The following is a 144,179-nucleotide window of genomic DNA, read 5'->3' as shown; positions in this document are numbered from 1 at the left end:
AAAAGAATGATACATGGGATCTTGTACCATTGCCTGAAGGACGAAAACCTGTTGGTTGTAAATGGGTGTTCAAGAAAAAGATTGGTTCAGATGGAAGCATTGAGAAGTATAAAGCAAGGTTGGTTGCAAAAGGCTACTCTCAGGTTGAGGGTGTTGATTACGGTGAGATATTTTCTCCTGTTGCAAAAATGACATCCATTAGATTTTTGCTTTCTATTGCTACTGCTTATGATTTAGAGGTTGAGCAAATGGATGTGAAAACTGCTTTCCTTCATGGTGATTTGGAGGAAGATATTTATATGACACAGCCGGAGCACTATGTGGTGAAAGGCAAAAGTAATTTGGTCTGTAAATTGAAGAAATCTTTGTATGGCCTCAAACAAAGTCCTAGGATGTGGTACCAGAAATTTGATACATATGTGTTGAGTTTGGGATTTGAACATTCTAAATCAGATCACTGTGTTTATTATAAATCTTATGGTGATCATTTCTTATTCATTGCATTGTATGTTGATGATATGTTATTCATTGGTAAAGGGAAAGGTATGATTTCAGAACTGAAGTCTCAGCTCGCTGCTAAATTTGAAATGAAAGATCTTGGTGCAGCAAAGCACATTCTTGGGATGGAAATTAGAAGAGATAGGGCGAACAGAAAGCTATGGCTAGGCCAGAGTAAGTATGTGAATTCAGTGTTACAGAGGTTCAACATGCAGAATTGTAGACCATTGAGTGTTCCTTTTACAGTTGGAACGAAACTATCTGTTTCAGATTGTCCTACATCCCCATTGGAGATGGAAGACATGAGCAGAGTGCCTTACCAGAGTGCAGTTGGAAGTTTGATGTATGCTATGGTCTGTACTAGACCAGATATTGCCCAAGCAGTGGGAGTACTTTCTAGATATATGTCTAATCCTGGTAGAGTTCATTGGGATGCAGTCAAAAGAGTCTTCAGATATTTGAAGGGTACTTCAGAGTATTCTTTGTGTTATCATGGTAATTCAGTTGGAGACATGACTTCCCTTGATATCCATGGTTATGTAGATTCAGATTGGGCAGGTGATATTGATAGCAGAAGATCCACCAGTGCTTATGTGTTTACTTTGTTTGGTGGTGCAATTAGTTGGATGAGTAAGCGACAGGCTGTGGTTGCTTTATCCACTACTGAAGCAGAGTATATGGCAGCTACTCATGCTTGTAAAGAGGCCATTTGGCTTAAGAGACTATGTTCAGATATTGGAATAAAACAAGGTACAGTGACGGTTTACTGTGACAGTCAGAGTGCAATTAGCCTAGCTAAGAACCCGACATTTCATGCCCGGACCAAACATATTGATGTTCAGTATCATTTTGTTAGAGATATGGTCGAAGATGGTAGGGTGAAGCTGGTTAAGGTGGACACTTTGATGAATGTTGCAGATTCTTTAACTAAGGCTGTGAGCACAGAGAAGTTCAGATGGTGTTCAGAGTCTATGGGCCTTATGGCCCCTAGCAATTGATTCATTGTGTTGACACTCCCTTCCGCTCATGCAAGGTGTTCGACAAGTGGGAGATTTGTTGGGAAAAATGGTGTCTCAACCTTGCATTTATGCGAGGTTACTATTTATAGTAAGTTTTTATTTGAGTACGAAATGGTGCGAAACTCTCCCTGAAGCTTCTGGTTGGCTAGATAAGCATTTCGGTAAAGTTGCGTCGCAAGGTCACAGCTAGTTTTGAAGATATTAAAGTTTTCGTCTTGGAGGGGTGCAATAAAATGTTTAAACTTAATTTTGGGGACTTTAGAGGCTCCGAAATGCCCTGAAAAGTTGCGAAGTGATAGAGCACTTCGCGAGCTTTCCGGCGCTTCAAACGGTTCGTCAATCGGACACCCGGTTCTCAAGTTATGGCCTCCGGAAGTTTGTACTCCTGAAATAGGAAAAATAATTTGTATCGAATACATAAATGAGCTGTAAAAGGGAGCGACACGTGTTGATGTGTGCTTTAACATGTCATAGGGCATCTAGAAGGGAGATAAGGTCGGCTACACCTTATTGGGTGGTTTTAGCCCATGGTTTTGTAATACCGTTTGACGGTTTCTTGTATTGTATCTCCTATTTATGAGGTGTGTGAGATAGAGGTTGTGTGTAAGAGTCTTATGGCTATTGAGTTACCTCTGAATCTCTGATTAGTGGTACTCCTGCGAAGAGCTTGCTCTGCAAGTATTTTGTAATCTGTTTTTGATTGCTGAATAAAATATTGAGCTGCTTTTGGAGGGTGGGGTTTTTCTCCCGAAAGGGTTTTCCCCACGTAAATCATTGTGTTGTGGTATGATTGCTATTATATCTATTTCTATTTTCTGTAACTGTTGTAATGATCTGAAAAAGTTTTGCATTACCCTCCTCTCAAGGTTAGTGTAGGAAGTTGTTTCCGCTACTTAACTTCCTTACAGTTCGGTCTCCATCTGCTTCTTCCGGATCTGTAACTTGCGGCGTCGTCTGAGTCTGCACTTATATCTGAAAAGGTGTTTGGGTGGCTATATAGGGTTTTGCCTTAGTCACACCCCCGCTTCGGTGATTTCCACCTCCACGAATAGCCAAGTTGTATTGTAAAATGTATTGTGTGTGCAGACCTAGTGTGTGTGCAAGGTCCTAAAATGCAATAAAGCAAACTAGAGCAACCTAGAAAGTAAACCCTAATTGCTTGTAAATGATAATGTAAATGCTCTAAATCAAGATGCAAAGTGATCTAAAGCATGAATAAAGGATATATTGAAGCTTATGCAAAGACATGAAAACAACATGAAATCATACCCAACCCTCAAGGGAGGAGTACAAGCCAATCTTCAGTCGGTAATCTCCTATTGTTCTTCAATGTCTTCCAAGCCCTAAATGGATGAATGAAATTGATAAATGCTTGATATAAGGATGTTGAATGTTGTTGAAGTCTTCAAAGATCTGCTCTTTCACTGCATAGAAGGTCCTTGAAAGCCAAAATTCCTGATCCTTTCAAATGAAGAAAGAGAGCTCTTATATATGAAACCTTAGGTCTTAATTTAGACTTTTGGCCGACCTAGAGATTGAATATCCTGCCAATTTCTTGGGGTTAAGCTTTATTTTATGATTGGATCGCGCTCCTAAAATTTCGGGAAAAATGTCCGGGACCATGTGCACTCTGGGCGCCATGGTCCTCTCCGGGCGCCATGGTCCCGACAACTTTTCACCAAATTTTCAGGGCCGTCGGATATGATGATTTTAGAGAGAATCCCGAAGTTACAGGTGATTTCGAGATGTTTTGACCCCCGAAATCAAGCCCCCAAGTTCAAAATAGGACCTAATTAGGGTTTTTGATTAAATGATGTATAGGAGGAATAAAATGAAAAGGGCACACTTTAATGAAAGGGCCCAACTTTATGATGTGGGAGGTGATAAAATAGAACCTTAGACCTAATTAATTTGATTAATTAAGTGCTAAAGGGGAAATGCAATGCAAAATGCAAAATGCGCCAAGGCGGGTGCTAAACTAGGTGTGAAATTGTACCACCCTAGCAAGTGCGTACAATTTACGACGCTACAATATGATATTCCCCTTAGGACACATAGGGGTCATATGTAGTTCTAAGGGGTCACACATGTGTTCTAACACATGTGTGACCCCTTAGAACTGCATATGATCCCTTATAAAATCTTAGTGTGAACGACGTACCCCTTAGTCCATCACATAGTGTCCTAAGGGGTCACACATGTCTTAAAACATGCATGACCCCTTAGGACCACATATGACCCCTTATAACATCCTAGTGTACATATGATATTCCCCTTAGGATCACATATATCTGGTCCTAAGGGGTCACGTGTGTGTTCTAACACATGTGTGACCCCTTAGAACCGCATATAACCCCTTAGTCCATCACATAGTGTCCTAAGGGGTCATATGTGGTCCTAAGGGGTCACACATGCGTTAACACATGCGTGACCCCTTAGGAGCACATATGACCCCTTATAACATCCTGGTGTACATATGACATTCCCCTTAGGATCACACAGTGTCCTAAGGGGTCATATGTGGTCCTAAGGGGTCACACATGTGTTATAACACATGTGTGACCCCTTAGGACTGCATATGACCCATTATAAAATCCTAGTGTGAATGACATACCCCTTAGTCCATCACATAGTGTCCTAAGGGGTCATATGTGGTCCTAAGGGGTTACGCATGCGTTAACACATGCGTGACCCCTTAGGACAACATATGACCCCTTATAAAATCCTATTGTACATATGACATTCCCCTTAGGATCACATATATGTGGTCCTAAGGGGTCATGCATGTGTTCTAACACATGTGTGACCCCTTAGAACCGCATATGACCCCTTAGTTCATCTCATAGTGTCTTGAGGGGTCATATGTGGTCCTAAGGCGTCATGCATGCGTGACCCCTTAGGACCACATATGACCCCTTATAACATCCTAGTGTACATATGGCATTCCCCTTAGGATCACATAGTGTCCTAAGGGGTCATATGTGGTCCTAAGGGGTCATGCATGCGTTAACATGTGTGTGACCCCTTTGGACCACATATGACCCCTTATAACATCCTAGTGTACAAATGACATTCCCCTTAGGATCACATATTACATATTTAATAATTTTATAATCATATGCCCATTACAAAAATATAATGACCTCTATTTTTTTGAGATATGGAGTTCAATAAAAAACAATGTCAAAAAATTTAGAGAAGTTACATTCCATTTTGTAGATTAATGACCATGTTTTAGTTTCAAACAAAAAAATTAATTTTGATATACACACTATGAGACATGGACCAGCTTTGATACCATGTGAGATTTTGCCAAGATCAAGAGGCAATGGAAAGCACAAATAATAGAGATAAAATATATGATAGAAATAAACTGTATTCTATCAAGATGAAAATATTGATCAACTGGATCATCAATCGTTACAATAAATATGAGCTTGCTTATATAGGCAAGGCTATATGGATATGTGAGCACACAAACATGACACGTGGCTCAATAAGAAACAAGGGTAGGTAGGAAATAGGTGTGGGTAGGTAGGAGAAACAATATAATATTCCACATGAGGTGGATCACCCACTGAATGTGGAGTGTAACAACAAGATAAGTCCACAAAAGGTGGAAATTCTCCTACACACGCTATCCCAATGTGGCACAAACACCCAAGTGTCTCATACCCAAACTACTATGAAATGCATGTACCTAAGTAAACTTAAGTAAGGTGTAATAATATCCAAGATGAATAATTATTTACACCAACACCCCCCCTTAAGTGTAACTTAGGGGAATGCACTAAAGTTTACAATGCAACTAAGAAATGCAAGATGGGTCCCGACTACGAGGTCATGTTAGGTACCCATGTACAAATGCAAATGCATGCAAAACAATGCAAGGAAATCTCTCACAAAGAGGGGAAAGAGAGAAAAACCCAATGGGAAAAAGCCCTCCCCCAAAAGAGAGATGAAAACTAGATACAAAGAACTCTCATAGAAGTATGTGAAGGAAAAAACCCCATGTGAGGAAAAGGTCCCCCCCATATAAGAGAAGAAGAAGAGAGACTAGGAAGCCCCCCCTCAATTTGGAATCTGCACCAATAATAGAAGCTGGAAGATGAATGAAGAAACTACTCCATGAACGTCAAACAACATTCCTCCCCTTAGGAAGAAACAAAACCAAAGGTGTATCCATGAAGTCTCCCCAACCATGAAGGGAAGATGAAGCAAAAATACTCATGATGAAAGGAATCTCTGAAAACTACACAAGTGTCCCCATGTCGATGCTGAAAGATACCCCCTCCAAAGGTGGTAAACTGTGCCACATTGCTGAAAAAGGCACTCCAAGATCTAGTGGAGATGGATGTAGAACATGTCCCAAAGACTCACATGTCTCCTAAAAAAATAAAGAGACCTCCTCCAACTGCTATACATAAGTATCCACAATCATGTCAACCTTGAAAGAATGATGATGTAGAGAATGAACAAGAGGGTCAGAGTGTTCCCTCGCAACAATCGAAGAAGGATCACCTTCATCAAAGAGAAGATGAATGTCATCAATGATGTCTCCCAAATCTGCAATGTAGTATTCCATAAATAAACCTAGAATGTCTATCAAGTAATCATCCCATGAATCTGAAGCTGGAAGACAATGAATATCCTGCTGCACTGAATCACATGAAGGCAAAACTGTCGCAGGTGCAATAGGTGTTGTGATATCAATATGAGGAGATGAAATACAAGACTCAAGAACGGGTTCACATGTGAGAATCCCCATGTTCAAGTGTCCAAAGTTCTCCTAAAAAACTGAACCATCACAAGAAGTGTGATCATCATGTGTAGAATCATCAAATGTGAAATCATCATCATCAACAAAATCTGAAAAGGAGTATAACCGAGATGCATGGTCAACCACCCCAGTCGCAATGATAGCTCTAGTCTCCAAATCTCTAATAAAAACTGACTCAGGTGTGAACTCCACAACTCTCTTAGTTGCGCCATGTGTGATTTGATAGATGTAAAGGAGATTGTTTGTCAAGTGGGGTACAAACAACACATCATTGAAGGAGTTATCCCCAATGTCAATAGATCCTTTCCCAATCACATCCATGTATGTATGATTTCCCATCAAGATCTGTGGCATGGTGCAAGGCTCAAATGTAGAGAACATAGACTGTGAAGATACCATATGATGAGAAGCCCCTGAATCTAGAAGCCATCTCTTTGAATCATGACTGGTAGTAGCACAAAGAGCTTTTCCTTTTCTTGTCCCAAAAGAGTAAGTCTTCCCACTTGTAGAAGCCATGAATTTTTGCCCTTTTCCTTTTGAATGTGAGGAAGTGGAAGTTGGCGAATCATCCTTCTTGTAGACATTAGGAAAATCAATGTTATTCTTTTTGATGATATGTGTGAGCTCATCAATCTTTTTAAAATGACAACGACACTCCTCATGACCAACCTTTTTACAATAGGCACAAGTAGGTCTCTCCTTCTTTGTGAATTATCCCTCTTGGAAGAGGATGAATCTCCTTGTTGTGGAGAAGATGGTTCTTTGTCCTTAGGCTTTGATTGCCATTTCTTCTTGTTTGAGTTGTCCTTTCCTTGATTTCCTTTGTTCCCTTGATTTGCTACTAATGCTTGAGACTTAGAAGCCTTAAGAATGCCCATGCTTATCAACTTAGTTTGTTCCATCATCAACATTTCATTGAAAGCATCAAATGTAGGCATTGTGTAGCTTGAACCCCTTGTCATCCTATGGGTTTGGAAAATAGAAACAAATGCTGCATATTCTTGTGGAAGCTTGCCTATCAAGTTGAATATCAATTGAGTATCCTTCTTATCAATGCCACAATCTTTGAGTTGTGCCCTCAACTCATTTGCCTTAGTGACATAATCTTGTATAGTATCAAAGTTCTTGGGATCTAACATGGTGAGATCACTATCAATCTAATATTCCCTAATCTCATCAACTTGACCATACAAGTCTTGAAACTTTTTCCAAGCATCCTTGATTAGAGTACACTTCTCAATATGAAAAATGAGATCCTTTGATACATACTTTCTTAAGTTAGCAATTGCCATGATATTTTTAGTGAGCCAATCCAAGTGACCAACTGGATCAACCTTAGGATCAGTGGGAGCAACAATAGTTCCATCAATGTAATGAGTTAGTCCTTTTTCCATAAGTTTACTCCATGCATCAATTTTCCAAGTAGCATAATTATGAGGAGTTAAGAGAGGAAACTTAGAAGAACCCATAGTAGCAAAAAGGAAGGAACACAAGAGCACAAAAGCACAAGAGACACCCCCCCAAATTAACTCAATGAAAGTACCCCCCAAAAATGATGATTTTGACACTTTATATGTAGTGCGTGTACAATAGGCCACTTGCAAAATAAGGCTAAGTGGACTTCTGATTTCAATTTACAACTTCTCAAAATGAGATCTCAGAGAGCTCAACAAATACTGCTAGTGATCTAAATTGAGATCCAAGCAAAATGCAAGTACCAAATATGCCAAAAATGGCCAAATAATGAAAGTACAATTTCTACTTAAAATTACTGCAAACAAATGGCAGATTATGAAAGTAGATGAAAACATATGCACTTTAAAAAAAAAATAGCACCTGAAAAGGAGTCCATATGAGCCCAAATGAAGCCTCCAAAGTTGTAAAAATCAGGATTTTACAATTTCCAAAAAACCTATATCTGAGAAATAAAAAAATCCTGCACCATTGTACAGATCACGAAATTCTACCCCAAAACAAAAAACATTGCTCGAAAAAAGGATTTCAAATGAGTGAGATATCGCTATTTGAAAATCACCTACAAAATTATAATTTTTGGAAAATTTCCGTCGCGGCTTCAAACTTCAAATACCTCTAGATTTGGCCTTTGAAGTCCGATTTTGATGAAACAAAAGGAAAAACTGACTTTCTAGGACCTCCTCAATCCAATGGTAACCTCAGATTTGATCCATCGAGCTTCAATAATAACTTGCAATAGAAAATTCCAAAATGCAAACCCCAAATAACATCAAATTTCTCTCAATTGACAAACCAATGACACTTTAATGGCTCTGATACCATGTGAGACATGGACCAGCTCTGATACCATGTGAGATTTGCCAAGATCAAGAGGCAATGGAAAGCACAAATAAGAGAGACAAAATATATGATAGAAATAAACTGTATTCTATCAAGATGAAAATACTGATCAACTGGATCATCAATCATTACGTACAATAAATATGAGCCTGCTTATATAGGCAAGACTATATGGATATGTGAGCACACAAACATGACACATGGCTCAATAAGAAACAAGGGTAGGTAGGAGAAACAATATAATATTCCACATGAGGTGGATCACCCACTGAATGTGGAGTGTAACAACAAGATAAGTCCACAAAAGGTGGAAATTCTCCTACACACACTATCCCAATGTGGCACAAACACCCAAGTGTCTCATACCCAAACTACTATGAAATGCATGTACCTAAGTAAACTTAAGTAAGGTGTAATAATATCCAAGATGAATAATTATTTACACCAACACACACAAATATTTATACGTTACAATAAAATATAGACCTAATTGTAAAGCGGAAAAATCGCAATCGAACCCTAGTTGCTCTCCCCTCTTCTAACTCTGAGGAGAGAGAAGGGAGGTTGCTAGGGTTGATGGTTTTCACTTAAGGGAGATACTTTACATTCAAAAGAGGGGTTAAAACCCACAAGATCCAATCCCACACAAGGCAAGATTGGATGCTAAATGAGTTTCAAGGGTTAAGAAAGAAAGGCTACCCTCTTTTGTAAAGAATGTTGATAGAGGAATTAAGCTAGGAATGCATAGAAAGTGACAAAGATTCGCTTATAAACTGAGATAGGGATATAGGATGAAGCTGCGGACCTAGAATTAGCAGTAAAATGTCGATACGGCGCTGTCCTGCAAATTTGAGCAAAAGTTGACGGGACGATGGCGCCTGACGTGCACACAATCCTCCGAAAAATCCGCGAAACGAAGGGGGATCTGTTCGTCTCTGCACAAGGATTCCAGATCTTCAATTTCAGTCGCGTACCTGCAACCTACACACAGAAAAGCGAAGACGATTGGGGGGTTAGGGATTAGGGGTTTGCCTTTAGGTCAAACCCCGGTTTTGGAATTAACCAAGAAATGAGAAATTGCTGTAAACGTAAATGTATGTAATGCAAAACAAGTACTAATACCTTGTTGTAAGGATGTTTGTATCCTTATGTGCGAAGGTATAGATGTTGTTGTTTGTTGTATGTTGTATGTTGTAGTATGTGATCTCCTCTTCAATGGTTGAATCCTTGTCTTGAATGCAACACTTAGCCTTGAATGGAGACTTAGAAGGAATGCTTGAATGCTTGAATGTTTGAGTATAGTTTCCACACTTTTTCCTGTCATGTATGTATATCTCCCAATGAGAGAGGAAAATGTAGTTTATATACTTGCCAATTAGGGTTAAAAGACTGATTTTCCCGACCTTAGGCCGACCAGGAAAGTTTATTTTCCAATTTGCAAACAAAAGGACCCGAAGCCTCATAGGAAACCGGGCCCAAAATAGGGCTAGGGACCAAGGCGCTGGGCGCTCTGGTCCCACCTCCTGGGACAGCAGGGTGCAAAGGAGGTTCAGGCCAGGGTGCAAGAAAATGCAGTTTTCAGTGTCATAATCAAGTTTCGGGGTCTTCATTCAGGTTGCGTGTTGCGTCGCCATCGTGAAGACCGAAATGCAGTCGAAATTGCAAGTGTCACAATTTTAGGACGCTACATTTAGCCCCCACTTTAGCAGGAGTATGTATGCTCATACTTCCGATAAAGTACAAGGAAACAACATTGAAAGACTTTCACCATGTCAAGGAGGCAAGACACACCAAGCCCCCCAGTGGACTAAGGATCTTACGACTTCGATTGACAAAGTAAAAGGGAAGATCACAAGGGAGAACCATGACTGTCAGTAGTAAGGTTCCCTCACTATGAGTCATGCAAAAGAAATACCAAAAATTTTCAAGTATCTTGAAAGGATAGACGGGGTGTATGCCCCCCTACATTAAAGCGATCGCACACGCCTCAACGGGGGTGATTGTTTTAATGTAGTGATACACATAAGAAATGAGAAGGGAAAGGAGCACGTTATCACAAAGATTTAGCCCCCAAGTGTGAGATAAACCCAAGGATAATAGACACAAAACACAAAGCACGAGGTGACTTCACTTTCCTTGGGGTCAGTATGCTGTATGATAAGTCATGTATATATATCATATGTATGCATGCATAATTGTTCTTCATTCCCCAATCAAGGAAGGTCACCTAGAAGAAGGGAACACATGTGTCTTTTGAGTCAACATGAGAGAGACCAAAAGAGATCTCAATGCTTTGCATCATCCTCAAGTAGACAACACTAAGGACAACAAATAGAAGAATGAGAATAACATATAGAAGAAGTAACACAAGAGAGGAGGAGAGAATCTGCTATGCTAATGAAACTAGTCTAGCATGTCATCTACCCCCCGATCTTGCTGATCAATGTTTCGGGAAGGCAGGGAACACGCTAGAGGAGGAACATCCAACACAATAGATGGAGCTATTACAAGATCCAAACAAGGGCTATGTTCATGTTCTGAGCCACGTTGTTCTTGTCTAGGAGCTAGGATAAGTGCTTTAGAAAATTCGTTAGATAAATGTTTATCAATATCAACAAGTTCATATTCACTATCAGAAGCAAGAGGAGTAACATGTTCATCATGAATAACATTTTCATCTATAGCATCATCAAGATTTATAAAAATAGGATCTTTAACTCGCACAGGATCAAGATCATCATGCATCTTATGTTTAGGAGATTTTGGAGAAAATGGAATAATGCTTGTTGAAGGTGTTTTTGGAGATTGTAAAGTTTGAGAAGCAGCTGCTTGAGCTCTAAGACGACGCTTTCGTCGGCGTTCATGTGCAGAATGATTTCGTCTAGTCTTAGTAGGAAGTGGAGAAGATTGAGGAGGAGGAATGTTCTCATCCTTATCACTTGGGTGTTTAGGTTGTGGTCTCTTAGGCTGGATAATAGGAGAAGAAGAAGGTCTCTTCTCTCTATAAAAGGAAGGAGGAGGAACTGCTCCATATAAAGGAGGAATTTTTGGTTTAGGAAGGAGACCAAGTCCTTCATGACGAGGAGGTATAGGTCTACTTTTAGAAGGTTTATTAGGCATAGACATAGTCACATCCATGGGAACGGGTTGAGAATCTTCTTGAGGAAAGACATTAGTTTTATCTTTCAAAGGAAGAACTTCCTTCTCAAGAACGATAGGAATATCAAGTTTAGGTGTTCTAGGTTCACTTAAAGATAGGATCATATCTGTTTTCCATTTTTGATAAGATTTGAAAAGATGATCACTTCGCGAAGGAAGAGATTGGAATTGTTTAGGCCAAAAGTAATCAATAGGAACACTAGAGATTCTTTCAGCTGGTTTAAAGAGACTATGATTGACAGTAACAACTTCACCATTATGGGGAAATTTCAAACACTTATGAATAGGAGAAGCAATAGCTTTCATGGCAGATAGCCAAGGATAGCCAAGCTTCACACGAAATTGTTCGGATGAAGGAATAATAGCAAAGCTCACATCAAGGGATTTGTTATGAACTTCAATAGGTAATGTAATAGAACCAATTGCAGGAGAAGAAAATGCATCAAATAATTTCACAATCACATTTGTTTTATCATAGATCACTTGATTCAATTGCAAAGTAAAAAGAAATTCCTCAGTAATAACATTAACCATGCACGAAGGATCAATAAGCACTCCACGGCAAGGTGTATTCTTGACTTTTGCAACTATGTATAAAGGACCATCAGGTGCTCTAATGGTTTCACTGGAATCAAATGTGATGGAAGGTTCTTTAGGGTTTTCTTGCTGCTCTACAAAGTTAATCACATTCGGAGTCATAGACACAAGACCATCAGATGAGAGAGAAGAATCATTAGCCTCAATCACATTAGAGGTATGAGAAGGTAATGGATCAGTAAAAATCTGAAGATTTTGGTTGGGAGGAGCTACAGATGTGTTGCCTTCATCATTCACTCTAGAAACAGAAATAGTATTATTATCAATCAAATCTTGAATTTTACCCTTTAAAGAAAAACATTTTTCAGTATCATGCCCAGGCTGACGATGAAATTGACAAAAAGATTTGTTATCAAAATAAGGTGAAGTAATCTTTGCAGGATCAATTTGCCTTATAGGAGGAAGAGTAAGCACATTTTGTTCCAATAACTTATTCATAATACTATGCAATGATTCATTCAAAGGAGTATACTTTCTTTCTTTCTTGAAAAACTTAGAAATAGGAGGCACACCTGATGCTGCATTCACATTGTTGTTGATGATGTTTTCATTGAATTTGATGGAATCTCTATTCGGTTTAAACTTTCCAAATGGTTGTTAACTGCTATCACCCTTATCACTCGGAGCCATAGAATGTGATTGTTCCATTTGACTCACAGTCAGTTGATAATTGTGAAGAGTTGCACACAACTGTTGGAAAGAAGTAAACTCAGAAAACAGAAGTTTGTCTCGAATATCTTTTTGTAAATTAGAAATAAAGATTCTTTGAATATCATTGTCAGGCACTGGAAAAGAAATTTGAGCATACAAATGCTTATATCTACCAATGAAATCAGTCACTTTTTCTTTAACACCTTGTTTACAATGCATTAAATCAATCAAAGTAACTTTAGGACTTATATTGTTTTGAAATTGTTGAATGAAAGCATTTGCAAGTTGTTCGAAAGAAGTAATAGAATAAGAAGGCAACGAGCAATACCATTGTAGGGCTTTGTCTCTTAATGTTCTAGTAAATAGTTTTGCAAGCAACCTTTGGTCATAAGCAAAATCAGTACATATGGTTTGAAAAGTCTTAACATGTGTTAGAGATTCACCTTTATCATTATAAAGCTCCAAATGCGGGATTTCAACATGTTTAGGGGGAATAGCTCGAACAATGTCAAGAGAAAGTGGGCTCGCAACATCAAATGTGGGCACACTAAACTTAGATTGATTCATAGAGGCAATCTATTGCTGTAAAGAAGAGACAGTTTGTGCAAGATTGTTAATGGTCGCTTCAGTCGAAGAATTCATATTAGATGTGTTAGATTGAGATGGAGGTGTTATGTTATTGAAAGAAGGTAAAGAGTAAGGTGGTGGGACTCTATGATAGTTAGTCATAGGAGAGGATTGGACAGGAGGAACACTACAAGGAGGAATGGAATGGTTGAATGAATTGCCCCCTTGCGTCATGTTCATTTGTGGAGATGTAATAGGAACACTCATTGAAGGAATGAATGAAGAAGTTGGATTAAATGAAGGAAGAGGGTTAATTGAAGAAGAAGGATTGCCCCCATGACTAGTAATCACGGGAGGAATGTCTTGTATAGAAGTAGTCATTATGTTTGATGTAAAGGTAGGCATGCTAGCAATAGAAGTTATCAAAGGAATAGAATGATTGACTTGTGTAGGAGGTTGTGTATAACCTAAAGATTTGGCACAACTCTTTATAGGCATCACATTCGAATCCACAATGTGTGCAATACCACGCAAAATATCAATTCCATTCTTATCACTTTGAAGCATGCATTTTAGACCCTCAATTAAAGGAAGAGCTTGACTATCAGGGTGTTCTTGAGACATCCATTGTCGAAAATCGTCAAAATGGTTATCCAATTTCGCAAGTTGTTCTACAGAAACCTCATGGAGAGCTTCTTCATCATTAGGAGGATTAGAGGAATTACCCATGTCCTCGTTAAAAAGGCTATTCAAATTAGGTTCCATCTCCTCAGTAGTTAAACCTCGGAAAGACTTAATTCTATGGCTTCGTCTAACGGGAATAGTGTAAGTAGGGCTTATTGTTGTAAAACTCATGCACTAGAAAGGGAGAGAAGATTTTGAATTTAGAGGTAGCAATTTTCAGTAAAACCAGCCAATCTTCTAGATTTAAGCTGTAAAATGCAATCGCGACAATCTCCCGAAATTTCAGAAAAAATGTTCGGGACCGTGGCGCTCGGAGTGCACATGGTCCTTGCAACTTTTTTCGAAATTTGCAGGGATGAAAGGTATGATGATTTTAGAGCTAATCTGAAAAAATTGAGTGATTTTACGATCTGTAGATAGGCCAAATTAAAGTTGCAATCTCAAAATTGAACCCTACCAAGATTGTCGAAAAATGCAAAATTTGAATTTTGAAAAAGAGAGGGAAACTGAAACTTTGAATTTTATGATTTTAGAGGGAATGTCAAAAGCAATGCAAGTTTTGAAAATTAAAAATTGACTCAATTTCACGCAAAATTCAATTTTGAAAGCGGAAATTAAAGTTGTTGTAATTAAGCACTTGATTTCAAAAGTCACAAATTGCAAGAATTTGAATAAAGCACTGAAATTTCGAATGAATGCAAACACACTTTTCAGATTTAGGACAGTAAGAACACAATTTTGACACAAAATTTCAATTTCAATAATTTTTGAATGTTTAGAAGCCTTAAACCAAGCAATCACAAGACCAACTTTGACTGTAATTTTGAAAGTGTTAGATTTGGAAAAATCAGCCAAAATTCTGGATTTTAGCAGGAAAATACAGTAAAATCTTGATTCCAAAATTTCGGAAAAAATGTCGGGGACGATGGCGCTCGGAGTGCACACGGTCCTCGCAACTTTTTTCCAAATTTTCAGGGATGAAAGATATTGTGATTTTATTGCGGAATCCAAAGTTACAGCTGATTTGGAAATGTTTTGATCAGTGAAATTGTCGGACAAAGGTTGAATCAAGAGGGTTTCAAAAATTAGGGTTTTGACACTTAACCACTTAATTTTCAAAATTAAAGCACAAATATGAATTGATAATTTGTAATAGAAGGGCAGATCTGAAACAAGCATTAACAATTAAACATTTCGCAAGCTCAATTACTAAAAAGAAAATTTAGGGTTTTTATGCAATTAACCTCTAAAATTTGCAAAAGATCAAACATGGAAATGTAATCAACGAATCCAATTTTTCAGATCTAAGCATGAATAATCAGAAAGGATGTTCACGTCGGGTTCACCAAAATGTAAAGCGGAAAAATTGCAATCGAACCCTAGTTGCTCTCCCCTCTTCTAACTCCGAGGAGAGAGAAGGGAGGTTGCTAGGGTTGATGGTTTTCACTTAAGGGAGATACTTTACATTCAAAAGAGGGGTTGAAACCCACAAGATCCAATCCCACACAAGGCAAGATTGGATGCTAAATGAGTTTCAAGGGTTAAGAAAGCAAGGCTACCCTCTTTTGTAAAGAATGTTGATAGAGGAATTAAGCTAGGAATGCATAGAAAGTGACAAAGATTCGCTTATAAACTGAGATAGGGATATAGGATGAAGCTGCGGACCTGGAATTAGCAATAAAATGTCGATACGGCGCTGTCCTGCAAATTTGAGCAAAAGTTGACGGGATGATGGCGCCCGGCGTGCACACGGTCCTCTGAAAAATCCACGAAACGAAGGGGGATCTGTTCGTCTCTGCACAAGGATTCCAGATCTTCAATTTCAGCCGCGTACCTGCAACCTACACACAGAAAAGCGAAGAAAATTGGGGGGTTAGGGATTAGGGGTTTGCCTTTAGGTCAAACCCCGATTTTGGAATTAACCAAGAAATGAGAAATTGTTGTAAACGTAAATGTATGTAATGCAAAACAAGTACTAATACCTTGTTGTAAGGATGTTTGTATCCTTATGTGCGAAGGTATAGATGTTGTTGTTTGTTGTATGTTGTATGTTGTAGTATGTGATCTCCTCTTCAATGGTTGAATCCTTGTCTTGAATGCAACACTTAGCCTTGAATGGAGACTTAGAAGGAATGCTTGAATGCTTGAATGTTTGAGTATAGTTTCCACTCTTTTTCCCGTCATCTATGTATATCTCCCAATGAGAGAGGAAAATGTAGTTTATATACTTGCCAATTAGGGTTAAAAGACTGATTTTCCCGACCTTAGGTCGACCAGGAAAGTTTATTTTCCAATTTGCAAACAAAAGGACCCGAAGCCTCATAGGAAACCAGGCCCAAAATAGGGCCAGGGACCAGGGCGCTGGGCGCTCTGGTCCCACCTCCCGGGACAGCAAGGTGCAAAGGAGGTTCAGGCCAGGGTGCAAGAAAATGCAGTTTTCAGTGTCATAATCAGGTTTCAGGGTCTCCATTCAGGTTGCATGTTGCGTCGCCATCGTGAAGACCGAAATGCAGTCGAAATTGCAAGTGTCGCAATTTTAGGACGCTACACTAATTTTTTTTGTTATTGCCTTATAAAAATTATATATATCATGTTCTTGAATTTTCTATGTATTCAAGATTTAAATATATATATATATACATCTCTATCTCTCTGAAATATATGTTATGTCTCTCTCTCTGAAATATTTGAATTTTTGATGTAAATTCAAAGATTTAAATTATATATATATGTGAAATATATGTTATCTCTCTCTCTCTCTCATGAAAATGATCTCTCTCTCTCTCTCTCTACAATTATTTATACATTACAATAAAATATAGGTCTAATTTTTTTTGTTATTGACTTATAATTTTTTTATATGTATATCATATTCTTGAATTTTTTATGTATTCAAGATTTAAATATATATATATATATCTCTTTATCTCTCTAAAATATATGTTATCTCTCTCTCTCTCTAAAATATTTGAATTTTTTATGTATTCAAAGATTTAAATTTTTGATTATATATATATATATATATATATATATATATCTAAAATATATGTTATCTCCCTCTCTCTCTCTCTCATGAAAATGATCTCTCTCTCTCTCTCTCTGCAATTTAATTGATTTTAATTTTTAATGTTTTAAATTGAATGCACTTCATGTGTGTGTGTGCTTACGTATTTATTTTAACTTTTTGACATACCTAGATAGATGGCGTCCCAGGATATACCTTCACAGGCTCCTAACCAGGATCCACCTGCACAGGCTCCTGATCAGCATCCACCCACATAGGCTCTTGATCAGGATCCCCTTGCACAAGCTCCTAATCAGGAGCCACACATTAATGATATAGATCCTCCACACCAGGATCCCCCATTGCCCGACATTACTACCATTTTCCAGTATAGTGACCGTGAGCTGCATAGGTTGAGGGTCATATTAGATGACCCCCATATTGATGGCATGTACAAGAGTACATGCACATCCATTTTTGATAGTTTGCAGACATTGAGGAACCGCTTAGTTTCTCACACCTCATTCTTACCTGAGGTTATAGAGGATATTTATAGATAGTTGAGGAGTGAGGTGAGGGGTCCTAATTCTTTTGCTGATGTGGTGAGGGCAGTCTCGCAGAAGACCATCAAGGAGAGATGATTTCCATAGTATCAAGAGAAGAGTAAGGTGAGAGGATATCAGGTCATGAGATGTATCGACCCACAGGTTACATCATTGATTTACCTACGCTTCTTAGCTTCCCATGGTCGTTATCCTAATAATGACCACATACCATTATACTTTGCACAATAGGTAATTGTTGAGGTTCATTGTCAGATGAAACCAAACTACCTTGATATTCCAACATATTATGCATAGGGGAGGGGCATAATTGTTGATAGAGATGCATATTGTAGGCATGATAGAGCTCTGCCTAGACACAAGGACCTTGTTGGCCATAGATTTCCTATAGTAGTCCTAGCCCTGGCCCCCATAGTGGATCATGTTGTGATTGCTTCTCAGAGAGAAGCAATTAATAGGATTGGATAGATTGCATCAGCAGTAGCCACCATATCATTTGATAGGTTGGGCAGATATATGATGAGCTGACCACGTTCGATATCATCCATAGATCATGCATCTTCTAGTCATGGGGTGGCTTCAGATTCAGATGATCAGTATATTACCTGCTAACATCCCCTCCCCAGATGAGGTAGTAGCTATCGTCAAAGGTAGTAGACATGTACATATGTTGTAGTATTTAGCCGACCTACTACATTCTTACCATTTTATTTCATCTTGACTTGGGATACCATTGGCTGATGTTAGAGAGGAGATTCTCAGAGATGGGCAGGCTATGACTACATTGACACATACATTCTCATCACTCTACACATGCTCTGGGCACTAACCCACCTACAGATCACTCTGTTGCTACAAAGGAGGAGATACAAGTTGATCAGGTCCATATCACAGATGAGGGCTTGAATTTATTTGAGGAGCAGCTGTGAGGTTTGAGCCATACTGGGTTTATGGATATGCTACTATAGTCAGATACTTCATCCATGATGTCTAGTCATATAGTTATCCCCTTACACTCCTTAGTTAGACGTACAGCTAGAGAGAGATATGTAGGCACGAGTGATGTGGTTGATATGATCACAAGACATGATCAAACTATATAGCCTGTAAGGAAAGCACAATGCGGAAACACCTTCCTAATGTCAATTAGTAGGGGAGATCATACATATACACCGACAAGACCCACATGCACCAGGAAGTCGGGTCGGTTCACATTCATATACACCGACAAGACCATCTTTAGTGTCCAAGTGTTTACCTTTTGAACTTGATCTCCGATATCAAACCTAATCACCGAAGGCAACCTCATCGGGTCATCAGTAAGACAACCAAACAACTATCCTGATCATCCAATCTTCCTTGATCTCTTTCTACGCTCTGCCACGTGGCACCCCCTGATTGAGTCTGGGGTCCCTGCCCTACCATCTTAGCATGGCCTCACTAATCGCCCGAAATGAAGTTCTTCTTTGTCGCTGGGTCACGATGAAAATTCTAACGAGCAATTTCCCATCGTGACCTAGCGACCACTGTTGGATCTTTTGTAATCATCATCCGATCATCTACGATCTTCTTAGCCTTTAACTCACCTTAGTCGCTCTCCTGTCGGATTCTGCCACATTGCGAGAGATAACATTTTGGGCACCTCACAACCTTAGTACAATGATGGTCGCTGATAGTCCCAAAATTTTACTCCATCATTGATCTTCCTCGGATCTGTCATTGGATCTTCTCAATTTGCATGACCCTTATCTCACCTAGGCCACTCACTTATGACACATGTCACTTCTTGATTGGCTCCAGAGTCCCTGCCTTGCCACCTTAGTATGGCCTCACTAAACCACCAGAATGAAGCTCTTCTTTTTTAACGTGCTTTGTCACCAAGCCGCAAGGAATAACTTTTGATCATCTTCCCATCGCGGTATAGTGGCAGTCGTTAGATCTTTTTGCTCGACTGTCAGATCTACTCAACTTGCTCACCCGATAGCCGATCACAAGAAGAGGGTTAACTCCAATTAGTCTAAAACACAAGTCAAGTTAATTTGAGGCATATTTCCAACACATCCTACTCTTGATACACAGGTATGTACATACATGTGCATTTAAATTTTTGCAAGACATGTATACATGTTGTAATGTATGATAAATTTGTATATATATATGTATATATATAACACTTAGCTCATGTCACTCCTAGCTTGAGCTCTGACCGTGTGCATAGGAGAGATTCTTTCGACACTGTTAGTGGACAAGTTAGTTATGTTTTTTTGTATATATGTGCGTTACAATTTATATTTTAATTTTAATTTAACTCTAGTCGGATTTGATGTACATGTGTCTAGACAGATCTATATTTAATATTTAAATAAATTCTACTTTTGCAGGGGTCTATTGGACATCTAGACTCTCACTAGGGCTCTCCCTCAGATGGTCGCCCTGTTCGTGGCCGACATGATGCATGTTTATTTGCTTGACTGTATAGCTCATTTATTTATATTTTATAGACTTTCATATTATATATATTCATGCATGTATGAAGTTTAGACTAGATAATAATTTATACAGTTTGTGTTTGATCAGGTTATATATTTCATGCATGTATGAAGTTTAGACTAGATTATACTTTATACAATTTGTGTTTGATCAGATTATATATTTCATGCACACACATGTACATGTTAGATTATGTGTACTTTATACAGTTTATGTTCGATGGACTGGATTATATATATCATGTGCATGTATGGTTAGATTATACTTTATATATATACATGTATAGTTTGTGCATTTGATCCTGGATTAAATATATTGCATCATTTATATTCAAATAATTATATAGATGATTGAATGCACATGCATGTTAGATTACTTGCACACTTTAAATATATATGATTGAATGCACATGTTCTCTAAAACTTTCAAATTTATATATATCTGTGACTGAATTTACATGTACATGTAGATAGATTAAAAAAAGATTGATATGTTTATAATTTAAATTTTAAATTTTAAATTTTACTACATGTAACATGTATACAATAGATCTATGCATTAATTTAAAAGAATATGTTCAAACAAAAGAGTATATCCACTCCACTGTGCAACCCATGAACAATATAAAAATCACACTTGTTAATCAATATCAAATGAACAAACTAAACTTAATACCATGTACTAAATAGTTCACATGGTATGTATACAAATTAAATAGTTCACAACACATCACTTAGTGGTTCAGACCGCTCTTCAATTATTACACATGTATGTCCTAATTTAATTTATCAATTTTACACATGTACATTCTAATTTAAATATGCATTTTTAATTAAATTTATGTGCATGTGCATCTTTAATTAATTAAATACACATGTCCTAATTTACTTTACATACATGCTTTAAAATTATTTTAACAACTTACAAATTACATGCATTTAGAATTAGATATCTACTATATACATCCTAATCAACTACATACATCACCCTCCTTAACACATTTTCAACTCATCCACATGTCCCAATTTACTTTACATACGTGCACATAAGTATTATTTAACATACATACAAATTAACTTCATACATCCTAATTTAATATAATTGAAAATTTCATGTATTTAAACTTAAAAAATATATGGTCCACACAAGCCATATATATATATATCCAAGTTTCAAAACAAGTTAAGTTCTAATTTATCAAGTATTAATTCAATTCATGGGTTGAACCACATGTACTTTGGAAATACTAAATAGTTCATACCACATCAAGTGGTTCAGAATGCTCTTCAATAACACTTAATATTTTGTCATGATCTTCACTATCTAGTCTCCACTTTTAAGACCACTCGCGACGTGGAACTATTTGAAGAATTAGGCCAACATCAATGACCAAGTGGCTATACTGACATACCTTGTTGTCAATTTGGTATTCAGTGAAATGAATCCCATGTTGAACAATTTTAACTTGTTTGAAATATGTCCCTTGCACTACAACTGAGCCTGCATGTACATGTATATAAGAAATGTGAGAAATTAAAATTTGCACATAAGCAATCTATACATACATATGAATCAGTTCAAACCTGTGGGAAATGACATTTCATCACTCATTTCAGATTTTGTTAACTTCTTTCTCTCTTTTGTGCAACACAATAAATAATAACTAACACCTTCTATATTTCCATCTTCTGCTATGACTGCAAAAAATATCTCCTGCAATTTGAAACAAGTTAAATAAATTTTAAACATGATTTTTAAGGAAATATTTAGATGTACGCAACATTTTTTTAGGATATGTGTGTGTGTGTGTGTGTGTGTGTGTGTGTGTGTGTGTGTGTGTGTGTGTGTGTGTGTGTGTGTGTGTGTGTGATATGTACCATTTTTAATCAATCCTGAAATATGATCATAATCACCAGAAATCAAAGGAATGTCTTCAAAGATTTCATCCTCATTTGAATCCTCGTATGTGTCAAAAACATCTAGTGGCACCAATTTCCATTCACTAACATATCCAAGCTCTTGGTTCTTGCAATCAACATAGTTTTCCAAAATGCAATCAGAACAAAAACATGAATAATCCCTAGTGTATAATGTCCATGGGCGATTATCTGTACTCATGACACAATGCAAAGATCTTGTCCTCTCCATGCTCTTGCATCCATGCATTTCTCTCCTATCCACATCTGCAAAATGTACATGTGTACACAAACATACATGTAGATCAAGTTGTTAAATTGAAACATTTGAACTAGGAACATTTTTTAAAAAATTAAGTTTTTTAAAATAAAACACTAAAAGAGAACACGTACCGATTATCTCCCAAAACACTCTATATGGAATGGGTCTGTATGTTCTCGATGATGATTCACTAGGATAATTAGGTTGCTCAAAGTGTTTCTTACACCATTCAACAACATCATGTGCATCGTTTATACGATCTCTTGTGTAATTTATTTGATGCTTTCTTAGAGCACGTTTGATACAAGTTCCTGCACCATCATGTTCACCCTTTCCATGACCACTCTAAAAAAAACTCCAAACATGTGGTATTTTGTCATTTTGATGATATCTACATAGTGAATAAAATGGCCTCAAAGATTTGAATTGTGCTGCACATCCATCAGACCAAATAAAATGTTTAACTATTGTTATTCCTCTCTCTTTCAAATATTCAAAAAACTTCTTAAAGCAATGTTGTACAAAAAGGGTGTCATGCTTCTTATTATCACTGATATAGAAGTGGTACTCTTTCTTAATGACATAATTTTCAATTCTACTATCAACACCATCCAAATCCATCTGTGCATGTCGATAACACACATGCACCAAAATAGTGATTTGCTTTGAAAAGTAATACTCTGATTGAATCTATTTTTGATGTGCAAAAGAGTAATTTTCTAAGAAGTCCACTACGGATAGAATAGTTCCAAGTGGGAAATTGTCTCTTAATCTTTTAAATTATTCTACTTGCCACTTGGCAAAAAAACCATGGCATATGTATGGTTTTATCAACTTACGAAAATTTTCCATAAATGTTCCAATAGGTATTTCCTCTTCTACATAATCTAACCTTGTAGATTCCTTTCCAAATTTTGTTTCAATTTTTTTGTACTTGTAACTCTGTCAATTTACCATCTTCCTCATGTTAGTATCTTCATCTCTCAAAGGCAATTTATCTAAGTCCCCGCATGTTCCACAAACTCCTTTTAAGCAATTTATTTGACCAGTTGCATTATCATCTGATTTATCACATAAGATGCATGCTATGAATTGACTTGTTCGTTTAGGAGGAGCATTTTCATAACCATCACTATCTTCTCTAATCTTTTGAAACACCTGATAGTACAGATCAAATTTGATGTGATAATGACAACAACACGTTTCAAAAACTTTGTTTACCCTCACATAATATGGCCTTAACCATTCAAACATGGTTTGTCCAATCTTTATATGAGGGTTTGTTTTAGTAAACAACACATACAATTCAAGTTTTTGTGTGTCTATCCAATGTTTTACATGGAGATCGTAACGATCAGGACCAATCCTTTGCTTGATAACACCTCTACTGTTTGATGAAGGATGAGTATTATGATTCAAAAACTTGTCACAAAGTTCCTAACAAAGTCTTCAATTCTATCCGAAAGAGGAGCTCTACACATAATTGCCCAATTCTCTTCTAAGGTAGTTGTTGTCACTGAGGATTGCACTCGTGATGCTATGTTTGAAAATAAACAATCTTGTGAAATATGGAAACACCTTCGAGCTTGTGGGTTGCTTAAAGTGAGGGTGAATCTTCGAAGATCAGGTCGGCTTCCTGTTTGGTGAATCTCTTGTAAATACTACTGATAAGAAAAGGGATAGAAAGGGATAGAAGGATTTGCATGCAATGAAAATTTATTCTAATGAAGGTGATGCACCAAATATCTTATTTGAGATCTGCAACCTGCTTAACTCACAAAACCTTCAACAAATAACCTTGATTGCTTCACAACTCAACTAAAAATGTAGATGCATAAACATTTCCTGGAAAGGGATGAATTTAATGCATGTATGAAGGAAAACAACAAGTTTTCATGGCTTCAAGCAATTAAAATCAACTAACACAAACTAGAACCTGTAACTAACATGTATCTCCTTGCACCACAAATTGATTGAATGAGATAAATTAGAGGACAAAAATCACAAAAAATTATCAAATCATTCATTCAGTAGATAATGCTAGAAGTATCAAGAAGGAAAATTTGCTGCTATATTATTGAAAAAATAAAGGAGTGCTACTGTTACAAAAATTCAAAATACTGTTGAGCTACAATGCCCAACAAAAACCCTAAAAACACTGCATAGAAGGAATATATAGAAATCATGATGAATCCCCTTCAAAAACCCTAAAAACATTGCATGAGAAAAGCCTTGGGTGAATCTGCCACAAAAAATGCCATAAAAACTCATGCATAATTTGTAAAATAATAGTCTTCACTGCTCAAAAGGACTGCCACTGATCCTCCTATAAGAAAATCTGCATATCTAAATGTGAAAAATAGTTATCCCCATGTTAAAGTTGCATCATGAACTGAACTGTGACTATATTTAAAAGAAATCCCATTGAGAAAATCTTATGCATCCCTTAGCAACTGCTCTCCGTGTTGAAAAATTCTGTTAAAAAAAGTTGTGGAAATGATCCCCCTATTTCATGAGCTTTCCAATAGTATGTAACACTTGCATATTCAGATAATCAATTGCATTAATCTTTCATGTAGAAGTCATCCCCTTGCTTGGTGGGCTTTTCACTATTCAAACAACTAGTTCTGAGTCTACCGTGCAATTTTTATTATTTCCAGCCACTGGATTGCCAGCATGAACCATGGCCACTTGCATTTAACTTTTTTGTTTACTTCTTAGCGAGCCCCACCGTTTGTCGCCAAGTCGCTATGATTATCCATCGAGCATTTTTATCTTGCGGTATAGCGACAACAGTCGATCTGTGAGAAACCTACTTGCCTTTTAGTCTGCTTGTTTCCTTTTGTCTTCCTGGGCCCATGGGAATGAGCGATGCTAATAAAATTTGAACTATTGAACCATTTAGAAATGGTGATCCACTTTGAACTGGTGAACCACTTTGAACCGGTGAAACACTTTTTACCGATGAACCACTTTTAACCGGTGAACTACTTTCAAGTTCACGTTCAAGGTTGACTTAGACATTTGCTCATCTATAGATTTTTTGCCACGTGTCAGCCTCTGATTTCCTCATGGGTCCACTTTTTCTGCTATCTGGACCTAGACCCACCTCGTTGTCAAGTTGTAGTGATAACCTGGTGTGTAGCTTTCATTATTGCCTTAGCGACCATCATCTGGTCTTTTGCTTGACCATTGGATGTGATCAGTTTGCTCGATCTTTACTCTTTCTCTTCCCATAGTTCTTCATCTTCTCTCTACCATGTGGCGCATCCTTATTCATTCTAAGTCCACCTGGATGGACACCTGGAAGGCCACATCATCAGTTGCCAAGTCGCATGAGATAACCAGTGAGCATTTTTATCTTGTAGTATAGCGACGGCTGTTGATCTACCCTCAAACTACTCGATCTTTAACCTCTAAGCCACTCACCTCCCCTTTTCCTTTTTTGCACGTGCTTAGTCGCCAAGTCGCTATGATAACTAGTGAGATTCTTTCTATAGTGGTATAGTGGTGGCCCTTAGATCCTTTAGATTATCATTGATCTTTCCTGAACTTGCTCGACCTTTAACCCCGACTGATCTTCTCTCTTATTCTGCATGTCAACGTGTGTCACCCTCTGATTGGCTCATGAGATCCACCTGGGAACCACTTGTCTGCTAGGCCACCATGCTTCCTGCTCTATCGGATCTCATTCTTTCGGCCAAAGTATTCCTTCGGTGAGCCACTTACTAGTTTTATCGATATTATTATGTCAAAGAAATTGAGCCTTCGGTGAAACTTTTTTGGGACTCATCGTGGCCAAGATCTGCTCGATATTGATGGAACTAAGATTTCGATGAAACCTTTACGGGACTCATTGCGGCCAAGATCTACTTGATGTCGCCCATCCATGCCATGTCACCAGTCACTAGACTGCAACCTGTCTGCCACCTATCCTTGGTCTTATACTCTCTATTCTGCCACGTCATCAGTCTCCAAGTCGCGACAATAATCCAGTGTGCATCTTTTCATTGAGACATTGCGACAACCATTATGTGATCACCGTTGATCTTTCTTGAACTTTCTCTCTCTTTAGTCTCTTCCCGCCAACCGGTCACAAAATTAGGACACCTTGAGATGCATGCGCACGAGGTCCACTAGGCCATGAGCTGCCTCTTCTTGCCAAAAGCCCGTAAAATTTGACACAATAGTTATATGTGACCTTATGTTTAAATATGATAAACTCCCTCCGCATGGCCAATGTGGGATAAAAGGTCCTCCTGTCTAGTGACTGAAAACCGCTTGGAAACTCTAAGGCCTTTTAAAACCCTCTTTGGTGCCCAAGTAAAACTTTAAACAGGTCGATTGCACTTTGCTTTGAGTTTCTTTTGGCCTTAAGGTTTTAATAGCCACGTAATTTCATTTGCAATGGAGCATAGATGTTTCTATGATCTATAGCATACTGAGCTCAACCCTCTTGGGAGCCACATTTTAACCCACATGCTGTCTTACTTTCCTGTATCTGCACATGAAGCAAACAAGTTAAAAAAAACTAGTGCATTTCTTCCTAATTCGTGATTTGGACCTTTTCAAAATGAATGCAAGGCTTCATTAAGGCACCAAATTTGGCATTGTGCAAAATTTTGGTAACATTTTTGGCCACCTCTTAGGGGTGTTTTCTTGCTAAATAGTAGAATCTAGTAGCCTAGCATATCCATTGGGCATTGAGTCAATTTTGCCTTTCTCAAAATCTAGAACTGCATCTCAGCATTCTAAATAAAATTGAAAAGAAAACTACAAAGGGTCTGCATATAGCTGAGCCTACACACTATGCAATCTGCACTTAAGGAAAATAGAAATAACTGCTGAAAAGAAAGAATTGCAACTATTCTACTATGTACATATGCAAACTATTAGTACTCAATAGCATAATTTAAGGTGAACCCCATCAACAGGCATTGGCAACACTTCTCCATCCAATTTAGCAAGCTGGAAAACATTATGTTGTTTGCATTTTGTGATAACATACGAACCATCCCACATGACATCAAACTTGGTATGCCTACCAAGTTTGTTCTTTAACTCATCCCACTTTGAAAACAAGATCACCTTGATTAAATATGCATGGTACAACTTTTCTATCAAAGGTTCTTTTCATCTGAGCATGGTGAATTTCTAATTTTTTGTATGCTTCCCTGTGAGTTTCTTCTAACTCCATAAGCTGAGCAAGCCTAATCTACATTGGTTGTTCTTCAAGTAAGTCAAACTCTTTTACATAATTCAAACTTGGCAATTCAACTAAAATGGGTAACTTGGCTTCTTTGCCATAAGTTAAAACATAAGGAGAGTTACCTGTTGATCTCTCTGGTGTAATTCTGTTAGCCCAAAGGGCTAACTTGAGCTTTTCATGCCAAGTTCTTTGATTCTCAGCAATGGTCTTCTTGATGATGTTGATCAAGTTCTTGTTAGTTGATTCTGCTTGTCCATTACCCTGAGGGTAATAATTAGATGAAGTATTCAAATATATATTATGCTTAATTGACCAATCTGAAACTCTAATACCAATGAAAGCTAAAGCATTATCATAAATGATTGATTCTAGGGTACCAAACCTAGACACTGAGTCTTGATAAAAATTCAAAACAAAAGACTCATTAGCTTCTTTCAATGGAACTACTTCTGTCCACTTTGTGAAATAATCAGTTGCTATAAGAATCCATTTGTGACTTGCACTTGAAGGTGGATTAATAATTCCTATAAAATCAAGCCCACAGTTTGCAAAAGGCTGCTCTACTTCAATTGGTTGCAAAGGCAAGGCTGGCAGCCTCTATTTGCCTGAAAATAATGAACATTTTTCACACTTCTTTACCCATGAGTGAGCATCTTTAAACATTTCAGGCCAATAATAACCAACTCTCATAATTTTCAGGGCTGTTGTTCTTGCTGCAGAGTGACCTCTTACAGGTCCTTCATGAAATTCTTTTAGAACTTTTTCTATATGATCTGGCTTTATCCATCTTAATAGAACCTCATTATAATCTGTTTTAAACAAAATACAATCTATTAAGGCATAAGGAATGACTTGTAGTCTGAAATACCTTCATTTTGATCTGTTTAAGCCTTCTGGACAGTCACCAGTTTGTAAATAATGGGCAACCTACTGATTCCAAGTGATTGGCAAAGCTGGGGCAGCAGGTTGTTCTTCATTATTAAGCACCATTTCAACTTGTTTCTCCTCTTCTTTACTATTTTCTGTACTTCCTGCAAGTTGTTCACATAAACCCTTGCCTCTAACTAGCTTGGTTATCTTGATAGATATGTCAAATTCCATTGCCTTAGTAATCCAACCTGCCCTTTTCTCATTTATGTCTTTGCTGAGCAAAAATGCTTTCACTGTATGATGAGCAACCATAAGCTGAATCTTATTATTAGAGAGCATGTGCCTAAATTTCTTAAGGCTTCTTATTATTGCTAACACATACTTTTCTACAAATGAGTATCTAGTCTCATAATCATGCAAAATGTGGCTAAAGAAAGCAACTGGCTGTTCTAAGCCTTCATCATTTTGCTGACACAACATTGCAGAAATAGTATCTTCACTCCCAAAAGCATATAGAATAAAATCTTTCTTAAAATAAGGATTAATGAGAGTAGGGGCTGCTGCAATTGCTTCTTTAATTTCTTCAAAATTGTTCTTACCTTCCTTAGTCCATTGAAAAGGAATGTTTTTCTTAAGCATGGTTGTAAGTGGCTGCATCAATGCTGCAATATTAGGAATAAACCTTCTGATAAATTTAATCATACCTATGAAACTCTGGAGTCCCTTCTTATGTGCTGGTAATGGCAATGCAAGTATGGTTGTGATCCTCTCAAGATCTATTGAAATCCCATGCTTTGGAATAATAGTTCCCAGCAGCTTGCCTTCATGAATAAAAAATATGCTCTTCTTGGGATTTAATGAAATTCGATATTCCCTGCATCTCTCAAATACGTGTCTAAGATGGTGAAGATGTTCATTAGCCTTTTTAGAAAAAAATAGTTACATCATCTAGGTAAACCAAAACAAACTTATTAATCAGGCCTTGAAATGCCATATCCATTGCATGTTGAAATGTTGCCCCTACATTGGCTAGTCCAAATGGCATTTTATTATAAGCCATTGTACCCCACTTAGTGGTAAATGTTGTTTTTTATTGGTCTTCTTCTTTGTCCAGAATTGGTTATATCCTGAATAACCATCAAGTAATGAGAATCTCTCTGATCCTGATACAACTTGCAAAATTTGCTCCATTGAGGGCGGCGGGTAATGGTCTTTCAAGGATTCTCTATTTAGATCTCTAAAATCAACACATAATCTTAGTTCACCATTCTTTTTCCTAATGGGAACTAGATTGGATACCCAAGATGTGTGCTTGATTAGAAATATGATGTTTCCTTCAATCAACTTATTTAACTCAGACCTCATAAGATGTTCTAATTTTGGATTAAGAGGCCTTTGTTTCTACCTTATTGGTTTTGCATTATCTACCATCTCTATGGTATATTGAGCTAAATGAGGATCAAATCCTTTCAAATCTTCATATCTCCATGCAAATATGTCATTGAATTTTTGACAAAGTTTTACAAAAGCATGTTTTTCTTCAGGGTTACATACCTCGCCAATTTTTAGTAGCTTGTCCTTGAATATTTCAACAGGTTCATAATATTCTTCCTTCACAAACATGCTGCCTTTATCCTTCCTGACCTGATCATCTGTATTAAAAATAGATTCAAGGGTTACCAGACCCTTGGGTAGCTTGTTAGTTTTCAATTGGAGAAACTGATTTTCATATTGATCATTGAATTTACGCTGATTTCCAGCAAAAAACTCAGCTTCTTCAATTAGGAAATTGATAATCTACTCATCCAAGTCAAAAACCTACCAATTAATAGTGTTATCTAGAACCGAGGGCCTTATTGCAATTTTAACATATTATTGTCTATCAATATTTCCTACCTCATCTAGTATGTGAAATTGAGCACCCAAGGTAGCAAGTCTATCTGCTTCTTTATTTTGACTTCTAGGTATGGACAACAGATTAAATGCATCAAAATCTTCAATTAAATCCTAAGTTCTATGTTTGTACATTTTCAAAACATCGTTCTTGGTGACATGGATATTCCTTTCTTGGTTCACAACTAGTTCATTATCACCAAAAACTTGTAAACATTTAACTTTTTTCTGCCTAGCCCATTCTAAGTCATGTGCTAATGATTCATACCCATTTGTATTGTTTATATAGCTAAAATAAAATCTAAAAGCAATGTAGTATCTCATACCTTTGGGTGAAACTAACATAACACCACCTCTGGAACCATTCTTACCTCTTGTACCATCAAAATAAAGCTACCAAACCTAATTTTGCTACTGTTCTGATTTCTCATCAAGCGGAATATCCTCTTTTTCAAGCTTAGGAATAACATAATCCTCCTCATGAATCATATAAACACCAAGACCTATTTCATCCATGTTGATGAAAGGATCTTCTGCAGTATTCTGGGCTGCCCACTCATCCAAATTCACATCAGGTATGCCTTGAACAGGTGTATCTGGATCTTGGATAGGTGGTAACTCCTCATGGTCTTTAATGGCAAGATCTGCATTTATAGGACTTGGGGTATATGGTTCTAAGTGGAAACTAGCTTGGGGTTCTGACTTAATGGTAACATTAGTACCATATCGGGTTCTAAAAAACAAGTGTGATCAATCAGCAGTAAGGTATCCTCCTAATTTTTCTGTAAAATATCTAGATATGCAAATAGAAAAGTGTGGAGATAAGTCAAATATGTATATGTCCTGAGGTATTACAAAATTAGGACAAGTATGCAAGGTCAAACCAAGATCTTTGACCAATCCAATTGACTTAACTGCGGTTCCATCTAATTGTACAACTCCTTTAGAAACAGGCTCATAAATTAGACCAAGTTTATCTGCAAGGTTGTCGATCAAGCAATTGTGGACTAGATGGTTGCCAATTATCAATGTTACAAAAAATGAAGGAGGCTTTGGTGTTTGGATTGGCTTATTATTCTTAACTAGGATATCATTAGCTAATGCAACTCTGGGTTGATCTTTTTGAGGCTCATTAGTCACAAAAAGATTATCCAATTTGTCTCTCAACAATTTCTTTTGTCCAGGAATTTGCAATGCATCTCTCATTGTCATGGAAACATTGGTTTTTGCCATAGATTCAACAATATTAAATGGAACACCACTAAACTTATGTTGTACTTTTGGGACAATAGGCTCTTGATGAGCTGGTTTTAACTGAGATTGAACTTTCTGTTGTTCTTTAGGTGCTACAGGTTGTCCTCTTGGTAAAACTTGCACATTCTGGATAGGTGCAGGTGTACTAACAACTTGCTGACTTGTAGAAGCTTGTTGTTTTCCTTTATCTAGTTGCTATTTGGATTTATTTTGTTATTGTCCATTATTTATAGCTTGTTGTTGATCATTTGCAGCTTTCTGTCCAATGTCAATAGCACGTTTCTTTGACCTTGTATTTTTTGCAACAGGTGAAAAAGGTCTATTTTGTGCTTACAGATGATTAACTCCACAAAATTCCTCACCTTGCCAATTCATCATAGCCATCTCAGGACCTTCTGGTTCCTCATTTATACCTACATCCTAATAAGACATGTTATTCTAAACCATCAAAGCTTGTGATGGAGCATTCATTGCATTTTGGCATGATGCTTGATTATGAGGTTGTTGGCAAGGAAAACACCACTCTTGTGCCATATTGTTCTAAGTAGGAACAATTTCTTTAGAATTGCTAGTAGTATTCTGATTATACTGCTAGTTTTTCCTAGTGTTGTATTTCCTCTTTTGATTTTGAGCATCAACTTGGTAGTTAGGCCTATTGGGTTGATAAGGAGGTTGATATGGGGCTTGATACCTTTGATTTTGGTTCTAATTTTTCTTGAGGTTCACCAATTCATTACCAAAATTTTGCATAGTCTGCTGGGTTTATTGAGTTGCTTCAACATTCTTTATAAACATCTCTTGTAATGTCTGTAGTTGCTTTGATGAGTCTGCTACAACACTATTTTGAATATAATTTTGAAAACCTAGTGCTAGAACAACAGGTATTGCAGCTATAGGAGGTACTTGTAAAGGCATCAATGGTTGTATATCATGAAAAATAGGCATAGGAGGCCTAGGGGCAATTTTACCAGCTTGTATAAGGCTATTTTATGCTCTTATAGATAAATCATAAGCTATTGGTAATGTAACCCCACCCATAGATTGAATCATAACAACAATATCGCTATTTAAAGCTCTCAAATAATATAAAAATGCATGTTTAGGAGAGGGTTTTACCATTGTAGGAATTCTATTCCGGGTTCTCTCAAAATGGTAATTAAAATTAGTCATCTTCTCTTGAGGTGCTCTCTTGATAGTGGTCATCTGCTCAACCAATGATAGGTGATCCGATTTATCTGTAAACTGCTTTGTTAGCTTGTCACCCAAATCATCCCAATCAGTAACTGAATTAATTTGCAAACCCCTGAACCATTGTAGTTCCTTTCCTTTGAATGATGATGTCAGTAGCCTGAGTGCTACGTTCTCTTGGGTTATGTGGTGAACTACACATAGAGATGCTATATCTCTTATGTGCTCTATGGGTGTAATGTGGTCTTCACCACTGAAACTAGGAAGACTCTTCAGAGATGCTCCTGGTATAGGATCATGTAGGGTCAAATTCAAAGGGCTGCCTCCATTGAAGGGTAGGAAAGCATGTTCTCTTGGTACAACCATTGCAAATACTGGAGGATTTACTGGTGGATTCGGAGTAATAGATGTCTGAATTGGAGTAGTTACAAAAAGAGGATTTATGTGGGTAGAAAAATTAGGCTAAGAATTGTTAGGTGGAAGAGAAGAATTAGATAGAAGATTAGAATATGGAGTTTCAAGAAAAACTTCAACTGACGAACTTTCTGGAAACTCAATTGATGAATTTGTTGCTTTTTCTATCTTTTTAATTGTCCTTGACCTTCTCTGCGATGGTGGTAGCTCAAAATGCTCAAACAAATCCTCGCTCTGTCTAGTTTGATACTTTTTCATATGTTGTTAAGCACATAAAACTAGAAAATAGAGTCACCAGGTACTTCAAAAAAATAACCTCAACAGGTTGAAATACTGCTGTCAATACCAAAATAACAACAAAAATGGATTTTCTTTGAGTTGTGATAGGTCAAACGTGTCCCACCGAGCATGCCAAAAACTATTGTCATTGAGGATTATACCTGTGATGCTAAGTTCGAAAATAAGCAATCCTGTGAAACATGGAAACACCTTCAAACCTGTGGGTTGTTCAAAGTGATGGTGAATCTCCGGAGATCAGACCGGCTTCCTGTTTGGTGAATCTATTGTAAATACTACTAATAAGAAAAGGGATAGAAAGGAATAGAAGGCTTTGCATGTAATGAAAATTTATTATAATGAAGGTGATGCACCAAATATCTTATTTGGGATCTGCAACCTGCTTAACTCACAAAACCATCAACAAATAACCTTGATTGCTTCACAACTCAACTGAAAATGTAGATGCATAAATATTTCCTAGAAAGGGATGAATTTAATGCATGTATGGAGGAAAATAATAAGTTTTCATAGCTTCAAGCAATTAAAATCAACTAACACAAACTAGAACCCGCAACTAACATGTATCTCCTTGCACCACAAATTGACTGAATGAGATAAATTAGAGGACAAAAATCATAGGAAATTATCAAATCATTCATTCACTAGATAATACTAGAAGTATCAAGAAGGAAAATCTGCTGCTATATTACTGAAAAAATAAAGGAGTGTTGTTGTTACAAAAACTCAAAATACTGTTGAGCTACAATGCCTTTTTGCAAAAATGTGTATGCAAAAATGAAAGAACTAGACGGAAAAAAGAAGGAGAGAAGGAATATATAGAAATCATGATGAATCCCCTTCAAAAACCCTAAAAACACTACATGAGAAAAGACCTGGGCAGATCTGCCCAAAAAATGGCATAAAAACTCATGCATAATCTGTAAAATAATAATCTTTACTGCTCAAAATGATTGTCACTGATCCTCTTGTAAGAAAATCTGCATATCTAAATGCAAAAAATAGTTATCCCCATGTGAAAGCTGCATGATGAATTGAACTGTGACTATATTTAAAAGAAATCCCACTCAGAAAATCTTATTCATCCCTTGGCAACTTCTCTCCATGTTGAAAACTTCTATTAAAAATGGTTGTGGAAATGATCTCCCTATTGCACGAGCTTTCCAATGGTATGTAACACTTCATATTCAGATAATTAATTGCATTAATATTTCATGTAGAAATCATCCCCTTGCTTGGCGAGCTTTTAACTGTTCGAACAACCAGTTCTGAGTGTACCGTATAATTTTTATTATTGCCTACCACTGGATTGCCTGCATCAACCATGTCCACTTGCATTTAAGTTTTCCGCTTACTTCTTGGTGGGCCCACCATTTTTCACCAAGTCGCTATGATTATCCATTGAGCATTTTTATCTTATGGTATAGTGACGACCGTCGATTTGTCAAGAACCTACTTGCCTTTTAGTCTTCTTGTTTGCTTTTATCTTCTTGGGCCCACGGGAACGAGCGATGCTAATGAACTTTGAACTATTGAACCATTTAGAAATAGTGATCCACTTTGAATCGGTGAACCACTTTTAACCGGCGAACCACTTTGAAGTTCAAGTTCAAGGTTGACTTAGACATCTGCTCATCTATAGATTTTTTGCCATGTTTCAGCCTCTGATTTCCTCGCGGGTCCACTTTGTCTTCCATCTGGACCTAGACCCACCTTGTCACCAAGTTACGATGATAACCTGGTGTGCAACTTTCATTAGTGCTTTAGCAACCACCGGCTAATCTTTCGCCTAACCATTGGATGTGATCAATTTGCTCGATCTTTACTCTTTGTCTAGCCATGGTTCTTCATCTTCTCTCTACCATGTGGTGCATCCTTATTCATTTTGAGTCCACCTGGATGGCCACATCATCAGTCGCCAAGTCGCATGAGATAACTAGGGAGCATTTTTATCTTGCGGTATAGCGACAACCGTTGATCTACCCTCAAACTACTCAATCTTTAACCTCTTAGCCGCTCACCTCCCCTTTTCCTTTTTTGCACTTGCTTAGTCACCAAGTCGCTATGATAACTGGCGAGCTTCTTTCTATAGCAGTATAGCGGTGTCCCTTAGATCCTTTGGATTACTGTTGATCTTTCTTGAACTTGCTCGACCTTTAAACCTGGCTGATCTTCTCTCTTGTGTCGTGTGTCAATGTGTGTCACCCTCTGATTGGCTCATGAGATCCGCCTGGGAATGACCTGTCTGTTGGGCCACCATGTGTCCTTCTCTATCGGATCTCATTCTTTCAGCCAAAGTATTCCTTCGGCAAGCCGCTTATCAGTTTCATCAAACCTATAGTTTCATTGATATTATTATGTCGATGAAATTGAGCCTTCGGTGAAACTTTTTTGGGACTCATCACGGCCAAGATTTGCTTGATGTCAATGGAACTGATATTTTGATGAAACCTTTATGAAACTCATCATGGCCAAGATCTGCTTGGCGTCACTCATTTGTGCCATGTCACCAGCCATTGCACCGCCACCTGTCTGCCACCTATCCTTGATCTTGTACTCTCTGTTCTGCCACATCATCAATCACCAAGTCACGGTGATAATTCGGTGTGCATCTTTTCATTGTGACATTGTGATAGCCGTTAGATCTCTGTGATCATCGTTGATCTTTTCTGAACTTGCTCGCTCTTTAGTCTCTTCTCGCTAGCCAGTCACAAAATTTGGATGCCTTGAGATGCATACGCATTGGGTCCACCAAGGCATGAGCTGCCTCTTCTTGCCAAAAACCCATAAGCTTTGACGCTATATTTATATGTGACCTTATATTTAAATATGATAAACTCGCTCCGCGCAGCTAATGTGGGATAAAAGGTCCTTTTGCCTACCGACTGAAAACTGCTTGGAAAATCTAAGGCCTTTTAAAACCCTCTTTGGCACCCACTTTACATAGGCCGACTGCATTTTGCTCTGAGTTTCTTTTGGCCTTAAGGTTTAATAGCCATGCAATTTCATCTGCAATGCAGCATAGATGTTTCTGTGATCTATAGCATGTTGAGCTCAACTCTCATGAGAGCCACATTTTAACCCACACGCTGTCTTACTTTCCTGTATGTGAACATGAAGCAAACAAGTTAGAAAAAATAATACATTTCTTCCTGGTTCATGATTTGGACCTTTTCAAAATGAATGCAAGGCTTCATTAGGGCACCAAATTTGGCATTGTGCAAAATTTTGGTAACAGTAGTATCATCCAAACTCTTTCTCCTTTTAACATATTTTGATATTGTCCTTCTACTAAAACCAAACTCAGATGATAGTGAAGAGATTTATCTTTTTTGAGGCAATCTTTCATTTACTAAAGATGTCAACATCACTCTTCTTGAAATGGTCTTATCTACTGGTCGATATTTTTTACCAATGTTTACCAAACCTTTCTTAACATTATCAACAATAGATTTTTGTAGCTAAGAAGTTTTCCTCTTTTGTCTTGTTGTATCTATACCCAACAATTTCAGTGGATCTATTAAGTCTTTATGAGTAAGTACAATTGATAGCAATTGAGCTTTTTCTAGTGTAGTATCAAGGTTGTTTAAATGAGACATGATCTAAATTTTTATAAGAAATATTTCTCTTCACCTATTTAGCTAGATCCACAATATGCCCATCCATACCAACGGTAGGAGGTAAGGAGCTTGACCCATCTCCTTCAACCTCCATTGGTTCAACTTGGACAAGCTCCTCCCTATGTTCATCAACTATATTGTGTTCTTCAACAGGTTTGTTTGCCTTGACTCCCACTTCAGAACTCCCTTCTTCTCAAGCCCGTTCTGCATATATTTTAAGATGATAGAGAATATTTATAATGCAATGAAATTCCAAGTTTAATTTGAAACCAAAATTTCGAAACATTTAGTAAGATGTTTAAAAATTATGTCATAATAGGTGGACTATAATGTCATGTATTTAAGACCTATTATTGCATAATAGACCTCCTAATATCACATGTAATACCTATCCTAATATGATCTGCATAATATACCTGTCTTAAGGGGACTCTTGAGTATAATGTGAAATGTTTTTGCATACGTGAAGTCATATAAATAGAACCTATTATGACATAATAGGTTCTAAATTTATGTCACATTTAAGACCTATAATCAATGTAATAAACTTCCTAATATCACACAATAGGCCTTATTATTAATTAATATGACCACGTATGCAAAAACATTTCACATTAATATACTTGACTCCCCTTAAGACATATATATTATGTGATATTAAAGGACCTATCACATGAAATTAAGTACATGTCTTAAATATGATGTAAGTTAGAACCTAAGTTATGACATAATAGGTCTTATTAATTTTATGACTTAATACAAGACCACATATGCAAAAACATTTTACATTATACTTGACTACCCTTAAGACCTAGATATTATGCAAATAGTAGGACCTATTATGTATGTGATATTAGGACCAAAATTATGCAATAATAGGTCATTAATTTATCACATGTACATAATAGGCCCTAATATATCATAAATATAGACCTCTTCAGGCCCAGACTCAAGTATATAATGTGAAATATTTAAATTTCATAAGTGATCATGTTATTAAGTCACAATAAGACCTATTAAGTCATAATAGGTTCTAAATTTTAAATTAAAACCATGATCTATTATAAATGGACTTAATTATATAGGAGAAAAAGTCAGTTACACAACAAGCAAGTTAATGGAATTTGAAATTTGCAAATACACATATTATTTCAAATTAATTATGCTTTCCAATTAAAACGAGATTATTTTTAATCCTACTATTTCCAATTAATTTAATAAAAATAACATCATTTAGAATTAATTAAGATAGAATTATTATATAGATTAAATTGATTAAATTAATATTTTTAAAATTAATTTTCATTAAAAATATTAGATAAAAAATATTTAACTAATTAATACTAACAAATAAACACTATTTTTGGTACGTAATACATATAAAATCAAATAGAAAAAAAAAATTCATACTTGCATCATGATATCTTTGTCTTCTTTATTCTCGATATCTGTGTTCTATTTTGGGAGAATAATTCCTTGAAGTCTTATTTTGCCTTCTCTTCTTGTTCCCCATCTTTTTAAAAAAACCTTCAAATATCTTGAAATTATTGCCCTCAAAATAATTTTCAAATGTCTTCTTTCATCCAAAAATGTGAATTATTTTAATCATTGTGTGCTAAATAATGAAAAAAATTATGTATATTTATATGACTACTTAAATGTACAAATTTTTTTTTTTTTAGTTGGCCAGGGTTCGAATGAACGTCGACAGTTAGAAAAGTCAGGTTCTTTCGAACCTGCTCGTTATGTAAATGTGCGCGTTATAATTCAGCATGTGGGTTCGAGTGAAGGGGGGTCCACTTGAACCCATTATGGTTTGAGCGGACCCACCTTCGCTCGAACCCGTGTTCATTTGAACCCTCTTATTAGAGGTTTCTCCCAAAAAAATTCAGAGTTCTAAGGAATTTTTTACTTCGAACCTTTGGTTCAAGGCACAAATGAAATAATCTTGATAACCCAAAAATATTAGATGGTAGTAATTGGAGCAAGCTTTCCAACAAGTTTAATTTTATTACATTGTGAATTTATTATGTTCTTGTTTGTTTAATTTTATGGAATATTGGTTTTTCACTGAACATGAACTTCTCTATTCAACGCATTAGGAAAAATAGGAAACTAATTCAAAAAAATTCTAAAAAATATCTATGCCTCAAGTATTGATGTCTTCTTTCTAACAAAAAAATAAAATTGAATTTTGATATATATAAAACAAGTTATGTGTTCAAACTTAAACCTATGTCTGAATTATGACTAGTCGAACTTCAAAACTTAATAAAATGAAAAATATTCAACATATCACTATCAAACCAACTGCAAGCCCTCGATATTGATGTTACAAACCAAAATTCAAAAGAATTGAGTTTTTATCCTTCTCCTAAAATTCCTTCCCTCAATGAGATAACTTGGTTTAAGAATGATATCATACCTACTTCTCCTTGAGATGCATTACCTTCCATTACAATAGTGGATTACAATTTCACCCACAAACCAAAAATTGAGCTTCAAAAAGAACATTTTGCAACCACCTATTCAAGTGAAGGCACTTTAGAACCTTTGCATGGACTAGGGGCCCTTCATTAGAACCCCCCTATTTGAACAAAAGTCCCTCCACCAAAACCTTCTAGTGAATGTCACTGCCTCATTTTTTAATATTCAAGAGGTTCACTCAAACACTCCATTAAAACAACCCCCTTTAACTGCCTAGTTATTTGAAACAATATATTTAAGCTCAAAGTTAATTAAACTATTGTTTTATCTATATCCATGGTCAAGAATAGAGGGTTATAACAAACCCAAAACATTATTTTTCAGAGAAGAAGCTCATGCACCCGCTACACTACCTAACACTTCAACTAGACCATCTAATAGATGGACACAATTCTTCCTTTTTTATTTTAAATTGCATGAACACAATTCTTTATTTCTTGTTTAGTTATTTTGGATTTCAAATATCTTTCATTTAAAGGCAATTATTGTATATTCTTAAACTCATTACATTTATTTAATAGAATGAAACCTTAGGAAGAAAGTCTAAAACATAGAAGCAAATACACAACTACTAGTCCAAACTAAACTAGAAACTCCATAATTTGAGTAATCTTCCTCTATCCTCTACCTAAGAATATCACTCTTAGTCTTGAACAATTTATAAATGAATATAGCTTTAAATCACCTTTGAATTTAGATACATCTACTCTTCCCTTGGTTCCTTTTTTCCAATCCTAACATCAATCAACTTCTCCAAATGATTTAAAATAGAACAAAAATTCCTCACATTTCAAGTTCGTCCTCATAAATCTTTAGGTTGCAATATAGCCTCTATAGATTTTGATATTCTTAAAAAAAATTCACCAATTGCCATCTAATTTATAACATTTCTTCCCCTCCTAGTCCATTGCAAGATAAATCCTCTTTATTTTATCCATCTAACTTACTTTTGAGATACTTAGATATAAATATAATATAAACATGGGGGTAAATGCATTCATGATTACATCACAATATTTTACCTTTTATAATATAAATGAACCAAAAATACAGAGGCCTTCTAGATTGATGACATACAATATATGTTGGCCAATAATGTAGAAAATTACTTTATTTTCAAACATATAGCACTATGAAGATGCCATTAAAGATTAAAGTTGCCTTGAAAAAAATGAGGTTTCTTGTAAACACTTCACTCATGCTAGAGGGAAAATATGAATGTTTTGCAACACCATCAATAAAATATCCTTTTTAACTCTTACGTCTCAAGAATAATTGTATAATTGATTTTCATTTTGCAATATGTTCTGTATTCATTTATTGGGTTTTTTTTTATTTAAATAATAGTTGTGAAATTAGAAAGCTCGAAATAGAGTTTATTCCCCACATATTTATTAAATATACTTTGATAAATTAAATTAGAATGGTCAAAATATTCCTTGATAAATCTTTACCAAAACTTGGCCAATGGCACTTCATTAAAAGACCTAACATATTTAATTTTTTAAAAACTTCTTTTCTAGTATCGTATATTTTAATCTTGCTTACAAAAGGGAATTTGAAATAATCACAAGGTCCTTTTTGTATAAAATCCCTCATTATAGAATTGATTTGACCTATAATAATTTTAGGAACTAGAAGTAGGGAGAAGTAAATAGGGATAGCCTAAAATTTTGAAGTTAGAAGAACCAACCTTCCAAGAAATGAGATCTATCTAACATTCTAATGTTTTAATAATTACAAATTAAAAAATATCCATATTAATGTTATATTAAAACTTATCATTCTTACCATAGAAAATAAGAGATGTTAGATAGGCATACAAAAAAAAATTGTACAATTTAATATTTACATATAAAATGTTGTTCTTTTCAATTTCATTTCATATTTATACAAGATTCTATATTTATAAATAAAACATAACCTATATTAAAATCACTCATGATTCACACCTAATATAAATCCATAGCAATAAAATTTGTATTTGAATAGATGAATTCTCAATAAATATTAAGAATTATTTGATACCTTAAGTGAAGGTTAAAGACTATTTCAAGTAGCAAAGCCTCCCTTAACCTTTTTTCTGTAATCTCTATCTAGACATCAAAGTGCACCCTTGATCATATTATAAATCAATTAAACATTAAAATACAATATATGTTTTGTTTTCAATTAATTAATAAATATGATCAGATATACATCTTGATGTCTAAATAAATGCCACCTTAACAATTTGGAATCCTCTAAGTTTGAAGGACAATCAATTCCAAAATTAAATTAAATTACTTTGAAACTTACTCTAAAGTATCCCAACACCAAGAGCTTGATGATGAATACAAATAGGGCTTGATCCCCCTTCCCTTAATTGAATAGAATGGGGATCGTCTATATCTAAAATAGTTGGGGATCGGAGTGACTTCAATAGAGAGGTGGGAAGAATGGGTTAAATACATTTGAGAGTCGAGAATCAATAGATGGTATTAGCTTTCCACAGCCCATGCAGTATTATGCAGTATTTAAGCAGTATTTAAGATTAAACTGTATTTTTTTAATTGGAAATACACAATGATCCGTCATTAAAAAACAAAAGGTCCAAATTCACTGTTGACTCTGAAACTCTAGCTAAGAATCAAATTGCATATAATCATATGTCAACTTGCGGATATTCATGTTCCAAATTCACTGTTGACTCTGAAACTCTAGCTAAGAATCAACTTGCCTATAATCATCTGTCAACTTGAGGATATTCATGTTCGAGTGAGGTCATTGTGAGCGAATGATGCTTACAGTTCTTCCAATTAAAATGCAGTGACCACATATGTATCTGACCTTTTCGACTGTTTATTTGGCTTGAACCAATTTCACCCTTGTGTGACGCTGCCACTCGGATAAATGACATCATTTTCCCACTTCTTTGATAATATGCCCGTTTTTACTATCTTTTTTTGGTGATGCAACAAGTTTATAATGACGTGAAGAAGCAGCAGAAATCACACATGGCGTGGGTGAAGATGAGCCCGATAGTCATGGACTGTGTGTATGCGACAAGTGGAGTCTTTGTTGAAAGAATCTTTGTGGAGATTTATCAAAGTAGTGTTTAAGGCACTTTCACATTTGGAAATCATTTATTCAAAATGGCTACTTTTTCAATTCAACGAATGTCGTTTGGAAATTTTGGACGGGATTAAATGTGATCGATAATAATATAGATGAGAGTTAATTTAACATATCGTCAAGTTTTAATCAGTTTTGCCCTTGAATTGATATCAGAATCCTATTTAATTTCGGTTCAATGCATGTCTATTAAAACCGACAACTGAAAAGAAAAGCCAGCCTACTTTTTAAGCCTGAGAGAACTTCCCTGTTCAAAACATGGGTAATTGTTCAAGTCAATAAAATGGGATTCTGATAAATGTGATTCGTACTAGCCAGAAGTTGGGGTCCAAGTTAATATCTTAGAGTTAGCCAGATAGACATTTCTTCCACTGCAAGGCGTCTGCAAGGCGTCTGTAGTTAAGATAGAGAAATAATAGCCGAAAGAAAATGGATCGTTTAGCATTCAACTGCTTGAAACGTTTCATTCTAGCTCTTACTTTGCTTATTCTCCAGTGCAGTTGTCATTTATTTGATGGTGCTGGAGACACCCTTTCGTTGGGGGCTTCCCTGAGGGAAAAGCAGACCATCATTTCAAAGAATGGCACTTTTGAATTGGGATTTTTTAGTCCCAACAGAACCAACAACTGGTATGTTGGCATTTGGTATGCCTACATCTCTGAGAAGACTATCATTTGGGTGGCTAACAGAGAGACTCCCATCAGAGACATGCCCGGCGTTTTTACGCTCTCTTCAACTGGTTATCTCACTGTCTCTGATTCGCAAGGAAAAGTCATTTGGTCGAGTAATAATACCCAGCATACAAAGGGATCCAGGGCTTCCATACTCGACACTGGTAATTTTGTTCTTTTTGGCGCCCAAAACACTTCTGAGATTGTATGGGAGAGCTTTGGAGATCCCACAGATACACGTTTGCCTACGATGAAGTTTTGGAAGGGCTTGAAACTAAAATCATGGAAAAGTTCGGTGGATCCAGCGCCTGGGCCCTTCTTTCAACAAATGAATCCATCTCCAGGAAAAACTGACCTTCAACTGCAGTACAAAAATGGTGTTCCATATTACAGTACGGGAGAATGGACTGGTAGCTACTTTACCAATTTGCCAGGGATTCTATATTATTCCGGTTTGAAGCTGGAATTCGTGGTGTTTTCTCCCACAAGAATGTACTACACATATAAGCTTGGACCCCAACTTCTGGCTAGTACGATGATGGTGAGACATGTTCTCAAATGGAACGGCCGGCAAGCTATTAATCTACACTAGTACTGATAATAATAGCTGGAGCCCGGTTTGGTATCAACCCCAATCAAGCCGTGGCGTGTATGGTGTATGCGGGCCGTACGGAGTATGTTTCACCCAAGAAAACATTGAGTCATGCAGATGTATGGAAGGCTTCCACCCAAGAAACGCTGCTGCCTGGAGTTCTCAGGAATGGTGGTCTAGCGGTTGTGTTCGGCGTACTCCATTAAACTGCGTTGCCATCAATGGCAATGGCACCACGGATGGTTTCCTCCAAGTTACTGATAAGTCTCTATCTGATAAAGAGCCTTTTCAAATTATGTCAGACTCGACTCTACGAGGATGCAAGACTGCTTGTCTCAACAATTGCTCCTGCACGGCTTTTGCTTTTACTGATTCAAATTCTCATATAACTTGTAAATTGTGGTTTGGCGATCTTTTAAGCATCCGGACTAAGGCCCCTTCTGACGGCCAGCTCTTGTTCATTCGATTGGCTGCTTGTGACGTGTCACAGTTGTCAGCCCACGCGGGAAGAAGCAGCAGCAGAGCAGTTGCACTCTCCATTTCAATTCCTCTGGGCGCAGCTGTTTTGAGTAGACTGTTCATTGGAGCATGCTTTATTCACCGCAGGCGCCGAAGAATGCTTGAGAAATTTGTGAAGGACGACGCATCAACATCGCTTAGAACATTCACCTACAAAGAGCTCAAAGTTGCGACCAAAAATTTCGCCCATAAGTTGGGAAAGGGGGCATTTGGCTCTGTCTTCAAAGCAACTCTGCCAGACAAAACCCTTGTAGCCGTGAAAAAATTAGAGGGTTCCGCACAAGCAGAAAAGCAATTCCGTGCGGAAATAAGCACCATTGGAAACATACATCATGTGAATTTGGTGAGGCTCCGTGGATTCTGCGTGGAAGGGTCTGCAAGAATGCTTGTTTATGAGTACATGGAAAATGGGTCTCTCAACTCTTTCTTGTCCAGCAAATCCAAAGAAGAAGACAAGGTGCTGGATTGGAATAGCAGATATGGAATCGCTTTGGGCACTGCAGGGGGATTACTTTATCTCCATGAAGAATGCAGAGATCGCATCATCCATTGCGATATCAAACCAGAAAATATTCTTCTAGACGCAGATTTCTCTGCAAAAGTGGCTGATTTCGGACTGGCAAAGCTTGTTGGCAGAGATTTCAGCAGAGTGCTGACAACAACAAGAGGAACGATAGGATATTTGGCTCCCGAGTGGCTGACCGGTGTGCCAATAACAGTGAAGGTGGATGTATACAGCTTCGGCATGACCCTCCTCGAAATAATCTCAGGCCGACGAAATAGTGATTTGAGCATGCAAGAATCTCAGCGCTACTTTCCGACATGGGCAGCAACTCAAATTCTCAAGGGAAACACCATCGGCATTGTGGATGAAAGGATTACAGACAGGGTGGATGTTGAAGAGGTGATAAGAGCAGTTGTGGTAAGCATTCTGTGTATTCAAGAGGATGAGAATGGGAGACCAAACATGGCTCAAGTTGTCCAGATATTGGAAGGCAAATCAGAAGGTAACATGGAAAAATATGAGAGGTGCTTGCAAGCGCTCATCGATGATGATTGTGTTTACTAGAAATTTTAGTAAGTTATCTAATTATTAATGTTTTCAAGGAACTTGCTATTATAAAACATGTATAATAAGTAGTTACTAAAGATAATAGTTATAATTAATTTTTGAAAGTTATCTTTTTCGAAAATTGTAATATCTTAATTGTTAATAATGAAATAATATTCTTTTGAATTTTTCTGGATTCAATTGTGTGTGTATTTTTTTCCTCAGTGTTTTGAATCAAATTCCGTGATTCATCATCAGGATGAAAAAGAATCGAAACGTTGAGGAAAAAAATACACACACAATCGAATCCAGAAAAATTCAAAAGAATACAACATGGATTGTGGAAACCTCATAGCATTAATGAAATAATATTTTATGATACTTGTAAATTCTTTGGAATTTTATTTTAATTTATTTCGAAGGACGATTTGATTTTCTAATTGATCTAATTTTTAATTATTAAGAAATATGAAATGAGAAATGGAAAAACAATGATGTAGAGAAATCCATTTTTCTTCATACTGAAATATGAAAATGTGTATTTATTGAATTAGTATGACTAGAGAAAGATATTAAATCATGCACAATCATTGTTTGATTATAACTATTTACTATGTATGATGTCCTATGGAAAATAGACTTGTACTCACTCATTGTTATTGTTTCTATTATAATCAATTATCCTTATAAATATTCTACACCTTAATGCTTAGTTGTTCATAATAAAGAATGATTGTTTTAGGACATAGTATTAAGGTTTCTCATCTACACATAATCCTCCAAAGTGAAATAGCAATAAAAATGATAGTAAGAAGCATAGGCCTACTTTGTCAAGATTATTCTTCCTTTCTTCCATAACTTATTAAAAATTTCAAAAATTCCCCTACTAACTTTTCTAAGAACACATGATCCTTTCCTCTCAAAATAAATGAGTTCAAACCCCATCATGTCATTTTATAGATAAAGGTGTTTTTTAAGGATATGTTCATAATACCTCAACCTCTTAAAGAAGGGATAGGATTTAGCTTGAACATAATAAGAATATTTTTGAATATTTATAGTGTTATCATGTTGTAGAACATGGATACTAGAGGATACCCTGGAGAGTCCTTGCATGCTAGAGGCGATGGGTTACCTTCATCATACACTAACGATCTAGTGGTAAGAGTTGTATTTTCATAGTGCATTTTATTTTAAATGAATATTTATAATCTAGATAGTATTACGTACTAATGTTTATATACATGGTCTATTTAACAGTTGATGAAAAAGGAGGAGTTGACACAGGTCAATGACGACACCTTGATGGCCATTTCATTTGGCCTTGACAGCTATACGGTACATATATTATTGTACCTAGTCATTTATGGGACTAGAGGATACCTTGGAGAGTCCTCACATGCTAGAGCCGTTGAGGTACTTTCATCATACACTAACGATCTAGTGGTAAGAGTTGTATTTTCATAGTGTATTTTATTTTAAATGAATATTTATAATCTAGATAGTATTAAGTACCAATGTTTATAAACATGGTCTATTTAACAGTTGATGAAAAAGGAGGAGTTGACATAGGTCCATGATGGCACCTTGATGGTCATTTCATTTGGCCTTGACAACTATACGGTACATATATTATACATACATGCTCGTAATTTATATTGACATTAATTAGATTATATAGTAACTTGCATGTTTATCTTATTTTACTCTTGTAGGACACAAGTAGTCTGAGTGAGTTGCCATGCAATTCGAGCTCTGGTAGTCTAGTCAGAGACAAGGGAAAGGTAATTGAATGCAAACATGATTGAATTAAGAGTTAAAATAACTTATAATGATTATGCATGTCTACATAGATTAATAGTTTCACATACTTGTCGTATTTATGTACAAAAAATTGTTGGCTTCACATCCTTGTCGACTGCACCCACTATATTTGAAGAAGAAGAAGAGATGCCTCAGGTATGTATGTGTTTATTCTATTTTTTGTTTATTAGATATAATACATTCCTATCAGCGACAATTATATGCTAACTTGTATAAATGTTATGTTTGTGAACATATGTAGATTGCGTATGAAAATATTGAGGACATACCTTCTCTATTGAAGACATATGTGAAGACTCCTCCAAAAGATGAAGAGAAAATGTGGAGATGAGGTAAATAAGAATTCAATTTTAGAGTTCAATTATAGTTCACTGTATATATTGATTTTTAAATTAACTTTTTGAATGTGAAATATATAATATAACTAATATTAGTTGTGGTTATATTTTTCTTGTTCTTTTCAAATGAGTAGTGCAACGAACAGGACCAATTTTGATGATCCATCAATAGTTTAGGATGTTATAGATCATTTTGGGATACTTACATGTCTAGTTGGCATCTATATTTTGTATATGGACATACATTTATATATATTGACATATATTTTGTTTGACTTGGCATTTATGCCATTTTTGTATATGGACATACACTTGTAATTATTCGACATTTTGATATATATCTATATAGAAGTTGAGATTTGAAATAACTTGTTCCTCATGTGCATGCCGTCATTATTTTAAACTTTAGTCTTTAATCAAATAATTAACAATGGTTAATTAATTAACAATAAAATATTATTTGTATAACCTTGAGATTGTATATAATTTGTTTCATCTGAATTTCCTAAGTGTTAAATTTGGTTGTCTTTGGCAATTTCACCAAATTTAATGACCATATTGGTATTGGTAATAATGATAACATGGATACTAATTAATGACAAATAAAAAGTACCAAATCATCTTCTACAATGGAATGCAATTTTTTCATAACCGATTGGTTATATTTATGAACAATCCACCATCATTAAAGTCATCTTAGTAGGTAGATACTATGAAGAGGTCCATTTCCACACGTTGCCCATTAAATTTAAGACCTGAATATATGAACTCTAAAAATAAACTTGTTTTGATTGTCATTTAGCTATTGAAAGATACACTATCTCTTGTCTTACCCCCCCACTTGGTTGAATGCTTAGAGCCATACCTACCGATGCCATCCCTTGAGCACTTTAAGTCCGAAAAAATTGTCCAACTTTGACACGTTGCATCTCAGAATCCGCGACACCTGCGATTGATCCATTTGAACCTACAGGGTCATGTGAGGGATTCCTATAAAAATCCTATCTCGGATTTTCAATATTCAGAGAGGTTTTCTTAGGGTAGAATTTTTTAGTTGGCGAAAAATTCATCAGTTTCATTCAATGAAAACTTCCACTGGGCTAATTTCTCATTTTGTTCGTCATGACCATGAACCGTCAGTTCCAACACATCTGGCTAGGCATTCTTATCCTAGGAATGCTCCTATTTTCCCTCCCCACTCGTTCGAACACTCAAGGCCATACCATACCCGTGTCCTCCCTTAAGTGCCCTAAGTGTAAGAAAAATCAAAATTTGAAAAGCCATATCTCAGAAACCATGGTATCTTTGAATGATCTATTTGAACCTACAGTAGCCTATCTTGGATTTTCAAGATTTAGAGCGGTTTTCGCAGGGAAACATTTTTTCAGTTGACGAAAAAATTGCCAGTTTCATTCAATGAAAAGGTGTCATAGAGTGAATGTCTTGTTTTTCTCATCATGGGCATGAACCATTGGTCCCAGCACATCCAGTTAGAATTTCCTACCTTAGGCGTTCTCTTGTCTTACCCCCCCATTTGATCGAATTCTCAAGGCCATACCCTACCGACACCGTCCCTTGAGCGCCCTAAGTGTGAAAAATTATCAAACTTTAACAAATTGTATCTCTAAATCCGCGACACCTGCAAATGATCCATTTAATCCTATAGGGTCGCATGAGGGCTACCTACAAAAGCCTATCTCATATTTTTCAATTTTTGGAGCAATTTTCTTAGGGCAATATTTTTTCACTTGGCAAAAAATAATTCAGTTTCATTCAATGAAAAGTTGCCATGGGGCTAATTTCTTGTTTTTCTTGTCGTGACAACAAACCGGCTTTTCCAACACATTCAGTTAGGAAGTTTTACCCTAGGTATGCTCCTATTTTACCCCTCCACTTGGTCAAATGCCCAAGGTCATACCCTACCGCCGTCATCCCTTGAGCACCCTAACTGCAAAACATTATCAAAATTTGATAGGTCATATCTCAAAAATTGTGTCACTTGCAAATGATCCATTTCAACCTATAGGGTCACATGAGGGCTGCCTACAATAGCCTATCTCAGATTTTTAAGATTCAGAGCAATTTTTGCAAGGCCGCATTTTTTCAGTTGACAAAAAAATCATCAGTTTCATTCAATGAAAAGTTGCCACAGAGAAAATTTATCGTTCTGCTCATCGCGGGCGTGAACTGTCAGTCCCAACATGTCAGGTTAGGTATTCTTACCCTACGAATGCTATTTCTTTACCCCCCACTTAGTTAAATGCTCAGGGCTGTACCCTACCGATGTCGTCCCTTGAGTGCCTTAAGTGCGAAAAATTGTCAAACTTTGATAGGTTGTATATCAGAATTTGCAACACTTGTAAATCAACCATTTGAACCTACAAGGTCATGTGATAGTTGCCTACAAAATCCTATCTCACATTTTCAAGATTCAGAGCGGTTTTCTTAGGGCAACATTTTATCAGTTGGCAAAAAATTATTAGTTTCATTCAATGAAACATTGCCACAGGGCTAATTTCTCATTCTGCTCATTGTGACCATGAACCATCAGTTCTAACACGTCCAGTTAGGCATTCTTACCCTAGGCATGGTCTTATTTTACCCCCCGACTCGGTCAAAAACCTAGGTCCATACCCTACCGATGTTGTCCCTTGAGCGGCCTAAGTGCAAAAAATTGGCAAAATTTGACAAGCCATATCTCAAAAGTTGTGGCACCTATGAATAATCCATTTGAACCTATAAGGTCATGTGAGGGTTGCCGACAATATCTAGTCTCATATTTTGAAGATTCGGAGTGGTTTTTGTAGGGAAGCATTTTTTAGTTGACGAAAAAATCATCAGTTTCATTCAATTAAAAGTTGTCATGGAGCGAATTTATTGTTCTTCTCGTTGTGAGTGCGAACCATTAGTCCCAGCATGTTTGATTAGCCATTCTTACCCTAGGACTACTCTTGTTTTACCCCCCCATTTGGTCGAACTCTCATGTCCATACCCTATCGATGTGATCCCTTGAGCACCAAGTGCGAAAAATTATAGAACTTTGATAGGTTGTATCTAGGAATTTGTGACACTTGCGAATGATCCATTTGAACTTACAAGGTCATGTGAGGGTTGTCTACAAAATCCTATCTGGGATTTTCAAGATTCAACTAGGTTTTCTTAAGGAATGCTTTTTTTAATTAGTGGAAAAATCGTTAGTTTCATTCAATGAAAAGTTGCCATGGGGCTAATTTTTTGTTCTGATCATCGTGACCACAAACCGTCAATTCCAACACATCCGATTACGCATTATTACCCTATTCATGCTCCTATTTTACTCCCCCACTCGGTCAAATGCTCAGGGCCATACCCTACCGACGTCGTCCCTTGAGTGCCCAAAGTGCAAAAATTTATCAAAATTTGACGTCGTATCTTGAAAATCGTGGCACCTGTGAATGATCCATTTGAACCTACAAGGTCATGTGAGGGATTCATACAATATCTTTTCTTGAATTTTCAAGATTCAGAGCAGTTTTTTTGTAGGTCAACATTTTTCCAGTTGACGAAAAAATTGTTAGTTTTATTCAATGAAAAGTTGCCATAGAGAGAATTTCTTGTTCTAATTGTCATGGGCACGAACCGTCAGTCTCAAGAGGTGATCTTCATTTATTTTTGTAACCAGTATTGGTACAACTTTTTATATTGTAATAATGGTTCATCTTTCCACTTTAGGACACCACATGACCCCTTAGGACACTATATGGTGTTGTTGGGAGTCATATGGTGTCCTAAGGGGTCTTAGGACACCATATGACACTTAACATATGGTGTTGTTAGGGGTCATATTGTGTCCTAACGGGTCATATGGTGTCCTATGACCCCTTAGGATAACATATTACCCCTTGGGACACCATATGGCATCGTTAGTGGTCGTATGGTGTCCTATGACCCCTCAGGTGTCGTTAGGGATCATATTGTGTCCTAAGGGGTCATATGTTATTCTATGACCCCTTAGGACACCATACAATGTTGTTATGAGTCGTATGGTATTTTAAGAGCTCATATCGTGTCCTATGACCCCTTAGAAAACCATACGATGTTGTTAGGAGTTGTATGGTATTTTAAGAGGTCATATGGTGTCCTATGACCCCTTAGGACACCATATGACCCCTTTTAAAACCCTAGTGCATGACATTACCCTTTAAGACCATATGATGTCCATATGGTGTCCTAAGGGGTCATTTGTTATTCTAACACACATGTTTCTCCTTACAACCACATATGACACCTATAGAAACCATGTGACCCCTCAGAATACCATATGACCCCTAATGACACTATATGACCACTAACGATAATATTAATAATATATTTTAATAGATACATTTATATATTTTATATTAATATATATTCAATATATTAATATATTATATATTAAATATATTAATATATTATATATAGTGTATATTAACATATTAATATATTGTATATTAATATATTAATATTGTATTAATATATTAGTATCATAACTTATTAAAATCAGATATCCCATATATTGTATTAATATATTAATATCATAACTTATTAAAATCGGATATCCCATATAATCGAAAATCCGATTTCTCTGACATAAATTCCAAAAAATTTGAAATTTGGCTCGGGAATTCTTCGGTGTTTGGCTTAGAAATGACAAGCCTTGAAAGTTAATAGAAAAAGCGTGTTTTTGTGTATTCTTTGATTTTCTAGGTTTTGCACTGGTGGCTGACGACTTTTTTAAGAGCCAAAATTGATAAAATGAAAAGGCTTTTTTAAGGACGTTCTCATCTTTCCAGCAATATAAGGTTTGTCTTATTTTAAATTTAATAAATAATTATTATTTATTTTTTAATTTAATTTTGACTAAAGTCCTGATTGATAGGCTGATTGAAAAACACCCATAACTTTCAAATGGTATCACATTTTTTGAATCCGAAACATGCGTCACATTCTATGCTTCATCTACTAGAGGAAAATTTTAAAAAAATTGAATTTCATAAAGTTTAGACCAAGTTAAGATGGTCAGACATAGGAGTTTTTGAATTTCTGAAAAGTTGTAAAAAAATCATAATTAATTATTTACTTAATAAAAAATTTCAAAAAAAAAGTGTTACATTCAGACATGAGTCTACTACTTATATTATAAATATTGTAAAAAAATCTTATGATTTGATTGTGATTAGGGTGGTCAGACATACACCTACTTCTTATCTTTTTCCTGAAATTTTAGTACCATTGCATTGAAATTTCAAATTTTCATCAAATAATTTTATTTTTTTAAAAAACAACTAGTAGCTTAGAAAATAAATTCAATTTTCTATAGATTCTCTTGTTACATATTTTTAAAATAATGTTCATAACTTATTCAAATTTTTATGTCAAGTTACATAACTCAATTTTTTTGAAATTTCATTGCCACTTAAGGTCCTGTTTTGGCCCACCATGATCCTGTACATACCCTACCTTTAAAAACATATCCATTTGATGATTATAGAAAGGGAATGGGTGGACTTCTCCAATGGGTAGGGAGGATTTATTAATTTAAATATTACTCACACCAGAAAGTGCGCTGGGAGCCCTTGGTCTGCAAAGTAAGGGTGGTATATAAGCCACCATTTGCAAGGCTAGGGATGCACAAGCATAATGCTTATAATCAAGAAAGGCATGAAGAAATTATCGCATGATTATAAGGTAATCAATCAAGAAAAGTGATCAAATAGAGGCATCTTGTCTCTTTCATATTGAAAAAGGATCAAACCTATTCAAATGAATGATATTAAGAAGTTAAATTAAAAACGAGGATTGCACATGGGTTCTATTATTTCATATAGAATATAAATTCACTAGATCATATACGAAGATATACTTGGGAGGATCCTTCATATCTATTCCATTGTATTGACAATTAAGAGAGTGTCTATTCATGGATAGTTGAAGATATATCGTAATTCCACCCTCTAATTAGTATTCATATGATGTAGGAGCACCAGAGCAGTTCATACTGGTTGGAGCAGTCAATTGTGAAATTACTTGGAGATCATAAAATTTCTTCATGTTTGAGAGTTTAGCATTATGGATGTGGATTTATCACCTTGAGTTCATTGTCTTTATAATGTTCAAGATTCATGGCATTTGGATTTGATTCTGATGTTTATGTGTTCTTATCGGTTAGTCTTGCAGAGTGTTGAGAAAAGTTGAATCGGGTTGCGGTTGATTTTCGTGACTTGTGGATCATTGAGTTATGTTTCTTGTACCTTGTCTGATGTTCCTGGAAGACCGCGTGATGTTTAATGCTTTTTGTGATGTTCTTGGTGAGTTGAGCCAACATGTTATTGTTTACATGTTTCATTATGAACTGTTGGTCTTAGGCTGACTTGAATTGTTTTTTATTATTTGCAAATGATATAAAGGGAAAGTTTAGTGATTCATTTCAGGGATAGAGGACAAAAAATGGAAGATAGACGATAGAGGTTAGAGATCGAGCAAAGATGTAGATATCGTTTGGATTCTTGTCTAGTAGGACTGAAGTCGGTAGGGATGAGGTCTGGATCAGTGCAGAATAGAGGAAGTTGTTACCAGTTGATGATTTGTTGAGAGGATGATTTGTGGATCATAGATCTAAGTTGTAAGAATTGTTTGTAATCCTAGGATGTGGTCCAGCATGTGGCATATGTAATTATTCAAACTATTATAAGAGTTATTCATACTGTTTAGCGGTTGTGTATTCTGTAGTGTTACCGGTTACTACTATATCTTGCATGGTGTTTGTGTTAGGCTACAAGGTGGGGATGTCCTTCATTGGATCTCCCTACCTTGACTGCATCAAATGGTATCAGAGAAGGTTTGTGAACTTGTTGGAGGAAGACCTGGTTATGCATCAGTTGGTTGCAAAGGAATCTGAGGCAGCTTGTAGACTTGTTTAGATCTCTGAATGTGACGTAGATCAAGGCTTGTAGGTAGACCCCCAATCCTAGAGCTTAAGCTTGAGGCAGTTAGTGGGTGGAGACTTGAACATATCATCAATTGAGGCATACTACAAAGTGGACCGGTAGATTGTCATGGAGAGGCAACTGGAAGCTATAGTTAGATAGGCGAATCCCTGAGGTAGTTGCAAGTACCTACTGACCGATTGCCGAACCAGATTAAGAGATGGGACTCACTTTTCAATTAAAACTGAGAGTCTGATGCAGGAGCACCAGAGCAGTTCATACCGGTTAGAGCAATTAATTGTGAAATTTCTCGGAGATCGTGACATTTAATCATATTTGACAGTTTAGCATTATGGATTTGGATTTATCACCTTGAGTTTGTTGTCTTTATCATGTTTGAGATTCATGGCATTTGGATTTGATTTTGGTGAGATATCGATTTCGGTATTGGCCTAGTGTTGATGTGTTCTTACTGGTTAGTCTTGCAGAGTGTTGAGAAAAGTTGAATCGGGTTGTGGTTAATATTCGTGACATACAGATCATTGAGTTATGTTTCTTGTGCCTTGTTCGATGTTCCCAGAAGACCACATGATGTTTTATTCTTTTTGTGATGTTCTTGGTGATTTGAGCCGACATGTTATTGTTTACACGTTTCATTATGAACCGGTTGGTCTTAGGCCGACTTGAACAATTCATTATTATTTGCAAATGGTATAAAGGAAAAGTTTAATGATTCATTTTAGGGATAAAGGACAGAAAATGAAACATAGAGGATAGAGGTTAGAGATTGAGCAAAGATGTAGATATTGATTTAATTTTGGTTGGGTAGGATTGAAGCCGGTAGGGCTGAGGTCTGGATAAGTACAGAATAGTGGAAGTTGTTACAGGTTGATGATTTGTTGAGAGGATGATCTACGGATCATAGATCTAAGTTGTAAGCATTGTTTGTAATCTTGGGCTACAGTCCAGCATCTGGCATATGTAATTCTTCAAACTTTTATAAGAGTTATTGATACTATTTACCGGTTGCATATTCTATGGTGTTACCAATTATTCTTTCTACTTTATCTGTGTTGTGTTACTAGTTACTAGTATATCTTTCATGGTGTTTATATTAGGCTGCAAGGCAGGGATGTCCTTCATTGGATCTCCCTACCTTGACTGCATCATCATATTAGGTTTCCTTACTTGGAGAAAAGATCCAAAATCCATATTAGACTTTGTTGTTTATATTCTAGAGAGAGTAGGCATCATTATTAATTCTCTTCAACATTCTACTATTAATGTACAAGTTCACTAATAAAGCCTCTTGTTAATAAATCCAAATTGTACTAGAATTACTTTTAATCTAACTAAACGCAACATTTGTATATCCATTTATACAATTCAATTAAAATCTTGCTATCTTGTTGAGGAAACTTCAAAATTAGTTTCAAATTAGGTGTAAAAGTGTAGAAGATGAAGATGATTGAGAAACAAATGTTGAAATTGAAATAAACATTTTTAATAGGAGTAATGGAAATTCAGCCAAATGGGGTAAGTTAAGTGCTGAGCTAAAAGGAAGAACAAAGAAAAATAAAGAAGGGTATTCTAGCCCAAGAGATCATGCTAGTAGTAAGAATGACTTACACACTAGAGAAGAACTAAAAATTGCTAAAGAGAAGATTGGAAAAGAGGAGTTGAGAGATCACACAATCACCTATCCAAACATCACAATTAAAGAGGATGCTAATAATGAGCTTACAACTGCCCATAATCTCATGCAAGCATTTCAATAGATTCAAGAAGAGGGTTTCAAATATTCGTAAAATAACGAAACAATTAAACCTTCACATGCTTCTTCAATCACCTATGAAAAATGGATACTTTCATTCATGAGGATTATGAGAGAACCATTAATGTAGAGTTGATACATGAAGAGGGAGCTAAAAATGATAAAGGCTTCATAGATCTCTTGTAGGTGATAACTTATTTCATTTCAATGATAAAGGAGGTTTTTGGTTTGAATACCAAAATGACCCTATGAAGAATAATGTATGTGAAATTCCTTGCGAACTTGAGATTTCTGATGCTCTTACTCCATCTCAAGGATCATGCATTGAGGATAACATGGAAGGAATTGAATATAGATTCATAAATAGAATTATTTGCAGCTACTTAGAGATTAGGATGTAAATCATTCTTCTTCATCATATATTGATTAGTACATGTTATCCACTAATAAGTCAAATGAAAGTGAATCAAAAGATGCATTGTGTGATGTAACTCTAGTCACTTTGAGGGAATAAATAAATAAACGTGAAATTGAAAGAGTGAATAAGATAGGCATGGGTCATATACAACATAATAAAAAGAAAAGAGTCAAAAAATCACAAAATTTAGAAGATGATAGAGACAAGCAAATGAGAAAAATATTTGATGAATCAATGACAAGAAAGGAACCAGGAAAACTAATGGATAGTGTTGAATATGTGGAAACAAATTTACAACTATGTGAATGGTAGAATGAGAAAGCTAAACATGCCAAGATGATAGCTTCTCAACTAAGAGATAACTTGTAGAAAATCAAGCAAAGGAATGGACACTTAGATAAACAAGAGATGAGTTTCCAAACTAAGAATTCTGATTTAAATATAGCATTAGGAGTTTTGCACCCACACTCACCTAGTCAAAGATCTCAACAAATTTCATTGAAGGCCTTGGAGGATGAGGTATCAAATATAGTAAATAATAATATATTGGCAGCTAGATGTCATAAGGCCCTAGATTTATATAAGAAAGAAAAGAATAAGTTGATAGATGTTCATAAGATCCCACAAGAAGAAAATCAAGATGTAGTAACTAAACACTTTGAGGAACCAAAAGGCAAAGGAAGAAATGATGAGATTAAGGAGTTGGACAACACTGATGGGACTTATGGCTTAAATAAATGTTCAAATAATTCATATAATGAAAGCTTAGAAAAATATAGGTTTGGTTTTGGAAACAAGGATAACTTTCAACTTGTTAGTAATCCATTGTTTGATGTTGAAGCTAATATGATCTATGATAATTAAATTTTCGTGATGGATAAATAATCCATTCTAGAACCATGTGATAAGATTGAAGATGATCATAAAACCTGGGACCTAGAAATTACCATGGTAGACAATTTTCTTAGCAATAATCTATTTCATAGAATGGTAGAGTTTGACAAATCTAATGAGTTCCTTCACATCCGCATGAAGAAAGGAATATGTGTTAGAGCATTTTAAAGACTTCATTGGGATCTTGGTATCAACATGAAGGACTAATATTTCTTGTGGGAAAGCAATTTATAGAAAGTGGATGTAATAACCCTATCAGGTAAATGTACAAATTTGTGCCACAATTTTATAAAGAAAATTGCCAATGCTGACTCAACTTTGTAAATTGAATCAATAGAAAGTGAAATATATGTTTTCAATTTTGAAATGGTGTAAACTAATAAAATTTATATTTTTTTTGTGTATTTTATGTTTATAATTAAAAATAAAAATAAAAATGATTTGAAAATAGTTTTTAAAAAGTAAACGCTATAATTTAGTTGCTGATAAAATGCTGAAATTGAAGTTACATAAGGTGCCACACTTTATTTAGTAAATTCTACCTTTCTTTTTTAAATTTTTTTATGTATATTGATAACTTGAAACTTTAGTGCATGGATATATTTTTAACTATTTTTTATAAATATGCATTATTCATTACATTTGAAAAGCTGCATGTACTGAAATATAACTCTTTCCATTTAGTGCCACCTTTTTTCTTCATTATTTATCCAAATTAAAAAAGAATTATATCATCTTAACATATATTACTTTCTCTATTGCATCATATTTTTTTCAAAATTTTTAAATAAATTTTTGTATTTTTCCTTGACAAGATAATCGATCTTATATTTTAGTGGTGATGACCTACTTTCAATAAAAATAAAATATAAAATATAAAAAAAATTAAAATATAAAAATATCCAAAGATATATTTTGGAATATTCACTTTTAGATCTATACAAGGGTATTTTTACATTTAAAAAAATATATTGTTTATAAGAGTAGGAGTTGTTGAAACATCAAATTTTTCAAAAAAAAATTATTTTTCGGTAATTAGACCCAAAGTGATATAAAATATACATTTAGTAGACACTTCTAATTGGAAAAGTTATGGCCCATACATAACTTAGCCATAATGAATTTATATAGACCATATGTTTGACTAAAATTAAATTTTAGTTATAAATACTTAAATTCACTTGTGTTGATAAGTTGGCCTGAAACGTGACACAATTTTGTACTTTTACCCTATCTCTTAACAAAGAAGCATAAAAACCAAAGGCCACTAAATGATAAAATAAGTCACAAAAAAAGATACTAAAATATTAATAATCTATTATCTTAATTAATTGACTCTACCTAGAAGTAGGCAATTCCTTATAACCAAGGAGTGATCAAGGACAAGTTTTGATTAAACAAGAAGAAAATAAACTAACACTTAGTTTAAATGGATTAAGATTGAGCGATCCATTCCTTACAAGGAATGTGGCTATTGGAGGCAACCATCACAATGAAAACACATTGCCTTTAACAACATATCCTTTCCATGAATATAGAAAGGGAATAGGTGGACTTCTCTAATGGATAGGGAAGATTTATTAATTTAAATATTAGACTCAAATCAAAAAGTTTTGTTGGGAGCCCTCGACTAACCAAGTAAGTGTGGTATATGCCCCACAAATTGAAAGGCTAGGGATGCACAAGCATAAAGATTATACTCAGGAAAGGCGTCAAAAAATAATTGCATAATTATAAGGTATTCAATCATGAAAAGTGATTAGATAGAGGCATCTTGTCTCTTTCATATACAAACTAGATTAGAACTAAGCAGACCCTTCATATATGAATATATACTTAGGTAGACCCTTCATATGTATTGGCAACTAAGCGAGGGTCTATTTGTGGACAATTGAAGATATATTAGATTTTAGATTACCTAAATTCACTAGATCATATACAAATATATACTTAGACGGATCCTTCGTATCTATTCATTTTCTATTTGTGGATAGTTGAAGATATATTAGATTTCCACTCTTGAATCAGTATTCATATTAGATTCCTTTACTCGGAGAAAAAAACCCAAAGTCATATTAGACTTTGACATTTCCAATATGGGGAGAGTTGGCATTATTATAAATTCAATTCAACGTTCTTCTATTAGTGTACAAGTTGTTCAATAATCAAGCCTTTTGTTAAAAATTGAAAATATAATTATTCTTCATCTAGCAAAAGGTAACATAGAAGTTGTATATCTATTCACCCAATTCATTTCATATCTTTAAGCCCTTTTTGTAATATTGGTCATTTTAATCTTTTATATAGAAAGCAAAACTTGAGTGGTAGGGAAATTACATCTACAATTGTGAATTCTATCAATGGATGGAAATTCACTAGTAAATAATAGAGTGGTGATTAGGCATTGTAAGCTATTGCATTATCATTGGTCTCCCACATAAAGAGGTTTGAAGGAGAAAGAAGGCATCACTTCGCTTAAAGTTTCTCAAACAAGCAATGGTTTTGGTTGTCATAGAAGGTATCTCATAGATTAGGTTTCTCATTTAAAATAGCTTTAATAAAGAAGGTGAATCAAGTCTCAAGTCACAGGTTTTGTCTACTAGCACCTATTTAGAATGGATGTGTGAACTTTTGAAAACTATCCATTTGAAATGTAAAATTCAATGTAACTTTTGATTAAGTTTTATAATATAAAGGTTGCAATCCCATTACCATCGTTTACCTACTCAATAAATATTATATTTTTCTACAATAATTTTTTACAATCTAATAATAATTTAAAGTGTCATATATAAAAATATAACAAGTTAATTTGAAAATGTACTATAAAATTTTCTTTAATAGGATTTTACAATCTAATAATAATTTTAAGTGTAATATACAATCGAAATTTCTAAACAATAAATTAAATTAAAATAATATCATATTTTCTTAAAAAGGGAGAAAACTAATTATATTTTAAAATGTCAAGTCAATCTAAAATTGTAAAATACAATAGTGGGTCAAATTACAAAGCTTGGACTATACTTTATTCAGGTTCTCAACAACTCCAGTATAAAATTGTAAATTTGATTAGCCACTTTGCACTGTGTTCTCTATTCATTCGTTGGGCCATCTTTATTTAAAGAGTACTGGTGAAAATTGATATGGTTGAAATATACTTTATTACCAAGCATGAGTGTTCTTTAAGGCAGTGTCACATTTTGATGGTCAGGTCAATAAAGTAGTTTGGTTTGGTGTACTCAATCTGGAATTGGCTGATCTATTAAAAATCTGCATATATGTTTCTTTCGTCGCCATGCATCTGAAAGAAAATGGATTCCATTAGATGTAATTTATTAGTTTCTGTCGATAGGCAGGAATACTAATGCATTCATATGGTGTATTTTATTTTTTAAGATAGTCAATCATTTGAGACTATTTTTTAAAGTTTGTTCATATTTCTATAATTTCAATTTTTGCATATTTCTTTAGAATTTGAATAAAACTATTTATCTCCTTTCTTATTGGCATATTCTGCAAATAGTGATTGCAAAAAAAGTATTTTTCTAAATTTTTAGTCAAAAAATTTAACAACCATCCAAAATGTCAATAATTTTTTTGGTCTCCTTCATAATGATAAATGACCCTTCAAATCCACAAAAATCTACCAAAATCTTATCACATTTAGTGAAACACAACAAAATCAGAATAAAATATTATTTGGTAGCATGTATTTTTGTGACAAATGTCATCTCAATTAATGTATATTTATTATACTTTTTGACAATTGTATGTACATTAAACATAAAGAACTATTTGTATTGTACATTATACTGTATGTGGACTTGTCACATTTAATTTTGTCTAGAAACATCCTTTCTTGATAAGTTTGATTTTTTTGGGTTGAAAACTACGCATTAATTTTGATTGACTGGTGCACACAAAGAAATTTAGTAGTGGTCATCTATTTTCTTCTCATTTTACATTGTCCACGAAAAGAAGAATCCGTATTACTTGCTTTGAAATTTCAGATGTCCTCATCTCTCTTCTTCCAGGTAAATGTGCAGATTTTTGTTTGCCTACATGAGAACTATTTGTGTGTGGTCTAAAATTCATTCCTTTTTCTATTGTTAAAACATTTATGTTGTTGGAATTCAATGAAATTAAGATGTTTTCAGTGTATTAAATCAAATCCATGGCTAATGGTAATCGTCAAACACAACTAGAGCGGCTTCTTATGGAAGAAAGGGTCCAAGATTTTTTTAAAATATTATCGCTGCATAATTATCCTTAAGCGTAAGTTTCCCCAAAAACCCTATGGTATGGTACTCCTATGTTGTATAAATTTTACAGAAGTCTCTAAATATCTGTTTAATTTAGTTCACGGGAGCTTAAGTACAATCTATTGTTTGCTTTCTTATGGAAATATATCATTTATTGTGCATGATAAATTTGCACCTCAGTGGTTGTATTACAAAAACTCGTGGTGGTTAGCTTGTTTGTTAAAATTTTGTATATCTCCTAGTTAGATGTCTTTGTTAGCTACTTGCATAGAAATTTTGAACTATCTGTTCATTTTTTCTTATTCATAATGAAAATCGTGTAAAGTAATTTTATGGTTAACCTTTCTGGATGAATATTGTTAGAGAAATTTGATTTAAATTTATGTTGGTTTGACTTATGTTTTGTTGTCATGTTCACTATATTAGCATGAAATCATTTTTTTTTCAGCTGATCTTTGTGTTGCATGTGAAGTATAGTTCAATTTCAAATTGGAATATTTTGGTTTGGTAGCATATCAGTAACCTTTGTGTGGATTTGTATACAACTAATTATTTATGAATGATAACCTTGCTTATAAATTGAGAATGCACAATATTGTGATCAAGGTAATGTCAACCATGCTGTTTTTCTTATGTTTTGTGAACTACAAACAATGTAAAAAGAGATTATATGTACTCTTCAGGATTAGACTAAAATGAAAGTTCGAGTTAGTAACTATATGGTTGAGATCACCATCGATCTGTTCATCTTTTTTCAGCTATAGCATAAGTAGTTTTGGATTTAAATATAGCATTTGATATGTGGTATTTGTTAAATTTGTGACTTAGCTTATATGTTGAAGCCACTATTAAAAGTCACGGTGATTTCCCTAAATGACCAGAAGAAGTTTGTAATTGTTTGCTTTGGTAGTTATGTTAGGAACAATTGGATTGTGAATCTTTTATTTCAAGAGTGTTGTGGTAATGTCATAAATGTAAGATAAGCCTATGTTTAGGATATGTCTTATGTTTAATCTAAAAGGAAATGGTAATTACAAGTCGAGGCAAACTATGAAGACTACGCTGACCAATTATCACTACTTCCTAAATTGGCAGTGAGGATTATGCATATCCCGAGTAAGTAGAAATTCAACTAAAGCTGCTTGCTTATTACTTCTAATGGGAAATATTAGTATCAAGTCAAAATGATTTCAGTTTTAGACTTCCAAAATATGCATGGGTACAGGAGGTGAGAAATTTGATCCAATCTGCAGAATTTGCTTGGAATCAACTCCAATTTTTGTGCTGGGTAAAGTTGGTTTATTGGCAAAGGAGCATTTGATATCACCTTGTGGTTGCACGGGTGTATTTCTGATGATATTCAAGTTGTAATTTTTTTCTTAATGTTGGACTTATTGTATTATTGTTATGTAAAAACAGGGTTTATGTAAGATTATTGTTCTTCCTTAATTGTAAGTTTGAAAGATCCTTCAGATGACAGCACTGTCTACTACTCATGATCTTCTCGGCTCTTGGAATCTGTAATTATTTTTTTATTTCAATAGAAAAAATAGTTACTAATTCTTAGTTATATAACACTATAAAAAAATAGATGGTAAGCATTCAACTATCTTGACACCAATTTTCGAGTAGAAATCGCAGCCTTTTCATAGAAAAATTCTTCAACCAGCTCTCTTCTTAACTTTGATATTGCAAAAAAAGCCATCTACAACTTTTTGCTTTAATTGTCTGGATTGCAAGAAAGGTAAGTTTTTTCCTTTTAACCCTCATACTTAATTTGTAGACTTTATCTATATATTTGTCTAATTGTTTGTCTTTTGTTATAAAGAGTTACAGAAACACAGCCAAATTCTTTGCAGCCAACTGAAATCAATTAACCACTAATTCATTACAGAGCTCTGGTACATGACATTTGACAAAGTGTATGTAGGTACTAAATAAAAATAATAAAAATATGAGAAATTTTCAGAAGCTATGATTTTATTTTGTAGACTGTCATTTGCATTCCCTTCATTGACAATGGTGTAGTAGAATTCGGCCTCTATTTTTAATCTTCTAATTTTCATTTTTATTCTAAAGAGTTTGTATTTTTTACAGGTGCAAGAAGATCTACATCTGGTAGAGCACATTTCAAGGTTTTTCATCAAACCGTTATAATTTTTTGTATTGTAATATTCAAAATGTTGAAAAATTTCACAACACTTAAAATGCGACGATTATCTTATTATCGAATAATTCAATGTATTCATCATGTTTGTAGTGTTTTTCTTACCTTCTTAGTTTTATAATAGATGCTAATCAAAAAAATTATAAATAATCTATAGAAATCTTATCTCATCCACTATAAATATGGAAATATTAAGTTCTTGTGTATAAATAATAATTTAAAAAATTCACAAAATTTTTAGACCAAGGTAACTAATAAATTTGTAGACTTTTTACTTTCTAGGCCATTACTTTCTATTTATGCACACTGTTGATTTAACTTAATAAGCAATTACTATCTTATCATTTTAAACCTTTTCAATGATAACATAATTTTTGTCTCCAATCTTGATGGTTAGAGCTAATACAATTATAATATTCATATCCATAAATAAATATGTTATCTACTAACAACTACTTACCCTATAATAACTATAGGCAGGGACTTGACGCTTTGAATCTCTTGTTTCATTTAGTTGTCCAATCATATCATTGAATTTTTAAAATTTAATTTAATTTCTAGAGTTCTATTATTTTTAGACATTTTCATAATTTATCAAAATTGTTTATTTCCTTTCCTATTGGCTTATACTTGCTATAGTCATGATAAAAATGATTATTTTTTCTTTTATTTGAAAAAAATTATTTATTTCTATAGTATCAATAGTTCTAGTGGGAAAAGGAAATTTGGAAAGATCCTACAAAGTCAAAAATCTTATCTTCTTCTTCAATGTTGGGGTAAACGGATCCAATGGGATGTAACCAGTTGTTTGAACAAATCTGGAAAAATCTGGAAATTTTTTATCCTATTGATGCAGAGAAAGATATGAAAAGATGTAGCTACAAGGGGCTTCCACACAAATGATCTCTTTTGTTGTGCTATAATTTAATAGCCTTTTTTGCAAAAATAGCAACCACCATTGCATGAAGCTTCCTATGCAGCTTACAGATTTCTTCAAGTAAGTGATGATCGCAAGTAGTACAAATTTTAATTTCTACTCTTTGTTATGTATTTCCATTAATCAGATGCATAGTTTTGATTTTTTTTTTGTTTCAAGCCACTACTTCAGTGCTATATATATTTTACAAAGTCAGTAGGAAAGGTTTTGAGTTTTTAAATAGTAATTTAGATTTTCAGTTTGCCGAAATTACATTTATGGCCTTTCATGTGTCTGAGGCCTGCCCCAACAAAAAAAACTAATGGTATTGCTATAGTTGTTTCTCAGAGTAGTAATGGCAGGAATAATATGTCGGATGTTGTTGCAATTGAGTAACAAGAGCCAGAATTTGGCGCAGTGGTACAAATGATTTTCTTACACTTATAGTCGACTATTAAATTCCCCAAGGACACACCAGGGATTTTGTGGATTTGATTGTGGGATACCGTAATATGTTTTAGTTAAATTCTTATGAGTTTCAAAGTCATTACTATTAGATCTATTTGGAAGATTTTCCATTTGCCATAGTCTAACTCTTTTGGGAAAAGAGACATTTTTTAGCTAAATTTGTTCTGAAATTATTTTTATTTACTTGTATGAAGATTTTCTTTATTTTTTCAATTAAAAATTATAGAATTTTTTTGCTAAATGTGATGAAATTTTGCATAGCATCCCCTGCTTCCTCCATAGGTTATCTTCTAGTATTGCGATCAACCATTCCAAGTGGACCAGTTGAGGACATACCAAATTTAGATAACTGATTTACAAATTACCAATTTGATTCTCTTCTATATCTTCTATCATAAAAACTAATAGATTGTATGTTTGCCCTTCCCCTTGATGATCAACATGTGTTTAAATTTCCTAAAATCATAAGTTCGTACAGTAATCTGAGCAACAAGCTAACATTTTTCTTGAAAAATCACATTATTTATTTTTCCATGTATTTTTATTACACATTGTTTCTAGAAAATTAAAAAGCAATCAAATTATACGAGTTTGTATTTTGTTTCTATTTCATAGTTTCCATTTAGTTTATACAAAGAAATTTCACTTATTGAACTTAGTTTCATGAAATAGATTCAATTGCATAAAGTCAATTGATATGATCAGTAAAGTTGGAATTATCCACGAAAGGGTAGGTTATAATGATACTAATGAAGTTTTACAAGGAATCGTATCTTTGAGACTTTGAGCCAAATAGAATTTGAACATTTAACCCACAAAAGAATAATTGAGGTCTTTTCTTCCGAGAAAATGCCACAAAATGGATATCTCAGAGTTCCAGCGCCAAATGAAATAACTACCCTGTGCTACCATTACCATAGGCCATGGCTAGTTGAAATCTCATACTCGGATTATATGCTTAATCCTACATACAAAAGAAATATACTCAAAGCTTTAAATAATTTGTTTTTAGTGCATGTATAGATGTTTATGAAGTTTAATGCCCAAGAAAGGAGTGAGCTGTAGCAATTTGTATTAACAAATATATACCAAATTGACGCAATGCGTCTCTTGTTTAAAGAGTACTGGGTAAAATTGATATGGTCTAAATATACTTTATTACCAAGCACGGGTGTTCTTTAAGGCGGTGTCACATTTTGATGGTCAGGTCAATAAAGTAGTTTGGTTTGGTGTACTGAATCCGGAATTGGCTGATCTATTAAAAATCTGCATATATGTTTCTTTCATCGCCATGCATCTGTAATTACCTTAGAGAAAGAAATCATAGGCGAAAGAAAATGGATCGTTCAGAGTTCAACTGCTTGAAACGTTTCATTTTAGCTCTTGCTTTGCTTATTCTTCCTCGCAGTTGCCATTTATTAGTTGCTGCTGGAGACACCCTCTCTTTGGGTGCTTCTCTGAGGGAAAAGCAGACCATAACTTCAAAGAATGGCACTTTTGAAATGGGATTTTTCAGTCCCAATGGAACCAATAAATGGTATGTTGGCATCTGGTATGCCCAGATCCCTGACAAGAACATCGTTTGGGTGGCTAACAGGGAGACTCCCATCAGAGATATGCCTGGCGTTTTTACGCTCTCTTCAACTGGTTATCTCACACTCTCTGATTTGCAAGGAAAAGTCAACTGGTCGAGCAATAATACTCGGCAAACACAGGCATCCAGTGCTTCCATACTCGATACTGGAAATTTTGTTCATTTGGGTGCCCAAAACATTTCTGAGATTGTGTCGGAGACCTTTATGCATATCCCACAGATACGTTTTTGCCTACGATGAAGTTTTGGAAGGGCTTGAAACTAAACTCTTGGAAGAGTTCGGTGGATCCAGCGCCTGGGCTCTTCTTTCTTCAAATGAATCCTTCCCCACGAAAGAATAACTTTTTACTGCAGTATAAAAATGGTGTTTCATTTTACAGTACGGGAGAATGGACAGGTAGACACTTCTCCACTTTGCCAGGGGCTAAATCGGATCCTCTTTTTACGGAGGAATTAGTTGTGTTTTCTCCCACAAGAATGTATTACACATATGGGCAGCGGGCTTACACCCAAAGCTGGTCCGATTATGGCGAGGGAAGTTCTCAACTCCAACGGCGAGTTATCAGTTTACTTTTGGGTTAATAATAACAACTGGGGCCTTGTTTGGTTTCAACCACAATCAATATGCGGCGTGTATGGTGTATGTGGGGCTTATGGAGTCTGCCTCATCCAAGAAAACATTCTGTCATGCAGCTGTGTCCAAGGCTTCCACCCAAGAAACGCTACTACATGGACTTCTCAGGAGTGGTGGTCAAGCGGTTGTGTTCGGCGTACTCCATTAAACTGCAGCACAGATGGTTTCCTCCAAGTCACTGATAAGTCTTTGTCTGATGAAGAAGCTGTTCAATACAGTCAACAATCGACACTACTGGGATGTAAAACTGCTTGCCTCAATAATTGCTCCTGCACGGCCTTTGCCGTCTCTAATTCTAATCCTGTTGTTTGTAAATTGTGGTTTGGAGATCTGTTAAATATGCAAGCTAAGGCTACTTCTTCTGAAGGGCAGCCCTTCTTCATTCGATTGGCTGCTTCTGATGCGTCACAGTTGTCAGCGCACGCAGGAAGAAGCAGCAACAGAGTAGTTGCACTCTCTGTTTCAATCTCTTTGGGCCTTGCTCTTTTGAGTGCTCTCTTCATTCTTGCATGGTTTATTCAGCGCAGGCGCAGAAGACTGGTTGAAAAATTCGTGAAGGACGACACTTCAACATGGCTCAGAGCATTCAGTTACAAAGAGCTCAAAGTTGCGACCAACAATTTCGCCCTTAAGTTGGGAAAGGGAGCATTTGGCTCTGTCTTCAAAGGAACTCTGTTAGACAAATCGCTTGTAGCAGTGAAAAAATTAGAGGGTTTCGTACAAGCAGAGAAGCAGTTGCGTTTAGAACTAAGCACCATTGGAAACATACATCATGCGAATTTGGTGAGTCTCCGAGGATTCTGCGTGGACGGATGTCAAAGAATGCTTGTTTACGAGTACATGCAAAATGGGTCCCTCAACTCTTTCTTGTCCCGCAAGTCCAAAGAAGAAGACTGGGAAACCAGATTTGGAATCGCTTTGGGTACTGCCAGAGGACTACTTTATCTCCACGAAGAATGCAGAGATCGCATCATCCATTGCGATATCAAGCCAGAAAACATTCTCCTGGATGCCGATTTCTCTCCAAAACTGGCTGATTTTGAGCTGGCAAAGCTTGTTGGCAGAGATTTCAGCCAATAACAGTGAAGGCGGATGTATACAGCTTTGGCATGACCCTGCTCGAACTGATCTCGGGACCACAAAATAGTGACTTGAGCGTCCAGGATTCTTAGCACTACTTTCCGACTCGGGAAGCAGCTCAAATTAACAAGGGAAACACAATCGATATTGTGGATGAAAGGATTGCAAACAAGGCGGACATTGAAGAGGTGAGAAGAGCAGCTGTGGTGAGCTTTCTGTGCATTCAAATGGACGAGAATGAACGGCCGAGCATCGCTCAAGTTGTTCGGATATTGGAAGGCAAATCAGAAGGTGATATGGAACAATATGACAGGTCCCTCCAAGCCCTTGTCAATGATCATTGTGATTAGTAGAAATTTCTAGTAGTTTCTAAATATTAATGCTTTCAGGGAACAACTTATTATAAAAACAAAGTGTATTAATAAAAATCGTAACAAGTTAGTATTAATATTAGTTAGAATTCTTAACTTTATTAACTCGTTAAGCATTATGTTAAACTTATAAGAACTTAAATATTAGTATTTATTAGTTTTCATATTTGAAGGTTATACTATTGTATAAATTATTATATTTTTGTTGTTTAATAATAAAGTTATACTATGTGATAGTTGTAAATTGTTTGAGGTTTTATTTTCTATTAATTTTTAATATATCAAAATAATGTTTGTTTTTATTCTCAAGGTTTGAAATTAATTGGTGGAATGGATTAAAAATTGATGATATGTACAATAAGTGTTGATTTGATGTATTAGGAAATTTATTGTGTTTGATCCAAGGAAGAGTGGTAAAAAAATATTTTAAGAGCATATGCAAGATATGCTCGTGTAGGAGAAAGAGAAGAAGTATATCAAGGTGAAATAGAAAGGTGCAATTCCTGAACATAATCCATGAGTTGTTGTAGATAAAAGAAAATGATAGCATCCTAAAATCACAAGAAGATGCAATATAGGTTTCACATGGACCTTAAATCCTTATTCCATGTCCTCAAGATCATTTCCATTGTATCCATATTTAGACATCATTATGGATATAGTCCCATTATGTGTCTCCAAGTTAGAAAGAGAATGAGGATCCACATCACTACCCTTGTCAAAATGAGATGTATAGCCACGTGTTGGAGAAGTAGCATAATTGATAATGTAAAGATATGTTTTATCATGAAAATATCAATCCATGTTGCATAGAGGGATATTGAAGTGAGAAAACTCAACCTTATATGTACCAAGGCAAGAAGGGGTGAAGTATAAGGAACCCTAATCATTACTACGATGAATTAGAAGTAGAAGGTACAACATCATCAATTGAGGCTTATAATGGTGTATGTGGTTATTGTTATCAATGAAGCCTGCACCCTTGCTAAAGCAATGAACTTCAGCTGCCTATTGAAACATGGGCACACTTTGAGGTTGTGGGTAACCTAAAACTGAAGTGGACCTCTAGAGCAAGCTGGTTCTTTCTAACTAGCATTCACCTAAACCTAACGATTTTGCTGAGAAAAGAGAAGAAGGAGAAACATAAAAATGAAACTACTATCTAACAGGGGATACACCAAAATGAATACCATAAAACCTGGACAAACTGATTAAAGCACGAAATAACCAGTAATAAAAGGAAACCTTGCACAATTTAGAAAGTTCATAGCCTCTACATCAAAACTTCATAAGAAGGTTGTAGAAATTATAATCTTAGCAGAAGAAAAGATGTTTTCTCACAAATTGAAGTTACTCTTACAACTGGCCCAACCTATTACCTGCAACTGATTAGAAAAAACTCCTACATAAAGGTGCTAACAACAACACAATCACAAGGATAAAAGACATCACTTGAAACTGCATTAGGACTAAGCACACAAAAACAAGAAATCTGAGAAGGCAAAATATGTATTACTATTAAAAGGTGTTACAAATCTTATCAAAACTCTTTTGAAAACTGGTTACAAACTCCTTCCTTTCTACAAAGAGAACTCAAAAATTACAGTTTGCCAGAAGAAAAAGGTAAGAACCCTTGAAAAAATCAAGTCATGCAGTATATATGCTTTCCAAAAAGAAGATAATGAATAAAATAATCCACCTCTTCTTGGGTGAGAAGAACCAAAAAACCCACTTTAAAAGACCTGAAACAGGTCTGAAAGGGGAAAACTTGGGCCAAAAGTCAAGCCAACCCATGCTGCAACCATAAAAGCTCTTAAAAAGCACCATAAATGATCCTAAAATATCTCCTGACAGGCCTGCAAGCCTTCATTAATGCAAAAAATATCTCCCTTTTGACTTCTCAAAATGCAAATAAAATCTCATAAAGTGATTTATAAAACATCACTTTAATAAGCTTTTACATTATCTTTATTTTTTTTATTTTAAGTCAATAATTTTTTAATAAATGTAAATAGTTAAAATTTTTAATAAAGATGATATTTGATTAACTACTTTAATAAATATTTTCATCATTTGATTTATTAAAATAAGGCCACATAATATATCAATAATAAATAAAATATTTAATAAAACGATTAATCGAATATCATCTTTATTAAAAATTTTAACTATTTACATTTATTAAAAAATAAAAATATTAATATATACTTATTAAGTGATTTGTAAAATATCACTTAATAAATATTAATACATGACACATTATTAAGTGATATTTTTGCAAATCACTTAATAAGTATACGCATAGCTATTAGAGGGATAAAAAGACCTCCTTAGCAAATATTCATGGGGCTTTTGAAGATTGAGGAGAACAAATAAAAATCAAAGATAAAAAAGTCTTAGACTATCGGTGCATACTTTAGGAAAGATGAAACCCTATTCCATCTCATTCTTCATCATTCGATATTTTTTTTTTCCTGCTACTGCCATGCTAGGGTTTGGACGAATTTGAGCCATTTCTGGAAGAAAATGCAGAAAATGGAAGGCAAATTTTGATTGTAGAGGCTGCACAGGTGCTGCCATGAGAGCATTCTTCGATTTGAGCACCTTGTTTTTGGGAAAAAATGCAAACGTTGACATCTTTGAAGAGCAAATTTGCTAATATTTTCCTATGCGTGTTGGATGTGATTTCTTCCTTTGACTTAGCTCTGCTGGGCACTGCCATGTCTGATTTCCTGCACATTCTTTGTACTTAGTGAAAACTGGGCATGATTTTGCTGCTGTGTTGGGTGCCGCCATAAGAGTTATGCCACATTCTGAGGCTTTTCAAAATTCCAGAAATAATTTAAGATTTCTAGGTGCATATTTCCCCTTAATTCTGAAAGACAATTCTCTTCCTTTAGCTCTGTAAAAAAATTGACAATTTTCTAGGCATAGCTCCTTGAAAAAATTGATCTTTTGAAAGGGTTTTCCATAAAAAGTTGATTTTCATCCATTTTGCCATTAAATCTTGCTCTCTAATGGCTTGGGTTGCGTGAAATTGCATATCTTGATTTGAATGTTGTTGCAAATTTACTGTTTTGAAACTTGCGTTGAAGTCTGCTAACTTCACTGCTGCATTCTTTTTTGGTTGATTCTGAGTGTACTAACTCATGACTACATTGAACTATATTTTTATCTCCTGCAGCTGCTTCTTTACATGCTCTTATCATAACAAAAATACTTATTACGGCTACCTTATTACCTACTCTGAAGAATGTAAACCTGATCCTTCACTTAAAAGTAATTCTGAAAATTACAAATACCACTCCTAAGACTTTGAACTTTTCCCAATAATACTATGATAAAGATGATTGCAGCTCTCATAATTCAAAAACCCTCAACTGATATGTATGCAGTCACCATGCCGTGACTATGACTATATCTTCATTGTAAAGTTTGTGCCTTTCAATGTTGAGATTGTTAATGAACCCTCTTGATTTTGAAACTCACTGCTCTATTTGATAAATAATTGGCAAATGTCAATGGTGGCTTGGTTCATGACTGTATAGTGTCTTTTATTATCCCTCTAAATCTAACATTGAAGAGTTGGAAAATTGCTTTTTTTTAATGATGCAACACTATGACTGTTGAGTAGCTTTGTTTCTTAACCTTGGTGATTGCTGATTGGTATCAAAAGACACATGGTAACAAAAGTTCCTATTGTTGCTACAAGCTAAGAAAGAGATGACTGCAACTACTATCATTAACCACCATAGATCATTAGACACTATATGTTGCACATCCCTATTTTGATTCTTGTTTGCATCATTTTCTGAGATATGACTGTGTGCCTTTGTTGAATTTATATGAGCTGGACTCAACCCTTGTGGGAGCCTCATTTACCCCCACTCATTTGTGAAGTTTATGACCAACAAGCTACCTTTTCCTAGTCTTGCACATGAAGAAAACATGTTAGAAATAATATGCATATTATGATGATTTTCCTTTGATCTGATATTTGCTTTTCATAAGATCTTCCGCGATGCTGACTATATCCACTTGATGCATGTAGAGGCTATATATACATGCATGCATTAGTATACATGTTAGGAATGTAATCAGTCATTGCTTAGAACGGAATGTTCTAACTCATTGCATATTTAACTCTTTTGCAGATACCAGAAGGAAGGCAGATGCAAACAAGGATGAAGCAGCAAGGCAAAGGCAACATCAAGGCTACTCCAACCATACTAGTCATTCAGTCAATGACTGGTTCCACTCTCAACATGCTCTCTTTTATTTTATACTCATGTATACATGCTTATGTATTTCCTTCTTGCACTTGATGCATGTAGCTAGTCTCACGACTCTCTGTGTGAGATGCATGCTTTAATATCAATAAAATACTTCCTTTTTTAGATGAGACGTCTCTCTCTTTTGTTGTTACAGAATAGAAGTATTGAAATGTAATCTTTAGTTCACTCTTCCTTAGAGTAGTTGGAATGTAATATAGCAGAAGTAATATGTACTTGTTCCAGTTTGTAAAAACAAGCATATCTTAAACTATTTTTCAACTAGAGGTGAAAAATAGGTAACAATTATCCTGAAGAAGAAGGTATGAGATTGTGTATATAATAAGATGTAAAAGAAATATTTTTATGACCTAATTTAGGCTATTGATAGTACTGGTAGGGCTCAAAAACACCTTTTGTTTTGAATATTTTACCATTATGGATGAGTTTAGTAGACCAACATAGGGATATAGGGTAGATGGAACTCCACCCATGGCCTAAATCTACAAGCTACCCAAAGTGGTGTTGTAGAAATCACACAATAGAGAATTCAAGAATATTTTCTAGTTTGGATACATTTGTAGAATCAAATGTTAGTTTTGGAAATGTTAATAAGGTGTCAATCATGATAAAAAACAATATTAATGTTCTAATTAAGTAGGGGAAGAATATTTTTATTTCATTTGTATGCTTTATTCTTGGATTAAAGAATAATTTGATGAGAATTGGGAAACCTGTTAGATAGGGTATAGGGTAATTTAAAAAATAAAGAATATGTAATTGTAGACCAATTTATAACAAACCCTCTTATAAAAAAAGTTTGAACGATGAACACTAGAATATATTTTTTTGAAGGTTGAAACCATATTTGAAAGTGGAATTTGTTCAAGCTCACTCCTTAGTGACTCCATGGATAAAACTAAAAAATTTTGTTAGAACATCTTTTAGAGATACTTCAAAACTCCCACATTTATCCTAAAGAGATATCACTGAAATAACTTGTCAATTTGAAATACAAGAGGAGAACTAGCTTTGACACTTAAAATTTGAACACATGAATTTTGAAGGTTAAAATTTGCAACTCAAAAGGATATGTTAAAAGGCCTACCACTCATTAAAAAATCAAGCATTTGTAAGATGTATCTTGAGAAAGTAGCATCTAGAATCATTCTTAAGTTGTAAATCAATTTAAGGTACCATTGGATATTGTTAACTCTAATTTGTGCATAGACTAATGAAAATATCATCAGCTGGTGGATGTTTTTAATTTCTAACATTCATTGACAACTATAATAGAAAACATGGGGTATTACTAAAAATTAAGCATGATATGTTTGAGATTTTGTAACAACTTAAAGATCTAGTTGAGAAGGAATGTGGATAGTATATCAAAACTCCAGGAACATGTAAAGGTGTTAAATGTATTTTAAATGGTTTCTTAAGCTTTTGCAAGGATCACAAAATACACAATAAATTTACTATTAGCTACACATCTTAGAAAAATGGCATGTTAAAGAGAAAGATTAGAACAATCATAGACATGTCCAAGAGCATATTGATGAATAAACACTAACTCAATGAGTATTTATAAAAGGTTGTAGCATGTGGAAGTCTACATAAAGAATAACTATCTAAATGAAAGTGTTGAGAATAATTTCAAGAAGCAACATGGAGTAGAAGAAAGCATAGCGTTTTTCTTTTTAGATTTTTCAGATCTGTAGTATATGCACATGCACTTGAAGTGAATAAAATTGGATAAAAATTAACAAAAAAAATATTTTTGCTTGATATAGTGATGAATCAAAATCTTATAAATTGTATAATCCAATAACTAGAATTTTTTTAATTAGTGCAGATGTGCAACTCATAGAAGAAGAAGGATGGAATGAAAGTAGAAAAATAATGAGTATCATAGCAAGTTTATCGTGAGATGATAGAAAAATATTGATTCTAACAAGTATCACCTTCTTGATACCTCCTTTCACACCCTCTCAAGATTAACAAAGTTATCCACAAGCAATACCTTCATCAATTAGGACATGCTCACACTTTTAGAGGAAAACTTCATTACATTAGCAACCAAAAATACTAGTATATGATTCAATAAGAGTAACAATAGAATTGATTTTAACGTGTTATAAAATAGCTTCAATAAGAATAACAATGAACCTATATTATATACAAAGATAAATGATCAAAAACATATTTTAATTATATATTGATGATTTGATATTCACAAATGACTTATCAATTATTAATTTGTTCACTGACCACTTCAATTAATACTACCACTGACTACTTCTTGTCCTATTTTATCTGTATCAAATAAGGCCTTTGTATGGTGCTACTTCAACATTTAATGGATTTATTTCACTCTCCTATTTCTGTTCTATTTTCCTTTATGCAGGGATAAATGTCTTTTGGTATGACTCCGACGATGAATGGCTCAGCCAATTTTTGTTTGACTTTGGTTTTACATGTCCTGTACAGCTCTATCATTAGATATTGTCTTTGTATGACAAAATATGGATGTAGCTACGTAGCAAGGTATTATTATCTAGTTGAATCTTATTCTATTTTTGTATTTTGATAAAGCCTAGAGAGGCGAAGCTTACATGAAAATAAACTTAAGAAGTTTCTATTAAAAAGGAAAAATAGCCTTTTGGTTTTTGTCTATAGAATAGAGCTAAAGTTCTTTATTTCAATACAATAGAGGCAACTGTCTTTTTCTTGGTTCTTTATTTCTGCTATGCTCTAATATCTTTGTCCCACTGCTTTTCTTTCTCTGCCTTTTTCTTCGGAATCTTCAGAACCTCTTTTATATTTATGTGGACTTGGAATGGTTGATTTAGTTAAGCAAAGCACTGGCAAGAAAGGTTGCCATCTTTCTCCAGCTTCACCTATTTTCACAACTCTTAATCTTTTTCTAAGAAAAATATTGCATTAGCCGGCAACTAAATCACCAAAATTGAGCCTAAACCGTATTTTGATAAAGTCTATGGTTGGAATCTTGCATTTGTGTTTTGGGACTTGTTTAAAAGGTGGTGTTCAGTAAAAGAGATCAAATACGGTAATTGTTTGAGCCTCTTTAGGGATTGCTATTGAAGGCTACCTAGAGACTCAATCTAGTGAAGATTATAGATATTTCATGGAGAATTGCCTAAAGTTGCTTAAGTTTCTTGCCATGAATATTGTACAGTGAATAATTTAGGAGTTCTTCCTAAATCTGTAGATAGTTATATTTCAATGATTGGCATGATAAAATGGCTTTGGTAATAGTGTGAGAAGGACATAGATTTTGTTGCTATGAAAGAAAAATGGTTTTGGTAATATTGAGATAAGTTTAATTTCTTTCCGTGAATATTGAACAGTGAACAATTTAGGAAATGATAAAATGGTTTTGGTAATAGTGTGAAAAGGAGAGATAGATTTATAACAGGGACCTTCAAAGAAAAAAATCGCAAGGACAATCAAATGTATGCTGAGTGGAGTTTAGCTTAATAGAAAAATTATTTTTATATTGAGAGATGATTTTTAGCTTTTTGTTAAATAAGCAGTAACACCAAATTGTACAAATAACAACTACAGCAGAGAGATTACAAATTACAACAGCAGAATGCTGAAAAAGGTAAACAAAACTACAATAACAACAAAAAAAAAGTTGAGTAAAATTGCTAAAACTATAACATCTGCCACAGCAAAAGACATGCATTATCTAGTGAACCATCACGAAGAAACCAGATGGAGTTAATTAGGAAGGAGCAGGCACAACTATGTCACACATAACAAGTGATGAGTACAAAACAAAGCATGGCATACAAGCCTATAGTAGAAAAGGTGGACAAAAGTCTTCATAAAGCCAAAAATAGTGCTATATTTATGAATTACTTGCATCAATGAAAATAAGTAAGGCAACAAGAGACAATATATCCTTGTTAGGTTCGTTATCCCATCTCCGTCTGAAAATTGATACCCATCACCAATACAGGGACTAAAGCAGAATGCAGCTAAGAAGACCGACTAGAGAAAATCACCCAATAGTTTGATAAATTTGAATAATATCCTTAGCCTCCAAGCTTTGAAGTTCAGACTCTAAGCTGGTTAATTTTTTTACAAGCTCATTATTGTTCATGAATTGTCCTTTGATTAGCACGACCAAGTTAATCATTAAGAGTGACACATCTAGCACATAATATTTGACGTTTAATGTGCAAAGGATAGACTCATTGGAAGAAGGAAACCATACTTTCAAATATGTTTGATACTAACTCAACGACAAGTGTTGGTAACCTCATTGTGCTTAGAAGTACCAAAGAGAGAAATTTTCCATGACTATGACAAATGAAAGAGTAGATAGGGAGACATAAGGGAACACCAAAGCATACGTGCATAGGAGAAGGACTAAAAGCAATTTAGGGTGGACTAAGCCTGGTGCAAAAAGGGCAAGATGGGGGCAGATAAATTAATTTGAGGCTGTAGGGCTATCCTACATTAATGGTTTCTACTTTCGTCAATGAAGGAAATTGGCGAAAGTGGAGAATTATGTTTGAGGGCGGTTTGAACGAAGTAGGGTGGTTCGAGTGAGTCCCTCCTTCAGGTTCGAGTGAACCCGTCATCGAATGTGGGTTTCCTCGAATTCTGGGTGGGTATGGGGGTTCATTCGAACCCCTTAAAAATTAATATTTTAAGGGGTTCGATCTAACCCCCCCTTCACTGGAACCCTATTTACAATTTTTTTTTCAAACTTCTATAAATTCTGAAAACAACAGTTAAACTATCATTTTCCAACTTGTTTATTTTTGCCCAGTGGGGGTTAGAGCGAACCCGACGCCAGCATCACGTCACCGTGCCCTTTCTGCAGCAGCCAACGCATCTCACATTTCAACTTTCGACCTACATTATTTCAAGTGCACAAAATAACCCTTTTTTTGTTTAATAATGTCTTTTTTTATTAAATTTATTCAAAAATTAATAAATAATTTGTTTGTTAATTTATTTTTTTAGTTAAATAATTGTATATTTATTGTTTTTCAGCATTTTAGAAAACGTTTGATAATTTAATGTTTTGATTGAAATTTGTCAAATTGTTTTTAAAATTACATAACTGTATATGTATATTTTTTTCAACTTTAAAAAAAAATGTTATGAAAAACTTAGAAAAATAAGGTAGTAAATTAGAACTTAGGAAAATACTAGCAAAAAAAGAAAATTAGAAAAATGTTACAAATCTAAATATAATAAATTAAAACGTTAGAAAAATTAATAAATTTTAATTTAAAAAAACATTAGAAAATTTAGATAATAAATTTAAACAAATTAGACAAAATAAATCCTCTACAATGTGACCCCTTTTCACATCCTATTACACACACAACACGAGCCCTTATGACCACATATGCCTTTGATGACACCATGCGTTCCCTTAGGACATAGAGGATCGCATAGTGGACCCTAAAGGGTCACACATGGTCCTAAGGGGTCACGCATGTGTGACCCCTTAGGACCGCATGTGACCCCTTATAAAAGCCTAGTGTGTACAACATACCCCTTAGTCCATTACATAGTGTCCTAAGAGTTCATATGTGGTCCTAAGGGGTCACACACATGTGTGACCCCGTAGGACCACATATGACCCCTTATAACATCCTAGTGTCCATACAACATTCCCCTTAGGATCACATAGTGTCCTAAGGGGTCATATGTAGTCCTAAGGGGTCACACATGTGTTCTAACACATGCATGACCCCATAGAACTGCATATGACCCCTTATAAAATCCTAGTGTGAACGACATACCCCTTAGTCCATCACATAGTGTCTTAAGTGGTTGTATGTGCTCCTAAGGGGTCACGCATGTGTTAACACATGCGTGACCCCTTAGGACCACATATGACCCCTTATAACATCCTAGTGTACATACAACATGCGTGACCCCTTAGGACCACATATGACCCCTTATAACATCCTAGTGTACATATGACATTCCCCTTAGGATCACATATATGTGGTCCTAAGGGGTCACACATGTGTTCTAACACATGCGTGACCCCTTAGAACCGCATATGACCCCTTAGTCCATGTGTCCTAAGGGGTCATATGTGGTCCTAAGGGGTCACACATGCGTTAACACATGTGTGACCCCTTAGGACCACATATGATCCCTTATAACATCCTAGTGTACATATGACATTCCCCTTAGGATCACATAGTGTCCTAAGGGGTCATATGTGGTCCTAAGGGGTCACACATGTGTGACCCCTTTGTGACCCCTTAGGATTGCATATGACCCCTTATAAAATCCTAGTGTTAACGACATACCCCTTAGTTCATCGCATAGTGTCCTAAGGGGTCATATGTGGTCCTAAGGGGTCACGCATGCATTAAAACATGTGTGACCCCTTAGGACCACATATGACCCCTTATAACATCCTATTGTACATATGACATTCCCCTTAGGATCACATATATGTGGTCCTAAGGGGTTACACATGTGTTCTAACACATGCGTGACCCCTTAGTCCATCTCATAGTGTCCTAAGGGGTCATATGTGGTCCTAAGGGGTCATGCATGTGTGACCCCTTAGGACCACATATGACCCCTTATAACATCCTAGTGTACATATGGCATTCCCCTTAGGATCACATAGTGTCCTAAGGGGTCACGCATGTGTTCTAACACATGTGTGACCCCTTAGAACCACACATGACCCCATAGTCCATCACATAGTGTCCTAAGGGGTCATATATGGTCCTAAGGGGTCACGCATGCGTTAACACATGTGTGACCCCTTAGGACCACATATGACCCCTTATAACATCCTAGTGTACACATATGACATTCCTCTTAGGATCACATAGTGTCATAAGGTTTCATATGCAGTCCTAAGGGGTCATGCATGTGTTCTAACACATGCGTGACCCCTTAGAACCGCATATAACCCCTTAGTCCATCACATAGTGTCCTAAGGGGCCAAATGTGGTCCTAAGGGGTCACGTGCATGCTTTAACATATGTGTGACCCCTTTGGACCACATGTGACCCTTTATAACATCCTAGTGTACATATGACATTCCCCTTAGCATCACATAGTGTCCTAAGGGGTAACACATGCGTGACCCCTTAGGACCACATATGACCCTTTAGTCCATCACATAGTGTCCTAAGGGGTCATATGTGGTCCTAAGGGGTCACGCATGCTTTAACACATGAATGACCCCTTTGGACCACATATGACCCCTTATAAAATCCTAGTGTACATATGACATTCCCCTTAGGATCACATATTACAAATTATTAAATTTTATAATCATATGCCCATTAAAAAAATACAATGACCTCTATTTTTTTGAGATATGGAGTTCAATAACAAACAATGTCAAAAAATTTAGAGAAGTTATATTCCATTTTGTAGATCAATGCCCATGTTTTAGTTTCAAACAAAAAAATTAATTTTGATATACACACAAATATTTATACATTACAATAAAATATATAACTAATTTTTTTTGTTATTGCCTTATAAAAATTATATATATCATGTTGTTGAATTTTTTATGTATTCAAGATTTAACTATATATATCTCTCTATCTCTCTAAAATATATGTTATCTCTCTCTCTCTCTGAAATATTTGAATTTTTTATGTAAATTCGGAGATTTAAATTTTTTATTAAATATATATATATGTTATCTCTCTCTCTCTCTCTCTCTACACTTATTTATATGTTACAATAAAATATAGGTCATATTTTTTTTGTTATTGACTTATATATATATATATATATATATATATATATATATATATATATATATATATATATATATATATATATATATATATATATATATATATATATATATATATATCATATTCTTGGATTTTTTATGCATTTAAGATTTAAATATGTATCTCTCTCTATCTCTCTGAAATATATGTTATCTCTCTCTGAAATATATGTTATATCTCTCTCTCTCTCTCTCATGAAAATGATCTCTCTCTCTTTGCAATTTAACTGATTTTAATTTTTAATGTTTTAAATTGAATGCACTTCATGTGTGTGTGTGCTTATGTATTTATTTTAACTTTATGACATACATAGATAGATGGTGTCCTAGGATATACCTTCATAGGCTCCTGATCAGGACCCACTTGCATAGGCTTCTGATTAGGAGCCACACATTGATGATATAGATCCTCCACACCAGGATCCCCCATTGCTCGACATTGCTACCATTTTCCAGTACAGTGATCGTGAGCTGCATAGGTTGAGGGTCGTATTAGATGACCCCCATACCGATGGTGTGTACAAGAGTATACGCACATCCATTTTTGATAGTTTGTAGACATTAAGGGACCGCTTAGTTTCTCACACCTCATTCTCACCTGAGGTTATAGAGGATATTTATACTTAGTTGAGAAGTGAGGCGAGGGGTCCTGATTCTTTTGCTGATGTGGTGAGGGTGGTCTTGAAGGAGGCCATCAAGGAGAGATGCTTTCCACATCATCAGGAGAAGTGTAAGGTGAGAGGATATTAGGTCATGAGATGTATCAACCCACAGGTTGCATCATTGATTTACCCACACTTCTTAGCTGCCCATGGTTGTTATCCTAATAATGACTAGATACCATTATACTTTGCACAACAATTATTTGTTGAGGTTCATTTTCATATGAAACCAAACTACCTTGATATTCCAGCATATTATGGACAGGGGAGGGGTAGGATTGCTAATAGAAATGCATATCATAGGCATGATAGAGATCCACCTAGACACAGGGACCTTGTTGGCCAGAGATTTCCTGCAGTAGTCCCAACCTTGGCCTCCATAGTGGATCATGTTGTGATTGCTTCTCAGAGAGAAGAAATTGATAGGATTGGACAAATTGCATCAGCAATAGCCACCATATCATCTAACAGGCTGGGAAGATATATGCTGAGCTAACCACGTTCGAGATCATCCACATATCATGCATCTTCTAGTCACAGGGTGGCTTCAGATTTAGATGATCAGTATATTACTTCTGGCATCCCCTCCCCAGATGAGGTAGCAACTATAGTCGGAGGTAGTAGACATGTACAGATGTCGTAGTATTTAGCCGAGGACATACTACATTCTTACCATTTTATTTCATCTAGACTTGGGATACCATTGGCTGATGTTAGAGAGGAGATTCTCAAAGACGGGCAAGCTAGCGCTACATCGACGCATACCCCAAGGTAGTCACAACATTCTCATCACTCTATGCATGCTCTGGGCACTGACCCACCTACAGATCACTCTATTGTTGTAGAGGAGGAGATACGAGTTGATCAGGTCTATATCACAGATGAGGGATTGGATTTATTTGAGGAGCAACTATGAGGTTTGAGCCATACTGGGTTTATGGATATGCTACTAAAGTCAGATACTTCATCCATGATGCCTAGTCATCTAGTTAGCCCCTTACACTCCTCAGTCATACCTACAGCTAGAGAGAGATATGCAGGCACAAGTGATGTGGTTGATATGATCATAGGACATAATTAGATTATATAGCCTACTCCTGATACATAGGTATGTACATAAATGTGTGTTTAAATTTTTACAAGACACATATACATGTTGTAATGTATGATAAATCTATATATAGATCATTTAATAAATAATATAGTTCTAAGTTAATTTGTATCATTTAAATTGATCCTGGACTAATCCTTAAATACATACACACACACACACACATATATATATGTATATGTATAATAGTTAGCTCATGTCACTCCTAGCTTGAGCTCTGAGTGTGTGTGTAGGAGAGATTCTTTCGATGCTGTTAGTGAACAAGTTAGTTATGGTTTTTTGTATATACGTACATGTATGTGTGTGCGTTACAATTTATATTTTAATTTTAATTTAACTCTAGTCGGATTTGATGTACATGTGTCTAGAGACATCTATATTTAATATTTAAATAAATTCTACTTTTGTAGGGGTCTTTTGGACATCTAGACACTCACCAGGACTCTCCCTCAGATGGTTGCTTTGTTCGTGGCTGACATAATGCATGTTGATTTGTTGAACTTTATAGCTCATTTGTTTATCTTTTTATAGACTTTGATATTATATATATATTCATGCATGTATGAAGTTTAGACTAGATTATACTTTATATAGTTTGTGTTTGATCAGATTATATATTTCATGCATGTATGAAGTTTAGACTAGATTATACTTTATACAATTTGTGTTTGATTAGATTATATATTTCATGCACACACATGGACATGTTAGATTATGTGTACTTCATACAGTTTATGTTCGATGGACTGGATTATATATATCATGTGCATGTATGGTTAGATTATACTTTATATATATACATGTATAGTTTGTGCATTTGATCCTGGATTAAATATATCACATCATTTGTATTCAGATAATTATATATATGATTGAATGCACATGTTCTCTAAAACTTTCAAATTTATTTATATCTATGATTGAATTTACATGTACATGTAGATAGATTAAAAAAATATTGATATGTTTATAATTTAAATTTTAAATTTTAAAATTTACTACATGTAACATGTATACAGTAGATCTATGCATTAATTTTAAAAGAATATGTTCAAACAAAAGAGTATATCCACTCCACTGTGCAAGCCATGAACAATATAAAAATCACACTTATTAATTAATATCAAATGAACAAACTAAACTTAATACCATGTACTAAATAGTTCACATGGTATGTACTTCTATGTATGTATACAAGTTAAATAGCTCACAACACATGACTTAGTGGTTCAGACTGCTCTTCAATTATTACACATGTATGTCCTAATTTAATATATCAATTTTACATATGTACATTATAATTTAAATATGCATTTTTAATTAAATTTATGTGCATGTGCATGTGCATCTTCAACTAAATATATACACATCTCCTAATTTACTTTACATACATGCTTTAAAATTATTTTAACAACTTACAAATTACATGCATTTAGAATTAGATATCTACTATATACATACATTTAGAATTAGATCTCTACTATATACATCCTAATCAACTGCATACATCGCTTGCCTTAACACATTTTCAACTCATCCACATGTCCCAATTTACTTTACATACGTGCACGTAAGTATTATTTAACATACATACAAATTAACTTCATACATCCTAATTTGATATAATTGAAAAATTTCATGTATTTAAACTTAAAAAATATATGGTCCACACAAGCCATATATATATATATATATATATATCAAATATTTATCCAAGTTTCAAAACAAGTTAAGTTCTAACTTATCAAGTATTAATTCAATTCATGGGTTGAACCACATGTACTTTGGAAATACTAAATATTTCATACCACATCAAGTTGTTCAGAACACTCTTCAATAACACTTAATATTTTGTCTTGATCTTATATATATATATATATATATAGTATTAATTCAATTCATGGGTTGAACCACATGTACTTTGGAAATACTAAATATTTCATACCACATCAAGTTGTTCAGAACACTCTTCAATAACACTTAATATTTTGTCTTGATCTTATATATATATATATATATATATATATATAATATTTATCCAAGTTTCAAAACAAGTTAAGTTCTAACTTATCAAGTATTAGTTCAATTCATGGGTTGAACCACATGTACTTTGGAAATACTAAATAGTTCATACCACATCAAGTTGTTCAAAACACTCTTCAATAACACTTAATATTTTGTCTTGATCTTCACTATCTAGTCTCCACATTTGAGACCACCCGCGACTTGGAATTGTTTGAAGAATTAGGCCAACAACAATGACCAAGTTGATAGTTCTGATACTAAATGTAAGTACAGATCCAATAGCCAACAAGATGAGGGGGGGGGGGTGAATCATACAAACTTAATCTTCCATAAAAACATCAGATTCAACCTCGATAACATATACTTCAGTAATATAACCAAAACTGTTAAACATGCAAACTCAAAAGCATATAAACATCATAAACCTCATAACACCAGATTTAACGTGGAAACCCAAATAGGGAAAAACCACTGTGGGATTTTGGACCCACTAAGAAATATACTCTTCTAGAGTATGCTCGGTTAAAAGCAAATCCTGTTAAAGATTACAAACACATTACTAGATGTGACCCAGTTAAGGGATTTCCCTCAGATCTGTTAGGATCTTCACCTTGTTAGAAGTGACCTTGTTAAAGGATTTCAAACACTCAATCAAAATGTCACCTTGCTAGAGGGTTTTACAAATAAGACTGTTAAGTCCACTCGATTAAGGGATTTTCTGTCACTTTCACAAAATAATAGTAATAAAAATCTATCTACAACTTCACATCTAAAATGCTAAAGTAGATTCTTATTTGTTCAATACAATCTAGACATAGAACTAATCTTGTCCATCTGATGGGCTTCTATACTCTGTTATTCAAAGAGGTCTTCAAGCTTCTGTGCTCAGTAATCACTATGTAGCATCCCTATGCATACACTTGCCCGCATACATTGTTTATCAATAGTTCCCTATTTATAAATAATTAGATAACCACTTAATCTCCTTGATCACATTTCCCATGATCAATCATAGCCATCAGATCTTCAAACTTGTCCAGATTTAGTGCATCTTTTGATCTGAAAACATTTTACCCTACCTTGGAAATTGAATATATTTCTTAGAACTTGTGCCAAGGTATTACAGTTCAATCTGAATTGTAGATCTTCATGCCGACTTTCCTTTGCCATAGATTCATTAACAAACTATATTTACGACATACCAATCATTTAATTAGTTCTAGCTCATCAGCTTCCTTCATTAAATAACGCATGTAACCATTTAATGCATTCTGTTATAGCTTGGTTACAACTCGGTAAATACTAAACTTCACTCGATAGACATTCCACCTTCACTAACCGATAGCGATAACCTTAGGTTTTACCGACAAGGTTCCTTAGGGTTTACCGACTAGGTTCTTTGCTTGGTAACATAGTATAGTATTAACCTTACAACTTACAACATATGTATGATGTTAAAACAATCTAAACATCATGATCTCATCATTGTCTGACTCAGTAATACTTGCCCCATTGAATACCTTATTCATCCCCTTATTCATCATATTCTTTCTGTGTCTTTTACCGACATCTTTATACTCTTTAAATCATACTTCTCAAGATATGGCAACATCATACTGAGTTAGAAAATCAATTTCTTGACATCAATGATAAAATAATAATATCAAGACAGTAAACATCCTTAATCAGTTATATCCATAATCATCAATAACCTTCTCAATATCCTTATTGAAATGTCAACAATCTTTCATTGTCTGTTATAATGCTATATTGCCAACAATCTCCCCCTTTGGCATTGATGGCAAAACCAATTGACTTGACCTTAAAAGATTCGGATTGCTGTGATTCTGAAATGCTGAAATGCTCTCTTGCTGTCATTTGACTTTCTCCCCCATACTTTAGACTTCTCCTCTTTTCTCAGTCTTCTTTCCAAACTTCAGTCTTCTTTCCTTTCTTAGTTTTCTCCCCCTTTGACAACAATGCCAAAAAGTAAAGAAATAAAACATAATTTCTTCCTGTATGAAGTGATTTCTTATTGTTGTGTATCAATGCAGTCTCGGTCAGAGTATTTTGTCTTCAATTCTTGTTCCCTATATTTTTTTCCTGTAATATTTCCCGTACACCTTTAGAAAACATCCTAAAGTGTGTTAGTTAGCATCAAATCCTAAAAGATATTCAATAGAGTCATCGGATTGATGCTTTCACTGAAATCAGTCAGTGAGTAGAAGATAGGGGTAGGACCCCTAACTTACTTCTAAGATATTCAAAAGTGTCCCTTGGTAGTGGCTTGGTGAAGATATCTGCTATTTGTTCCTTTGTGCTAACATACTCCAACACCACTTTCTTCTCTTGAGCTTCTTCTCTAAGATAATGATATTTGATAGAGATGTGTTTTGTCTTAGAGTGCATAACATGATTCTTTGAAATGTTAATGACACTAGTAGTGTCATAGAATATAGTTACTGGCTCGGTAACTTTGTCATTTATACCTTCCAATAGTTGTTTGATCCATGCAATGTTGGTACAATTCAGTGTTGCAGCAACATATTCAGCTTCTGCTGTTGACTGTGAAACACATCCTTGTTTCTTTCTAAGCCAACTCACTAGTCTTTCTCCTAAAAAGAAAGCTCCTCCACTTGTGCTTTTTTTGTCATCAATGTTGCCTGCCCAATCAGCATCAGTATAAACTTTTAAATCAAAATCATTTGCTTTCTGATATACTAAGCCATAATCCTCTATGCCTTTCAAGTATCTAAAAATTCTTTTGATTGCTGTCATGTGTGTTTCCTTAGGATCTGCAGAGAATCTTGCAACTACACCTCTTGCATGTGCTATGTCTGGTCTGTTGTGAACAACATATTGTAGTTTTCCAATCATGGATCGGTAAAGTGTCTCATCAATAGATGCAGATTAATCATTCTTTGATAATTTATAGTTGGTAGTCATAGGAGTACTTACTAGTTTCGAATCCTCCATTCCAAATTTCTTCAAGATTTCCTTTATGTACTTGGATTGAGTAATGAAAATCTCATTTTTCATTTGCAGTATCTGTAAACCTATAAAATACTTTATCTCACCGATTAATGACATCTCAAATTCTTTGCTCATTTCATTTCCAAAGTTCTTGCATAAAGAGTCATTTCCACAAAATATAATATCATCAACAAATATGGCTAAGATCAGTATTCCATTTTCATCATTCTTCATGTACATATTGTTATTCTCACTTGTCCTTATAAAACCAATCTTATTCAAATAAGAGTGCAATCTTTCATACCATGCTCTAGGTGCTTGTTTCAAACCATATAAAGATTTGCTCAATTTACATACCTGATCTTTATTATTGTCTTCAACAAATCCTTCAGGTTGTTCAATAAAAACTTCTTCTTCTAATACTCCATTTAGAAATGTAGATTTGACATCCATTTGATATACCTTGAAGTTTTTGAAAGCAGCATATGCCAACAATGTTCTTGCTCCTTCAAGTCGAGCAATAGGTGCAAAAGTTTCACCATAGTCAATTCCTTCTTCTTGAGCATAACCTTTGCAAACTAGTCTTGCTTTGTTTCGAATGACCTCTCCTTTTTCATTTATCTTGTTTCTGAAAATCCACTTTGTACCAATTACATTTTTGTCCTTCGGTCTTGGGATTAGTGTCCATGTGTCATTCTTCTTGATTTGATCAATCTCTTCTATCATAGCATTTATCCAATCTTCACTATTAAATGCCTCTTTCACTATTCTCGGCTCAAATTCAGATATCAAACATGTATTCAGTCTTAGTTTGTTCCTTGTCATCACTGGATCACTCTTATCTCCTATAGTCTGACTTGGTGCATGATGTCTTCTGACATACTTGGCTAATACATGCTCGGTAGGCTCTGTATGATCTTCTTCATCACTTGGTAACTGGATATTCTCTTCATTTTCTTCAACAGTCTTCTTGGTAAGACTTGTCGATTAAACATAGACAAATTCATCATAGTCTTCTGGTTCCTTGGAATTTTCTTCATCATCTCTTTCTACAAATTCATCAATTTTCACATTTGCACTTTCTACTATTTTTTTAGATGATTTGATCAGACATTTAAATGCTTTGCTTCTAGAAGAATAACCTAGAAATGTTCCTTCTTCACTCTTCTGATCAAACTTGCCATTTCTATCATCTTTGTGTACATAACATCTACTTCCAAAGATTTTAAAATAACTTACATTAGGTTTCTTGTCATACCAGATTTCATATGGTGTCTTCAAAGTACCTTTCTTCAATTGTACTTGGTTCAGGGTGTAAACTGTTGTGCTTATTGCTTCTCTCCAAAATGTTTGTGGCACCTTCTTTTCAATCATCAGTGTTCTAGCACAATCTATAATAGATCTGTTTCTTCTCTCAGCTATTCCATTCTGCTGTAGAGTTCTTGGTGCAGAGACTTGTCTTTTAATACCATGGTCATTGCAAAATAAGTTGAATTCATTAGATGTGAACTCTCCTCCTCTATCTGATCTAAGACATTTCAGTTGTCTTCCTATTTCATTTTCAACTCTTGCCTTGTACCATTTAAACATTTGAAAAGCTTCTGATTTATCCTTTAAAAACATTATTGACATCATCCTTGAATAGTCATCCACAAATAATATGAAGTATTTATCACCATAATAACTTTGAACTTTCATAGGACCACAAAGATCAGTGTGAACTAGATCTAAAATTCCCTTAGAAGTGTAAGACTTACTTGTAAAGCTTGATCTTGTCATCTTACCCATCTAACATCCTCGGCACATAGCATTCTCAGGTTTTTCAAGACTCGGTTGACCTCTTACTCGGTGCTTCTTGCTTATTTTGATCAGATTATCAAAATTTACATGACAAAACATTTTATGCCATAACTAGGCATCATCTATCTTTGCATACAAACACTTGTTCCGAGTTGAGTCAAGGTGAAATGTGTTACCTTTTGTTTATGTCCCAGTAGCAGCTAACTTTCCGTTCTTGTCATGAACTTTGACAATTCCTTTCTAAAATTCTATTCGGTAACCTATGTTGTTTAGTTGTGCTACACTCAACAAATTGTATTTCAAACATTCAACCCAATAAACATCATTGCATCTAGCATTGTCAAGAAGTGTTATAGATCCTTTACCTTTCACCGGACATGGTGCATCATTACCAAATCTAACATAGCCTCCATCATAATCTTCTAATATAACAAACTTGTGTTTATCTCCTGTCATATGATGTGAGCATCCACTACCTATGATCCAAGAATCATTAGTGTTTATGTGAGATATTAGGGCTTTTTCTTCATACCTTTCTTCATCTGATCCATCTTTGATAGCCACATAAACTAATTCCTTTGTATCATTTTCATTTTATTTATCATCATTGGATTCCTCATTGGCTATTAAGCATGTCTTTCTATCTCTTCTTCTGAAGTCTCAGTGTCCTCTGTAATGATTATCTTTCTGTCTGTCATCTTGGTAATCTCTCTTTTCAGTAGAATCTTTGTTAGGACAGTTAGAAGCTATATGTCCTATCTTATCACAATTGAAACATTTCAAAGGTAGTTTTCCTTTGTACTTACCTTTGCCTCTCGGTAACCTTTTGGCTAATAGTGCTTCAAACTCTTCTTGCTTTCTGATTTCCTCATACAGTTTGTGTACTTCTTCCATGTTCTTACAAAATCTTTCACTTGCTCCACTGTGATCTCCTTCAGAGTGCTTATACTTTCTTTCATTGAAATTTTTAGACTCATCAAGATGAAAAGAACTAAATGCAAATTCAACTTTGTTTACCAAAGATCCACTTACTTAACTCAAATGCATGTAGCTTACCAATAGCAGCATCTAAAGAAACTGGCATATTAGGTACGGACCTCAATTCATTGATTGCAGAGACTTGGATTGCATAAGCCGGTAGAAGGGTTCTCAACAAATTACTTGTTATATCCTTTTCTTCAATAGTTCCACCTGCTTCTTTGATTTGATTGACAATCTCCTTTAGTCTTGTACTGTACTGAGTTATTTTCTCACCTTCATTCATCCTCATAGATTCAAGTTGTCCTCTTAGACTATCTACTTTTTCTCTTTGAACATGTTTATCTCCTCCATATACTGATATGAGCTTATCCCACATTGCCTTTGCATCATTGCAGCCTTCTAGATCATTAAACTCTGAGTCGGTCAATGCAGATGTTATTTCAATCATTGCTTGAATATGTTCTTGCTTTGCCTTTATCTCTTCCATAGTCAATGGATAGGTGCTCAGTGTAACAAAATCATTCTCCAGATAGTATACAACATATTCTCCAACTCCTGATAGATGCAGCTTCATCCTTTTCTACCATGTAGAGAAACTTGACTTGTTCAGCTTCGATGCATCCCTCTTATACATCTTTGGATCTTTAACTCAAGTGCCTTTAAACTTTTCTTCTAGAGTCCAGAAGCTTTGACACCAATTGATAGTTCTGATACTAAATGTAAGTACAAATCTAATAGCCAACAAGATGAGAGGAGGGGGGGATGAATCATACAAACTTAATCTTCCACAAAAAAATTAGATTCAACCTCGGTAACATATACTTCAATAATATAACCAAAATTGTTAAACATGCAAACTCAAAAGCATATAAACATCATAAAGCTCATAACACCAGATTCAACATGGAAACCCAAATAGGGAAGAACCACTGTGGGATTTCAGACCCACTAAGAAATATACTCTTCTAGAGTATGCTTGGTTAAAAGCAAATCCTGTTAAAGATTACAAACACATTGCTAGATGTGACCCAGTTAAGGGATTTCCCTCAGATCTGTTAGGATCTTCACCTTGTTAGAAGTGACCTTGTTAAAGGATTTCAAACACTCAATTAGAATGCCACCTTGCTAGAGGGTTTTACAAATAAGACTGTTAAGTCCACTCGGTTAAGAGATTTTCTGTCACTTTCACAAAATAACAGTAATAAAAATCTATCTGCAACTTCATATCTAAAATGCTAAAGCAGATTCTTATTTGTTCAATACAATCTAGACATAGAACTAATCTTGTCCATCTGCTGGGCTTCTATACTCTATTATTCAAACAGGTCTTCAAGCTTTTGTGCTCGGTAATCACTATGTAGCATCCCTGTGCATACACTTGCCCGCATAAATTGTTTATCAACAGTTCCCTATTTATAAACAATTAGATAACTTCTTAATCTCCTTGATCACATTTCGCATGATCAATCATAGCCATCAGATCTTCAAACTTGTCCAGATTTAGTGCATCTTTCGATCTGAAAATGTTTTACCTTGCCTTGGAAATTGCATATATTTCTTGGAACTTGTGCCAAGGTATTGCGGTTCAATCTGAACTGTAGATCTTCATGCTGACTTTCCTTTGCCATAGATTCATTAACAAACTATATTTACGGCATACCAATCATTTAATCAGTTCCAGCTCATCAACTTCCTTCGTTAAATAATGCATGTAACCATTTAATGCATTCTGTTATAGCTCCGTTACAACTCGGTTACAACTCAATAAATACTAAACTTCACTCGGTAGACATTCTGTCTTTATTAACCGATAGCGATAACCTTAGGGTTTATCGACTAGGTTTCTTAGGGTTTACCAACTAAGTTCTTTGCTTGGTAACATAGTATAGTATTAACCTTACAACTTACAACATATGTATGATGTTAAAACAATCTAAACATTATGATCTCATCATTGTCTAACTTGGTAATAGTTGCCCTATTGAATACCTTATTCATCCCCTTATTCATCATATTCTTTCTGTGTCTTTTACCGACATCTTTATACTCTTTAAATCATACTTCTCAAGATATGGCAACATCATACTGAGTTAGAAAATCAATTTCTTGACATCAATGACAAAATAATAATATCAAGACAGTAAACATCCTTAATCAGTTATATCCATAATCATCAACAACCTTCTCAATATCCTTATTGAAATGTCAACAATCTTTCATTGTCTGTTATAATGCTATATTGCCAACACAAGTGGCTATACTGATATACCTTGTTGTCAATTTGGTATTCAGTGAAATTAATCCCATGTTGAATAGTTTTAACTTGTTTTAAATATGTCCCTTGCACTATAACCGAGCCTGCATGTACATGTATATAAGAAACATGAGAAATTAAAAATTTGCACGTAAGCGATCTGCACATACATATGAATCAGTTCAAACCTATGGTAAATGACATTCCATTGCTCATTTCAGATTTTGTTAACTTCTTTCTCTCTTCTATGCAACGTAATAAATAATAACTAACACCTTCTATATTTCCATCTTCTTCTATAACAAAAATATCTCATGCAATTTGAAACAAGTTAAATAAATTTTAAACATCATTTTTAAGGAAATATTTACATGTATGCAACATATATATATATATATATATATATATATGTGTGTGTGTGTGTGTGTGTGTGTGTGTGTGTGTGTGTGTGTGTGTGTGTGTGTGTGTGTGTGTGTGTGTGTGTGTGTGTGTGTGTGTACGTCATATGCACCTTTTTTAATCAATCCTGAAATATGATCATAATCACCAAAAATCAAAGGAATGTCTTCAAAGATTTCATCTTCATTTGAATCCTCGTATGTGTCAGAAACATCTGGTGGCACCAATTTCCATTCACTAACATATCCAAGCTCTTGGTTCTTGCAATCAACATAGTTTTCCAAAATGCAATTAGAACAAAAACATGAATAATCCCTAGTGTAGAATGTCCATGGGAGATTATCTATACTCATGACACAATGCAAAGGTCTTGTCCTCTCCATGCTCTTGCATCCATGCATTGATCTTCTATCCACATTTGCAAAATGTACATGTGTACATGAACATACATGTATTTCAAGTTGTTAAATTAAAACATATGAACTAGGAACATTTGAAAAAAAATTAATTTTTTAAAAATAAAACACTAAAAGAGAACACGTACTGGTTATCTCCCAAAACACTCTATATGGAATGGGTCTGTATGTTCTCGATGACGATTCACCAGGATAATTATGTTGCTCAAAGTGTTTCTTACACTATTAAACAACATCATGTGCATCGTCTATACAATCTCCTATGTAATTTATTTGATGCTTTCTTAGAGTACGTTTGATACAAGCTCCTGCACCATCATGTTCACCCTTTCCATGACCACTCTAAAAAAAACTCCAAACATGTGGTATTTTGTCATTTTGATGATATCTACATAGTGCATAAAATAGGCTCGAATATTTTAATTGTGTCGCACATCCATCAGACCAAACAAAATGTTTAACTATTGCTATGCATCTCTCTTTCAAATATTCAAAAAACTTCTTAAAGCAATGTTGTACCAAAAGTGTGTCATTCTTCTTATCATCACTGATCTAGAAGTGGTACTCTTTCTTAATGACATGATTTTCAAATGTATTACTAACACCATCCAAATCCATTTGTTCATGTTGATAATACACATGCACCAAAATAGTGATTTGCTTTGAAAAGTAATACTCTGATTGAATCTCTTTTTGATGTGCAAAAGAGTAATTTTTTGTGAAGTCCACTACGGATAGAATAGTTCCAAGTGGGAAAGTGTCTCTTAATCTTTTAAATTTTTCTACTTGCTACTTAGCAAAAAGACCATGGCATATGTATGGTTTTATCAACTTACAAAAATTTTCCATAAATGTTCCAATAGGTATTTCCTCTTCTACATAATCTAACCTTGTAGATTCCTTTCCAAATTTTATTTCAAATTTTTTATACTTGTAACTCTTATAATTTATCATCTTCCTCATGTTAGTATCTTCATCTCTCAAATACAATTTAGCCAAGTCCCCGCATGTTCCACAAATTCCTTTTATGCAATTTATTTGACCGGATGCATTATCATTTGATTTATCACATAAGATGAATGCTATGAATTGACTTATTTGTTTAGGAGGAGCATTTTCATAACCATCACTATCTTCTCTAATATTTCAAAACACCTGATAGTACATATCAAATTTGATGTGATAACAACAACAACAAGTTTCGAAAACTTTTTTTACCTTCACATAATATGGCTTTAACCATTCAAATATGGTTTGTCCAATCTTTATATGAGGGTTTGTTTTAGTAAACAACACATACAATTCATGTTTTGCTATGTCTATCCAATGTTTTATATGGAAATCATAATGATCAGGACTAATCCTTTGCTTGATAACATCTCTACTGTTTGATGAAGGATGAGTATTATCATTCCAAAAACTTGTCACAAAGTTCCTAACAACATCTTCAATTCTATCAGAATAAGGAGCTCTACACATAATTGCCCGATTCCCTTTTGAGGTAGTATCAAAAGAACTCTTTCTCCTTTTAAGATATTTTGATATTGTCCTTCTACTAAAACCAAGCTCTGATGACATTGAAGAGATTTGTCTTTTTTGAGGAAATCTTTCATTTACTAAAGATGTCAACATCACTCTTCTTGAAATGGTCTTATCTACTGTTCGAGATTTTTTACCAATGTTCACCAAACCTTTCTTAACATTATCAACAATAGATTTTTGTAGCTAAGAAGTTTTCCTCTTTTGTCTTGTTGTATCTATAACCAACAATTTCATTGGATCTATTAAGTCTTTATGAGTAAGTAAAATTGATAACAATTGAGCTTTTTCTAGCGTAGCATCAAGATTGTTGAAATGAGACATTGTTTCTTTTGCACTTTTATTCATTGAACTCCTTTTAGTATGTCTAGGTTCTTCACTGAGATGTTTCAACTCATCCACATCCATTTCAAGTAAATGATCTAAATTTTTATAAGAAATATATCTCTTCACCTGTTTAGCTAGATCCACAATATGCTCATCCATACCAGTGGTAGGAGGTAAGGAGCTTGACCCCTCTCCTTCAACCTCCATTGGTTCAACTTGGACAAGCTCCTCCCTATGTTCATCAACTATATTCTGTTCTTCAATAGGTTCATTTGCCTCGACTCCCACTTCAGAACTCCCTTCTTCTCGAGCCTGTTCTACACATAATTTAAGATGACAGAGAATATTTTTAATGCAACAAAATTCCAAGTTTAATTTGAAACCAAAATTTCAAGACATTTAGTAAGACGTTTAAAAATTATGTCATAATAGGTGGACTATAATGTCATGTATTTAAGACCTATTATTTCATAATAGACCTCCTAATATCACATGTAATACCTCTCCTAATATGATCTGCATAATATACCTGTCTTAAGGGGACTCTTGAGTATAATGTGAAATATTTTTACATACATGGAGTCATATAAATAGAACCTATTATGACATAATAGGTTCCAAAATGATGTCACATTTAAGACCTATAATCAATGTAATAAACTTCCTAATATCACATAATAGGCCTTATTATTAATTAATATGACCAAGTATGCAAAAATATTTCACATTAATATAATTGACTCCCCTTAAGACATATATATTATGTGATATTAAAGGACCTATCACATGAAACTAAGTACACGTCTTAAATATGATATAAGTTAGAACCTAAATTATGACATAATAGGTCTTATTATTTTTATGACTTAATACAAGACCACATACGCAAAAACATTTTACATTATACTTGACTCCCCTTAAGACCTAGATATTATGCAAATATTAGGACCTAAATTATGCAATAGTAGGTCATTAATTTATCACTTGTACATAATAGTCCCTAATATATCATAAATATAGACCTCTTAAGGCCTAGACTCAAGTATATAATGTGAAATATTTAAATTACATATGTGATCATGTTATTAAGTCACGATAAGACCTATTAAGTCATAATAGGTTCTAAATTTTAAATTAAAACCATGATCTATTATAAATGGACTTAATTATATAGGAGAAAAAGTCAAATACACAAAAAGCAAGTTAATGGAATTTAGCAAATAAACATATTATTTCAAATTAATTATGCTTTCCAATTAAAACGAGATTATTTTTAATCCTACTATTTCCAATTAATTTAATAAAAATAACATAATTTAGAATTAATTAAGATAGAATTATTATATATGTTAAATTAATTAAATTAATATTTTTTAAATTAATTTTCATTAAAATATTAGATAAAAAAATATTTAACTAATTAATACGAACAAATAAACACTATTTTTGGTACGTAATACATCTAAAATTAAATAGAAATAAAAATAAAATACATACTTGAATCATGATACATTATTTTTCAGAGAGGAAGATCATGCATGCACTATGTTGAACATCAAATCTGAATTAAGTAAAATATCTTGATTTGAGAAATTAAATCTTAGAAGCCATCTATCTTTGGAGGAAATCATCATTTTCATTGATACCGTAAAAACCCATAAGTTATCAAACAAATTTGATAGCATTCTATCGAAATATCCAAAATCCAAATAATATGGATGAGACCCAACGATGTCTCATCGATATAAAAAGGGCATCAAAGGAAAGGGAACACTGATGAACTATGAAAAGGACTCATCGAAAGCAATGATTTTACCAACAAAAGATATCGAAGAAAGCAAAGACGTTTTCATCGTTGGGAGAAAGCTTTCGAGGAAATAATACCATTGGCGCAACATGAAGGAAACTCACCAAAAGAAGCGTTCTTATCAAAAGAATGATATCTATCAAACAAAAGGAAGCTACATCGATAAAAGATATCGATAAGGATATGAGTTTCGAGGAGGCTAAAAGGCATGTCTCTGATATGCGTTGTTTCGCCAATACAACTTTATTGGTGGAAGACGATAAGAGAGGATAAAGAAAGGCTTCAATGAAACAATATACCCATTCATCGAAGGAGTGTAGTGATATCAATAGAAAAGGTGTTTCGATGGAAAGATAAAGGAAGTCACCAAAGCCCAAGGTTTCTTCGACATGAAATCCAATGGACGTCAGATGTATATCGATGAGGAGGCGACAATAATGACCGAATGCAACATTTCAATCAAGGGAGAAAATACCTAGTTGAAGTAATGTTCAAAACAAAAGTGTCATCGATAGAAGAAAAAGGGGTTGATGGACTAAATGATCGAAAGACATATTTTCATCAAGATGATTATTGACTGCCGCGAAAATCAAAGATGAATCTAGGTGAGAGAATTGAAGTTGAGGCTTACTTGAAATCCCATGATGAATTTGTGAATCAATAAAGGAAATAGTTTCAGAGTCTGGATGATGGGAATACCCCTAGGGTGCCCTCTTTTTATAATGATGGTGAGTTGTCATCATTAGAACAATGGAAACAGGAGTTAGTTGAGGTAAAGAATCGAGCAGTGGCAAAGTTGGATCGAGACAAAGACTTATCACATGATGTGAATCACATTCTATTTGATTAATTCCTGATGGAGAATGACACGAGGATGCTAAACAGTGATATTGTGATGTAAAAAGATGACAAGTACATCAAACACATAGGGGTGTTGAATTTGTTTATCTTCCAATTTGTTAACAAAAGTGTTAGTTAGCGGTTATATGTTGAAAAGCCACAACGCTTGGTGATAATGTATACTCTCATATAAAGGGGGAAACTTTTGTAATAGGGAACAATCATTAGAGAAATAAGTAGATTATAGCCCCAGGCTTACCACTATACTATTTTGACAAATATATAATATAATCAGTTATTTTTCCTTTGCATATGTGTTGCAGATAACTGCATTTTTCTGTAGGCAGTTGCTTATGATATTAGCTAAAGGAGATAAGGTTATTTGTGTTCTTCTAGCAAAATTTTGTGTTTCATATTGTAGATTTGGATCAAAAAGATTTACTTGCGAATTGTAATTGTCCCTTGTATTTCTTCCTTGGATGGTCTCTTAAGGTTAGAGTTAAATTCATTCAGGTGGTTTACAATATAGACATTGAAGTAGAGGTCATAAGAAACAGTAACTAACAGACTCATTGAGAGGGGGTGGGTTTAAAAACTATCTCATAAGTTTACACAATAAGTCCTAAAGAAATATAAAGACTCTATAGCCCAAACAACAAAGAAAGGCACTGGTCATCTATAATATACAACTCATCAGTTCATACTTTCACATTAAAAGTAATAGGAGTAGCTGAGTAGGAATTCTAGTAGGTAATTTAGCCAAAGTGTAACATATATACTTTTGTAAGATACATAGATCAATACACACATATGAAATCAGTCTGTTTAAGAAATTTATGCCATTCCAAGACTAGGAGATATCAGATTAAGACACTAAATCTGCTATAAAAAGCATTAGTTGAAGGAGCAACTAGTGAGTAGGTATACCCGCCTAGGTCTTGCAGAGCCTAAAGTGAGAGAGTTAGTAACCAAATAGGTTCACTCTATAAGTTGTCCAAGTCAATTGGAAGTTTTGATCATAGGAGTTGGCATTTCCTTAGAACCTATCCAATCTGTTGATTTGAGACCCAACACGCTACACTACCTAACACTTCAACTAGACCATCTAATAGGTGGACACAATTCTTCCTTTTTTATTCTAAATTGCATGAACAAAATTATTTATTTCTTTTTTAGTTATTTTGCATTTCAAATATCTTTCATTTAAAAGCAATTATTGTATATTCTTAAACTCATTACATTTATTTAATAGAATGAAACCTTAGGAATAAAGTCTAAAAAATAGAAGCAAATACACAACTACTAGTCCAAACTAAATTAGAAACTCCATAATTTGAGTAATCTTCCTCTATTCCTCTACCTAAGAATATCACTCTTAGTCTTGAACAATTTATAAACAAATATAGCTTTAAATCACCTTTGAATTTAGATACATCTACTCTTCCCTTGGTTCCTTTTTTCCAGTCCTAACATCAATCAACTTCTCCAATTTAAAATAGAAAAAAAATTCCTCACATTTCAAGTTCATCTTCATAAATCTTTAGGTTACAATATAGCCTCTATAGATTTTGATATTCTTAAAAAAAATTCACTAAGTTCCATCTAATTTATAACATTTCTTCCCCTCCTAGTCCATTGCAAGTTAAATCTTCTTTATTTTATCCATCTAACTTACTTTTGAGATACTTTGATATAAATATAATATAAACATGGGGGTAAATGCATACGCAAAACATATAAATAGGTTCTTTTAGTTTAAATTGTATCATTCTACAAATGACAGAAGAATAAAGATAGACAAACACACTTCATTGATATTGGGAATGGAGGTAAAGAAGTGTGTTTGTAAGAAATGTAAACATTTAAGAGAGTTTGAAAGACCAACACTACAAAAAGTAGTGGATAATAAAAAGTGGAAATAGAAGAGAAGTCCACAAGAGTAAGTAAGAATATAGTAACTAGGAATACAAATGTGTTGATGATTAAGTTTAAGGTGTGAGATTTCTCATGAAATGATATCTTTTGACAAACAAAAATGCATTAAAATGGTGTATATTCCATTGGATGTGACTATAATATGGAAGACCAAAGGGTGTAGATTCACATAGCTTGTATTGCATCTACCTTTTCTTCACCCAATGCCATAACAAAAAATAGTTTGTAGTTAAAAAAGGATCAAGAGATACATAAGGATGTCATTTGTTTGAGCACACATTAATTCCCTTTATCCTATTTGTGAGAAAAAGGAACCAAACTAAGTCTACCAAGCTATATTACTATCAAAAAATAGAATGATGTAACTTTTCAGATAATACTAGCTATACTTCTAGGATGTGCTAAGATGTCGTGCATTCATGATTACATCACAATATTTTACCTTTTATCATATAAATGAACCAAAAATAGAGAGGCCTTCCAGATTGATGACATACACTATATGGTGGCCAATAATGTGGAAAATTACTTTATTTTCAAACATAGAGGACTATGAAGATGCCATTAAAGATTGAAGTTTCCTTGAAAAAAAGAGGTTTCTTGAAAACACTTCACTCATGCTAGAGGGAAAACATGAATGTTTTGCAAGACCATCAATAAAATATCCTTTTTAACTCTTAAGTCTCAAGAATAATTGTATAATTGATTTTCATTTTGCAATATGTTATGTATTCATTTATTGGGTTGTGTTTTATTTAAATAATAGTTGTCAAATTAGAAAGCTCGAAATAGAGTTTATTCCCCACATATTTATTAAATATACTTTGATAAATTAAATTAGAATGGTCAAAATACTCCTTGATAAATCTCTACCAAAAATTGGCCAGTGGCACTTCATTAAAAGACCTAATATATTTAATTTTTTAGAAACTTCTTTTTTAGTATCGTAGATTTTAATCTAGCTTACAAAAGGGAATTTCAAATAATCACAAGGTCCTTTTTGTTTAAAATCCCTCACTATAGAATTGATTTGACCTATAATAATTTTACGAACTAGAAGTAGGGAGAAGTAAATAGGAATAGCCTAAAATTTTGAAGTTAGAAGAACCAACCTTCCAACAAATGAGATCCATCTAACATTCTAATCTTTTAATAATCACAAATAAAAAAAATATCCATTTTAATGTTATATTAAAACTTATCATTCTTACCATAGAAAATAAGAGATATTAGATAGGCATACAAAAAAAATAAAATCGTACAATTTAATATTTACATATAAAATGTTGTTCTTTTCAATTTCATTTCATATTTATACAAGATTTTATATTTATAAATAAAACATAAATTATATTAAAATCACTCATGATTGACACCTAATATAAATTCATAGTAATAAAATTTTTATTTGAATAGATGAATTTTCAATAAATATTAAGAATTATTTGATACCTTAAGTGAAGGTTAAAGACCATTTCAAGTAGCAAAGCCTCCCTTAACCTTTTTTTTGTAACCTCTATCTAGACATCAAAGTGCACCCTTGATCATATTATAAATTATCCCAGCACCAAGAGCTTGATGATGAATACAAATAGGGCTTGATCCCCCTTCCCTTAATTGAATAGAATGGGGATCGTCTATATCTAAAATAGGTGGGGATCGGAGTGAGTTCAATAGAGAGGTGGGAAGAATGGGTCAAATGCATTTGATAGTCAAGAGTCAATAGATGGTATTAGCTTTCCACAGCCCATAAAATGCAGTATTTAAAATCAAAATGTATTTTTTTAATTGGAAATACACAATGATCCGTCATTAAAAAACAAAAGGTCCAAATTCACCGTTGACTCTGAAACTCTAGCTAAGAATCAAATTGCATATAATCATCTGTCAACTTGCGGATATTCATGTTCCAAATTCACTGTTGACTCTGAAACTCTAGCTAAGAATCAACTTGCCTATAATCATCTGTCAACTTGAGGATATTCATGTTCGAGTGAGGTCATTGTGAGCGAATGATGCTTACAGTTCTTCCAATTAAAATGCAGTGACCACATATGTATCTGACCTTTTCGACTGTTATTTGGCTTGGACCAATTTCACCCTTGTGTGACGCTGCCACTCGGATAAATGACATCATTCTCCCACTTCTTTGATAATATGCCCGTTTTTACTATCTTTTTTGGTGATGCAACAAGTTTATAATGACGTTAAGAAGCAGCAGAAATCACACATACGCGTGGGTGAAGATGAGCCCGATAGTCATGGACTGTGTGTATGCGACAAATGGAGTCTTTGTTGAAAGAATCTTTGTGGAGATTTATCAAAGTAGTGTTTTAGGCACTTTCACATTTGGAAATCATTAATTTGAAACATCTATTCAAAATGGCTACTTTTTCAATTCAACGAATGTCGTTTGGAAATTTTGGACGGGCAGAGAGTTAATTCAAACACGTAAGGTGTACATTAAATGTGATTGATGATAATATGGATGAGAGTTAATTTAACGTATCGTCAAGTTTTAATCAGATTTGCCTTTGATTTGATATCAGAATCCTATTTAATTTCGGTTCAATGCATGTCTATTAAAACCGACAACTGAAAAGAAAAGCCAGCCTACTTTTTAAGCCTGAGAGAACTTCCCTGTTCAAACCTCATACCATATATCTCCTACCGGCAAAACATGGGTAATTGTTCAAGTCAATAAAATGGGATTCTGATAAATGGGATTCGTACTAGCCAGAAGTTGGGGTCCAAGTTAATATCTTAGAATTAGCCAGATAGACATTTCTTCCACTGCAAGGTGTCTGTAGTTAAGATAGAGAAATAATAGCCGAAAGAAAATGGATCGTTTAGCATTCAAGTGCTTGAAACGTTTCATTCTAGCTCTTACTTTGCTTATTCTCCAGTGCAGTTGTCATTTATTTTTTGGTGCTGGAGACACCCTTTCGTTGGGGGTTTCCCTGAGGGAAAAGCAGACCATCATTTCAAAGAATGGCACTTTTGAATTGGGATTTTTTAGTCCCAACAGAACCAACAACTGGTATGTTGGCATTTGGTATGCCTACATCTCTGAGAAGACTATCATTTGGGTGGCTAACAGAGAGACTCCCATCAGCGACATGCCCGGCGTTTTTACGCTCTCTTCAACTGGTTATCTCACTGTCTCTGATTCGCAAGGAAAAGTCATTTGGTCGAGTAATAATACCCAGCATACAAAGGGATCCAGGGCTTCCATACTCGACACTGGTAATTTTGTTCTTTTTGGCGCCCAAAACACTTCTGAGATTGTATGGGAGAGCTTTGGAGATCCCACAGATACACGTTTGCCTACGATGAAGTTTTGGAAGGGCTTGAAACTAAAATCATGGAAAAGTTCAGTGGATCCAGCGCCTGGGCCCTTCTTTCAACAAATGAATCCATCCCCAGGAAAAACTGACCTTCAACTGCAGTACAAAAATATTGTTCCATATTACAGTACGGGAGAATGTACTGGTAGCTACTTTACCAATTTGCCAGGGATTCTATATTATTCCCGTTTGAAGGTGGAATTCGTGGTGTTCTCTCCCACAAGAATGTACTACACATATAAGCTTGGACCCTAACTTCAGGCTAGTACGATGATGGTGAGACATGTTCTCAAATGGAACGGCGAGCTATTAATCTACACTTGTACTGATAATAATAGCTGGAGCCCGGTTTGGTACCAAACCCAATCAAGCTGTGGCGTGTATGGTGTATGCGGGTCGTACGGAGTATGTTTCACCCAAGAAAACATTGAGTCATGCAGATGTATGGAAGGCTTCCACCCAAGAAACGCTGCTGCCTGGAGTTCTCAGGAATGGTGGTCTAGCGGTTGTGTTCGGCGTACTCCATTAAACTGCCCTGCCATCAATGGCAGTGGCACCACGGATGGTTTCCTCCAAGTTACTGATAAGTCTCTATCTGATAAAGAACCTTTCCAAATTATGTCAGACTCGACTCTACTAGAATGCAAAACTGCTTGTCTCAACAATTGCTCCTGCACGGCTTTTGCTTTTACTGATTCCAATTCTCATATAACTTGTAAATTGTGGTTTGGCGATCTTTTAAGCATGCGGACTAAGGCCCCTTCTGACGGCCAGCTCTTGTTCATTCGATTGGCTGCTTCTGATGTGTTACAGTTGTCAGCCCACGCGGGAAGAAGCAGCAGCAGAGCAGTTGCACTCTCCATTTCAATTCCTCTGGGCGCAGCTGTTTTGAGTAGTCTGTTCATTGGTGTATGCTTTATTCACCGCAGGCGCCGAAGAATGCTTGAGAAATTTGTGAAGGACTACGCATCAACATCGCTTAGAACATTCACCTACAAAGAGCTCAAAGTTGCGACCAAAAATTTCGTCCATAAGTTGGGAAAGGGGGCATTTGGCTCTGTCTTCAAAGCAACTCTGCCGGACAAAACCCTTGTAGCCGTGAAAAAATCACAGGGTTCCGCACAAGCAGAAAAGCAATTCCGTGCGGAAATAAGCACCATTGGAAACATACATCATGTGAATTTGGTGAAGCTCCGTGGATTCTGCGTGGAAGGGTCTACAAGAATGCTTGTTTATGAGTACATGGAAAACGGGTCTCTCAACTCTTTCTTGTCCAGCAAATCCAAAGAAGAAGACAAGGTGCTGGATTGGAATACCAGATATGGAATCGCTTTGGGCACTGCAAGGAGATTACTTTATCTCCATGAAGAATGCAGAGATCGCATCATCCATTGCGATATCAAACCAGAAAATATTCTTCTAGACGCAGATTTCTCTCCAAAAGTGGCTGATTTCGGACTGGCAAAGCTTGTTGGCAGAGATTTCAGCAGAGTGCTGACAACAACAAGAGGAACGATAGGATATTTGGCTCCCGAGTGGCTGACCGGTGTGCCAATAACAGTGAAGGTGGATGTATACAGCTTCGGCATGACCCTCCTCGAAATAATCTCAGGCCGACGAAATAGTGATTTGAGCGTGCAAGAATCTCAGCGCTACTTTCCGACATGGGCAGCAACTCAAATTCTCAAGGGGAACACCATCGGCATTGTGGATGAAAGAATTACAGACGGGGTGGATGTTGAAGAGGTGATAAGAGCAGTTGTGGTAAGCATTCTGTGTATTCAAGAGGATGAGAATGGGAGACCAACCATGGCTCAAGTTGTCCAGATATTGGAAGGCAAATCAGAAGGTAACATGGAAAAATATGAGAGATGCTTGCAAGCGCTCATCGATGATCATTGTGTTTACTAGAAATTTTAGTAAGTTATCTAATTATTAATGTTTTCAAGGAACTTGCTATTATAAAACATGTATAATAAGTAGTTACTAAAGATAATAGTTATAATTAATTTTTGAAAGTTATCTTTTTCGAAAATTGTAATATCTTAATTGTTAATAATGAAATAATATTCTTTTGAATTTTTTTGGATTCAATTGTGTGTGTATTTTTTTCCTCAACGTTTTGAATCACACTCCGTGATTCATCATCAGGATGAAAAAGAATCGAAACGTTGAGGAAAAAAATACACACAATTCAATCCAGAAAAATTCAAAAGAATACAACATGGATTGTGGAAACCTCATAGCATTAATGAAATAATATTTTATGATACTTGCAAATTCTTTGGAGTTTTATTTTCATTTATTTGGAAGAACGATTTGATTTTATAGTTGATCTAATTTTTAATTATTAAGAAATATGAAATGAGAAATGGAAAAACAATGATGCAGAGAAATGCATTTTTCTTCATACTGAAATATGAAAATGTGTATTTATTCAATTAGTATGACTAGAGAAAGATATTAAATCATGCACAATCATTGTTTGATTATAACTATTTACTATGTATGATGTCCTATGGAAAATAGACTTGTACTCACTCATTGTTATTGTTTCCATTATAATCATTTGTCCTTATAAATATTCTACACCTTAATGCTTAGTTGTTCATAATAAAGAATGATTGTTTTAGGACATAGTATTAATGTTTCTCATCTACACATAATCCTCCAAAGTGAAATAGCAATAAAAATGATAGTAAGAAGCATAGGCCTACTTTGTCAAGATTATTCTTCCTTTCTTCCATAACTTATTAAAAATTTCAAAAATTCCCCTACTAACTTTTCTAAGAACACACGATCCTTTCCTCTCAAAATAAATGAGTTCAAACCCCGTCATGTCATTTTATAGATAAAGGTGTTTTTTAAGGATATGTTTATAATACCTCAACTTGTTAAAGAAGGGATAGGATTTAGCTTGAACATAATAAGAATATTTTTTAATATTTATAGTGTTATCATGTTGTAGATCAAGGATACTAGGGGATACCCTGGAGAGTCCTTGCATGCTAGAGGCGATGAGTTACCCTCATCATACACTAACAATCTAATGGTAAGAGTTTTATTTTCATAGTGCATTTTATTTTAAATGAATGTTTATAATATAGATAGTATTAAGTATTAATATTTATATACATGATCTATTTAACAGTTGATGAAAAAGGAGGAGTTGACATATGTCCATGATGGCACCTTAATGGCCATTTCATTTGGCCTTGATAGCTATACGGTACATATATTATTGTACCTAGTCATTTAGGGGACTAGAGGATACCTTGGAGAGTCCTCGCATGCTAGAGCCGATGAGGTACTTTCATCATACACTAACGATCTAGTGGTAAGAGTTGTATTTTCATAGTGCATTTTATTTTAAATGAATATTTATAATCTAGATAGTATTAAGTACTAATGTTTATATAAATGCTCTATTTAACAGTTGATGAAAAAGGAGGAGTTGACATAGGTCCATGATGGCACCTTGATGGCCATTTCATTTGGCCTTGACAACTATACAGTACATATATTATTGCACCTAGTTGTTTACATTTTTATTGTACATACATGCTCGTCATTTATATTGGCATTAATTAGATTATATAGTAACTTGCATGTTTATCTTATTTTACTCTTATAGGACACAAGTAGCATGAGTGAGCTGTCACACAATTCAGGTTCTGGTAGTCCAGTCAGAGACAAGGGAAAGGTAATTGAATGCAAACATGATTGAATTAAGAGTTAAAATAACTTATAATGATTATGCATGTCTACATAGATAGATAGTTTTGCATACTTGTCATCTTTATGTACAAAAATTGTTGTCTTGACATCCTTGTCGAGTACACCCACTATATTTGAAGAAGAATAAGAGATGCCTCAGGTATGCATATGTTTATTTTATTTTTTGTTTATTAGATATAATTCATTCCTATCAGCAACAATTATATGCTAACTTGTATCAATGTTATGTTTGTGAACATATGTAGATTGTGTATGAAAATCTTGATGACATACCTTCTCTACCGAAGGCATATGTCAGGACTCCTCCAAAGATGAAGAGAAAACATGGAGATGAGGTAAATAAGAATTCAATTTTAGAGTTCAATTATAGTTCAATGTATATATTGATTTTTATACTAACTTTTCGAATGTGAAATATATAATATAACTAATATTAATTGTGGTTTCATTTTTCTTGTGTAGGATCGTTTACAAATGAGCAGTGCAACAAAGAGGACCAATTTTGATTATGCATCAATAGTTTAGGATGTTATAGATCATTTTGGGATACTTACATGTCTAGTTGGCATGTATATTTTGTATATGGACATACATTTACATATATTGACATATATTTTGTTTGACTTGGCATTTATGCCATTTTTGTATATGGACATACACTTGTAATTATTCGACATTTTGATATATATATATATATATATATAGAAGTTGAGATTCGAAATAACTTGTTCCTCATGTGCATGTCGTCATTATTTTAAACTTTAGTCTTTAATCAAATAATTAACAATGGTTAATTAATTAACAATACAATGTTGTTTGTATAACCTTGAGATTGTATATAATTTGTTTCATCTAAATTTTGTGAGTGTTAAATTTGGTTGCCTTTGGAAATTTCACCAAATTTAATGACCATATTGGTATTGGTAATAATGATAACATGGATACGTAGTAATGACAAATAAAAAGTAGCATATCTCAGAAACCATGGCACCTTCGAATGATATTTTTGAACCTACAGGGTCATGTGAGGGCTTCCTACAATAGCCTATCTTGGATTTTCAAGATTCGGAGCGGTTTTCGTAGGGCAACACTTTTTTAGTTGACAAAAAAATTGCCAGTTTCATTCAATGAAAAGGTGTCACTGAGCGAATGTCTTGTTTTTCTCATTGTGGGAATCAACCATTGATCCTTGCACATCTAGTTGGGCATTCCTAGCTTAGGCATGGTCTTGTCTTACCCCCCCAGTTAGTCGAATTATCAGGGCCATACCCTCCCGACACCGTCCCTTGAGTGCCCTAAGTGTGAAAAATTATCAAACTTTGACAAATTGTATCTTAAAATCCATGACACCTACAAATGATCCATTTCATATTACAGGGTTGCATGAGGGCTTCCTACAAAAGCCTATCTCATATTTTTCAAGTTTTAGAGCTATTTTCTTAGGGCAATATTTTTTCACTTTGCAAAAAAAAAATCAATTTCATTCAATGAAAAGTTGCCATGGGGCTAATTTCTTCTTCTACTTGTCGTGCCCACGAACCACCAGTTCCAACACATTTGGTTAGGAATTCTTACCCTAGGCATGCTCCTATTTTACCCCTCCACTCGGTCAAACATCCAGGGCCATACCCTACCGCCGTCGTCCCTTGAGCACCCTAAGTGCAAAACATTATCAAAATTTGATAGGTCATATCTTGGAAATTGCGTCACCTGCAAATGATATCTTTGAACCTATAGGGTCATGTGAGGGATGCCTATAATAGGATATCTCATATTTTTAAGATTCAAAGTGGTTTTTGCAAGGCCACATTTTTTCAGTTGGCAAAAAAATTGTCAGTTTCATTCAATGAAAAGTTGCCACAGAGCAAATTTCTCATTCTGCTCGTCGTGGGTGTGAACTATCAGTCCCAACATGTCAAGTTAGGTATTCTTACCCTACGCATGCTCTTTCTTTACCCCCCCACTCGGTCAAATGCTCAGGGTTGTACCCTACTGAAGTCGTCCCTTGAGCGCCCTAAGTGCGAAAAATTGTCAAACTTTGACAGGTTGTATATAAGAATCTGCAACACCTGTGAATTATCCATTTGAATCTACAGGGTTGTGTGATGGTTGCCTACAAAATCCTATCTCGCATTTTCCAGATTTAGAGTGGTTTTATTAGGGCAACATTTTATCAGTTGGCAAAAAAATCATTAGTTTCATTCAATGAAATGTTGCCACGGGGCTAATTTCTCGTTCTACTCATTGTGACCACGAACCATCAGTTCTAACATGTCTGGTTAGGAATTCTTACCCTAGGCATGGTCCTATTATACCCCCCTACTCGGTCGAACGCTTAGGTCCATACCCTACCGATGTTGTCCCTTGAGCGGCCTAAGTTCAAAAAATTAGCAAAATTTGACAAGCCATATCTCAAAAGTTGTGGCACCTGTGAATGATCCATTTGAACCTATAAGGTCACAAGAGGGTTGCCGACAATATCTAGTGTCATATTTTAAAGATCCAGAGTGGTTTTTGTAGGGAAGCATTTCTCAGTTGATGAAAAACTCATCAGTTTCATTCAATTAAAAGTTGTCACAGAGAGAATTTCTCGTTCTGCTCGTTATGAGTGTGAACCATCAATCCTAGCATGTCTAATTAGCCATTCTTACCCTAGGAATGCTCTTGTCTTATCCTCCCATTCGGTTGAATGCTCAAGGCCATACCTTACTGACGTCGTCCCTTGAGTGCCAAGTGCAAAAAATTAAAGAACTTTGATAGGTTGTATCTCAGAATCTGTGACACTTGTGAATGATCCATTTGAACCTATAAGGTTAGTGAGGGCTGTCTACAAAATCCTATCTGGGATTTTCAAGATTCAAAGAGGTTTTCTTAGGGCCCAGCATTTTTTTAGTTAGCGAAAAAATCGTTAGTTTCATTCAATGAAAAGTTGCCATGGGGCTAATTTTTTGTTTTGATCATCGTGACCATAAACCATCAGTTCCAACACGTCTGATTAGGCATTATTACCCTATTCATGCTCCTATTTTACTCCCTTACTCGGTCAAATGCTCAGGGCCATACCCTACCAATGTCATCCTTTGAGTGCCCAAAGTGCGAAAAATTATCAAAATTTGATGTCGTATCTCAAAAACCATGGCACCTGCGAATGATCCATTTGAACCTACAAGGTCATACGAGGGATTCCTACAATAGTTTCTCTCAGATTTTCAAGATTCGGAGCAGTTTTTTCATAGGTCAGCATTTTTTCAGTTGACGAAAAAATCATTAGTTTCATTCAATGAAAAGTTGCCATAGAGAGAATTTCTTGTTCTGATTGTCGTGGGTGTGAACCATCAGTCCCAACACGTCCGGTTAGGCATTCTTACCCTAGACATGCTCCTATTTTACCCCCCCACTTAGTCAAATGCCTAGTGCCATACCCTACCGATGTCATCCCTTGAAAGCTTTCTTTTGCGTTTATACTTCTGATGAGTGCTGCTCCCCATTATACCTCCACAAACATGTTGCTAAATGATTGAAAATGAAAAAATTGTCTCCAAGAATCTCTCAAAAACAAAAAATTTTCACTATCTATCCAAAATCCCGTGATTGTCACCTACAACATGAATGTGTGGGATGTTGGAATGCACAAAATGACCCACAAGCATATTTTTGTGTGGTGCAAAAATCAGATATCTGATTATTATTCATATTTTTCATAGAGCTACAAAAAATTCTTGTTGGCACCCATTTTTTCAATGTTGGCACCATAATGCAAACAAATTGGATATCTAATTATATTCGATATCTGATTTGTTTACATATAAAAAAAAGTGAGAGAGATACTTGAGGAAGATGGAGAGACAAATAGTGAGAGAGAGAGGGAGAAAGAGAGATGGGGGGGAAAAGGAGAAAGGGAGATAGAGGGGGGGAGAAGGAGAAAGGGAGAGAGAGAGGGGTGGAGGGAGAGGGAGAGGGAGAGAGAGAGAGAGAGAGGGAGGAGAGAGAGAGAGAGAGAGATATAGAGAGAGAGAGATACAAAGAGACAAAGAGATACGGAAGGGGAGAGGGAGAGAGAGAGATTGGAGGGGGGGATGGGGAGAGAGAGAGGGGTTGAGGAGACAAATAAGGAGAGAGGGAGAGAAAGAGGGAGAGTGAGCGAGGGTTCAGAGGAATGGGGAGGGGGAGACAGACAGACAGAGAGAGAGGGGAGGGGGGGTAGGAAAGGGCTCAAGGAGGGAGAGAAGGGGAGCATATTGGTTTATTATTTTCATCCTTGAACCTCATGCTCGCTCTCAAGGGGTGATCTAAATTTATTTTTGTAACCAGTATTGGTAGTTCTTTTTATATTATAATAATGGTTCATCTTTCCACCTTAGGAAACCAAATGACCCCATAGGACACCATATGACCCTTTTTAACATCCTAGTACATGACATGACCCCTTAGGACATCATATAGTGTCATTGGGGGTCATATGGTGTCCTAAGGGGTCATATGGTGTCCTCAGGGGTAATATGGTGTTCTATGACCCCTTAGGACACCATATGGTGTTGTTGGGAGTCATATGGTGTCCTAAGGGGTCTTAGGACACCATATGACCCCTAACATATGGTGTCGTTAGGGGTCATATTGTGTCCTAATGGGTCATATGATGTCCTATTACCCCTTAGAACAACATATGACCCCTTAGGACACCATATGGTGTCATTAGTGGTCATATGGTGTCCTATGTCCCCTAAGGTGTTGTTAGGGATCATATTGTGTCCTAAGGGGTCATATGGTGTTCTATGACCCCTTAGGACACCATATGATGTTGTTATGAGTCGTATGGTGTTTTGAGAGCTCATATGGTGTCCTATGACACCTTATAACACCATACAATGTTTTTAGGAGTCGTATGGTGTTTTAAGAGGTCATATGGTGTCCTATGACCCCTTGGGACACCGTATGACCCCTTTTAACATCCTAGTGCACGACGTGACCCTTTAGGACCATATGATGTCCATATGGTGTCCTAAGGGGTCATATGCTATTGTAACACGTGTTGCCCCTTACGACCACATATGATACCTAACGCCACCATGTGACCCCTCAGAATACTATATGACCCCTAACGACACTATATGACCACTAACAGAAATATTAATAATATATTTTAATATATAAATTTATAAATTTTATATTAATATATTGTATATTAATATAATAATAATAAATATATTGATATATTATATATAGTGTATATTAACATATTAATATATTGTATATTAATATATTAATATTGTATTAATATATTAATATCATAACTTATTAAAATCAAATATCCCATATAATCGGAAATCCAATTTCTCTAACATAAATTTCAAATTTTGAAATTTGGCTTGGGAATTCTTTGGTATTTGGCTTAGAAAGGACAAGCCTGGAAAGTCAACAGAAAAATGTGTTTTTGTGTATTCTTTGATTTTCTAGGCTTCACACTGGTGGTTGACAACTTTTTTTAGAGCCAAAATTGATAAAATGAAAAGGGCTTTTTAAGGACGTTCTCATCTTTCCAACAATATAAGGTTTGTCTTATTTTGAATTTAATAAATAATTATTAGTTATTTTCTAATTGAATTTTGACTAAAGTCCTGATTGATAGGTTGATTGAAAACACCCATAACTTTCAAATGGTATCACATTTTTTGAATCCGAAACATGCATCACATTCTATGCTTCATCTACTTTAGGAAAAATTTAAAAAAATTGAATTTCATAAAGTTTTGACCAAGTTAAGGTGGTCAGACTTAAGAGTTTTTGAATTTCTGAAAAGTTGTAAAAAAATCATAATTAATTATTTACTTAATAAAAAATTACAAAAAAAACATGTGTCACATTCAGACATGAGTCTACTACTTATATTATAAATATTCTAAAAAAATATTATGATTTGATTGTGATTAGGGTGGTCAGACATACACCTACTTCTTATCTTTTTCTTGAAATTTGAGTACCATTGAATTGAAATTTTAAATTTTCATCAAATAATTTTATTTTTTTAAAAACAACTAGTAGCTTAGAAAATACATTCAGTTTCTACAGATTCTCTTCTTACATATTTTTAAAATAATGTTCATAACCTATTCAAATTTTTATGTCAAGTTGCATAACTCTAATTTTTTGAAATTGCATTGCCACTTAAGGGCCTGTTTTGGCCCACCATGATCCTGTACATACCCTACCTTTAAAAACATATCCATTTGATGAATATAGAAAGGGAATGGGTGGACTTCTCCAATGGTTAGGGAAGATTTATTAATTTAAATATTACTCACACCAGAAAGTGCACTAGGAGCCCTTGGTCTGCAAAGTAAGGGTGGTATATAAGCCACCACTTGCAAGGCTAGGGATACACAAGCATAATGATTATAATCAAGAAAGGCATGAAGAAATTATCGCATGATTATAAGGTACTCAATCTAGAAAATTGATCAAATAGAGGCATCTTGTCTCTTTCATATTGAAAAAGGATCAAACCTATTCAAATGAATGATATTAAGAAGTTAATTTAAAAATGAGGATCACATATGGGTTCTATTATTTCATATAGAATATAAATTCACTAGATCATATATGAAGATATACTTGGGAGGATCCTTCATATCTATTCCATTATATTGACAATTAAGAGAGGGTCTATTCATGGACAGTTGAAGATATATCGTATTTCCACCCTCTAATTAGTATTCATATGATGAAGGAGTACCAAACCAGTTCATACCGGTTGGAGTAGTCAACTGTGAAATTGCTTGGAGACCGTAAAATTTCTTTATGTTTGAGAGTTTAGCATTATGGATTTGGATTTATCACCTTGAGTTCGTTGTCTTTATAATGTTCAAGATTCATGGCATTTGGATTTGATTCCGGTGTTGATGTGTTCTTCTTGGTTAGTCTTACAGAGTGTTGAGCAAAGTTGAATCGGGTTGCAGTTGATTTTCGTGACTTGTGGATCATTGAGTTATGTTTCTTGTACCTTGTCTGATGTTCCTGGAAGACCGCATGATTTTTAATTCTTTTTGTGATGTTCTTGGTGATTTGAGCTGACATCTTATTGTTTACATGTTTCATTATGAACAGTTGGTCTTAGGCCGACTTGAATTTTTTTTTATTATTTGTGAATGATATAAAGGGAAAGTTTAGTGATTCATTTTAGGGATAGAGGATAGAAAATGGAAGATAGATGATAGAGGTTAGAGATCAAGTGAAGATGTAGATATCAGTTGGATTATGGCCCAGTAGGACTGAAGCCGATAGGGCTAAGGTCTGGATCAATGTAGAATAGAGGAAGTTGTTACCGGCTGATGATTTGTTTAGAGGATGATTTGTGGATCATAGATCTAAGTTGTAAGATTTTTTTGTAATCTTGGGTTGTGGTCCAGCATGTGGCATATGTAATTATTCAAACTGTTATAAGAGTTATTCATACTGTTTACCAGTTGTGTATTCTGTAGTGTTACCGACTATTTTTTCTTCTTTATTTGTGTTGTGTTACCGGTTACCAGTATATCTTGCATGGTGTTTGTGTTAGGCTGCAAGGTGGGGATGTCCTTCATTGGATCTCCCTACCTTGACTGCATCATAATATTAGGTTTCCTTACTTGGAGAAAAGATCCAAAATCCATATTAGACTTTGTCATTTATATTCTAGGGAGAGTAGGCATCATTATTAATTCTCTTCAACATTCTACTATTAATGTACAAGTTCACTAATAAAGCCTCTTGTTAATAAATTCAAATTGTACTAGAATTACTTTTAATCTAACTAAAGGCAACATTTGTATATCCATTTATACAATTCAATTCAAATCTTTAAGCACATTTTACAATATTGGACATTTTAATTTTTATATAGAAGGAAAAACTTAAGTGGTTCTATAAGGGACATTACAATGGTATCAGGGAATTGGTGGTCTTGCTAGCTTGTCGAGGAAACTTCAAAATTAGTTTCAAATTAGGTGTAAAAGTGTAGAAGATGAAGATGATTGAGAAACAAATGTTGAAATTGAAATAAACATTTTTAATAGGAGTAATGGAAATTTAGCTGAATGGGGTAAGTTAAGTGCTGAGCTAAAAGGAAGAACAAAGAAAAATTAAGAAGGGTATTCTAGCCCAAGAGATCATGCCAGTAGTAAGAATGACTTACACAGCAGAGAAGAACTAAAAATTGCTAAAGATAAGATTAGAAAAGAGGAATTGAGAGATCACACAATCATCTATCCAAACATCACAATTAAAGAGGATGCTAATAATGAGCTTACAACTGCCCATAATCTCATGCAAGCATTTCAATAGATTCAAGTAGAGTGTTTCAAATATTTCTTAAAATAAGGAAACACTTAAACCTTCACATTCTTCTTCAATCACCTATGAAACACAGATGCTTTTATTCATGAGGATTATGAGGGCACCATTAATGTAGAGTTGATACATGAAGAGGGAGATAGAAATGATAAAGGCTTCATAGATCTCTTGTAGGTGATAACTTATTTCATTTCAATGATAAAGGAGGTTTTTGGTTTGAATACCAAAATGACCCTATGAAGAATAATGTATGTGAAATTCCTTTCGAACTTGAGATTGTTGATGCTCTTACTCCATCTCAAGGATCATGCATTGAGGATAACATAGAAGGAATTGAATATAGATTCATAAATAAAATTATTTGAAGCTAGTTAGAGATTAGGATGTAAATCATTCTTCTTCATCATTTATTTATTAGTACATGTTATCCACTAATAAGTCAATAGTTATGGATGTGTTGACTAATATTCAAATGAAAGTGAATCAGAAGATGCATTGTGTGATGTAACTCTAGTCACTTTGAGATAAAAAACAAATAAATGTGACATTGAAAGAGTGAATAAGATAGGCATGGGTCATAGACAACATAATAAAAAGAAAAGAGTCAAACAAGCACAAAATTTAGAAGATGATAGAGACACATAAATGAGAAAAATATTTGATGAATCAATGAAAAGAAAAGAACCAGGAAAACTAATGGATAGTGTTGAATATGTGGAAACGACTTTACAACTATATGAATGGTGGAATGAGAAAGCTAAACATGCCAAGATGATAGCTTCTCAAGTAAGAGATAACTTGTAGAAAATCAAGAAAAGGCATGGACACTTAGATAAACAAGAGATGAGTTTCCAAACTAAGAATTCTGATTTAAATATAGCATCAAGAGTTTTGTACCCACACTCACCTAGTCAAAGATCTCATCAAATTTCATTGAAGGCCTTGGAGGATGAGGTATCAAATATAGTAAGTGATAATATATTGGTAGCTAGATGTCATAAGGCCCTAGATTTATATAAGCAAGAAAAGGATAATTTGATAGATGTTCATAAGATCCCACAAGAAGAAAATCAAGATGTAGTAACTAAACACTTTAAGGAACCAAAAGACAAAGGAAGAAATGATGAGATTAAGGAGTTGGACAAAACTGATGGGACTTGTGGCTTAAATAAATTTTCAAAGAATTCATATAATGAAAGTTTGGAAAAAGATAGGTTTGGTTTTGGAAACAAGGACAACTTTCAACTTGTTAGTAATCCATTGTTTGATGTTGAAGCTAATATGATCTATGATAATTTAATTTTCAAGATGGATAAACAATCCATTCTAGAATCATGTGATAAGATTGAAGATGACCATAAAACCTTGGACCTAGAAATTACTATGGTAGACAAATTGCTTAGCAATAATCTTTCATAGAATGATAGAGTTTGACAAATCTAATGAGTTCCTTCACATCCGCATGAAGAAAGGAATATGTGTTAGAGAATTTTAAAGACTTAATTGGGATCTTGGTATCAACATGAAGGACTAATATTTCTTGTGGGCAAGCAATTTATAGAAAGTGGATGTAATAACCCTATCGGGTAAACATACAAATTTGTGCCACACTTTAAAAAGAAAATGGCCAATGCTGACTCAACTTTGTAAATTGAATCAATAGAAAGTGAAATATATGTTTTCAATTTTGAAATGGTGTAAACTAATAAAATTTATATTTTTTTGTGCATTTTATGTTTGTAATTAAAAATTAAAATAAAAATTATTTGAATATAGTTTTTTAAAAAGAAAACACTATAATTTAGTTCCTGATAAAATGCTAAAATTGAAGTTACATAAGGTGCCACACTTTATTTAGTAAATTCTACCTTTCTTTTTTTAATTTTTTTATGTATATTGATAACTTGAAATTTTAGTGCATGGATATATTTTTAACTATTTTTTATAAATATGTATTATTCATTAAATTTGAAAAGCTGCATGTACTAAAATATAACTCTTTCCATTTAGTGCCACCTTTTCTCTTCATTATTTATCCAAACTAAAAAAGAATTATATCATCTTGACATAGATACTTTTATCTACTGCATCATATTTTTTTCAAAATTTTGTTATTTTTCCTTGACAAGATAATTGATCTTATATTTTAATGGTGATGACCTACTTTCAATAAAAAGAAAATATAAAAAATAAAAAATAATTAAAATATCGAACGATATATTTTGGAACATTCATTTTTAGATCTATACAAGGGTATTTTTACATTTAAAAAAAAATATTATTTATAAAAGTAGGAATACAATGAATATGAGCCTGCTTATATAGGCAAGGCTATATGGATATGTGAGCACACAAACATGACATGTGGCTCAATAAGAAACAATGGTAGGTAGGAGAAACAATATAATATTCCACATGAGGTGGATCACCCACTGAATGTGGAGTGTAACAACAAGATTAGTTCCAAAGTGATATAAAATATACATTTAGTAGACACTTCTAATTGGATAAGTTGTGGCCCATATATAACATAGCTATAATGAATCTATATAAACCATATGTTTGACTAAAATTAAATTTTAGTTGTAAATACTTAAATTCACTTGTGCTGATAAGTTGGCATGAAACATGACACAATTTTATATTTTTACCCTATCGCTTAACAAAGAAGCATAAAAACCAAAGGCCACTAAATGATAAAATAAGTCACAAGAAAAGATACTAAAACACTAATAATCTACTATCTTAATTAATTGACTCTGCCTAGAAGTAGGCAATTCCTTATAACCAAGGAGTGATCAAGGACAAGTTTTGATTAAGCAAGAAGAAAATAAACTAACACTTAGTTTAAAGAGACTAAGATTGAGCAATCCATTCCTTACAAGGGATGTGATTACTGGAGGCAACCATCACAATGAAAACACATTGCCTTTAACAACATATCCTTTCCATGAATATAGAAAGGGAATAGGTGAACTTCTCTAATGGATAGGGAAGGTTTATTAATTTAAATATTAGACTCAGATCAAAAATTTATGTTGGGAGCCCTCGACTAACCAAGTAAGTGTGGTATATGCCCCACAAATTGCAAGGCTAGGGATGCACAAGCATAAAGATTATATTCAGGAAAAGCGTCAACAAATCGTCGTATAGTTATAAGGTATTCAATCAGGAAAAGTGATTAGACAGAGGCATTTTGTCTCTTTCATATGCAAACTCGATTAGAACTAAACAGACCCTTCATATATGAATATATACTTAGGCAGACCCTTCATATGTATTGGCAACTAAGCAAGGGTCTATTTGTGGACAATTGAAGATATATTAGATTTTAGATTACCTAAATTCACTAGATCATATACAAATATATACTTAGACGGATCCTTCATATCTATTCATTCTCTATTTGTGGATAGTTGAAGATATATTAGATTTCCACCCTTGAATCAGTATTCATACTAGATTCCTTTACTCGGAGGAAAAAACCAAAAGTCATATTAGACTTTGACATTTCCAATATGGGGAGAGTCCGCATCATTATAAATTCAATTCAACATTCTTCTATTAGTGTACAAGTTGTTCAATAATCAAGCCTTTTGTTAATAAATAGAAAATAGAATTATTCTTCATCTAGCAAAAAGTAACATAGAAGTTGTATATCTATTCACACAATTCATTTCATATCTTTAAGCACTTTTTTTAATATTGATCATTTTAATCTTTTATATAGAAAGAAAAACTTGAGTGGTAGGGAAATTACATCTACAATTTGGGAATTCTATCAATGGATGGAAATTCACTAGTAAATAATAGAGTGGTGAGTAGGCATTGTAAGGTATTGCATTATCATTAGTCTCCCACATAATGAGGTTTGAAGGAGAAAGAAGGCATCACTTGGCTTAAAGTTTCTCAAACAAGCAATGGTTTTGGTTGTCATAGAAGGTATCTCATAGGTTAGGTTTCTCACTTAAAATAGCTTTAATAAAGAAGGTGAATCAAGTCTCAAGTCACAATTTGCTTTCACTAGTCCATACTTTTTATTATGTATAAATTACCTAGGTTGATAGCATGCTGATAAAAGGTAAATAGTATAACAAGGGGTTTTTGTCTACTAGCACCTATTTAGAATGGATGTGTGGACTTTTGGAAACTATTCATTTGAAATGTAAAATTCAATGTAACTTTTGATTAAGTTTTATAATATAAAGGTTGCAATCCTATTACCATCATTTACCTACTCAATAAATATTATATTTTTCTACAATAATTTTTTACAATCTAATAATAATTTAAAGTGTCATATATAAAAATATAACAAGTTAATTTGAAAATGTACTATAAAATTTTCTATAATAAGATTTTACGATCTAATAATAATTTTAAGTGTATGTCAATTTAATATACAATCAAAATTTCTAAACAATAAATTAAATTAAAATAATATCATATTTTCTCTCAAACGGAGAAAGCTAATTATAATTTAAAATGTCGAGTCAATCTAAAACTGTAAAATACAATAGTGGGTCAAATTACAAAGCTTGGACTATACTTTATTCAGGTTCTCAACAACTCCAGTATAAAATTATAAATTTGATTAGCCACTTTGCACTGCGTTCTCTGTTCATTCGTTGTGCCTTTTTTATTTAAAGAGTTCTGGTGAAAATTGATATGGTCGAAATATACTTTATTACTAAGCACGGGTGTTCTTTAAGGCGGTGTCACATTTTGATGGTCAGGTCAATAAAGTAGTATGGTTTGGTGAACTGAATCCAGAATTGGCTGATCTATTAAAAATCTGCATATATGTTTCTTCATCGCCATCCATCTGTAATTACCTTAGAGAAAGAAATCATAGGCGAAAGAAAATGGATCGTTCAGCGCTCAACTGCTTGAAACGTTTCATTTTAGCTCTTGCTTTGCTTATTCTTCATCGTAGTTGCCATTTATTAGTTGCTGCTGGAGACACCCTTTCTTTGGGTGCTTCTCTGAGGGAAAAGTAGACCACAACTTCAAAGAATGGCACTTTTGAAATGGGATTTTTCAGTCCCAATGGAACCAATAAATGGTATGTTGGCATCTGGTATGCCCAGAACCCTGACAAGAACATCGTTTGGGTGGCTAACAGGGAGACTCCCGTCAGAGACATGCCCGGCGTTTGTACGCTCTCTTCAACTGGTTATCTCACTCTCTCTGATTTGCAAGGAAAAGCCATCTGGTCGAGCAATAATACTCAGCAAACACAGGTATCCAGTGCTTCCATACTCGATACTGGTAATTTTGTTGTTTTGAGTGCCCAAAACATTTCTTAGATTGTGTCGGAGGCCTTTATGCATATCCCACAGATACGTTTTTGCCTACGATGAAGTTTTGGAAGGGCTTGAAACTAAACTCTTGGAAGAGTTCGGTCGATCCAGCGCCTAGGCCCTTCTTTCTTCAAATGAATCTTCCCCAGGAAAGAATAACTTTTTACTGCAGTATAAAAATGGTGTTTCATTTTACAGTACGGGTGAATGGATTGGCAGCTACTTCTCCACTTTGCCAGGGGCTAAATCTGATCCTCTTTTTACGGAGGAATTAGTAGTGTTTTCTCCCACAAGAATGTATTACACATATGGGCAGCGGGCTTACACCCAAAGCTGGTCCGATAATGGTGACGGAAGTTCTCAACTCCAACGGCAAGTTATCAGTTTACTTTTGGGTTAATAATAACAGCTGAAGCCTTGTTTGGTTTTAACCACAATCAATATGCGGCGTGTATGGTATATGTGGGGCTTATGGAGGCTGCCTCATCGAAGAAAACATTCAGTCATGCAGCTGTGTCCAAGGCTTCCACCCAAGAAACGCTACTACATGGACTTCTCAGGAGTGGTGGTCAAGCGGTTGTGTTCGGCGTACTCCATTAAACTGTACCACAGATGGTTTCCTCCAAGTCAGTGATAAGTCTTTGTCTGATGAAGAAGCTGTTCAATACAGTCAACAATCGACACTACTAGGATGTAAAACTGCTTGCCTCAATAATTGCTCCTGCACGGTCTTTGCTGTCTCTAATTCTAATCCTGTTGTTTGTAAATTGTCGTTTGGAGATCTGTTAAATATGCAAGCCCTTCTTCATTCGATTGGCTGCTTCTGATGCGTCACAGTTGTCAGCGCACGCAGGAAGAGGCAGCAACAGAGTAGTTGCACTCTCTGTTTCAATTTCTTTGGGCCTTGCTCTTTTGAGTGCTCTCTTCATTCTTGCATGGTTTATTCAGCGCAGGCGCAGAAGACTGGTTGAAAAATTCGTGAAGGACGACACTTCAACATCGCTCAGAGCATTCAGTTACAAAGAGCTCAAAGTTGCGAACAAGAATTTCGCCCTTAAGTTGGGAAAGGGAGCATTTGGCTCTGTCTTCAAAGGAACTCTGTTAGACAAATCGCTTGTAGCAGTGAAAAAATTAGAGGGTTTCGTACAAGCAAAAAGCAGTTAGACTGGAAACATACCTCATGTGAATTTTGTTGAAGTACGCACGGACCCGTACGTACCGTACGATTGTTGCCTCTACATACCGTACAGTTGTTGCCTCGTACGTATTGAGATGCCAATCCTGACCCGTACGGTGGTTCCGGTAGTTGCCAATCTTGACCTGTACGGTGGTTCTGGTAGTTGCCAATCTTGACCTGGTGGTTCCGGTAGTTGCCAATCCTGATCCGTACGGTGATTCCAATGGCGTACGATGACCGCGGTGTAGCATCCATTGTATGGTGGTGTCCGTACATAGTTTGATGACCGCCAAATGGATGGACGGGTGACAAGGCTGTCAGTAACCGTTTTTGTGTAGTGACAGTTAAAGCACCAGGTTTCATAACGGATTGCAGTGTGTATAAACTGCTACAAGTTTCATTAGGAAATGAGTGAAAGTAATTTGGGTTGATTGTAATACAATCTAAGCCTGTGCAAAAAGTTCGTTGTCAATTGTATGTAACTTTGTTTACTGTAATACAAGGGAGACGCTCGGCTTTTTGGTGTGTGGGTTTTTTCCCGAAAGGGTTTCCCACGGTAAAAATCTCTGTGTATATGTGCATGTTTTGTATATGTTCTCTATTCTTCTGTTTCAATCATCTCGAGATTCTGCAATTTAGGAAGTAGATAGATATTGTTGCTTACATCCTTTGTGAATTGGCATTAGGAGACCGTTTCCGCACCATGATTTTCCTTAGAAGTGGTATCAGAGCTTGGCCAGTTGTTGTTATCCTTGTTGGGTAGGGTTGGTTTTTTGTGTCAATTTGTTTTCAGTGGGAGTTTGCGAAGTGGTTATCAGTTGTGTCTAGAAATTGAGATGGTTGGCACGTTAGGGAGAATAGACATTGAAAAGTTTAATGGCACAAACTTTGAGTTGTGGAAACTTAAAGTTGAAGACATGTTGGTTGACCGAGATCTGTCGATCGCTATGTCTGGCAACAAGCCTCTAGGCGTGAAGCAGGAAGATTGGGATCTAGCGGATCGAAAGGCCAGAGGGCTGATAAGATTGAGCCTTGCAGAATCTGTTTTGTTGAATGTCCATGAAGAGAAAACCACACATTATTTGTGGAAGAAGTTGGGAGACATTTATCAGGGAAAATCCTTGGTAAACAAGCTCTTCCTGAGAAAGAAGTTGTACTCTCTGAAGATGGACGAAGGAACGTCCGTGGCAGATCATCTAAACACATTCAATATGGTGATTGCGCAGTTAACTTCTGTTGGTGTGTACATTAGTGAAGAGGAGCATTGTATGTTGTTGCTGAGTTCTTTGCCTGATTCGTGGGATCACCTTGTGATGGCCATTAGAAGTACTACTACCAAATTTAAAATGGATGAAGTAGTTGCTGCACTTTTATCACAAGAGATGCGAAGGAAATCCTCTAAGGCGGCTAAAGAAGTTCTCATTGTCTGAGGCAGATCTAAGGATAAAAGCAAGAAGAAGGACACGAAGTCAAAGTCACAGGAGACATCCTCTACTCCTGGAAAGAAGTCCAAGGCAAAGTATTGGAATTGCGGTCATAAAGGTCATATCCGGAAGGATTGCAAAGAGGAGAAAAAGAAGAAGAAGAAGTGTACTTCTGACACTGAATCTTCTCAGAGTGACGTTGATGCCTTTGCAGCAGCCTTGGCAGTGCCTATATCTAATGATGTATGGCTAGTCGATTCGGAAGCATCATTCAACATGACATCTCATAAAGAGTGGCTCTCAAAGTATGAACCGTATGATGGAGGAAAGGTGTTTCTAGCAAGTGATTCCACACTGGAGATCGTTGGAAGGGGAAGAGTTAGAATTCAGTTCCCTGATGGTAGAGTAAAGGGAATTGATGGTGTACTTCATATACTTGGTTCGGCTCGGAACTTACTCTCGGTCAACAAACTAAATGATGTTGGAGTTCAGGTAACTTTTGTGCATGATGGTTGTAAGATGACCAGGGGTTCTATTGTTTTAGCTAAGGGTGAACGCATTGGAACACTGTATAGGTTAGATGCCAAACCCATGTGTTGTAATAGTGTCTCGGTAAAGTCCAATCAAGCTGCTATGGCAACACATGATGTGAATTCAATGGAATACTCTGACATTATAGACTTGGGCATATTGGCGAGAAAGGTTTAAAAACCTTGAAGAATAAAAACCTGGTTGAGGGGCTAATTGATTGTAATCTTGAGTTCGATTTCTGCAAACATTGCATATATGGAAAGCAAAGCCGTGTTCAGTTTTATTCTAGTCCTCAAAAGTCTTCTGGTTTGCTGGACTATGTTCACTCTGATGTATTTGGTCCTGTGGATGTTCCTTCTTTGTCCAAATCAAGATATTATGAGTCGTTCATAGATGATTATTCAAGAAGAGCATTCATTTATTTTTTGAAGAGTAAATCAAAAGTGTTCAGTCGGTTTAAGGAATTTAAAAGCCTTGTAGAAAATCAGACTGGGAGAAAGATTAAATGTTTAAGAATGGATAACGGTGGTGAGTTTTGCAATGCAGATTTTGATTAATTTTTTGTAGATCATGGAATTAAGAGGCATAAGACTATGCCTTATACTCTGCAGCAAAATGGAGTAGCTGAAAGGTTGAATCGATCTTTGATGGAGAGAGCAAGAAGCATGTTGAGCAATGTTGGTCTGGAGCAAAAGTTATGGGCTGAAGCAGTGGCTATAGCGTGTTACTTGTTGAATCGTTCTCCTACTCTAGCACTAGTCGACAAAATGCCTATGGAAGCATGGTCTGGTAAGAAGCCCTCATTGAGAAATTTGTGTGTCTTTGGCTGTGAGGCATATGCTCATGTACCTGATGTGAGAAGGTCAAAATTGGGTAACAAAGCAGTGAAATGCATCTTCATTGGTTATGACATTGGTGTGAAGGGATACAAATTATGGAACCCTCTCACTGAAAAGGTGTTGTATAGCAGAAACATTATCTTTCATGAGATGAAACCCATGTCTACAGATCCACAACCAGGGAAAGCAGAAAAAGGAAAAGAAGTAGTGGAAATCCCTTTATTACAAACCCCAAATGTGTTCGAGACTGAGGATCCGAATATGCCTGAGGATGAGGAGAGCTCAAGTGGTTCTGCAAGTTCAGAAGAACATGATCATGAACCTCATGTCGAACCTCATGAAGACTCACCACAAGAAGTAAGGAGATCCACATGGGAGAGACGACAACCTGATAGGTACAACTATTCACCAGAAAGGTTTAATTACTCAATGTTGAATGTTAATTGTGCCTATGCTTTGCTTACTGATGTTGATGAGCCTAGAACTGTGAATGAAGCAATTAATATGTCAGATTCAGATTCTTGGTTGGAAGCCATGAAAGATGAAATGAAGTCATTGGAGAAAAATAGAACTTGGGATCTGGTACCCTTGCCTAAAGGTAGAAAGCTTGTGGGCTGTAAGTGGATATTTAAGAAGAAGTATGGTCCAGATGGAAGAATTGACAAGTACAAGGCAAGATTGGTTGCAAAGGGGTATTCTCAAAAAGAGGGGATTGACTATGGAGAAATCTTTTCTCCTGTAGCTAAGCTAACAACTATTAGATTTTTGTTGTCACTTGTAGTAGCACATGATTTTGAAATTGAGCAGATGGATGTGAAAACAACGTTTCTACGTGGCGATCTTGAATAGGAAATATATATGTCCCAGCCGGAGTATTTTGTGGAGAAAGGTAAAGAACACTTGGTTTGTAAGCTTAAGAAGTCTCTTTATGGTTTGAAACAATCACCCAGAATGTGGTATCAGAAGTATGATTCATATGTCTTATCTTTGGATTTTATGAGGTCTAAATTAGATCATTGTGTGTACTATAAAATTGAAGATGATCAAATACTTATTATTGCACTATATGTAGATGATATGTTGTTTATAGGCAATAATAAAGGAATGGTCTTTGATTTAAAATCACAGTTGTCCTTGAAATTTGAGATGAAAGATTTGGGGGCAGCTAAATTTATTCTGGTGATGGAAATCAGGAGAGATAGGGCTAGTAGGAAACTTTGGCTTAGCCAGAGCAAATATATTACCAATATTCTTAAGCAATTCAATGTGACTGATTGCAAGAAGCAAGTAATTCCAGTTTTACAGGGAACAAAGTTGTCAATTAATGACAGTCCAAAGTCTCTAGATGAGGTTGAAGACATGAAGTGAGTACCTTATGCAAGTGTTGTTGGCAGCCTCATGTACACAATGGTTAGTACAAGACCAGACATTGCCCAAGCAGTGGGAGTATTAAGTCAGTTTATGGCAAATCTGGGCAAGCTGCATTGGGATGTCGTGAAAAGAGTGCTTAAATATTTGAAGGGTATGACAAAGTACACTTTGTTCTATCAAGGTAACTCAACTAGATCAAGTAAATCTATTACCATTCAAGGTTATGTAGATGTTGATTGGGAAGGGAATGTTGATAGAAGAAGATCCACCAGTGGATACGTGTTCATGGTGAATGGTGGTGCCATCAGTTGGATGAGCAAACGGCAGAGTAACTGCGTTATCTACAACTGATGCGGAGTACATGGCATCTACTCATGCTTAAGCGCTTGTGTTCTGATGTTGGTTTTGATGTAGGGAAAATCACTATCTTATGTGATAGCCAAAGTGCAATTTGTTTGGCGAAGATTCCTACTTACCATGCCAAAACAAAACACATTGATGTGCAATATCACTTTGTACGTGACATGGTTGAAGATAGGAAGGTGAAGCTAGAAAAGGTTGGCACTGAGGAGAATGTTGTAGATGCCTTGTACGTATTGATTTAACCCGTATGGTAGTTGCCAATGCTGACATGTACGGTGATTCCGTGATTATGGTAGTTGCCAATGCTGATGTGTACGGTGATTCCGTGATTTTGGTAGTTGCCAATGCTCTGGTAGTTGCCAATGCTGATCCGTACGGTGATTCAAATGGCGTATGATGACCGCGGTGTAGCATCCATCGTATGGTGGTGTTCGTACATAGTTTGATGACCGCCAGATGGACCGACGAGTGACAAGGCTGTTAGCAACCATTTTTTGTGTAGTGATAGTTAAAGCACCAGGTTTCATAACGGATTGCAATGTGTATAAACTACTACAAGTTTCATTAGGAAATGAGTGTGTAAGTAATTCAGGTTGATTGTAATACAATCTGAGCCTGTGCAAAAAGTTCATTGTCAATTGTATGTAACTTCGTTTACTGTAATATAAGGGAGACGCTCGGCTTTTTGGTGTGCGGGTTTTTCCCGAAAGGGTTTCCCATGGTAAAAATCTCTGTGTATATGTGCATGTTTTTTATATGTTCTCTATTCTTCTGTTTAAGTCATCTCGAGATTATGCAATTTAGGAAGTAGATAGATATTGTTTCTTACATCCTCTATGAATTGACATTAGGAGAGCATTTCCGCACCGTGGCTTTCCTTACAAATTTGGTGAGGCTCCGAGGATTCTACGTGGACGGATCTTAAAGAATGCTTGTTTATGAGTGCATGCAAAATGGGTCCCTCAACTCTTTCTTGTCCCGCAAGTCCAAAGAAGAAGACAAGGTGTTAGACTGGGAACCAGATTTGGAATCGCTTTGGGCACTATAAGAGGTGCTAAATTATCTTCATGAAGAATGAAGAGATTGCATCATCCATTACAATATCAAGCTAGAAAACATTCTCCTGGATGCTGAATTCTCTCCAAAAGTGGCTGCTTTTGAGCTGGCAAAGCTTGTTGGCAGAGATTTCAGCAAAGTGCTGACAACAAACAGGGAAACAAGAGGGTATTTAGCTCCCGAGTGGCTTTATGGCTTGCCAATAACAATGAAGGCGGATGTATGCAATTTTGGCATGACCCTGCTCGAACTGATCTCAAGGCAACAAAATAGTGACTTGAGCATCCAGGACTCTCAGCACTACTTTCCGACTTGGGAAGCAACTCAAATTAACAAGGGAAACACAATCGATATTGTGGATGAAAGGATTGCAAACATGGCAGATATTGAAGAGGTGAGAAGAGCAGCTTTGGTGAGCTTTCTGTGCATTCAAATGGATGAGAATGAACGACCGAGCATGGCTCAAATTGTTCGGATATTGGAAGGCAAATCAGAAGGTGATGTGGAACAATATGAGAGGTCCCTCCAAGCCCTTGTCAATGATCATTGTGATTAGTAGAAATTTCTAGTAGTTTCTAAATATTAATGCTTTCAGGGAACAACTTATTATAAAAACAAAGTATAGTAATAAAAATAAATAAAAATCGTAACAAGTTAGTATTAATATTAGTTAGAATTCTTAACTTTCTTAACTCGTTAAACATTATGTTAAACTTATAAGAACTTAAATATTAGTATTTATTAGTTGTCATATTTGAAGGTTATATTATTGTATAAATTATTATTTTTTATTGTTTAATAATAAAGTTATATTATATGATAGTTGTAAATTGTTTGAGGTTTTATTTTCTATTAATTTTTCATATATCAAAATAATGTTTGTTTTTATTCTTAAGGCTTGAAATTAATTGGTGGAATGTATTAAAATTTGATGATATGTACAATAAGTGTTGATTTGATGTATTAGGAAATTTATTGTGTTTGATAGAAGGAAGAGTGGTAAAGGAAGATTTTAAGAGAATATGCAAGATATGCTCTTGTGTAGGAGAAAGAGAAGAAGTATATCAAGGCAAAATAGAAAGGTGCAATTACTGAACATAATCTATGAGTTGATTTAGATAAAGGAAAAACATAGCAACCTAAACTCACAAGAAGATGCAATATAGGTTTCACATGTACCTTAAATCCTTATTCCATGTCCTCAAGATCATTTCGATTGTATCCATATTTAGACATCATTATGGATATAGTCCCATTATGTGTCTCCAAGTCAAAAAGAGAATGAGGATCCACATCACTACCCTTGTCAAAATGAGATTAATAGCCACATGTTGGAGAAGTAGTAGCATAATTGATAATGTAAAGATGTGTTTTATCATGAAAATATCAATCCATGTTCCATAGAGGGTTATTGAAGTGAGAACACTCAACCTTATATGTACCAAGGCAAGAAGGGGTGAAGTATTTAAGGAACCCTAATCATTACTAGGATGAATTAGAAGTAGAAGGTACACCATCATCAATAGAGGGTTATAATGGTGTATGTGGTTATCCTGAAGTAGAAGGTATGAGATTGTGTATACAATAAGATGTAAAAGAAATATTTTCATGACCTAATTTAGGCTATTGATAGTATTGGTAGGGCTCAAAAACACCTTTTGTTTTGAATATTTTACCATTATGGATGAATTTACTAGACCAACATAGGGATATAGGGTAGATGGAACTCCACCCATGGCCTGAATCTACAAGCTACCCAAAGTGATGTTGTAGAAATCACACAATAGAGAATTCAAGAATATTTTCTAGTTTGGATACATTTGTAGAATCAGATGTTAGTTTGGGAAATGTTAATAAGGTGTTAATCACGATAAAAATGAATATTAATATTATAATTAAGTAGGGGAAGAATATCTTTATTTCATTTGTATGCTTTATTCTTGGATTAAAGAATAATTTGATGAGAATTGGAAAACCTTTTAGATAGGGTATAGGGTATTTTACAAAATAAAGAATATGTAATTGTAGACCAATTTATAACAAACCCTTTTATAAAAAAATTTGAATGATGAACACTAGAATATTTGTTTTTGAAGGTTGAAACCATATTTGAAAGTGGAATTTTCTCAAGCTCACTCCTTAGTGAGTCCATGGATAAAACTAAAAAAAATGTTAGAACATCTTTTAGAGATACTTCAAAATTCCCATACTTATCATAAAAAGATATCACTCAAATAACTTGTCAATTTGAAATACAAGAGGAGAATTAGCTTTGACACTTAAAATTTGAATGCATGAATTTTGAAGGTTAAAATTTTCTACTCAAAAGGAAATGTTAAAAAGCCTACTACTCATTAAAAAATCAAGCATTTGTAAGAAGTATCTTGAGAAAGTAGCATCTAGAATCATTCTTAAGTTGTAAATCAATTTAAGGTACCATTGGATATTGTTAACTCTAATTTGTGCATGGACCAATGAAAATATCATCAGTTGGTGGATGTTTTTAATTTCTAACATTCACTGACAACTATAATAGAAAACATGGGGTATTACTAAAAATTAAGCACGATATATTTGAGATTTTGTAACAACTTAAATATCTAGTTGAGAAGCAATGTGGACAGTATATCAAAACTCTAGGAGCAAGTAAAGGTGTTGAATGTATTTTAAATGGTTTCTTAAGATTTTGCAAGGATTATAAAATACACAATAAATTTACTATTAGCTACGCATCTTAGAAAAATGGCATGTTAAAGAGAAAGATTAGAACAATCATAGAGTATTGATAAAAGTTTGTAGCATGTGCAAGTCTACATAAAGCATAACTATCCAAATGAAAGTGTTGAGAATAATTTCAAGAAGCAACATGGAGTAGAAGAAAGCATAGCACTTTTCTTTTTAGATTTTTCAGATGTGTAGTATATGCACATGCACTTGAAGTGAATAAAATTGGATAAAAATTGATCGAAAAAATATTTTTGCTTGATATAGTGATGAATCAAAATCTTACAAATTGTATAATAAGAACTTCATAAGAACTAGAAATTTTTTAATTAGTGCAGATGTGCAACTCATAGAAGAAGAAGCATGGAATGAACGTACAAAAATAATGAGTATTATAGCAAGTTTATCATGAGATGATACAAAAATATTGACTCTAACAAGCGTCACCTTCTTGATACCTTTTTCATGTCGTCTCAAGATTAAGAAAGTTATCCACAAGTAATACCTTCATCAATTAGGAAGGACATGCTCACACTTTCAGAGTAAAACTTCATTAAATTAGCAACGAAAAATACTAGTATATGATTCAATAAGAGTAACAATAGAATTGATTTTAACGTGTTATAAAATAGCTTCAATAAGAATAACAATAAACCTATATTATATACAAAGATAAATGATCAAAATCATATTTTAATTATATATTGATGGCTTGATATTCACAAGTGACTTATCAATTATTAATTTGTTCACTGACCACTTGAATTAATACTACCCCTGACTACTTCTTGTCCTATTTTATCTGCATCAAATAAGGCCTTTGTATGGTGCTACTTCAACATTTAATGGATTTATTTCACTCTCCTATTTCTGTTCTATTTTCCTTTATGTAGGGATAAATGTCTTTTGGTATCACTCCGATGACGAATGGCTCAACCAATTTTTGTTTGACTTTGGTTTTACGAGTCCTGTACAGCTCTATCATTAGATATTGTCTTTGTATGACAAAATATGTATGTAGATACTTAGCAAGGTATTATTATCCAGTTGATTCTTATTCTATTTTTGTATTTTGATAAATCCTAGAGAGGTGAAGCTTACATAGAAATAAACTTAAGGAAGTTTCTATTAAAAAGGAAAAACTGCCTTTTCATTTTTGTCTATAGAAAAGAGCTAAAGTTCTTACTAACAATATATGTAACAAGTTTAATTTCAATACAGTAGAGGCAACTGTCTTTTTCTTGGTTCTTTATTTCTACTATGCTCTAATATCTTTGTCCCACTACTTTTCTTTCTTTTCCTTTTGCTTCAGAATCTTAAGAACCTCTTTTATATTTATGTGGACTTGGAATGGTTGATTTAGTTATGCAAAGCACTGGCAGGAAAGGTCGCTAATTTTCTCCAGCTTCACCTATTTTCATAACTCCTAATTCTTCCTAAATCTGTAGATAGCTATATTTCAATGATTAGCGTGATAAAATGGTTTTGGTAATAGTGTGAAAAGGAGAAATAGATTTATAATAGGGACCTTGAGATCATTTTGTTGGTTTGAAAGAAAAAAATCGCAAGGACAGTCAAATGTATGCTAAGTGGAGTTTCGCTTAATAGAAAAATTATTTTTATATTGAGAGATGATATTTAGATTTTTGTTGAATAAGCAGTAACAACAAATTGTACAAATAACAACTACATCAGAGAGATTACAAATTACAATAGAATAATGCTGAAAAAGGCAAACAAAATTACAACAACAAGAACAAAAAAAATTGAGTAAAATTGCAAAAACTATAACATCTGCCACAGCAAAAGACATGCGTTATCTATTGAACCATCATGAAGAAACCAAATGGAATTAATTACGAAGGAGCAGGCACAACTATGTCACCAAAATTAGGCAAAAACTTGGTCACACATAACAAGTGATGAGTACAAAACAAAGCATGGCATACAAGCCTACAGTAGAAAAGTTGGACAAAAGTCTTCATAAAGCCAAACATACTGCTATAGTTGTGAATTACTTGCATCAATGAAATAAGGAAGGCAATAAGAGACAATATATCCTTGTTAGGTTCGTTATCCCATCTCTGTCTGAATCTTGATACCCATCACCAATACAGGGACTAAAGCAGAATGCAGCTAAGGAGAGCATCTAGAGAAAATCACCCAATAGTTTGATAAATCTGAATAGCATGCTTAGCCTCCAAGCTTTGAAGTTTGGACTCTAAGCTGGTTAAATTTTTTAAAAGCTCATTATTGTTCATGAATTGTCCTTTGATCAACACGACCAAGTTAATCATTCAGAGTGACACATCTAGCACATAATATTTGACATTTAATGTGCAAAGGATAGACTGATTGGAAGAAGGAAACCATACATTCAAATATGTTTGATACTAACTCGGCGACAATTGTTGGTAACCTCATTGTGCTTAGAAGTACCAAAGAGAGAAACTTTCCATGACTATGAAAAAATCAAAGAGTAGGTAGGGGGACATAAGGGAACACCAAAGACTATGTGCATAGGGGAAGGAATAAAAGCAATATAGGGTGGACTAAGCCTGGTGCAAAAAGGGCAAGATGGGGGCAGATAAATTAATTTGAGGTTGTAGCAAATAGGAAGTTTAGCATGGAGATGTTTTCATGAAGTGAGTTGGGCTAGTGAATCACTTTTGGATTAAATAAAGAGGCTGATTTGATTTTTGGTCTATTTAGTTAGCTTAAGTTTAGGAGTTGCTCATAGACAGCTTTAAAGTATCCATTAAACCGGTCTTTGGAAAAATTGGAAGAACAAGTGGAAGTAAGATTTAAAGATAGGGATGGATAAGACGTTGGAGTTTAAGGATTGATAATTTAAGTTTGAATACGAGTTTAAAATAGAGCAAGAAAGTTGTTGTCATGACTTCTAATTCAAAGTTTATAACATCTCACATGTCTCAAAACAATTGGATATCTTTTTGAACAAGAATTTACATTTTATTATAGGAATGATACATAGAGGTTTCTCTTGTAGTTGGATCATTCAATTCTACCAAGTAGAGTATTTGTCAAAATTGAGGCCATGGTAGAGAGTCTAATTGAACAATATAGTTTGAATGAAATTAGCTATTAAGACTTCCAAATACTATTAAAAAGGGATAAACTTTTTATCTTAAAGAATAGAGCCTAATGAGTCTTATCATTCCAATGCACAATGTCCCATGAATTACCCCTAGTATATTGTGTGCAAAAACAAACCTAGTGTTTCCAAAGAGCATTCTCTTAAAGAACCATCATAATTCATTTAGCTATGTCATGTCCTTTTCATTGCCCCATTTGACCATGTAATTTGTGTGAAATAGGACTAATTCCTAGTTTACATAAATAAACTTTTGAACTCCTATTTTCATACTTACATTTTGGTGAACCTGACATATCTTAGCTTGCATCTGTTCTAATTTTCATATGGGTGGTATGCATTTAATGAATTTGTACATACAAACATATCTCCTATGCACTTAAATCATACTTCAAAAATGCTTCAAGGATGTTTCTCTTTTTTATATTTCTTATTCACAATCTTAATTATTTTGAAAGATTTCTTATGTTTTACATTTGATTTCTTAAATTTTTTGAAATATGTCCTATGTTTCATATCTACTTTCTTAAAATATATGAAAAATTCTTATGCCTTACATTTCATATCTTAGGAACCCTTATACAAATCTTATGTTTCACTTTTAAGTTCTTAAAAGTATTGTTAAATGTTTTTAAATTGGCAACATACGGTCTAGGAAGTTCTTTGCAACTTGTGACACATGCTTTGGCAGATGTTTCATGTTACACTTGTGATGATACCTCTCCCAAAGATCATCTCCATAATGAGGATATTTTGGTGCAAGAGATTATTAACACATCTTTCCACAATATCCCTCTCAAGGAGGAAGATTTGAAGGATGATGTTGATCCTTCTCCTAAAATTCCTTCCCTCATGAAGATAACTTGGTTTAAGAATGATATCATACCTACTTCTCCTAGAGATGCATTACCTTACATTACAATAGTGGATTAATTTCACCCACAATCCAAAAATTGTGTTTCAAAAAGAACATTTTGCAACCAGCTATTCAAGTGAAGGCACTTTAGAAACTTTGCATGGACTAGGGGCCCTTCGCTCGACCCCCCCTATTTGAACAAAGGTCCATCCACCAAGACCTTCTAGTGAATGCCACTGCCTCATTTTTTAATATTCAAGGGGTTCACTCAAACACCTCCATTAAAACAACCCCCTTTAACTTCTTAGTTATTTGAAACAATATAATCAAGCTCAAAATGATAATAAAACTATCATTTTATCTATATCCATGGTGAATGATAGAGGGTTAATACCAACCCAAAACATTATTTTCTTAGAGAGGAAGCTCATGCATGCGCTGCACTACCTAACACTTCTACTAGACCATCTAATAGGTGGAAAAAAATCTTCCTTTTTCATTCTCAATTGCATGAACATAATTCTTTATTTCTTGTTTAGTTATTTTGGATTTCAAATATCTTTCATTTAAAGGCAATTATTGTATATTCTTAAACTCATTGCATTTATTTAATAGAATGAAACCTTAGGAATAAAGTCTAAAACATAGAAGCAAATACACAACTACTAGTCCAAACTAAATTAGAAACTCCATAATTTGAGTAATCTTCCTCTATTCCTCTACCTATGAATATCACTCCTAGTCTTGAACAATTTATAAAAAAATATAGATTTAAATCACCTTTGAATTTAGATACATCTACTCTTCCCTTGGTTCCTTTTTTCCAATCCTAACATCAATCAACTTCTCCATATGATTTAAAATAGAAAAAAAATTCCTCACATTTCAAGTTCATCCTCCTAAATCTTTAGTTTGTAATATAGCCTCTATAGATTTTGATATTCTTAAAAAAGTTAAGTGCCATCTATTTTATAACATTTCTTCCCCTCCTAGTCCATTGCAAGTTAAATCCTCTTTATTTTATCCAACTTACTTTTGAGATACTTTGATATAAATATAATATAAACATGGGGGTAAATGCAAACACAAAACTTATAAATAGGTTCTTTTATTTTAAATTGTATCATTCTACAAATGAAAGAAGAACAAAGATAGACAAGAACACTTAATTGATATTGGGAATGGAGGTAAATAAGTGTGCTTGTAAGAAATGTAAACATTTAGGAGAGTTTGAAAGACCAACACTACAAAAAATAGTGGATAAGAAAAAGTGGAACTATGAGAGAAGTCCACAAGAGTAAGCAAGAATATAGTAACTAGGAATACAAATGTGTTGATGATTAAGTTTAAGGTGTGAAATTTCCCATGAAATGATATCTTTTGGCAAATAAAAATGCATTAAAATGGTGTATATTCCATTGGATGTAACTATAGTATGGAAGACCAAAGGGTGTAGATTCACCTAGCTTGTATTGCATCTACCTTTTCTTCACCCAATGCCATAACAAAAAATAGTTTGTAGTTAAAAAAGGATCAAGAGATATATGAGGATGTCATTTGTTTGAGCATACATTAATTTCCTTTATCCTATTTGTGAGAAAAATGAACCCGACTAAGTCTACCAACCTATATTACTATCAAAAAATAGAATGATGTAACTTTTCAGATAGTACTAGCTATACTTCTGGGATGTGCTAAGATGTGATGCATTCATGATTACATCACAATATTTTACCTTTTATCATATAAATGAACCAAAAATAGAGAGGCCTTCTAGATTGATGACATACAATATATGGTGGCCAATAATGTGGAAAATTACTTTATTTTCAAACATATAACACTATGAAGATGCCATTAAAGATTGAAGTTGCCTTGCAAAAAAGAGGTTTCTTGAAAACACTTCACAAATGCTAGAGGGAAAACATGAAAGTTTTGCTTTGCAACACCATCAATAAAATATCCTTTTTAACTCTTAAGTCTCAAGAATAATTGTATAATTGATTGTCATTTTGCAATATGTTCTGTATTCATTTATTGGGTTGTTTTTTATTTAAATAATAGTTATCAAATTAGAAAGGTGAAAATATTCCTTGATAAATCTCTACCAAAACTTGGCCAATGGCACCTCATTAAAAGGCTAAACATATTTAATTTTTTAAAAACTAAATCAGCAGCAGAAATCACACATGGCGTGGGTGAAGATGAGCCCGATAGTCATGGACTGCGTGTATGCGATAAGTGGAGTCTTTGTTGAAAGAGTCTTTGCGGAGATTTATCAAAGTAGTGTTTAAGGCACTTTCACATTTGGAAATTATTAATCTGAAACATCTATTCAAAATGGCTACTTTTTCAATTCAACGAATGTCGTTTGGAAATTTTGGACGGGCAGATTGTGTAAGCCGTAAATTTAGACACGTAAGGTGTACATTAAATGTGATGGATGATAATATCGATGAGAGTATATTTAATGTATCGTCAAGTTTTAATCAGATTTGCCCTTGTATCGTCAAGTTTTAATCAGATTTGCCCTTGATTTGATATCTAAATCCCATTTAATTTCGTTTCAATGCATGTCTATTAAAACGGACAACTGAAAAGAAAAGCCAGCCTACTTTTTAAGCTTGAGACAACTTCCCTATTCAAACCTCATATCATATATCTCCTACCAGGGAAATATGGGTAATTGTTCAAGTCAATAAATGTTGATAAGTGATGCTGCTCTAGTATGCAGCTCCATGTAACTCCAGTTTGGACATGAAGCTATTCATTCATCACCATGCATAAGCTATTTTTAGTTAATAGTTTTATTTGTTTATTCATGCAAATAAAACATGTACTCCAGCATGCATGAACCCTTAAGACTATTTTTAGTTTTGCTTTTTGCATGAGTTTGTTTTTAGTAAATAAAGCATGTTGTGCATGCACTTATTGTATTCTTAATTTAGGGAGTAGTTTGCTTTTTTTAGTTTGAGAGTCTTAATAGCTTTCCATGCAAAGCTAGGAATATATTTAGAACTGCAGTTATTATTTATTCTTCTAGACTGCAAATTCTTTATATATACAGCCTCTATGTAATTTTTTAATTAAGCTTCAATAAAGATATTGGTGTTTTCTTCTTTTTGCTATTATTGTTTGCTAATCAGTTGGTTCAGAGAGGATAGGTCAGGTTCAAAATTCTACAAGTGGTATCAGAGCAGGTAAAATTGTTTTGGGTTAAAGTTTTATTGTTGGAATTTCGCCAAAGTTAATCATGTCGAATTCTAACCATATGCCCGTTCCAGAATTTGATGGGAATGATTATGATTATTGGTGCATTAAGATGCTGACCTTTTTGATTGGAAAAGATTTGTGGGAGATTATTGAATTAGGTTATGAAGAGCCAACTGATTGGAATGCCCTTACAGCCAATGAAAGAACAGCAAGAAAGGAAGCAAGGAAAAAGAATGCTCAAGCTTTGTTTCACATTCAGATAGCTCTTGATAAGAGCTTATTTCCAAGAATATCAGGAGCAACAACTGCCAAAGATGCTTGGAAGACTCTACAAGAAGCTTACCAGGGTAGTGATCAAGTTAAAGTGGTCAAGCTTCAGACATTGAAGCGAGAGTTTGAGAATTTGAAGATGCAAGAAGCTGAAAGTATAAGTGATTATTGTGTCAGAGTCAAAGATATAGTCAATAAAATGGCTACACTTGGAGAAATTGTAAGCAATGAAGTTTTGATTAAAAAGGTGTTGAGATCTTTGACACCCAGATGGAATCATGTAGCAATAATCATAGAAGAAAGCAAGGATTTGACAAAACTACAGTTTGATCAACTAGTTGGATCCCTGATGTCTCATGAAGAAAGATTGAAAGATTCTTTTGAAGGTGTAGAGAAAGCGTTTTCCTCTAAATTGCTAATCACAAAAGATGAAGATACAAGCAGCAGTAGGGCCAAAATCAATCAAGGCCAAGGTAAAGGCCAAAGCCAAAATTCTTCAAGAGGTAGAGGAAGAGGTGGCTCAAGAGGAAGTGGTGGTTTCAGAGGAAGAGGTAGAGGCAGATTTGATAAGAGAAATGTTCAATGTTACCATTGTAATAGGTATGGCCACTTTGAAAGAGAATGCAGAGTAAAAGTGCTAACTATGCTCAAGAAAGTAGTGACAATCCTCTTGATCACTTATTCTTATCTTATGCCAAGGGTGAAAATACTAGTAAAGATTTTTGGTACCTAGATTCTGGATGCTCTAACCATATGACAGGGAATGAGAAGTTGTTCTCAACAAAGGATGGAAGTTTCAAATCCAAGATCCAGCTTGGTGATGATAAATCATTGGAGGTTGCTGCCAAAGGAGCTTTGGAGGTCCAAACAAAAGAAGGTATAAAGAGTATTCATGATATTTATTATACTCCACAATTGAAGCACAATTTGTTAAGTGTTGGGCAGCTATGTGAGAAAAATTATAAAGTAGTCTTTGAGAATAAGACTTGTACTATCTATGATAAGAATAAGGATAATAGGGTGATCACTGTTGTTCCTATGACAAGAAATAGGATGTTCCCCTTGAGGTTTGGTGAACATAACAACAGTTTGGCAAATATGGCTTATGAGGATTCAAGTTGGTTATGACATCTCAGGTATGGGCATTTAAATTTTCATAGTTTGAAGTTTCTAACCTCACATGCATTAGTTTCTGGTTTGCCCAAGGTTGAGGAACACAAGGAGGTTTGTGAAGGTTGTGCTAAAGGAAAGCATGCAAGAGAAAAGTTTCCAAAGGGCAATGCATGGAGGGCTCATCACCCACTTCAGCTTGTTCATTCAGATATATGTGGTCCTATGCAGACTAAGAGTTTGGGTAAGTCATCATATTTCATCACTTTTATTGATGATTACTCACGAAATTGTTGGGTATATTTTTTGAAGGCCAAAGATGAAGCCTTGGATACATTCAAGAAGTTTAAAGCCCTTGTGGAAAATGAGAAAGGGTGCAAGATCAAATGTTTAAGGACTAATCATGGAGGAGAATTTTTCTCAAAGGCTTTCCAAAGTTATTGTGATTTTAATGGCATCAAGAGGCAACTTACTACTACATACACACCTCAACAGAATGGAATAGCTGAAAGGAAGAATCGTATTGTGGTTGAAATGGCAAGGTGCATGTTACAAACCAAGGGATTGAGCAATTCTTATTGGGGAGATGGAGTTGCTACAGCGGTGTACATCCTCAACCGTAGCCCCACCAGTACACTAGAAAAGATGACTCCTTATGAAGCTTGGTATGGTAAAAGGCCTAATGTTAATCATTTCAAAGTTTTTGGTTGTTTGGCTTATGTGCATGTACCGGATCAGAATAGATAGAAGTTAGATGCAAAGAGTGAGTCATGTATTTTTATTGGGTATAGTGAGAAAAGCAAGGCTTATAGATTGTATAATCCCCTCACTAACAAGCTTATTGTCTCAAGAGATGTGATTTTTGATGAAGGGGGAGTTTATGGTCATAAAAAAGGCCATGTTGAGAAGCCAAAATCTATTTTGAATGGTGATATAATTGCTGATATTGATCATGAGTAGCCAACTAATGTTTCTATATCCAGTGGTTCAACTCCACCAAGCAATCCTTCATCAAGTAATTTAGTACCAAGTTCAAGTCCAGCTTCTTCTCCAAGTTCTACAAGGAAAGTAAGGAGATTGAGTGATATCTACCAGAGGAGTGGAAATCAAGTACATGAAGAAAACCCAGTAGGTGAAACAGTGAATTTTACTTTATTAGCCAAGGTTGATTTTGAACCATCATGTTTTGAAGATGCATGTACTAATGAGGTTTGGGTGAAAGCCATGGAAGAAGAGATGGATTCCATTCATAGGAATGACACTTGGGAGTTAACAAAACTTCCACATGACAAAAAAAGGATTGGTACCAAATGGGTCTACAAGACCAAATTTAACAGTGATGGGAGTGTTGAAAGACACAAGGCAAGATTAGTTGCTAAAGGCTTCACACAAAAGTATGGAATTGATTATGAAGAGACATTTGCACCAATAGCAAGACAAAAGACCATAAGAATGTTGATTTCATTAGCAGCTCAGAAGAAGTGGAACATACATCATATGGATGGGAAAAGTGCCTTCTTGAATGGGTACTTAGAAGAGGAAGTATATGTGGAGCAGCCACAAGGTTTTGAAGTGGAAGGAAAAGATAATTATGTCTACAAGTCGAAGAAGGCTTTGTATGGCCTCAAGCAAGCACCAAGAGCATGGTATGCCAGGATTGATGGATACTTTCAGGAGAATGGCTTCCAGAGAAGTAAGAGTGATCCCACCCTATACTACAAACAAGAAGGTACTGATATTCTCATCATAAGTTTGTATGTTGATGATCTTTTGTATATGGGTAGTAGTTCTAAGATGAAAGATGAATTCAAAGCTACTATGATGAAAGATCTTGGTCTAATGAAATATTTTCTAGGAATGGAGGTTTATCAAAGTAAGGATGAGATTTTCATTTGTCAAACAAAGTATGCACAGAATATGCTGAAGAAATTTAATATGACTGATTGTAACCCTGCCTCCACTCCAAGTGCTCATAGAGATTTGTTATGTAGAGATGATGGTGTTGATTTAGTTGATGAGACAACTTACAGAAGTATTGTGGGGAGCTTGATGTTTCTAACCCACACGAGGCCAGATATTGCTTATTCAATTTCACTTGTTTCAAGGTATATGACAAATCCATCTGAAATACATATGAAGGTAGCCAAGAGGATTTTGAGGTATGTGAAAGGGAATTCAAGTTTTTGTATTCATTACTACTCTTCTGAAAATTTCAATCTTGTAGGCTTTAGTGATTCAGATTGGGGAGGTAGTATGGATGACCGTAAATCTACATCTGGAAATTGTTTTTCTTTTGGTTCTGGTTTAATTACCTGGAGCTTGAAAAAACAAAGTATTGTTGCCCTCTCATCTATAGAAGCGGAGTATGTTGCAATTACCTCAGCAGGTACACAAGCCCTTTGGCTCAGAAAAGTTTTGGAAGAAATTGGAGAAAAACAAATTCAGCCTACAGTAATTTATTGTGACAATGTGAGTGCCATCAAGTTAGCTAAGAATCCGGTTCATCACAGCAGAACAAAGTATTTTGATTTGAAATATCACTTCATACGAGATTTGGTGCAAAAGAAGGATGTCGAATTGAAGCACATCAACACCTAGGATCAGCTAGCAGATATATTCACCAAAGCGGTTACGAAAGCTCAGTTTATAGCACTACGAGATAAGATTGTCAGCCCTCTCAGCATCAAGGAGGAGTATGTTGATAAGTGATGCTGCTCTAGCATGCAGCTCCATGCAACTCCAGTTTGGACATGAAGCTATCCATTCATCACCATGCATAAGCTATTTTTAGTTAATAGTTTTATTTGTTTATTCATGCAAATAAAGCATGTACTCCAGCATGCATGAACCCTTAGGACTATTTTTAGTTTTTCTTTTTGCATGAGTTTGTTTTTAGTAAATAAAGCATGTTGTGCATGCACTTATTGTATTCTTAATTTAGGGAGTAGTTTGCTTTTTTTAGTTTGAGAGCCTTAATAGCTTTCCATGCAAAGCTAGGAATATATTTAGAACTACAGTTATTATTTATTCTTCTAGACTGCAAATTCTTTATATATACAGCCTCTATGCAATTTTTTAATTAAGCTTCAATAAAGATATTGGTGTTTTCTTCTTTTTGTTGTTATTGTTTGCTAATCAGTTGGTTCAGAGAGGATAGGTCAGGTTCAAAATTCTACAATAAAATGAGATTCTGATAAATGGGATTCGTACTAGCCAGAAGTTGGGGTCCAAGTTAATATCTTAGAATTAGCCAGATAGATATTTCTTCCACTGCAAGGCATCTGTAGTTAAGAGAGAGAAATAATAGCCGAAAGAAAATGGATCATTTAGCGTTCAACTGCTTGAAACATTTCATTCTAGCTCTTACTTTGCTTATTCTCCAGTGAAATTGTCATTTATTTGTTGCTGCTGGAGACACCCTTTCGTTGGGGGCTTCCCTGAGGGAAAAGCAGACCATCATTTCAAAGAATGACACTTTTGAATTGGGATTTTTTAGTCCCAACGAAACCAACAACTGGTATGTTGGCATTTGGTATGCCTACATCTCTGAAAAGACTATCATTTGGGTGGCTAATAGAGAAACTCCCACCAGAGACATGTCTGGCATTTTTACGCTCTCTTCAACTGGTTATCTCATTGTCTCTGATTTACAAGGAAAAGTCTTTTGGTCGAGTAATAATACTCAGCATACAAAGGATCAGGGGCTTCCATACTTGACACTGGTAATTTTGTTCTTTTTGGTGCCCAAAACACTTTTGTGATTGTGTGGGAGAGCTTTGGAGATCTCACAGATACACGTTTGCCTACGATGAAGTTTTGGAAGGGCTTCAAACTAAACTCTTGGAAAAGTTCGGTGGATCCAGTGCCTGGGCCCTTCTTTCACCAAATGAATCCATCCCTAGGAAAAACTGACCTTCAACTACAGTATGAAAATGGTCTTCCATATTACAATACGGGAGAATGGACTGGTAGCTAGTTTACCAATTTGCCAGGGATTCTATATTATTCCGGTTTGAAGCTGGAATTTGTGGTGTTTTCTCCCACAAGACTGTACTACACATAAGCTTGGACCCCAACTTCTGCCTAGTATGATGATGGTGAGACATGTTCTCAACTGGAACGACGAGCTATTAATCTACACTTGTACTGATAATAATAGTTGGAGCTCGGTTTGGTATCAACCCCAATAAAGCTGTGGTGTGTATGGTGTATGGGGGATGTACGGACTGTGTTTCACCCAAGAAAACATTGAGTCATGCAAATGTATGGAGCGCTTCCATCTATTATGAAACAAGCAGTTGCAGGGGGAGTGCCCATAGGGGGAGTTCCCGCAACAGGAGGGATAGGTGCGTTTGTAGAAGCATCATACAAAAAGAAAGCAATTAAAGGAAAAGATGAAAGGAATTAAAGGAAAAGAAAAGTGCAAATTATATATATATGAAAATATGAAACTGTACATAACCCAACCAATGTTTTAAGTTGTTCTCAAAATCTGAAGTTAACCACCGACCAACCTCTATGCTGCTGTACAAAAGAGCAAAATAAAGTAGTTATTACAAATCCAACCAATTTAATGTGTTGGTCCCATAAAATATAAGTTAGCCACCCTCTAACCCCCATGTTGGCATTGCCATCATGTTATATAGCCATTTAAGGTATATATTTGTGGAGTACATAATTGATATTATGTAAAATGTTGGTTGCAAAGCTGAATCAAAACATTGAGTAGTTGTTGATGTTGTATTGTACTGTATGTTGTTGCTTGGTTTTGTAGACTGAATTTAAGTCACCATTGCGTACCTGCGAGAAATAAAATTCTATTAGAACATTGTAGGTGCATTAAATAATTGAAAGGGGTAAAACTTAGAGATTGAAAAGAATAGGAAAGGAAGGTACTTACAATTGTTGAAAGCATGGTGGAC

The 144,179-nt window shown here is 34.8% G+C and overlaps 8 protein-coding genes across 8 annotated transcripts; all 8 read left to right on the top strand.

The window, feature by feature from the left end:
* The first annotated feature begins 43,281 nt into the window (after nt 1-43,281).
* LOC131044316 (G-type lectin S-receptor-like serine/threonine-protein kinase At4g27290) lies at nt 43,282-44,115 on the top strand. Its single transcript, XM_057977618.2, has one exon. It carries the CDS (start codon nt 43,282-43,284, stop codon nt 44,113-44,115), a length of 834 nt encoding a protein of 277 aa, XP_057833601.2.
* A 121-nt stretch (nt 44,116-44,236) lies between these two features.
* LOC131044313 (G-type lectin S-receptor-like serine/threonine-protein kinase At2g19130) lies at nt 44,237-45,703 on the top strand. The gene has a single exon (XM_059207040.1). The coding sequence runs from the start codon at nt 44,237-44,239 to the stop codon at nt 45,701-45,703; it is 1,467 nt and encodes a 488-aa protein (XP_059063023.1).
* A 21,327-nt stretch (nt 45,704-67,030) lies between these two features.
* On the top strand, nt 67,031-67,744 carry LOC131044312 (G-type lectin S-receptor-like serine/threonine-protein kinase SD1-13). The gene is made up of 2 exons (XM_057977613.2): nt 67,031-67,511; nt 67,668-67,744. The coding sequence occupies exons 1-2, from the start codon at nt 67,031-67,033 to the stop codon at nt 67,742-67,744; spliced, it is 558 nt and encodes a 185-aa protein (XP_057833596.2).
* A 33-nt stretch (nt 67,745-67,777) lies between these two features.
* LOC131044311 (G-type lectin S-receptor-like serine/threonine-protein kinase At2g19130) lies at nt 67,778-69,001 on the top strand. Its single transcript, XM_057977612.2, has one exon. It carries the CDS (start codon nt 67,778-67,780, stop codon nt 68,999-69,001), a length of 1,224 nt encoding a protein of 407 aa, XP_057833595.2.
* Nucleotides 69,002-103,335: 34,334 nt separating this feature from the next.
* LOC131876791 (G-type lectin S-receptor-like serine/threonine-protein kinase At4g27290) lies at nt 103,336-104,097 on the top strand. The gene has a single exon (XM_059222279.1). It carries the CDS (start codon nt 103,336-103,338, stop codon nt 104,095-104,097), a length of 762 nt encoding a protein of 253 aa, XP_059078262.1.
* A 127-nt stretch (nt 104,098-104,224) lies between these two features.
* Nucleotides 104,225-105,771, top strand: LOC131044325 (G-type lectin S-receptor-like serine/threonine-protein kinase At2g19130). The gene has a single exon (XM_059207569.1). The coding sequence runs from the start codon at nt 104,287-104,289 to the stop codon at nt 105,751-105,753; it is 1,467 nt and encodes a 488-aa protein (XP_059063552.1). The 5' UTR covers nt 104,225-104,286; the 3' UTR covers nt 105,754-105,771.
* Nucleotides 105,772-120,935: 15,164 nt separating this feature from the next.
* Nucleotides 120,936-122,372, top strand: LOC131876790 (G-type lectin S-receptor-like serine/threonine-protein kinase At1g11303). Its single transcript, XM_059222278.1, has 4 exons — nt 120,936-121,148; nt 121,381-121,580; nt 121,720-121,963; nt 122,046-122,372. The coding sequence occupies exons 1-4, from the start codon at nt 120,936-120,938 to the stop codon at nt 122,370-122,372; spliced, it is 984 nt and encodes a 327-aa protein (XP_059078261.1).
* A 4,788-nt stretch (nt 122,373-127,160) lies between these two features.
* On the top strand, nt 127,161-128,525 carry LOC131044319 (G-type lectin S-receptor-like serine/threonine-protein kinase At2g19130). Its single transcript, XM_059222277.1, has 2 exons — nt 127,161-127,304; nt 128,022-128,525. The coding sequence occupies exons 1-2, from the start codon at nt 127,161-127,163 to the stop codon at nt 128,523-128,525; spliced, it is 648 nt and encodes a 215-aa protein (XP_059078260.1).
* Nucleotides 128,526-144,179: the final 15,654 nt, after the last annotated feature.

Source organism: Cryptomeria japonica, chromosome 6 (assembly GCF_030272615.1).
Source record: "Cryptomeria japonica chromosome 6, Sugi_1.0, whole genome shotgun sequence".
In the NCBI taxonomy this organism is placed as follows: Eukaryota; Viridiplantae; Streptophyta; class Pinopsida; order Cupressales; family Cupressaceae; genus Cryptomeria; species Cryptomeria japonica.
The sequence above is the reverse complement of the archived record's forward strand: the minus strand, read 5'-3'. Positions and strand labels throughout refer to the sequence as shown.

Excerpts from the sequence above, each read along its gene's own strand:
- LOC131876790 (XM_059222278.1), top strand. The coding sequence starts at position 120,936 with ATGGGATTTTTCAGTCCCAATGGAACCAATAAATGGTATGTTGGCATC. Across the intron at positions 121,149-121,380 it reads ATAATACTCAGCAAACACAG|TATAAAAATGGTGTTTCATT; the intron begins GTATCCAGTGCT and ends TTTTTACTGCAG. Across the intron at positions 121,581-121,719 it reads GGAAGTTCTCAACTCCAACG|CTGTGTCCAAGGCTTCCACC; the intron begins GCAAGTTATCAG and ends TCAGTCATGCAG.
- LOC131044319 (XM_059222277.1), top strand. The coding sequence starts at position 127,161 with ATGGTAGTTGCCAATGCTGACATGTACGGTGATTCCGTGATTATGGTA. Across the intron at positions 127,305-128,021 it reads CGTACGGTGATTCAAATGGC|CTAGAAAACATTCTCCTGGA; the intron begins GTATGATGACCG and ends TACAATATCAAG.
- LOC131044316 (XM_057977618.2), top strand. The coding sequence starts at position 43,282 with ATGGATCGTTTAGCATTCAACTGCTTGAAACGTTTCATTCTAGCTCTT.
- LOC131044325 (XM_059207569.1), top strand. The coding sequence starts at position 104,287 with ATGGAAGGCTTCCACCCAAGAAACGCTGCTGCCTGGAGTTCTCAGGAA.
- LOC131044311 (XM_057977612.2), top strand. The coding sequence starts at position 67,778 with ATGGGCAGCGGGCTTACACCCAAAGCTGGTCCGATTATGGCGAGGGAA.
- LOC131044312 (XM_057977613.2), top strand. The coding sequence starts at position 67,031 with ATGGATCGTTCAGAGTTCAACTGCTTGAAACGTTTCATTTTAGCTCTT. Across the intron at positions 67,512-67,667 it reads TATGCATATCCCACAGATAC|TACGGGAGAATGGACAGGTA; the intron begins GTTTTTGCCTAC and ends TTCATTTTACAG.
- LOC131876791 (XM_059222279.1), top strand. The coding sequence starts at position 103,336 with ATGGATCGTTTAGCATTCAAGTGCTTGAAACGTTTCATTCTAGCTCTT.
- LOC131044313 (XM_059207040.1), top strand. The coding sequence starts at position 44,237 with ATGGAAGGCTTCCACCCAAGAAACGCTGCTGCCTGGAGTTCTCAGGAA.